At 41.1% G+C, this 144179-nt stretch overlaps 4 long non-coding RNA genes across 5 annotated transcripts; 2 read left to right on the top strand and 2 right to left on the bottom strand.

Moving 5' to 3' along the window:
• Positions 1–42755: 42755 nt before the first annotated feature.
• Positions 42756–63140, bottom strand: LOC145530369 (uncharacterized). Its single transcript, XR_014071711.1, has 2 exons — positions 44918–63140; positions 42756–43626 (listed from the first exon to the last, which is right to left on the bottom strand). It is a non-coding gene; the product is annotated as an uncharacterized LOC145530369 (long non-coding RNA).
• An 8344-nt stretch (positions 63141–71484) lies between these two features.
• LOC145530366 (uncharacterized) lies at positions 71485–94868 on the top strand. Of its 2 annotated transcripts, XR_014071708.1 has the most exons (3): positions 71485–77269; positions 77491–77632; positions 78078–94868. It is a non-coding gene; the product is annotated as an uncharacterized LOC145530366 (long non-coding RNA). The 2 variants fall into 2 exon arrangements; XR_014071707.1 differs by having other exon boundaries at positions 77491–94868.
• Positions 79181–109215, bottom strand: LOC145530368 (uncharacterized). The gene is made up of 2 exons (XR_014071710.1): positions 104954–109215; positions 79181–104119 (listed from the first exon to the last, which is right to left on the bottom strand). It is a non-coding gene; the product is annotated as an uncharacterized LOC145530368 (long non-coding RNA).
• Positions 109216–117025: 7810 nt separating this feature from the next.
• Positions 117026–121769, top strand: LOC145530367 (uncharacterized). Its single transcript, XR_014071709.1, has 2 exons — positions 117026–117173; positions 121535–121769. It is a non-coding gene; the product is annotated as an uncharacterized LOC145530367 (long non-coding RNA).
• The last annotated feature ends 22410 nt before the right edge of the window (positions 121770–144179 follow it).

Below are 144179 nucleotides of genomic sequence, written 5' to 3'. Positions count from 1 at the left end.
GCCTTCCTTCCGAGGGTCCCAGAAAGGCTCACAGCGGTCAATTGCCTTGTCCAAGCCCTGCAAGTAGCAGAGGTCAAATCTAAGGTATCAGTAGGAAAAAATGGATTCATATGACATTTAAGTCATAAATTAATTATCATAGCATTTTCATATTTCTATGCATAGCTTTCATCCTATCTATAATATTACAACTTGCATGAACTTGTAAAATAAGCTTTGGCTAAACAAATGGGTCTAGGTTTTGCTCCATTCATATTTATTTAAGACCTATTTATTTTACTATGTATACAGAAATGCAAATGCCATAATCCCTGACTCAAGATTGCCACTCTCCTTTAGAGGCAGTTTCTGTGGCTCGATTGATTGTATGGAAAACTAGGAGTAACTATTCATGAAATTTAACGTGACGTGAATCAGCCATACATGTTTTTTAAAATCATTAAAATTCCCTGTCCCTCGTTCCTCTCATTTTTTCCACTCATTAACCACTGTTTGGATTCCCCTCCTTTGAGGAGATCCATTTGGGATCCCATGTTATTGTTGTTGTTCAGTTGCTAAATCATGTCTGACTCTTTGTGACTACATGGACTGCAGTACACCATGCTTCCCTATCTTTCACTGTCTCCTGGAGTTTGCTCAAACTCATGTCCATTGAGTTGGTGATGCCATCCAACCATCTCATCTTCTGTCTTCCCCTTCTCCTCCTGCCCTCAGTCTCTCCCAGCGTCAGGGTCTTTTCCAACAAGTCGGCTCTTCGCATCAGGTAGCCAAAGTATTGGAATTGATTTCCTTTGGGATTGACTGGTTTGATCTCCTTGCAGTCCAAGAGACTCTCTTGAGTCTTCTCCAGCACCACATTTCAAAAACATCAATTTTTCAGCACTCAGCCTTCTTTGTGGCCCAAATTTCACATCCATACATGACTACTGGAAAAATCACAGCTTTGACTATACACAGCAAAATGTTATATCACAGCTATATCACATGTGCTATATATCACATATATTACAGCAAAATGATGTCTCTGCTTTTTAATATGCTGTCTAGGTTTGTCATAGCTTTTCCCCCAAGGAGCAAATGTCTTTTAATTTCATGGCTGCAGTCACTGCCCTAAGTGATTTTGGGGCCCAAGAAAATAAAATCTGTCACTGTTTTCACTTTTCCCCCATTTAATTGCTATGAAATGATGAGACCGGATGCCATGATCTTAGTGTTTTGAATGTTGAGTTTTAAGCCAGCTTTTTCACTCTCCTCTTTAACCTTCATCAAGAAGCTCTTTAGTTCCTCTTCGCTTTCTGCCATAAGAGTCATATTATTTGCATATCTGAGGTTGTTGATATTTCTCCCGGCAAACTTGATTCCAGTTTGTGAGTTATCCAGCCTGTCATTTCACATGATACACTCTTCATAGAAATTAAATAAGCAGGGTGACAATCTGCAGCTTTGATATATTCCTTTCCAGATTTTGAACCAGCCCATTGTTGCATGTCCAGTTCTAACTACTGCTTTTTGTTCTGCCTAATGTTTCTCAGGAGACAGGTAATGTGGTCTGGTATTCCCATCTCTTTAAGAGTTTTCCACAGTTTGTTGTAATCCACACAGTCAACGGCTTTAGGGTGGTCTATGAAACAGAGGTAGATGTTTTTCTGGAGCTCTCTTGCTTTTTCTAAGATTCAACAGATGTTGGCAGTTTGATCTCTGGTTCCTCTGCCTTTTATAAATCCAATTTTTACATCTGGAAGTTCTTGGTTCATGTACTGTTGAAGCCTGACTTGGAGAATTTTGAGCATTACTTTGCTAGCATGTGAGATGAGTGTAGTTTTACGGTAGTTTGAACATTCTTTGGCATTGCCTTTCTTTGGGATTGGAGTGAAAAGTGACCTTTCCTGCCCTGTGGCCACTGCTGTTTTCCAAATTTCTGGCATATTGAGTGCAGCACTTTCACAGCATCATCTTTTAGGATTTGAAGTAGCTCAGCTGGAATTCCATCACCTCCACTAGCTGTGCTTGTAGTAATGCTTCCTGAGGCCCACTTGACTTCACACTCCAGGATGTCTGGCTCTAGATGAGTGATCACACCACCGTGGATCCCCTGACCATCTAAATTATTCATTCACCATCCTGTTTCATTATCTAGCAGCTCCACTCTTCAAGCCAAGTCACCGCACCAGCTCCTAACGCGGTGGCATGCTACATTCTCCCCCCATTGCTCACACTGCCGTGTCTGAGCTACCTGGACAACCATTCAGCCAGCCTCTCAACACCTCCCACCAGTTCTTGAACTTGTTTTGAAGCCCCTCCCCCATACTGACCATTACAAAGCTTTCCTAGTGTCATCAGTCCCCTGACCTCACAATGGACAATCATACCTCTTTTGTCAGCCATCTCCAATCTTCTGTGCTTAGTAGTTTAGTAGCGTCTGACTCTTTGCTACCCCATGGACTATAGCCTGCCAGGCTCCTCTGTCCATGGGGACTCTCCAGGCAAGAATACTGCAGTGGTTGCTACCACATCCTCCAGGGGATCTTCCCAACCCAGGGATCAAATCCAGTTCTCCCACATTGCTGGTGGATTGTTTACCATCTGAGCCACCAGGGAAGCCCAAGAATACTGGAAGGTGTAGCTTATCTCTTCTCCAGGGCATCTTTCTGACCCAGGAATTGAACTGAGGTCTCCTGCATTGCAGGTGGATTTTTTCACCAGCTGAGCCACCAGGGAAGCCAGTCTTCTGTGCTGCCTACAAACAGAGCTATAGCCATGATCACCTCTACCTCCCTTTGTTTTGTCTCAGAGATAGCAACAGCAACCTCCAGTCTGTGCCCTCAATGTCAACATTTTTCTCTCTTCTGGGAACTAAGTCTTTTATAAATCACCTCCTGGCTTCTATTCTTTTTTTTTTTTTTAATAAATTTATTTATTTTAGTTGGGGGCCAATTACTTTACAACATTGTAGTAGTTTTTGCCATACACTGACACGAATCAGCCATGGGTCCACATGTATTCTTTATCCTAAAGATTTTCTTAAGCCTCTGTCTTATTTAAAAAATAAATTCATTTGAAAAAAATACTCCCTGTTCCCTCTGCCCCTTTGCAGCTGCAAGTGATTTCTTTTCACCCCTTCTCAACAGCACTTCTTCTAAGCTCTCCATTTGCGTAACTCCAGTGACTCATCAATGCTCTCTGAGCTGCCTTCCAATATTTAATAACTTCCTTCTTGCCCAAGCCAGAAGATCCACTCTGGTTGTCATCTGAGCAGACCTCTGCTTCTTGTTCAGCCATGTCTTGAATCTGGAGCCTCTTTTCAAATCCTTTTCATACCTCATCAAGACTGCTGCCAGAGGTTTTATGGATCTCCCTTCAGTCTGTACACTTCAAATTCATCCTCCATATATCCCCACCAGAGATATAGATCTTAAATGCAAGTCTTACCACCTCCCTCCATTTATAATCTAGCAGTAATTTATCTGGGGATACCAGATGAAGGGCTAAATCCCTTACAAGGTACTCAGCGCTCTCCAAGAGGAAACCTTGAGCTGGAGCTAATTCCCCCGCTCTGTTTTTTGTCATTCCCTCCAGCTTATGCTGAAATGTTTGCAATCTCTTCACACTCCGTGCTGCTTCTCTACCTGAATGTCTCTGCCTAAACTGAGCCTCCACCTGGGGGTGGTTCTCCTCCTCCAACAACCCCTATCTCCCAGCTCCCTTCCCCAGTCTACAAGATAATATACAAGGCATTCATGCAATGGATACTTCTTGCTTAGTCATACTCTCCACAAGAAAATCCCTGAATTCATCCAGCTTCTTACCCTCCACTTCCAGAAGGGTTTTTTCTTTTCTTTTCTCTTTTCTTTTTAATTTTTCTGGTCTCATAACACATTGTGCATTGGGTTATCATGTTAAGTATCTCATGGCACTTTCTCTCTCTTCCTCTTTCTTTTTCCACTTTCTTTTTTCTCAGCTGGATTGCATCTGCTCAATAAATGTCAAGAGAATGAAATGGTCCTATAGTTTTTGATGATAATAAAAACTGATGTAAAAATGTTTGCATAATCTGTATGGTCTTCTCAGTAAAGAGTGTTGCTAGGATAGAGTCGTTTGTAGGGTCTTAAATTAAATCAACTTCTCCACCCTCTGTACCCTCACGTCTCAGTTTGGATCTACCACCTTTCAGGTGTTTAGTGGCCTCACGTGTCTAGTTGCTACTGTATTGTACAACACAACTTCCCAGCACAGGGATCATAATACTTTAGGACTATTGTCAAAATTATGTGGAATAGTATATAGTAAATACTTAGCACAGCTGTAGTCATATAAAAATGTACTAAGGACATCCCTGGTGGTCCAGTGGTTAAGAATCTGCCTGCAAATGCAGGCGACATGGGTCCGATCTATAGTCCAGGAAGAGTCCACGTGTTGCAGGGCACTTAAGCCTGTGAGCCCCAACTACCGAAGCCTATACACTCTGGAGCCCAACAGCCACCACTACTGAAGCCCAAGTGCCCTTGAGCCCATGTTGTGCAACAGAGAAGCCTGCACCCCTCAACTAGAGAGTAAACCCAGCTCACTGCAACTAGAGAAAGCCCATACACAGCAGTGAAAATCAAGTACAGCCAAATACAAAATAAATAAAATTTTAAAAATTAAAAAAAAAGATGGTTTTGCTTTTTTCTTTTGCTTATTTCTCACTGTCTATGATACTAATGTTAAAATGTACTGTTCCCCCATGACATCATTTTCCTCTTGGAGAAATCTATGCAATAGGAAGATATTTACAGAATTTTTTAAACTGGGGAAAGGAAAACGTAGAGTTAAAATGCTTATCTGCATGATATTTATCATCTCTATGAATTAACCTAGTAAAAACAGAATAAAAAGAAATGCAAATAACCAGTATCACCCTTAAATTCCTGGCCTTGGTTAAGAAGAACAGCGTGTTGAGAATAGGAGCAGTGTTCTGACCACCATGGGGAGCATCCAGCCTTCAAACCTGACCTGTCTAGCTACATGATGTCTTCCAAGACCTGCTTCCTTTCCTGCTAAAGGCATAAGGAAGGTAAGAGTCTCTGAGTAAAATTTCAGCCACATAACAAATGTTTTCTTCCCACAAATCTTGTTTTCCTTGTAGTGAGGAAACAAGGGCTTTAACTCCAGCCACAAATTGTAACCCAAGGTGGGGAAAATGTCCATGAAGAAAAGTGGAAGATATCAAATAGGTTGGAACAAAGAGGGGCTGGGAGGGTGTGTGGGTGGAGATTAATCTTATTAGGATCATATATCATGAGGGTGTCAGGTGTGAAAGCAGACGAATGGCCTGTGTTTATCTGAGCCAAACCGTGTGGTTCACCCAAACATTTGCTTCCCAGAGCGTTTTTTTTACCCATAATAAATTGGCCAAGTCTTCGTAGGGCATTGATAATAAAGTATGTTCAAGTGCAGTTAGAGATTTTCTCGCCGGGTTTTCTATGCAACCACGTTCTCCCACTCTCCTGCTCTCTCCTTCTCCCTCTCCCTCTCCTTTTTATCACAGCTGATTCGCAAAGCCCTTTGGAAAGATGAAGTAGGTAGAAATCAAAATAAATGGATTCTATTAAAACCGGCAATGCATCAACTGCTTGATAAAGTGATTAATAAACAGCTTAGGATGGTGATTGATTAAACTCTTTAATCAAAGTGCTAAACTGACTTAATATGGAGAGTTTCAACATGTTCAAAGTGTACATTTTCCCTGCCTAAGGTTCACAGTTGTTTATGTAACTTTTCTGAAGTGTATCCCTTAGGTCTAACCTTCCGAGAGCCTGGGCTCTGGAATGTGTAAGGATTATAAAGTATCACAAACTGCATTAGCTGCTGAAATGTGCTCGTGAATTATAGGGCTTTTCCACTAGGCAACAAGTCATTTTTCAGAATTTTAGACCCCTTCATCAAGCAGCTTCTTTGCCTGCATCACTTCATAATTCTTTAAGCCTTAATGCAAGACAGCGTGCATTTAAAAAGTCCCTATTGCTCACATTTTATTTTCTCCTTTAGGTACTGATTGCTTTATTGCATGAGGTCAAGATTCTGATGGTGATAGAAGAGGCTTAGTTTTACCCTTAAGGTAGTTTCGTGTTCATTAGAAATGGGTATATTTCATCCAATATGTGTAATTCTCAGAATCTGACATTATTTTTGACACAATTAATCATTGGCTCACCACTTTAACAAGCTACTTGACTCCTGAAAGTTTGTGACACCAAAATAGATTTTTTCCAAAGCCTGGTTCTCCAAAGCTAAACAAAAACATTTTAAACGTTGAGCTTGGGGTGAAGGGGAAGGGAGAGAAATATGACCATGCATTAATGGGGGAGCATTCATGACCCGTGTTGCATATATGTGGAGGCAAGTTGGGAAATTTATTTAATACAAGACAAAGTTATCTGTGTAATGCACTCTGCTAGGCTCTGTGTGACTGCAAGATCAAAAATAGCACTGCTCCTGTTCAAGGATCTTATTTTGTAAGGAAAGAGATTATACCAGGTGGGGAAGTTGTGTGTCTGTTTGTTTGAGTAATTTAGAAAGACCGTTCTTGTTATGAAGCCTTGACTAAGGCAAAGAAGCATGGGAAATATGGGGAGAAACCTTCTACAACGCTACCATTGCAGTTAATTTGGCTTTGAAAGATGAATAGAATTCAGATATGAAGATAGATGCCTAGTAGTGAGGCTCATGAACGTGAAAGTGCTAGCTGCTTAGATGTGTCTGACTCTTTGCGACGCCATGTACTGTAGCCCACCAGGCTCCTCTGTCCATGGGATTCTCCAGACAAGAATACTGGAATGGGTAGTCTTTCTCCAGGGGATCTCCCCAGCCCAGAGAATGAACCCAGGTCTCCTGCATTGCAGGCAGATTCTTTACCTTCTGAGCCACCAAGCTGGGGTGGGGCTCATAAGAGCTATAAAAATCATTACTCAGAAGTAATAAAGCATTTTTAAGGTCCACTAACTGGACTACAAACTGTAGCCCCTTTTGTCTAGGGTGCAATGTTCACTTAAAGGGAAAGTAAGACATGAGGTGGAAAGGGTGAGTTGATATCATCTTATAAAGGTTCCTGCAGTGTCTACCTACTCTGGTGGCCATAAGGGAGCTACTGATAGATTTCTGAATCTGTCAGTAATTGGCAATGGCCAGAATAGAGAGTCAGGCTGCTTCATGGATAGAGCGTGATGTGAGAACCAGAATGCTTAGACTCAGATCCTACCTCTGTCACTTAGAAGCTGCAGGACCTTGGACAAGTATTGAAGCCAGACATGCTTCACTTTTGATTGCGGATAGTACCAGTCTCTGCTTCATGGGGTTATTGTGTGGTAAGATGATTTAAATCGTGTAAAGCTCCTTGTGCTTTACCATTAAGCACTAATGGTAAGAACTCATGAATGTGAGCAAGGATATACATTGCTATTTTCAAAAGGGGTCTTCCTAGAATTGGAAGTGCACTCTAGGAAATTTAAAATTACAGTTTTGAAGACCATTTGCAGAGAGTAGGTATAGGAAGTAAGCACACCCGTTCAGAGGCTATCTCAGGAGCCTCAGAAAAATACAAAAAACACTCCTTTAGTGACACTGGGAACTGGCAAGAGAGACAGATACAAGAGAAGTCAGTAAAGACTGGCAAAGAAAGGCAAGATGAGCCAAAGGTGACTTCCCAAGCTGTTGCTCCTGTGTTTTGTACCAGGGGATATGTTTCTGTGAGGAGAAGCCACCAGATACTTTGAAATCTCCATCACCCAGAGCCTCCAGCAGAACCATTTTGGGCCTCAGTACACAGAGCTGCGGCACAAACTTGGGTGACCACCCACTTATTTAGTGCCAGTGTTTCAAAGTCTGAGGGAAGGATGAAAGAGAGATCTATGGAGAAACACCTGGGAAAAGTCCGTTCTTCGAATGAAGGAAGAAGATGGAGAGGGAGATTCAGCAGACAGAGAGGACGTGGAACTCTGAAGGACAGAGAACTTTTGAAATTCAGTGGCAAAGAGTAAGCATCAAATGCCAAACTGTTTTCTAAGAGAGATCATTCATTTGCCTTCAGTCATTAATTTTTTTGTCATATGTGTGTGTGCACACTCAGTTGTGTTAGATTCTTCATGACCCCATGGACTGTATCCCACCAGGCTCCTCTGTTCATGGAATTTTCCAAGCAAGAATACTGCAGTGGGTTGCCATTTCTTTCTCCAGGGGATCTTTCCAACCGAGGGATCGAACCCACATCTCCTGTGTCTCCTACACTGGCAAGCAGGTTCTTTACCAGCTGAGCCACCAGGGAAGCCCCGTATCTTTTTTTGTCAATAGTAACCAAATTCCATGTCTGGCTAGGATGGATATAATTGAAAATGAAAGTTGTTCAGTCGTGTCCGACTCTTTGGACTGACTATACAGTCCATGGAATTCTTCAGGTAAGAATACTGGAGTGGGTAGCCTTTCCCTTTTCCAGGGGATCTTCCCAATCCAAGGCTTGAACCCAGGTCTCCAACACTGTAGGCAGATTCTTACCAGCTGAGCCACAAGGGAAGCCCAAGAATACTGGAGTGGGTGGTCTATCCCTTCTCCAGGGGATCTTCCTGACCCAGGAATTGAACCGGGGTCTCCTGCATTGCAGGCAGATTCTTTGCCAATTGAGCTATCAGGGAAGCCCATGAATATAATTAGGTGATTTGATTCTTCCAAAGGTCACCAAATTCAAGCTTCCTGTCTATGACCACAGGGTAAGACGTGGTAGGTAATACAAGAGGTCCTTTCTTTAGATAAATCAAAGATGCGGTCAAAGGATTGAGAATATAAAATAGTCTAGTGCCATGTGCTGGTGCCAAGAGTTCTATGAGAATCCAATGGTGTGTTCACTGAGTGATTTGTTTATCCAATAAACATGTATGTGTCTGCTGCATGCTAGACTCTGTGGAATGCTGTGAGAATACAGAGAATACAGTGGTAAAGGCAGACCTGGTTTCTGCATTCAGGAAACTTAGAGTACAGTAGGGAAGACAGACGTTTTATCCATTTAGTTACAATCCTGATGCATCTGGTAGGAGGCAATGCTGGGTGCTCTGAGTGTACAGAATGGTTGGTCTGGAGCATCCAGAACATTTTCCTAAATAGGAGACATTCAAACTGAGAATTGAAAGACATAGTGGAGCAACACAAGAAGAAAAAACTAAGGGAAAAGAATCTTGAGACAAAGAGGACTCTCCTTTAAAAAATACAAATAATAGTAGCTGGACCACAGAAAGTAGAGAAAACAGCAAGAGCAGAAGAGAGAGGCAAATCCCAGCGCCGTATGAGTCTTTAGACCCTGGTAAGGATGCAAATGTCTCTAACAGCAGTGGGGAACATCGAGAGATTTTAAGCACAAATAAATTTTTACTTCAGGGTAAATAGTGAATTAGAAAGTTATTAAAATTAGGCTATTGTAATATTTCAGGCTAGAGATGATGGTTCCTGGAAATATGTAAATGTGAGAGATATTTAGGGAGTGAAATCTACAGGAACTGTGACTGGGTAAGTGGATGGGAAAGTTAAGACAATAATGGTGACTCTCAGATTTCTGGTTTAAAGTCAAGTTTCTCCCCTTCTTTCCTCCCTTTAAATGCCTACAATCATGCTGATTATAAAATCAAAAAGTTTTAATTGGGCCTTCTGCCCCCTCTCTCTGCCAGCTCCTGATGCCCCCAACAACTTGAATTTCTCTCCTTCTGGTCTACTCTGCATGTCTATTACTGTGGCCCACTTTCTATTCCTGAGCCACATAAGCTAAGCTTCCATCTCTAGGTTTTTGCTCCAGTCCTGACTGGTTTCCAGCAGCATCTTTCTGTTACACATCCTCTGCCCCTCCTTCCAGCCCCAAACACAAATCTGGTCATGCACTGTGCCTATAGTCAAGAGTAATGTTTCACACACTTAGAAAGATTTAAGAGAGTATATCTCACATCCCATTGTTACCACAATAAAATGAAAATTTTAAAAAGAAATGAAAAAATGTATAGCTAGAAACCATTTGTCAATAACTAGAAACTTGGATGAAAATGAAAAATATTGTAACTCTTTTTAAAGATCTATCTTTGGTGACAAATTGACAGGATAGAATCTAAGTCCCATATAGGTTTTCTCAAAGCTGCTTGCTAATAAAACCCAGTAATAAACAGAATTAAATAATTGTCTCTACAGGTTTTGAGGACACACCGGGAGATGCTTGGTACAAATTTATTCATATTTTCAAGTGTTTTGTTAAAAATTCAACTAAAGTTGACATTTTATTATCTAATGTGTCCATATTTATTTGAATATGTAGACTTAAAAACTTTAATCATGTTAAAATGCACATAATATAAAATGTACCATCTCAACCATTCTTAAGTGGACAGTTCAACAGGGTTAAGTACATTTATATTATCATGCATCTCAACTGCATAACTCTTTTTACACCTTGAAAAACTGAAACTCTGTACCTATTAAGCAATAACTTCTCATTTTCTGCTTCACACTTCTCTCCAGCAAACACCAGTCTTCTTTCTGTCTTTATAAATTTGACCACTGTAAGTACCTCGTATATGTGGAAGCATAAAATAATTTTTTCTGTGTGACTGGCTTATTTCACTGAGCATAATGTCCTCAAGATTCATCCACGCTGTAGCCTATGTCAAAATTTTCTTCCTTTTGAAGACTGAATAACATTTCATTGTTGTACAGATCACATTTCATTTATCTTTTCACCCATCCATGAATACTTGGGTTGCTTTTATCCTTTGGCTACTGTGAACATTGCTGCTACAAACATGGGTGTAAAAATATCTGTTCAAGTCACCGTTTTTAATTCTTTGGGGTATATACCCAGAAGTGGACTTGGTGAATCATGAGGGAGTCCTATTTTTAATTTTTTGAGAAATTGCCATATTGCTTTCCATAGTGGCTGCACCATTTCATAATCTCCCCAGGAGTGCACAAGGGTCCCAACTGCAGCACATCTGCACCAAATCTTGACATTTTTTTTTTTTTCTGATTTTGTTTTTCATTGTAGCCATCCTAATGGATGTGAGGTGACATTGCATTGTGCCTTCGATTTTCATTTCCCTAATGATAAGTGATGGTGGGCATATTTTACGGATGGGGACACTTTTACATTCTCCATCAAATTGACTTCATGGCAAATAGAAGGGGGCAAAGTGGAAAGAGTGACAGATTTTATTTTCTTGGGCTCCAAAATCACTGCAGACAGTGACTGCAGCCATGAAATTAAAAGACACTTGCTCCTTTGGGGGGAAAAAAAAAGTTATGGCAAATCTAGACAGTATATTAAAAAGTAGAGACACCACTTTGCCGACAAAGGTTCATACAGTCAGAGCTCTGGTTTTTCCAGTGGTCACGTATAGACGTGAGAGTTGGATCATAAGGAAGGCAGAGCCCCAAAGAATTGATGCTTTTGAGCTGTGATGCTGGAGAACACTCTTGAGAGTCCCTTGGACTGCAAGGAGATCCAACCAGTCCATCCTAAAGAAAATCAACCCTGAACATTCATTGGAAGGACTGATGCCGAAGCTGAAGCTCCAGTACTTTGGCCACCTGATGCGAAGAGCCGACTCATTGGAAAAGACCCTGATGCTGGGAAAGATTGAGGGCAAAGGAGGAGGGGGCGGCACAGGATGAGATGGTTAGATGGCATCACCGACTCAAAGGACATGAATTTGATCAAACTCTGGGAGATAGTGGAGGACAGAGGAGGCTGATGTGCCGCAGTCCATGGGGTCACAAAGAGATGACCACAGCTCAGCGACTGAACAGGAACAACAACAATCAAACTGACAGACTAAGAATCACCAGCATCCCTCCTCTGGCCTCAGCTTGAAAAGTATGTTCTGAGCAGGCATCCTAAGCTTGCCAGCCTTGAGGGTTAACCTCCCTGTATACCTTTGTTGCAGTCTGCTCCCTCGGTGGCACCATATTCTCCGGAGCTATCAGATAGGGTCCTTTCCTTTCTGCATGCCCTAAGCCCCCTCACCTCCTGATTTTTGTACATAGTTTTCTCTGGCTTGAATGCCTTTCTCCTTCTTTTCCACTTGCCTGTGTCTTGTTCTAGCTTCAGTGCTGATGACGTACTCTCCCCACTCCTGTGCTGGTACCAGTGCTCCTTCTATTCCCAGAGCACTTATTCTATTTCACTGATATCAGTGTTGAGTCATTTTCCTCTTGAGACTGTGAGCTCTTTGAAGACTGCCTTCATCGTCTTTGCAACTTCAGCACTGAGCCCGGGGCCTGACGCACGTTTGGACACCAGGAAACATCTGGTTCACAGATAGAGGGAGACGTCTTTGCAGACAGGAAGGGCAGGAGCCAAGGTATGGGGTGAAGAGGAAGACACAGTGTCAGCAAGGTTAGCGCCTGTAGATTTTGCATTTTCACGAAGTAACGTGGCTTCGCAAAAGTTTAAGAAGCTGCACAGTGCTGGACATTCAAATTCTTCAGAGGCTAGAAATGTCACCGATGGGACCAGGCTTCACATAAGAAATTTGCAATAGCTCGATCAAACACAAGAAGTGAAGAGCGGAAGGACCAGTGGCTTACAAAAAGAGCTTACAGCTTGCCTAGCAGTGTCTTGGAAGAGTCGATAAAACTTTAAAATCAATATGCTGATGAGGTGCCAGTGAGAAAATGTCACGGAATGGGGTGATGTTGTCACAGGGATCTAAGGGTAACTGCCCAGCACTGTCCATCCTGTGACTCATCATGTCCCCAGGCATCCGACCTTTGGAAACTCAGCAGTTTCTTATGAAAAAAAGCAACCAAAATTCTCTTTCTACAGATTTTATTTTAAAACACAAGCAATGGGATAATTATAGGGAAAATTTAGAAAACAAATACAAAGTCTTAGAACTATCAGGAACTGCCTAGAGGTTAACACGATGAACAATTACATGCCATCTCTTTATGTCCAGTGTTTTGGCATAATTGAGACAATTGTCTATATATATTTTTTGGTATAAATATACCAGATTTTACTTTATTATATACTCTATTCATGAAACAACAGTATTGCCTCAGGTTGATGAAAATCATTTTGAAAGCTGTGTAAGTTCCTTTATAACATAGTGTATTAAACAGTCCTCCTATTGCTGGACATTTAAATTATCTCTAATATCGAACTGAACATCTGTGTACATGAGAGTTTTAGAAATGTTTGTTATTTCTTTACATACTGTGAAATAAAGAAAATTAATGCCCACTTGTTTAAGAATTGTGATCTATATGCATCCTGAAATGTGAAGATAAATAATGTAATTTTGTTTTAATATTGACAGAATAAATAAAAAGTAACAACAGGATTGAAATCAGGGGACCAAAGTTCTCTCTAGCCGGTATGAATGACTTAAGTTTTCGTGAAGCTTGCTTCAGTGAAGTACGTTGTTTTCCACAAAGATTTTCATACGCGCCTCTCTTTCTGGATTACTGTAAGGATGTTGTAATTCTAATTCTATGAGTTACATGCATATATGTATAACCATACATCTGTTTGCTAACAACACAAAACTACTGCCAATATTTCAATTTAAAATTATTACACCTTTCCATAGACCTTAAAATAATAACATAACAATCATCTAAAAGAACAAACCCAAATGAAAACTGGCTAAAATTTGTCCAAACACAGAAAAAAATTAATAATTCAAATACAGCTCTTTTATTAAATTAAAAATGAATTATCAAAAACATTTTGATAACTCAATTTAATACATTTAATAAAGTCTCCTTAAATCATGCATTTTTCCAAGTAATTTTATTATTTTATAAAATCACCTAATTCAAACCTAATTCTCTGAATTTGGACATGTCTTTTGCTAAGTAGGGTGTTTTTTGATATTTTAACTCTTTTATTCATGATTTGGACTGCCTACTACATTTTTAACTTTCTTAATCCTTGAGTGTATTAATCCATCAATATTTTCCTTTGTAGTGCACCAAGGATGGAGCATGGAAATCATCTATTAGACAGCTATCATAACAGTGATAGAAATTTTCTGTATAAAAGAAGATTGTCTGTTTAATGAAGTTTAACAGTAACTAAAAGCACAGCATCCAAGTGGACCCTTAAAATTCACTATTGATCCCCAAAGCTCAGAGGTGAGGGGCAGTTCTGAAAATAAAGAGCCATTCAGAAATTGTTTAGCAGAAGAAAGTGCTTTAAGAGGTTTCTGCTTTTAGACTGAGGTTATCAAAACGGGAATTACCTTTACTGGAAATAAATCACATTGTTTTCTTCACAGGTGGCTCAATTTAGCTGTTTAATCTGAGAGAAATGACAGATTTAAGAGCAGAGAAAAAAATCTTGGTTCATCAAGTTTGGAAGATGTTTTATCTCTGTTTCAATGTTTCCATCTGATAATCAGTTGTGTGGACTGTAATTTCAGAGTAATTTGAAGCATAGAAAATAGAAAGTCTTACAAATAGGTGTGTCTTGGAGTGGCATATAGATGGTAGTGAGCTAAGGTATTTGTTTAGAAATAATATGCTTTTTTTTTTTTACTGTCAGGTTTAATAACTTGCCCAAAATATATGTGTACATATTTTCTCAGACAGTTTTCCAAAGGAAAAGGTCATAGAATTTTGATGACTGGCCACATAACATACTCTATTTGGTCAAGACAGAAAACTAGCTGAAGCGGTGAAAAAATAGTTTAGAAAACCATGCATGCTTTAAACTAAGAATACCTGAAAGTAATACAAATATAAATCTTTATTTTGCTGAACTCTATTACAATTCTATAAACTGTAAATGTAAATGGGACATACACAATTCAAAAAGAAACATAAGAAGTGAAACATACTGAATTTAATGTAGAAATAGCCACAATGCTTAACAGAGAACAGTGAATCTGCACCTATGCTTAGCAAATCTGCTCACACATGTGAAAAATATATAATATAAAAAATCACTATCACCCCTCAAGACTGATATATTTTGGATGAAATACTATAATTTAAATAAGCAAAACACAAAAAAAGTATGTTGTGTTAACTAGTGTCTGTAATTCTGTGACATAAAGTCTAGGAATTGACATACAGGAAAAGTCTAATGTGGAAAAAATGAACAATTTGAAGAGACTGAACAGCTGAGAAATATCTTGAGAAAACACTACATCCAAGAAACAATATTAAAAAAAAAGGCAAAAAATAGTAAAAGGAAAGAGACTATGTATTAACAATGTTTTTAATCGATGTCATTAAGATAAATTGGCATTGGATGGATATAAATTAGAACTTCAGGCTGAACATGCTCATTAGTTCTTTTTTCTATAGTGTTTTCACTAATCATATTTAATGGGACCTGGGGAAAATGATGACTGTATCTGGCCTCTCGTCCATTCCCAGCGCCTCCCCACCAGTTTATGCTCTCTGAAAGAGTTAGAGAGTGTTTCAGTTATGTGTGCCTGCTTTTCTTCCTTTACTCTTTGTATAAAGTAGGCGTTCAACAGACATTCATGCAAGGAGTCCTTGATTTTTGATAGAGGCAGTACAGGAGGGTTAAAAAGACCTCCCCCTGGGATCTGGAATAGATTAAGGATGTCTAATAATTGCTGTGTGCCCTGAGATAGATCTGAGGGAGGTGGGCTGAGAAGATAAGCATCCAGCAAAAGAGCAAAGCCGCCCAAAGGAAAAGCATCAGCTACTCCCTTTCACAAATCTCATCCAAGTGTCAACATGTGGAGGAAAGCTGTGCTGAGTCCAACACTGTTCTGGGTACTTGGGGACACAGTACAAAACAAAACTTACCAGAAGTGGGTGTAGAGGTGGGGGGGCTTGCAAAACTTTTAACCCAATAGAGGGACAATAAATCAAGTAAAGAAGTAAATTGTGCATATATTTAAAGGGTGTGAATGCTTTGAAAGTAAGAGGGTTGGGGCTGCATTGATCAGCTTGCAATTGAGATATTAGGTGTAAGAAGGTCTGGGTATAGAGGTATGTTCATGGAATGGTAGACCTGTTTTTGCCTTTAATTACTTAGGTTAAAGGAAAGAGTATTAGTCCTTTGTGGGTTTCTGATTGTCTGTTAATCAAAGTAAACCTTATTGATGTATTTGCTAAAACATGTCTAAGTTATTCCTATTCTGTCAAATGAAAATCAAGAAGGGCCCATAATCTGTCCTACACAGGTGATGCTGAAAAAAGAAGCAGGCAGGACCCTACAGGATGACGGTACAAGAGCTCTACCTGGGCATTTTCCATGAAAGAGACTGAAAGCCTGAACAAACCATAAAGCTTAACCCCAAAGCAGAAGGTAGATTGCAGAACAACTGTCTTAAAAGAACAGTGGAAGAAGAGCTAAAGAAAAAAAAAAAGATATATATATATATTGTTGGTGAAAAAAAAAGATATATATATATATATGCAGTTGGTGAAATTTATATACATCAGAAAATTTTGCATTTGGTAAAGGCAAATGACATTGTAAGTATTGTGTGGATGACCTTCTTATTTCTGAAAATGCCGTGTATCTTTATTTTTAGTTGTTCCATCTTATAGAAAAGTGCAACTAAGGTAAGAATTGCAGAATGGGATGCACTGCTATCTCGACAGAAGTATACTTCCCATCCAGTTCTTGTTTTGATCCCTTCCCACCTCTTCCTTCAAATATAGATGTATTTTCCCTTTACAATAACACTGGGAAAGTAGTGAAAGTGTCAAAAATTCAGAGAAGATGAGACAATCCAAAGATGCTTCTCTGAAGAATATATCTGCAAGCTGCCAACTTGATCAGGACATGGTGAAATCATTAGATTGCCTCTTCTAGATGATGGAGAGCTTGGATTTCCCTAGTGGTCCAGTGGTTAAGACAATGGCTTTCCGATGCAAGGGGCATGGGTTCAATCCCTGGTGAGGGGACCACCATGTGGCACAACCAAAACTAAATGAAGAAAATTGAAATAAATGATGGAGAACTTGCTGGCTTTCTGACTAGAAGGCATAAACGCAAGTGACATTTCACCAAGTTAATAGATAATAGATTAAAACTGGTTAAGGTAAAATAGTCATTTTAAGGCAGACAAGCATTACAGAAACAAAAAAATAAGATAGATAAACCCCCTGGCAATCAATACAGATCTCTATTATTAAATGGAATGTTTTTGAAATTGCAAATAACTTTTTAATTTATGCCTTTTTATACATGGATACATGATTATGTAAATATGTAGCATTCAGCCAAGCATTATGCCAAGATCATAATATAACATGACCCTCCCCATCCTTCTTCTTCTGCAGTAGTGGATAAAATGAGATCTTTATAAAGAAAGATATTAGCACTCATCTAAAATATAGGTACAAAAATGTAAATAATGCATGAGATTGGGCCTTTGTAAACCTCAGAATATAAGGTTTGAGTTGAAATGAAAGGATAGTGCATTGCCCTGGAAACCTGACCCCTTGACTCACAAGAAAGTTGATTCAGAAAGTTTCTGAATCTTGTTGAAACAGGTGCATAAACTCAGGGATACCTGTCAGACCCTCTCTCCTGGATCCCTCAGCAAGATCAGGAGGAGCCCCCTAATCTCCAGGGCGATGGACCACACATGATGTATCAAAAAAGAGTTAATGGTATTCCCTGATGACCAAAGGTTTATTTATCAGTATGAAATTATTGGCAGTGATTTCTTTGTTCTCTCCTTACTTCCTCTTTTTCCGCAGTTCTTCCTTTCTGCTTCCTTCCTTCTTTCCTCCTCTGCTACTTTTCCTCCATCTGCAATAGTGGCAGAAAAATTAGATCTTCTCCTAGAAAGATATTAGCACTTACCTAAAATATGTATAGCAGAAAAACACAGTCAAACAGGAAAAAAAAGTGGGCAAAAGAGTTGAACTGAGACTTCACAAAAACATTTATCCAAGTAAATGATATGGTAGATTGGCTCATCATTAAAAAATATCTACATTTTCCCCACCCCACCTCCGTGAGGGAAGTCTGAAGAGAAAGTGTTAGTTGCTCAGTCATGTCCAACTCTTTGCAACTCCATGGATTGCAGCCCTCCAGGCTTCTCTGTCTGTGGAATTTTCCAGGCAAGAATACTAGAGTGGATAGCCCTTACATTCTCTAGGGGATCTTCCCAACCTTGGGATCCAACCTGAGTCTCCTGCATTGCAGGCAGATTCTTTACCAACTGAGTCACCAGTGAAGCCTGGGGAAAAGTCTAAACCCTGTTTCTTTAAGGCTAGGCTTGGCCATGTGGCTTCCTGGCAGTGGGAGAGGGCACTGCTGCATTCCTGGCATTTTGCCTTGGCCATGTTACCTGTGTCAGCCAAGGAGAGCAGAGAACTGAAGTGTTTCTGGGCAGCTGGTCTTCTTCTCTTATGCCTCTACCGCTACCCTGAGGACAGCACCTAGGTGAGCCCACTGCTCCCAGAAGGAGAGTGAGACCAGGGAATAAAGCTGAGCAAAATTACCTAGAATAACATATATTAATAAAATGTAGGGCTGCTGCAAAATGCACATATACATGTGAAGAGAATTGCACCAAGATAGTAATTGTGTTTACTTTGGAATGATGGAAGTCTGTATTAGGCAAAATTTTTATGTGTTCTTTTAAATTTTCTAATGGAAACATTAACACTCTAAAAAAATAAGGTATGATCTGGGATTTTAAAAAATGTAGCGTAGAACTTGATTATAAAGTTTCTACAGATCCCATACATTGCTTTTTTGTTTCTTTGTTTATCTGTTGTTTCTTATTTTTCTGAAGGAATGCATAGTACTTATATGAAAAAAATTACAAGGAACACAAATTACTTCTTTATTTGCTCTCGTACTTTTTTGTTAATTTGCACACTAATCCCAGAAATGAAATAAGAATATCTGATTCATTTTTTCTTGAATCCGTGGGAAAATAGCTCTTGCCTTTCTTAAAATGTCGACATTTTCATAGACTCTCACATTTAGTGTTTCCCCAAATCTTGCAACAGAAAGAAATATAAGAGCAACGATGTACTTTTTTAAAGCTAGAGGTTTGGCATTGTTCATCCTACAACTTGTATGCCTGCATTCTCAGTCACATCAGTCATGTCCTACTCTTTGCTACCCGCGGACTGTGGCCCACCAGTACTGGAGTGGGTTCCCAACTCCTTCTCCAGGGGATCTTGCCAACCCAGGTATTGAACCCTCATCTTCTGCAGCTCCCACATTGCAGGCAAATTCTTTACCACTGAGCCACCTGGGAAGCCCCTAATTCATTGTATGGTGGTGGTGAATGGTGGTGATTTAGTTGCTAAGTCTTGTCTGACTCTTGTGACCCCATGGATTATAGCCTGCCAGGATCCTCTATCTATGGGATTTTCCAGACAAGAATACTGAAGTGGGTTGCCACTTCCTTCTCCAGGAAATCTTCCCGACTCAAAGATTGAGCCCGAATCTCCTGTATTGCAAGCAGATTCTTTACTGACTGAGTCACCAGGGAAGCCCAAAATGTCAAAGAGATCTATCCACCAAAATCTGAAGGCATTCTTGTGCCTAAGCCAAACTCTAGACTTTGATAAAAATCCAAAGACGTTAGAAACCCATTTATTTCACCTGAGAATGAAATTTTTTATGCTTGCAGATACATTAGCTCACCCACCTCCTGAATCACTAGACTAAATACACATTTCCTTTCTAACCGGATGATGGAATGACTCAGAGGGCATATTAGGTTGAAGGTGAATTCTTTGCTCCTCACTGTGGTTGATTATCAGTCTAAGGTAACCACTGGTCAACACCATAATCCAAATTCCAGATCAGTCACTCAGCCTTTCCTTAACATTCTTCTAGAAAGAGAAGAATTGGAGAAGGCAATGGCACCCCACTCCAGTACTCTTGCCTGGAAAATCCCATGGATGGAGGAGCCTGGTGGGCCACAGTCCATGGGGTGGCTAAGAGTCGGACACAACTGAACGACTTCATTTTCACTTTTCCCTTTCATGCACTGGAGAAGGAAATGGCAACCCACTCCAGTGTTCTTGCCTGGAGAATCCAGGGACGGCGGAGCCTGGTGGGCTGCTGTCTATGGGGTCACACAGAGTCGGACACGACTGAAGCGACTTAGTAGCAGAAAGAGAAAAGGAAATGTTATCAATGACGTACAACTTCAGAAAAGAAGAAGCAAAGTCAACTGTGAATTGAATGATTGCTGTAGGTAGCTTTTTTTTTCATCTTAGATGTCTAACAGGGCTTTTACAAATAAAAATAATTAAGGTTCATGATCATGTTATTGTAATTACTTTAGATTATTAATAATCATGACAATGGCTTAAGCAAATGCCTTGAAGACAACTCAAAGTATATTTAAACCACTCCATAAAAGGGACTGCTATTAAAAAGCAAACAAACAAACAAAAAAAAACCAGCTTCCCTGGTCTAGTTTCTCAAGTAATGATTGTAATAAAAATAATAAGTTTACATATACTTTGAAGTCCACAAAATTTTTTCACAAATGACTTCTCATTACTAAACATTTGTTAGAAATTATTGAAAACTCTAAAAAATGATCTGAAGATATAAAAACAGTGAAAGTGTTTTACTATGAAAGTGAAACCAAATTTTTAAAAATTTTAGGAGAATAAATGATAGTAATGGACCAATAGTTTCAGCCTTGGTTTTTCTTTTCGTCTATTTTGCTTGGGCTTTAAGGATGAAGTCTTATTGTGTTGCAAATTATTTAGTAAGAGAAATAAAATAGCTTTTACTGATCTGAAAGAGTAACAATAACAAGAAAATTGCAGGGAGGTTTTTTTTTTTCAATTAATAACCCACATTTAAGAGTGTTTTCCATGTATCAGTCACGATACTAAGCACTTTACTCTCATTTATGTTACTTAATCATTACATCAAGCAAGCAAGGTAAAATTTTATTCATTGCATAAAAGAAGAAACTAAAAATCATTGAGGCTAAACAATTTGCTTAAGATCGGAGACCAGCAAGAGAAAAGATAAGTGAATGAATCTCTGACTCTATATCCTTAACTGCTCACCCAGGCTTCCCACAACATCTACTACTAATTTTGTAAGTGACCCAGACCAGCAATACAACAAAATGAAAGATATCCATATGTGCCAATCATTTATGTATGAGCTCCTTCTATAGTTTGCTCTGTGATGCTGTGGTTGAGGTTTTGCAAACTACATTTCCCAGATTCCTGTGCTTGCTGGCTCCCTGATGAAAGTGAAAGTGTTAGTCACTCAGTTGGATCTGACTCTTTGCTACCCCTTGGACTGTAGCCCACCAGGCTCCTCCCTGTCCATGGAATTCTCCAGACAAGAACACTGGAGTGGGTTGTTATTTCCTTCTCCAGGGGATCTTCCTGACCCAGGGATTGAACCCGGGTCTCCTGCATTGCAGGTGGACTCTTTACTGACTGAGCCACCAGAGAATGATGGATTCCTTCACTAAGGGCACTACGGAAAACAGGAATTAGGAGAAGAGGGGAGGGACTTTGATGACTGGTCCCAGCCCTGCCAGCTGGGCCTAGTAGCGGCGGTGACTCCCTGAATCCAGCTTTCCAGAACCAGTTTTGTCAAACTTTCCTCAAGGTATACGCAGCAACCAGGTGCCCTCCTCTGTGCTCTTGAAGTTCTGGTATTTTCCGAGTCTCTCCAGCCCTGGAAGTGTTCACTGCTTCCATCTTGGTTGCTTCTGTGTCTTCCTTCCTCTTTCCTTCCCACCTGCCTTCATTCCTTCTTTTTCTTTTTGCCTCTCACTATCTCAACATCTGTATAGACAATTTGAATCAGCCTTATTGAAATATCTGGTATGGTTTCTTTTTCCCTGACAAAACCTTGTCTAACATAGTGCTGGGTATTGTAAATAAGATTCTCAGAGGAAATATTCAAGGATTGATTGGTTTACATCTTTGGCTGTAAGCACGGTATTGAGCTAGTTGCCAACACAAATTGGGATTCCAAATCCATGTCATGTAGAGGCATCATAATTAATTCAGTTATCATCTTTGGTTGCTTGAAATGAAGTACTTTTCAAAGCAGTTGTTCTGGAAGACTAAGCACCTGATACACTTACTGTAGTGATACTGGCCACAAGAATTATTTGGTGGTAGGCTGACTGCTTTCAAATGCATAGAAGAGTTAATAGAAAGAAAATCAGAGAGTTATGTTATAAACTATCAGCTCAAATTAGAACCAGACAATAAGCTGGGTTATTATAGTATAAATAACCAAGATAAATCCCCTGGAATCTTCTTCTCCATCAGAGTGGAAAAGAAAAATTGTTACCACCAAGGGAGTTACAGGAGTCAATGACACTACCAAAGCTTGAAAGATGCAGGTACAACTCTGCTATATCTCTATTTAACTCTTCCACTGGGCTCTTGCAAAGGAAAATGGATCTTGGAGAATGATTATAGATTTTCATAAACTTTATAAGGTGATCTATATAAGCAGTTCCACATATGAATTACTTACTGGAACAAGGCAGCATGTCTCCTACTACCTGACCCACAGCTATTAATCTCACATCTTTTTTTTTTTACTCTATAACGTTTTGCAAGGACACTAGAAGTTTTTTTTTCCCCCCACCTGTCAGGAACAGCAGCATATCCTGCCTGTCTTGCCTGAGGGTTTTGTCAGGTCTGGTGCTCTCAGACATAAGCTAGTTCACAGAGGTCTTTCTGGTAAACACATCCCATGCAATGTCATATGGCTCCTCTTCATTGGTGGCAACATTGCTGATTGGACCTAATAAGCACCCTAGTTACTAGTAAGTAAAGAACTAGTAGTAAAGAACCTGCCTGCCAATGTAGGAGATGTAAGACACATGGGTTTGATCCCCGGGTCAGGAAGATCCCCTGGAGGAGGGCATGGCAACCCACTCCAGTATTCTCACCTGGAGAATCTCACGGACAGAGGAGCCTGGCGGGCCACAGTCCCTGGGGTCGCAAAGAGTTGGACACAACTGAAGCAACTTAGCACAGCACAGCTAGCACCCCAAATAAGATATTAGGATACATAAATGCCACAGAGAAATAAAGACACGTGAAAGTTTGCAAGCCTGTCACCTTGGTGATATTTCTGGACACCCAGTTACTTGGAATACAATGGAATACCCCTCTAAACAAAAAGCAGTTCCTACATCTCACACTGCACAGTAGCTCTCTTTGGATTTTAAAGGCAATGAATGCCACAATGACTGTGCTAACATAACTCATTTATTAAGTAACTTATAAAGTGGCCAGTTTTTAAAGAAGAATCTATAAAGTAGCCAGTAATCTATAAAGATTGGAGTAATATACGAAGTGGCCAGTTGTTAAAGAAAAATAAAGCCCTTTATCACCCATTCTATAACGCAGACTACTCTGTTAATTCATGTCTGTGACTCAGAAGAGTCACCAGGAGGTAGGCATGTTGTTTAGAGCATCTTATCAACCACATTAGAGGAATCAGAGTGCAGACCCCCAGAGGTTTGTTTAGAAAAAGAAAGGAAAAAAGTCATGATTTGGGGCAGATAACTCTTCTTCTTCTGAGAAAACACTTACATTATTTCTGGCTTTGAGTCTGAAAGAGTCTGTCATGCACTGGTATTGTATAGTCCATTAAACCATGGAGTTGGGTGTTTACAGCAGCAACTCCTCCACCAAGTGAAATGTAAGTGATCATCTTTGAGCAGATCCTGAAGTCACATGTAAGTATGTAGTCTCAGCTACACCTGTTGGTCTTCTCTTGCCCAACCCACAGCCGTGACCTCAAGGGAAATTCATCATAAGTGAGGAGAGAAAAACTTGGACCTCGGTTACCAGTGTTTCTTTGCAGCACATTGGGACCGACCAGAAACTGCTTTTTAGTATTACAGGCAAAACAGCAAAGTTCCTGAAAGTAGTGAAGGAGAATCTGCACAGTGGAGAGAAGTTTAAACCATGTGTGTGGTAGTCCACAGTATCTGGACCGAAAAAGATGATCAAAGATATTGATTCACGGGCTTCAGGGAGACTAAGTGGTTAGAGACTTTGAATCAATCTTTATTGATGATAAGGAGGCCTGGGAAGAGGTTTATAGATGAAACTCTCTGCAAACAAACACAGAAGTTGGAGATATTTTTCTCTCGTGTGAATGCTTGCCAAATGGCATTCATTGCAGGGTAGGCAGTCAATCATCAAACAGAAAACATTACAAACTCTATAGATGAGAGTGAGCCCCTTCCAGCAGGAATGCCTTATTAGCTATTACAGCATCCCACCTAACATTGCTTCTGAGGGGAAATATGGTCTTCTGACAAGAAACGCACTTGTCAACAACTACAACAGTGAAAATAGCTGTGGTGGGCTCATAAATAATGAACTGATCTTCCCATGCGGCCCATTACTCAGAAGCAGCAGGCCTGATAAAATGGCAGAGTAACCTATCGAAATCTCTGGCCTATAGTATCAGTGGGGAGATGACAACCTGAAATCCTGGGTTTCATTCAAGGGTCCTTATATTTTTGAGCCATAAAAGATGTGACTTTCCCCATAGCCTGAATTGAGATTTGCAAAAATCGAGGAGTGGAAATGGGGATGATTTCTCCCTCTATTAGCGCTAAATAATCGACTCACAGAAATTTTGCCACCTTTGGAACTTTATGTAGAGGTATTCATTCCCCAGAGAGGTATGTTCTTACTAAGGGGAAGAGCATGGTTTCATTGAATTGGAATTTGAGACTGCCACCTGGCCGATCTGGGTTTCTCACATCGCTGAGCCAAATAAGAGCGAGATTCTACTGGCAAAGGTGATTGCTCTGACTGTCAGGGCAAAATCAGGCTGTTGCAGTGCAGTGGAGGAAGCCGGATATTGTCTGAACCTAGGATATCCTGTGGCCTGTGTCTTAATACTTCCATGTTCTGCAATACATGTTAATTACAACTAGAGCAACCAATTTAAATTCAGAATCATGAAGATTTGGTGCAAATGGAAGAAAAAGGGAACAAGAAATGGGTAGTTCAAGAAAATGTTCTAAATACCAACTGCAGCTTTGTGACCAATTACAGCAGCATTGTTCCTTGCATAATTTATAACAGGTTGTTCCTTGCATAATTTTATATATACACAGATTTTTTCTTCTTCCAGTTTTACTGAGATGTAATTGACATACAGCACTTTATAAGTTTATAGTGTGCAGCATAATGATTTGACTTATACACATCATGAAATAATTACAGTAATTTAGTGAATATCCATCACTTCTTATAAGCACAAAAGTAAAGAGACAGAAAAAAATTTTCTTATGATAAGAACTTTCAGGATTTAGTCTTTTAACAACTTTTGTATATATTATGTTACTCTCTAAGTCGTATCCAACTCTGAGACTCCATGGACTGTAGCTGGCCAGGCTCCTCTGTCCATGGAATTCTCCAGGCAAGAACACTGGAGTGAGTGGCCATTCCCTTCCCCAGGGGAACCTTCCTGACTGAGGGGCTGAATCTGGGTCTCCTGCGTTGCAAGTGGATTCTTTACCATCTGAGCCACCCGGGGAAGCCCATAACACTGTGCACATGTGTGTGCGTGCCCACATCTGCGTGTGTATGTGTGTGTGTGTGTGTGTGCGCGCAGTCCTTTCTGACTTTTGTAACCCCATGGACTGTAGTCTGCCAGGCTCCTCTGTCCATGGGATTTTCCCAGTGTGAATACTGGAATGGATTGCCATTTCCCATTCCACGGGATCTTCCAGACCCAGGGATCGAAACTGTGTCTCCGGCATCTCCTGCATTGGTAGGCAGATTCTTTACTACTGACCCACCTGGAAAGTGATAATTATATTTATCATGTTGTAGCTTACAATCCCTTGTTGTTGATCAGTCACTAAGTAGTGTCCAACTCTTTGTGACACCATGAACTGCAGCACATCAGGCTTCCCTGTCCTTCACTATCTCCCAGAGTTTGCTCAGACTTGTATCCATTGAGTCATGTTGCAATCCAATCGTCTCATCCTCTGTTGCCCCCTTCTCCTCCTGCCTTCAATCTTTCCTAACATCTGGGTCTTTTCCAATGAGTCGGCTCTTCTTGTCAGTATTGGAGTTTCAGCTTCAGCATCAGTCCTTCCAATGAACATTCAGGATTAATTTTCTTCAAGATTGACTAGTTTGATCTCCTTGCAGTCCAAGGGACTCTCAAGAGTCTTCTCCAGAACCACAGTTCAAAAGCATTAATTCTTTGGTGCTCAGCCTTCTTTATGGTCCAACTCTCACATCTGTACATGACCACTGAAAAAACCATAGCTTTGACTACAGAGACCTTTGTCAGCAAAATAATCTCTCTGCTTATTAATATGCTTTCTAGGTTTGTCATAGCTTTTCTTCCAAAGACACAAATAGAGGATTGTATTACATGCAATTGGACATCAACGGTTTTCCAGGTGTGGTCTGTGAACTTTTGAGAGTCCCTGAGACACTTTCACAGGGTTTTGATTTTAAAACTATTTTCTTAATAATATTGAGACATTGTTTGCTGTTTTCACAGTGTTTACAAATGTACTGATGGAGCAAAAGAAATGGGAAATAAAAGTGTTGGTGTCACTGCTTGAGTCAAGGCAACTGACATGAAAATATACTATACTGTATTCTTCACCATTAAACATTCCTTGGTTAAAAAAAAATGTCAACTGAATGTCCTTGATAAAGCAGTAATGATGATAAACTTTATTAAGTCCCTATCCTTGAGTATAGGCCTTTATGTTGTTTTTTAAAAAATGTTTGATAAAATGATAAATGTGTATACAGCACTTCTTTTGCATATCAAATAGTGGTCCCCAAGAAAAGCACAAGAGTTTGAATTGTGAGTGTGACATTTTTGTCATGGACTATTATTTTAAATTTAAAGAATGACAGATAAAATATAGTTATTTAGTTTTAAGTATTTAACAGACAATTTTTCAGAAGTTAGCTACGTGAACCTATCCTTCCAAGAAAAGCCATTGACTTGTTTTTCTTGACAAGATGAAATTTGAGCTCTCAAGCAAAAACAACAGTTTTGGAGAATTTGTATTCACCTCCACAAAGTGATGTCTTCTCCAAAACTTAAACTCATATCAATGGTAATGTTAATGAATGTGTGGGTTTTTTAAATTTTATTTGATAAATTATATCAACATTTACAATATCTATGTAATTTAGTGGCTAATATCTTACAAATTAACCAAAACATGATGGTATAAAATCATATCTGAGTAAAACATCCAAAATGCAAGATATAAGAAATAGTTTTAATATAACTGAGTTTATTAATATGATTTAAGATTCTACTTTCAGTTAATCTTTTTAAAACTTCCATTTTTCATATGATGGTGCAGTATCAAAGAAGAATATACATGATTATCAAAAAGAGCTGATAAAACATTTCTTTCTCTTCTAATTCAATGTCAGTTTAAAGCTAAGCGTTCATATTCTTCAACCAAGAGAACATATCACAACAGATTGCTTTCACGAACAGGTATGAAATCCCAGTCCTCTTTTGTTAAGCTGGACGTTAGAAAGATTTATGAAAATGAAAATCAGTTCTACCTTTTCTCTATTTTTTATTTTTCCATTGAAAATGCTATGTGTGTGTGCTCATTTGCTTCAGTCATGTCTGACTCTTTTCGACCCCATGGACTGTAGCCCGTCAGGCTCCTCTATCAACAGGATTCTCCAGGCAAGAATACTAGAATGGGTTGCCATGCCCTCCTCTGTGGGATCTTCCTTACCCAGGGATCAAACCCTCGTCTCCTGCATTGCACGTGGATTCTTTCCCAACTGAGCCACCTGGGAAGCCCAAAAATGCTATATAGATATGTTAATATGAAATGGGATTGTTATTTCTAAAATATTTAATACCTGTTTAAAAATGATTATCAGTCCTAATTTCTTATATGGTAAGCATTCATAGATAGAGGCCCTTTGGAATTCTCACAAACGAAAGCCCTTCGGAATCCTTAATGAATTTTAAGCATAAAAATAGGTAGGGAGCCCAAAATTTTGAGATCTACAGAGAAGTGGTTATTTCTCCATGAAAATATAAATACTAATTTGGGGCTTCCTTGGTGGCTCAGACAGTAAAAGAATCCACCTTTCAATTTAAATTGGGCAGGAGTACTATCAATTGATCAATACGAATCATATTTTCATTTATCTTTGTGTCAAAGTTAGAAGTTGATATTCATTTTAAACGTGAAATTATAAGACTCAAGCTAGCCTTATCAATTTTGAGGATCTTGAAGTGTTCTAGTGAGATTTCATTGTTCATAGATAGCATGTTTAAGTGCATATGGTTTTCTTTATAGGTTTTTGTTTTATTACTCAGATCTTGGGTTCACACATATGTAAGCTTTCATCTGTATATGACTGCCACAAATGAAAAGTTAACACGCAGCAGCACTGGTTCCACGCTCCTGATTTGTCTTTTGGGTTATTTAAAAATCAGGCTGATTGCATTATAGGCTTATTACTATTCACTGTTGAAAAGAGATCAACGCAAAAGGAAATTTCCTCTCCAGGATCACAAAGTCACCCTCCAGCTTGGAGTTCAAATAAGTACTATGGCTATCTTTCAAGAAATTCTACTAATTATTACAATCCAGCCAAACTGTGAATTTACCTCTAAAAATAGCCTTTTTGGTGGCTGTATTAGTCAAGATAAAACAATCCTTGCACATGTATATGTTCAAGGCTAACGAGAAGTGCCATCTGTAGAACTGGGATATTTTTACACTCCTCTCTATTATACAAAACAATAAACCCTCTCCAGCTGATTTCTCTCATTGTGAAATGCAAATTGCCTGTAAAAGTCCTCAGGGTGTGAGAAGACACTTATCAAACAGACATTACACATGCATTCATAGAAACTATGCAGCCTCAGACTCTACTTAAGATGCATTAAGGACCAAAAACATAGGTGTGAACCTGTTCTGTGTAGCTATAACAATTATGGCCTGAAGTAGCTATGTTGGTTAAGATATGTAGATTACTCAACTGCTCCCACTAACTTTTGATCTACTACACACCTGCCTCCTACCAAGAGAAGTAAAATCTTCAGAACAATAAAAAAAAAATGAAACAAAACACATTATGTGTGAGGTTTGAAAGACTGGCCTAAATTATTAATCTGGCTTTTACCAGTTAGCTACATTTTACATGTGACATACTCAATATTATACTCTTTGCTTATTCCCCCGTGGAGATTTGCACATTCCCCTGTGTGATAAATTGACTGTTGGTAACAGGTAATGCAGGTTCCATGGGGTTAATGACCTTGAAGAATCCACATAAACTTTCATCCAGAAATTCACTGCTGCCCATGGTGCATGAGTAGTCAAACAAGGGAAAAAAAGAAAAGAATAACATTTCACAGAAAAGTGCTCAGGCCTCAATTTGTACTAGGAGAGGAAAAAAAAGTCTGCAAAGGCATTAGGATAAAATCTAAATTGAAAACACAAGGAAGATGTTAAAATTTTCACATAAAATTAGCTGAAGATGTTCTAAGAGATGAAATCTTGGAGACCAGTAACATGTGACTTATTTTTATATTTCCCATGATGCTTATGTCTTAGATACTATAGGCAATATAATATATATATAATAGATAAATGTAAGACTATCTTAAATAAATGAATATCTTAAAAATAAAATCAAGATGCTTTATAAGCATAAAATGAAAAAAACAAGGTCTGATTTAGATAAAACATTTAAATTCTGCTTTCTGAGGGAAACATTATGCATAATTATAGCTCATCATGAGATTTCATTTGTTTTCCAAGGACCGTTTCGAAAATTTGAATTCGCATTTCAGCAAGTTAAATTTTTTACAAACCTTACACTGAATTCAAGTTCCTTGTTCTATAAGAGAAGCAATTAAGGGCCAATCATTTTTAATACATCATAAATAATCTTCACACTTGCTGTTAAGTTAATTAATATAATCAGTAAAGCCAAATGCATCAAAATGAAGCTTATTTTGCAAACATGCAAAATGTTCTGCCTCATTGCCCTACCACCGAGACTAAATGACATCTTACTAACAGCTGTTTCAAAGTTGAGCCCAAATTTCATCTTTTAAAAAGGATCACTGGAAGGAACACAGTGATGTCAATGGATATTCAAAATGATTGGCCATGGAAGTGGTGGTGGTATATCTAGCTACCTAGATAACATTCAAATACACTGGTACTAACCCAAAGCTAGAGGACTTGGTTTTAAAAATATAGTACAAATGATAACATAATTAAGGCAACCCCACTCACATTCATTTTAAAGCATTATAATTTCTCTGGTGTTGAGTCTTTCCCTAGGATACTGCCTATTCAGATAACTTGTCCAGAGAAGTCGATATATTACCAAAAAGCTGTTGAACTAGTCTATAGATCATTCTTCAGTTTTGTCTATCCATTTGTATGATATCTACAAATCAGTAAACAACCATTTTACAGTACTCACAAACGGTTTCATTTTCTCCAACTCTCAGATGCATTGAAACATGTTCTACAACAAGATATATTTCCTTTTCATAGTGTAAAGGCAGAGACACAATTTCTGAGTACAAATAGCAACATGAAGAAGAGACTGCCTTTTTCTCTTCCTAAGACCTGAATAATGATAATAAAAACACTTATGAAAAGAAATCAAACCAGGAAAGGAATATGTACTTAAAATAAAAATTCAAAAGGTGAAACGATGAAAAGAGGTAGAATATTCTAGTGCAGTTTGAGAAAGATGGGTATGGTACTTACCTCCAACCTATCTTCCAGAAATTCAACCAAAATATAGTATTGTCAAGTTCTGCAGTTTTGGACTTATGCCAAAAATTTAATAGACTATGGACTGTGGGCATGCCTTTCCACATCTGTTACATTTGCCTGAAGTGGGGAAGCAGTTCCTTGGAAGGGATGAGTGAAATGGAGCAAATAAACAGCTGGAACTAACTCTGACATGTCAGTAGATGTAGCCTGTACTATGTTTTGGGAGAGAGACCTAAATCCTAGCATAGCCCCACCCACCTTGTTAGGTAACACTGGTGCAGGAAAGTCAAGAAATTTCAGAAGCGAGTGCAGAACCTCATTCCAAATGCAATCCCAGAACTTGGCATTAGTAAAGGAATGTGGCTTCTCCTTCCAAACCCATCCTCTATGAGTCCATGGAAGATTAATTCACAGAAAATAAACATGAATCAGATAAGGTTAGATGTGAGTCAAAGAAAAGTTACCCACACTGTATTAGTGCAAGCAGCAACCCGTGCAAAAACTCATCCTTCTGTTCAGTCGCTCAGTCATGTCCAACTCTTTGCGACCCCATGGACTGCAGCACGCCAAGCTTCCCTGTCCATCACAGTCTCCCGGAGCTTGCTCAAACTCATGTCCATTGAGATGGTGATGCCATCTAACCATCTCATCCTCTTCATCCCCTTCTCCTCCCGCCTTCAATCTTTCCCAGCATCAGAGTCTTTTCCAATGAGTCCACTCTTCGCATCAGTGGCCAAAGTACTTCAGCTTCAGCATCAGTCCTTCCAATGAACATTCAGGACTGATTTCCTTTTAGATTGACTGGTTTTATCTTCATGCAGTCCAAGGGACTCTCAAGTACATTGTTCCATGTCTGGTTCTAAATGTTGCTTCTTGAACTGCATACAGATTTCTCAGGAAATGGAACATAAAAATTATACAAAATCATAGGCCAAGGATCACAAACTGGGAAGAATGTATTTTGCCTCACTTGTGCATTCTCTCTTTTTAAAAATTGTACCTCAGAGTTTTGATGTAGAGCACCCATGATCTGGTTTTTCACGGGCCCCATCACTCCTTCTAAAGTAACCCAACTTACTTTATACATTTCTGGTGTGCACCAGCCCTGTGTCAGCCTTTAAGGTTATGACTTCTGACATAAAGTGAGATATCCTTGAACCTAAGGAAAAAATTAGTTGTCTGAGTGGTATGTTATCTCCTAGATAAAAAAATTATTAACTTAGAAACAGAGCCTGGTTAAATATTGAACTTGAAGGACAAAGAAAGAAATATTCAAATACCGAGGCAAAGAAAACAAACTACTTACAAGAGGGAAAGAAAAAGGTCAGAAAGGGTTTGCACATTTTATACACATACGTACTCAGACATATTTATACATGCATGATATATGTGTATGTATACTACTCACATGTGAAAATATGCATATATACTCTATAATAGCCTATAACAGAGTAACATCTACAAAGTCTTGAGAGAGACAAAGTTTGGATCCAAATTTTAAACCCAAGAAATAATCTGACTTTCAAATATGAAATATAAATATAATTGTCATTCAAATATAAAAGCATCAGTTGGGTAGACTAGCTACAGAATGTCATACCATCAACTCTTTAAAAAGTTACTAGACATTGTAAAGCCTTGGAAGATGTGATAAAAGGACTGATGAAATTCTCAGGCCAAGAGATGTTGGAACAATGCCTAAAATAACTCTGATGGAAGGAAAATAATATTTAAGAAGCATATCCTTGATTTTTAAAATTGTAATTATGCAAAAGTCCAGGTAGATAGCCCCAGTGAAATGTCAACCACCACAAAACCAGACCTACCTGGTAAGGAAACTCATGTAAGTACTACTTGGTGGGTGATCAGAAGTGAACACTGAACCCATTCATGCATAGAATTAAGATTAAACAATTGTGAATCACACACTTATAAAACAGAATCTCAGTGTTACATATCCAGAAATAAAAAAGTTTATTCCATAACTAAAAAAACTGAGAGATAAGGGAAGATATTTTTTTTTAATGTCACGGTAGAATTTTTCTTTCTTTCAGAGCAGGGGATTGATTGTCTTCATCTGAAATTGAAACAGGTTATGAAGAGATGGATTCAAACACTTTATGTTTTATTTTCTCTTTATATTTCTTTTCCTTCCTTAGAGATTTCAGGAAGCGATGAAAAATATAAAATGCATACACTCATATGTATATAGTAATATATGCTTATGTATGGTTTTTCCAATAGTCATGTGAGAGTTGGACTATAAAGAAAGCTGAGTGCTGGAGAATTGATGCTTTTGAACTGTGGTGTTGGAGAAGACTCTTGAGAGTCCCTTGGACTGCAAAGAGATCCAACTAGTCAATCTTAAAGGAAATCAGTCCTGAATATTCATTGGAAGGACTGATGTTGAAGCTGAAACTCCAATACTCTGGCTACATCATGCGAAGAGTTGACTCATTGGAAAAGACCCTGATGCTGAGAAGGATTGAAGGCAAGAGGAGAAGGGGACGACAGGGGATGAGATGGTTGGATGGCATCACCAATGTGATGGACATGAGTTTGAGCAAGCTCTGCGAGTTGGTGATAGACAGGGAAGCCTGGCGTGCTGCATTCCATGGGGTCACAAAGAGCAACTGACTTGAAATGATTTTTTCCTGGAGAATCCCAAGGACAGAGCAGCCCAGAAGACTATAGCTCATGAGGTCTCAAAGAGTTGGACATGAGTGAGCGACTAACACTTCCTAATACAGCAATTTCTTTTGTTTCCTCTTATTTGTTAAATTCAATAAAAAACAAAGTTTAATAATTTTATTAAAATGTACAAGTAGTGTGAAATCATTTTCATAAAATTATTTGTCTGTATACTATTGTATCTGAACACTGACATATAAATATATATTAATAAGTGAAAGTGAAAATGGCTCAATCACGTCAGACTCTTTGCGACCCCATGGACTATACAGTCCATGGAATTCTCCAGGCCAAGATACTGGAGTGGGTAGCCTTTCCCTTCTCCAGGGGATCTTCTCAATCCAGGGATTGAGCCCAGGTCTCCCACATTGCAGGTGGATTCTTTACCAGCTGAGCCACAAGGGGAGCCCAAGAATGCTGGAGTGGATAGCCTATCCCTTCTCCAGTGGTTCTTCCTGACCCAGGAATTGAACCGGGGTCTCCTGCATTGCAGGTGGATTCTTTACGAACTGAGCTATCATGGAAAAAGCCATATATTAATAATATTCATTTAATTATGGAAATTTCTAAGAGATGAGCTTTGGATTGGTTTTCTTTCCTTTTACTTTTTAATTTTTTGGCTCTTTGAAATAGTTAAATCATTAAAATGAGCTTGAAGTACTTTTTAAAAAACAATGAAATAGCTTAAAAACTAAGAATTAAGGCTGAAGTTTTGGGGTTTTGCATTATGCTTTTATGCTGTTGGTATTTAAAGTTGTTTTTTAAAACGCTGAATTTCAGATAAAGTATATCCATGTTTCTAATGCCTTAGGCCCTTCTTACACAGCCTCAAAGTGATAAAATTTGGTAGAGTGAGCTTTCAGGCAGCAACCACTGTTTTCTCAGATATGATGACACACACAAAAAGGGAAGATTTTTTATTTTACTTTTTGACAAGGTAACATATTTATATAATACAACAGTTAAAAGCATAAGACACACTTTTACCTAAAAAGGGCAGATGTTTGTTGTCAAAAGAAAAAACTGCAATTAATTATCATGTTTTGATTCTTCCTTGTGTTATAATTGCCACCATCTTTTTGCTCTCTGGCATCTTAATATCAACTGATAATTTCCATTATTCTGTCCTCTGACACCCCTAGCTCCCCCATGACCTTCACACCTTGTGACTTCTTACCTTGACTCCTTCTTGGACGGGTATCTCACAAGGGTCACCCCCATCAGCTAAGTGCTGCTTTTTGTGCCAAGTATTGGGACTTCAGCATGGCAACCCACTCCAGTATTCTTGTCTGGAGAATCCCCATGGACAGAGGAGCCTGGTGGGTTACAGTCCACAGGGTTGCAAAGAGACAGACACGACTGAGTGACTAAGCACACATTGGGGCTTCCTAAATCCTTTTTCTGTGACCACTCAGGCACAAAGTATATCAAAGCTGTCTGATCTTATCCATTATATGGTGCTGGTTGTGTGTGTATTAGTCAGTCAGTTGTATCTGACTCTTCGTGACCCCATGGACTGTAGCCCAACAGGCTTCTCTGTCCATGGGATTCTCCAGGTAAGAATACTGGAGTGGGTTACCATGCCCTTTTCCAGGGAATCTTCCTGAACTAGGTATTGAACCCAGGTCTCCCACATTGCAGGCAGATTCTTTACCGTCTGAGCCACCTCAGTTCAGTTCAGTTGCTCACTCGTGTCCAACTCTTTGCAACCCCATGGACTGCAGCTCACCAGCCTTCCCTGTCCATCACCAACTCCCAGGGCTTACTCAAACTCATGTCCATGGTGTCGGTGATGCCATCCAACCACCTCATCCTCTGTCGTTCCCTTCTCTTCCCACCTTCAATCTTTCCCAGCATCAGGGTCTTTTCCAATGAGTCAGCTCTTCTCATCAGGTGGCCAAAGTATTGGAGTTTCAGCTTCAGCTGGGTAAGTTAACCCATTTGCAGCAAGTTCCAAGACCTCTGGAAAGGAGGTAAGCACAAAGTGAATACACATCTCTCAGATACATGCATCTAACTTATTAGTCATTGAAAATATAGGTATTCTAAGCAGAACTGTTTTATATACAACAAAGAAAATATTGGGGAGCCACTATGATCTTTCCAGTGGTCATGTATGGATGTGAGAGTTGGACGGTGAAGAAAGCTGAGGACCGCAGAATTGATGCTTTTGAACTGTGGTATTGGAGAAGACTCTTGAGAGTCCCTTGGACTGCAAGGGGATCCAACCAGTCCATCCTAAAGGAGATCAGTCCTGGTTGTTCATTGGAAGGACTGATGTTGAAGCTGAAACTCCAATACTTTGGCCACCTGATTCGAAGAGCTGACTCATTGGAAAAGACCCTGATGCTGGGAAGGATTGGGGGCAGGAGGAGAAGGGGACGACAGAGGATGAGATGGTTGGATGGCATCACTGACTCGATGAACATGGGTTTGGGTAAACTCTGGGAGTTGGTGATGGACAGGGAGGCCTGGCGTGCTGCGATTCATGGGGCCGCAAAGAGTCAGACACGACTGAGCGACTGAACTGAACTGTGATCTTAGATTCGTTTGGCTTTTAGTTGCCAATTGTCATAGGTCAATAATCTGATGTTAAGGTATTTGAAATTATATAACAGATAAATTGGGAGGGGGACAGCACTCAGTAGAATATCAGATTGACCTGCAGTTGTTTTCGGATTTTCACTTACTAACTTGGAATCTTGGAGGAATTATCTTAATGACTCTGAGCCTCAGTTTCCCTTTCTGTGGAGACTATAATACCTATCTGGAGAAATACTTGGGTTTCCAGTATTTGCCCTTGTCATTCCTGGGCTCATCTTTCACTTCTTTCATAGTAAGATGGGTCATGTAACTGGTTCTGACTCAAAGGCATACGTCATTCATGCAATAAGGCAGAGGAAAACCCTTTTGCAACCTCCTAACTGTCTCTCTTGTATAAAGAGTTGAGGCCTTTATTAAGGAAGCAAGGCAGAAGATTGAAGAAGCCAGTATCCTCAGACTTGCAACATGGATATTTGCCTAATCTTCAGTGGATTTTGTGTAAGTGATAAGGTTCCTTCTTAAGCCTCTGAGGGTTTGAAATTGTATATCATACAGGATAGGCTCAGTCTGATGTAATATGATAAAGTCACTTCAGTTTTGTTGGACTCTTTGTGACCCCATGGACTGTAGCCCGCCAGGCTCCTCTGTCCATGGGATTTCTCAGGCAAGAATACTGGAGTGGGTTACCATGCCCTCCTGCAGGGGATCGTCCAGACCCAGGGGTCAAAACCGCATCTCTTACATCTCCTGCACTGGCATGCAGGTTCTTTACCACTAGCACTACCTGGGAAGCCCTGACCTAATATAGGGTGAGGAAATTATGTCAGGGGCTGGAAAGTGAGGGTGGTAGAGAAAGGTGTATGAAAGTATTATCCATTTTTGTTGTTCAGTCGCTCAGTCATGTCTGACTCTTTGCGACCCCATGAACTGCAGCAAGCACGTTAGCCAGGAGCAAAATGCACGCTAAACCTGTGGACACTTGGGAAGCAGGCTACCTGCCTCAAGAACTTGTATCTCCAGGGGAAGGAATTGAAGACACAGCTTCGTCCTCATTGCTAGTGGCTAATAGCTACATTTGGCAAGTTATTACAAGAAAGGTCTGAGTCTAGGAAAAAAAAAAAATTGGCAAATTTTCAAAAAGTAGTAAGATTTAGTAAGAATGGAGAGACCCAAGAAATTTAGGGTATTTTGTGTTGACACCAAAGAGTAAGAGATAAAATTTTAAAAGATTCTTGAGGGACAAATGCAGATTTTTAAAAAATTGTTTCACTTGATGTCCAAATGCCTCAGTTGACTGAAATAACTCAGAATAGAGATAAGATCAAGGTTGTGGCTTTCCCACAAGAACCTGACAGCCCCCATGTAACACAGAAGCAGGAAATAATGGGATGTAGTAAAACAAAGGGTTTTATGATAGCATCAGTCTCCCCCCAGTTATAAGATGGCAAATTATCAAAAGAGAACTTTAAAACAATTATAAAACCAATTGAAGATCAGCTTGACTTTATCATCTCAATACGCCAACTATCCTATGCCATATCAGGGATATAATTCTCAATTAGCCTGAGACCAACCAATCCTCCCTCCCTTTTTATACCATTTTGAGCTTCCCTGGTGGCTCAGAAGGTAAAGAATCCACAGTAAAGTCTCCTGCCATGCAGGAGACCCGGCTTCGATTCCTGGGTGGGGAAGATCCCCTGGGGAAGGGAATGGCTACCCACTCAAGTATTCTGACCTGGAGAGTCCCATGGACAGAGGAGCCTGGCGGACTATAGTCCATGGAGTGGCAAAGAGTCGGACAGGACTGAGCAACTAAGCACACACATACAAGAGTGAGAAAGCAGATCAATATTTCAGACTGGAGGACCCTGTCATCACACAGACAGGCGTTGCTAAGCTTTTGAGTTGCACTGGTTGAGAATCTCTGGGCCGAGGGTAAAAGAGCCTGTGACCGTGAGATAATCCTCAGGCCTCTAATATTCAGTAGTCAGGAACTGGACTTAGAGCGCGTCTCAGTGCCCGAGAGGGATGTGTTTCCTCATATCTGCTTTAGATGTGGCCAAAGAAGTAATAGACAAGGGAGAACTCTCCAGAGGACAAAATATCTGCTACATAATGAGAGGTATACCTGTAATGCCAAAAAGAGAAATACAAAGTCATATAACGTGCTTCAAACTTGAAAATGTGAAGATTTAGGTTGAATATTCTACATGGCTGTTGGATACAATGCTTACACTTATATAAAATATATAATAGATACTGGGCTTCCCTGGTGACTCAGTATGTTATATCAATACAAGCATGCCTGGGTTACTGAACTTTATTTTTTTATACCTCACAAATATTGCATTTTTGCAAATTGGATGTTTATGGTTACCATGTGTCAAGCAAGTTTATTGCTCCCATTTATCTAACAGCATTATTTTTTAATTAAATTAAAGTATTTATTTAAAATTTTTGTTTTGCATTGGGGTATAGCCAATGAACAATGTTGTGATAATTTCAGATGAATGGTGAAGGGATTCAGCCATACAAATACATATATCCATTCTCACATCACGGGCTCAGTGGACATGAGTTTGAGCAAATTCCCAGAGATAGTGAAGGACAGGGAACCCTGGTGTGCTGTAGCCAGTGGGGTCACAAAAAGCTGCACATGACTTAGTGACTGACCAACAGCAACATTGTCCCCCAAATTCCCCTCCTATCCAGGTGGCCATATATCACCGAGCAGGGTTCCATGTGCTATACTGTAGGTCCTTGCTGGTTATTCATTTTAAGTATAGTGCACATGTCCATTTTCAACTCCCTAACTATCCCTTCCGCCCATCCTTTCCCTACTTACTTTCAAAACAGAGACTTGCAGACTTACCTAACAGCCTTATTTTTTAAATTAGAATTTGTACATTTAAAAAATATAATGCTATTGCACAGACTCCAGTAGAGTGTAAACATAACATACACGCAGTGGGAATATTCAAAATATTCATGCATTTTATTTTGTTGTGATATTTGTTTTATTACCATGCCCTAGAACAAAACTTGCATTATCTCTAAGATACACCTATAATATAATAAATGTGCACTTTATTGTTGTTCAGCTTTTAAGTCGTATCCAGCTCTTTATAACCCCATGGACTGCAGCTCACCAGGCTCCTCTCTTCTCGAGTGTCTTCCGGAGTTTGCTCAAATTCATGTTCACTGAGTCAGTGATGCTATCTATCTCATCCTCTGCTGTCCCCTTCTCCTCCCGCTTTCAATCTTTCCCAGCATCAGGGGCTTTTCCAATGAGTTGGTGTTTCGCATCAGGTGGCCAAAGTATTGGAGCTTCATCTTCAGCATCAGTCTTTCCAACAGTATGTACATGCTGCTGCTGCTGCTGCTAAGTCACTTCAGTCGTGTCCGACTCTGTGCGACCCCATAAGTGGCAGCCCACCAGGTTCCTCTGTCCCTGGGATTCTCCAGGAAAGAACACTGGAGTGGGGTGCCATTTCCTTCTCCAATGCAGGAAAGTGAAAAGTGAAAGTGAAGTCACTCAGTCGTGTTCGACTCTTAGCGACCCCATGGACTGCAGCCTACCAGGCTCCTCCATCCATAGGATTTTCCAGGCAAGAGTACTGGAGTGGGGTGCCATTGCCTTCTCGGAATATGTACATGGGCACATTTTAACTGTGTACTCTAAATTTTCTATGGCTTAATTTGTTACTTACTTGTTCTGTTAGATATTGATGAGTGTTAAACTCTACTGTTATCATGGATTTGTCTACTTTTCTTAACTCTGTCAATTTTGCTTTGTGTAATTTGAGGCTATATTACTATATATACATATATCAAAATATTGTATTTTCCTGACTCCATTTTTATTATAAAAATTTCTCTTTGTTTCTAGTAATGTTTCCTGTCCTAGAGTTTACTTGTTCTGGTAGCATATTCATATTTCAATGAATGTACATATGCTATATTTTTTCCTGTCCCTTCCTTTCAACATTTCTGTGTTCTTATCTTTAAGATGCTTCCCTTAGAATTTGCATCTATGTGGCCTTTGCAGCTATGTGGCCTTTGATTTTTATTGCTTTCAATTAGAGAATGTAATCTATCTACATTTGATGTAATTACTGTTATATTTGAATTTATGTTTGTCATTTTTCTACTTCTTTGCTATTTGACCCAGTTATTGTCTTTCCTCAGCTCTTTCATTCTTTGGGGTTAATCATATTATTATTATTAACCATATTATTATTAATATTATTAATAATTAATAAATACTTGTTTATTTATTAATAATTATTATTGATCATCATTATTATTATTACTATTATTATCCTATTTCTTCTTCTTTCTTAGCTTGTTATTTAGGTATCATTTTATTCCTCTTTTGGGCTTCTCTAGGGGCTCAGTGGTAGATAATCCACCTGCCAATGCAGGAGACTGGGGTTTGATCCCTGAATTGGGAAGATTCCCTAGAGAAGGAAATGGCAACCCACGCCAGCACTCTTGCCTGGGAAATCCCATGGACAGAGGAGCCTGGCAGGCTGTAGTCCATGAGGTCGCAGAGGGGTTGGCCATGCCTTAGTGACTAAACAACAACAATATTTCTCTTTTAGGGATTCCCCAGATATTACCATATAAATCTTGGACTGACTTGATGAAATAGAAATTATTGTTTTGAACACTTCTCATGCAATGACACCACCCTTATGGCAGAAAGTGAAGAAGAAATAAAGGGCCTCTTGATGAAAGTGAAAGAGGAGAGTGAAAAAGTTGGCTTAAATCTCAACATTCAGAAAATTAAAACCATGGCATCCGGTCCCATCACTTCATGGCAAATAGATGGGGAAACAGTGGAAACAGTGAAAAACTTTATTTTGGGGGGCTCCAAAATCACTGCAGATGGTGATTGCAGCCATGAAATTAAAAGACACTTACTCCTTGGAAGGAAGATTATGACCAACCTAGACAGCATATTAAAAAGCAGAGACATTACTTTGCCAACAAAGGTCCATCTAGTCAAGGCAATGGTTTTTCCAGTGGTCATGTATGGATGTGAGAGTTGGACTATAAAGAAAGCTGAGTGCCGAAGAACTGATGCTTTTGAATTGTGGTGTTGGAGAAGACTCTTGAGAGTCCTTTGGACTGCAAGGAGATCCAACTAGTCCATCCTAAAGGAAATCAGTCCTGGGTGTTCATTGGAAGGACTGATGTTGAAGCTGAAACTCCAACACTTTGGCCACCTGATGCGAAGAGCTGACTCATTTGAAAAGACCCTGATGCTGGGAAAGTTTGAGGGAAGGAGGAGAAGGGGACAACAGAGGATGAGATGGTTGGATGGCATCACCGACTCGATGGACATGAGTCTGGGTGGGCTCCGGGAGGTAGTGTTGGACAGGGAAGCCTGGCGTGCTGTAGTTCATGGGGTCGCAAATAGTCAGACACGACTGAGCGACTGAACTGAACTGAAGTGAACATGCAATTCTAGAACCTTAGAACACTTTCACTGGAAACCTGTGTATAAACTGGAAGGCTTACTGAAAGTGGCTCAAGAACTTAGAAAGAAACCATTCCAACACAGCTGAGAAGAGATGAAAATGAAGAAATCCATTTCCTTCTCCTACCACCTCATGCTGATTGCATCTTGTCCTCCAAGTAAAAATGACTTGTATATGACCCCTCCCAGGTCATAGTTTTGCCTCCAAGCACCACTGCCCGGGCAGCATGCAGCGCATAGCCCACTGTTGTACCACAACGGACAGGAAAAGTAACTGGGACCTATTAGCAGAAATTTTCATAATGACTTTGGCAATATAAGGCCATTGTCTTCATGCATTAGTATCTGTGTGATTACTTAACTACTATTAAGCTTTGTAGATGAAAGATCATTGTTGCTTGGGTATAGCAACTATCAAATAAATTGCAAGGAAAAATAACAAATTAAAGTAAAAGGCTTCAAATTGTGTTTTCAAAATTATATTCTTAGTGTAAACTATCTTTGAGAAAAACTACATCAGATTTTTCAGTGTCTCTTATTTTAGAACATCTCAGGTAAAAAATGTTTAAAAGTCACAACTGAATTTCAAATAGATATCAAAGATAATCTTTCAAAAAAATATTTTTTTAAAGGGGAGCCGCAGTCTATGCCCTACAATGCTTTATCCTGGTATGATCAGGCATATTTGCTGTCTCCTATTTCAATCTAGGGCTTCTCAATCTAAAAAAGCAATACTGACTGGGGAAAATAATCCCATTACCTGAGCTACCTACCACATCACTGGCTAGAGTCTTTGAGAAACTTTTGGGTAAATTCCAGGAGTTGGTGATGGACAGGGAGGCCTGGCATGCTGTGATTCATGGGGTTGCAAAGAGTCGGACACAACTTAGTGACTGAACTAAACTGAACTGAACTGAAGCTACCATTTGTAAGTATGGTGGTGGTTTAGTTGCTAAGTCGTGTCTGAATCTTGTGATCCCATGGACTGTAGCCCTCCAGGCTCCTCTGTCCAAGGGATTCTCCAGGGAAGAACACTGGAGTGGGTTGCCATTTCCTTCTCCAATTGTAAGTATGGTCAGTGAAATCAGCACACGACTGTTTACTAAATTCTGAGAGCATAGCAATGACTTTCTCCAATAGAACAATGTAATACCATAAAAGACCTTAGCAATTATCTGCCTAGAAATCTGCACTTTTTTTGTAGTGGGTAGAATAATAAATACTTAAGCTTTGTGGTCTCTGTCATAAACAGTAAACTCTATTGTCATTGGACAAAAGTGGCTGTAGACAATACATAAACGAATGGACTTGGCTCTAATCCAATAAAACTTTATTAACAAAAGCAAACATTAGGCAATATATCATGTGTGTTTCCTTGTTCCCCCAATCCCAGATCTGTTTCAGACTCTTCACTGAACATAAAGCAAAGCTAAGCACAAAGCCATCGCGATTTGCTCAAGAATATCCAGTCACCAAGTTGCCCTAGTAGCTCAGTTCTCATTAGAGGAACTTTTCCATATTAAAAAAAATAGAATTAATTTTAGTAACGCTCTCTCACTCTCAGTTTCCTCACTGGAAAAAAAAGATGAGAATAATGATAATGATAGAACATACCTTGCCTTTCATACAACATTTGGCCCAGTGGAAATTCTCCTTGACTGTAGCAAATGTTCTTGGCACAGGGTCTTGATACGATGTTTGTGTAAAGACAAACAGGCACACTCACAATTGTACTGCACAACCAGAGGTGTGAGTGTATATACGTGAGATGACTGTTCATGGAAATCTGGGTCAGTGGGACTTGGACACATACTGCCTTAGTGCACAGGGCAAAGAGAGCTTGGCACAGTATTTTTATATTTTGTTGACAGCAACTTCCTGCTTTGCTTTTCATATTTTTGTCAGAAAATATCATGCTGAAGTTTTATTAGAATAAAAAGAATAAAACTCAAGGGACCCTCAACAGACAAATCTACAAAGTCTAGGTTTGCTAGATAGATTTGTTGATGAATCTGACACCTCTGAGATGGAGACCCCTTGCAAAGTGTCACCATCCATGATGATCAAGGTTTCTAGAACTTTGTTGTGTGCCAAGCACTGATGAAAGAAGTTCATGTACAGGAGTTCGCTTAATGCTCACACATCAGGAGGTCTTCAATCAGGCATTAAACCCTCTTCTGGGCCCTGGGGTATGGCAGGAAAGCAAAATGAAAAAGTTTCCATTCTTGTGTGTTACATTCTTCAATAACTACATATATGATTCTGGGTGTTGGTAAGTGATATTAAGAAAAATAAAGTACCAACCAAATATATTAACACATATATGTGGAATCTAGAAAAATAGTATAGATTATCTTATTTGCAAAGCAGAAGTAGAGACACAGACATAAAGAACAAATATATGGATACCAAAGGGGGAAAAGGGGTTGAGAGGAATTTGGAGGTTGACATTGACATGCATACACTATTGATACTGTGTATAAAATAGATAACCAATGAGAACCTGCTGTACAGCACAGGGAACTCTTACTCAGTGCTCTGTGGTGACCTACATGGGCAGAAAATCCAAAAAGAGGGGGTATATGTACCATATACAGCTGATTACTTTGCTGTACAGTAGAAACTAATGCAGCTTTGTAAAGCAACTACACTCCAATAAAAATTAATTTAAAAAATAAAAGTAAGGTAAGGAGATAAAGAGATGGCAGAGCTCTTTAAAAAGATGACCAAGGACATTGACTCCTTTCAAGCATAAGCCTGAATAAAGTTGGTGAGCAAGCTAGGAGCACTCCTGAAGGAGTATGACCTAGACAGCATATTAAAAAGTAGAGACATTACTTTGCCGACAAAGGTCTGTCTAGTCAAGGCTATGGTTTCTCCAGTAGTCATGTATGGATGTGAGAGTTGGACTATAAAGAAAGCTGAGCCCTGAAGAACTGATGCTTTTGAAGTGTGGTGTTGGAGAAGACTCTTGAGAGTCCCTTGGACTGCAAGGAGATCCAACCAGTCCATCCTAAAGGAAATCAGTCCTGAGTGTTCATTGGAAGGACTGATGTTGAAGCTGAAACTTCAATACTTTGGCCACCTGATGCGAAGAGCTGACTCATTTGAAAAGACCCTGATGCTGGGAAAGATTGAAGGCAGGAGGAGAAGGGCGCGACAGAGGATGAGATGGTTGGATGGCATCACCGACTCAACGAACGTGAGTTTAAGTAAACTGTGGGAGTTGGTGATGGGTGGGGGAGCCTGGCATGCTGCAGTCCATGGGATTGCAAAGAGTAGGACACGACTGAGTGACTGAACTAAACTGAACTGAGGAGGAGAATGTGCCAAGACCATAATCAGAGGGTGCTCACAGTTAGGGGGTGCTGGGCATGTGTGAGGAACAGTAGGGGTTGTCCAGGACTCTTGAAACCAGTGAGCTAAAGTGATGCTCAGACCTGGGCCCACAGTGGGAAGTTGGAGTGTCCCCTACCTGAGTTGCCCTTGGGATGGCCTCCCCAACTCCTGCAGCAGGCTTCCAGGGCGCAGTCTCTCTGCACTGGTCATTGTCTCTGCTGGTGGCTCATGTGCACATCAGCGGCCTCCCCAAGGAGCATAGCCTTCCTGACTTCTCATGGAGCACCACCCTCCCTTGCTCTCAGTACTTCCTTCTCTGAGATATTCATCCACAGGGACATTTTCCCTGGCCACAGAGGAGATTGGCTTACTGGGAGGCCGTAAGAAAGACCAAAAGCTGGGTGGCTTAAACAACAGGCACTTATTTCCTTATAGTCCTGGAGGCTGGAAGTCCGAGACCAAGGTGTCAGCAAGGTTGATTTCTGCTGAGGTCTCTCTTCTTGGCTTGTAAATTGCTGCCTTGTCATTGGGTCTAAATGCAGTCTTTCCTGTGCTTGCCGACCCCTGGGGTCCCTCTGTGTGTCCAAATCCCCTCTTCTTTTGAGGATATCACATTGAATTAAGGCCCTCTCTAACAGCCTCCATTTAACTTAGTCAACCTCTAAAGGCCTTGTCTTCAAATACAGTCCCATTCTGAGGCACTGGAGACCAGGACTTCAACATCTGAATTTTGAAGGTGGTCACTTAAGCCCATAACAGAGGCATAATGGTTCATGGTGCAGCCTTTCCAGGTAGAGTTTGGTTCCTCTTTGCTGATCATTGGACATGCACTCGTTGGGTAGAGGATGACCAGGCTTCCTGATTTCCCACACACTAGGCACAGAGTGCCCATCCTCAATGTGTGTACCAAGGGGTATCCAGCCCCCTTCCAAGGAAAATCCATCAGCCTACAGTTTTCCCAAAGCAAAGGCTTTAGGGGGTCTGCTGGTTGGAGCAGAGCATTGATTGGGTGCTATGCTCCAGGAGGAGCTTGTATTCTCCTGTTGGCTCTACATCCTGTCTTACCTAGTTTCTAGCAGGTCCTCAGTACATCAGTATCAAATGAATGGAAGCTCTCAACTCTGCTTGGAGAGGAAATTAGGAAAGTCACTGCTCATAATTTCCGTGTTGGCAACCTGGAAGAACATACCTACACATCAACACAGTAAACTTGTAAAGGTGATCAGAAAAGCTTCAGCAAACCCCATTTTGATGAGATGATGGGAGAATTGCCAAATAACATGACTTTAGTACTCAAGGACATTGTCAGTCTGCAGAATACCCTGTTGGTGGGGTAAGTGCTGAATTCACTCCATGGGAGCCCCAGCATCCACAAGGCATTTTGTTGTGATTTTAGAGTGAAACTATGTGACCCACATGTATACATTTTCAGTCATGATTAAAGTTGGATCAGTCAACATGCTTTGACCTCCAAGGTCTCCTGACACATGTTTATGACTCACTTGCCTCAAAAATGGGAGAATAATGGCTTGCTAGAGAGAAAAAGAAAGGTGGAGTAGAGTCTGTTTTGGAGGATAGTCTTTTTGAGTGTCGGATCTGACATGTATGATTTAAACAGAGACCATGGTGTGTCCTTTCAAAAAAAAGAAATCAGACTCCAGTTGACATTCTGATGGTACTCCTGTTCCTCATGAGGAAAGCCTCATGAGGATTATTCAAACAGAAAATAACAAATTAACCCAAAAGAAAAAAAAAAGTTAATGTCTTAGAAAATTTTAATGACAGCATGATGTCCATTTAACAGAATTTAATTCAAATAACAGACAATGCATTTCCCAACTGGAACATTAGTTCTGTTTCCCAGCTGCTTCATCATTATGTCTTTATTATGTCTTACCTTAAAGTTGCTTCCACCACATCAGAAATAATTTACCCCTAGCCAGGTTTTAAATCAAGGATATTCATCAACTCACACTGGTTTGAAGTGATGATGTTATTTTCAATACTGGGGACCGAAAAGAAATGAGTTGAAAATGTTAAATGTGGTTCAAGTTCTTGTCACACCACAAGGAAAACAGATCCCAAGCCAAATTAATTTAGGAAGTAAGACATTTGAAAGCATTCTCCAGTCAACTACAGTTTGACATATTGTGATTGTCTTGATGAATAATGCAGCAGGACGCGAATTTCTCCAATACACTCACCAATGAAGAGGAAAACAGAGAAGATAATGTTCTTAACTAGTTACTCTTCAGACTTTTCCAAAAAGAACACTATTTGCAATACAGTGTCAAAGAACAGTGGGTCTCTGAGCTGGGCCATGACCAGACTAGCTTGCTGGTCAATTCATGTGTAACGTAGGTTCAGCCTCACTTGGGCTGGAGCCTGGAGCCCAAAGCCTGGCCCCAGACTGAAATTCTTCTGTACTTCAGTTTTCCTTTTGTTCCGACGCCACTTCTCTCAACAGTGCTTGACAATGAGTGATGCTCTGAAACCCTGCTCTTTCACACCCGGTGGGTGACCTATAACTTTTCATGGGTCACCTTTGACCTGGAAGCTGACAGTTTGATTTATTGTCCGGTGTTATGATTTATGAGTATCTTCTCAGAATAATTAACAGACAACAGGTGGCAGCATAATAATTTTGATTACCCAGCGGTTCATGAAACCACGACAAAGGTGACTTCATTTTCTGAATAAGGGAAGGACAACAATTAGAAATTAAACAAAGAAATGCTTTTATGCCATAGTTTTCAGCCTTTTGTCCGTCACAACAGAAGACTTATTTAAGAAGCCTGCATTCCTCTTAGATACCAGGAAAAAAAATACGGGACTTCTACTCAGTGAATATCAGAAGACACTTTTCATCACCGTATGGGTAGAATTATTTTCCTTTCTTTGGTGAAGTCTTGATTAATTGAGTTATGTCAGACCTGTCATGCAGACCACCTTTTAGCATCCCGTTTTTGACAATGGCCATTGCCCAGGGGAGAACTGATGGTCAAAGAAGTTTGGGAAAGCATTTAATTTTCTATAAAGCACTCTAACGTAATTCAACCAACTATACTTCTAGTCATTTCTGCCTGAGTATGCAAAAAAAGCCAAAAATACTCCCCTGCACAGAGCTTATTTTTATTTCAGAGTCTACAAAAAGCAATCTACATTTTTTTTTTAAATATTATATTATTATGGTCCCTGTTAGTTTCAACTTCCTCCCCTATTCTCAGTTTTTGTGGTGTTTTTCTTCAGGAGATACTACATCTCTTTTATTCAAGTCAAGGGGGGCATCCTCACTAGAGATTTTATTATGGGCACCTCACTCTCCTAGGGATTGACATTTATTTCCAAATGAATCCTCCGTGCATTTAGGTAAGCACCTACCTTTAAGAATGCCTAATGCCGTTTTTGTAATACTAAATAAAAATCAAGTCAGGTAAGATTTATCCCCCATAGCTCTCCATTTAATCTCTGCCGAAAATGGACCTAAGTGTTACTAATGAAATTGAAGTACACAGGCCTCTGAATATGTAACAGTCCTGCCTGCCACCCAAATGCGAGGTGGCTAAGGACCTCCCGTGCATATGAAATGCCATTTTGTACAGCTCCACCACAGTGATATTACAGGCTTATCATTTTAATTGACTTTCTGACATATAAAAATATTCCTGCAATCCTGCTTTACATTATAGTTTAATAACAGCTTAACACACATCTATGAAATATTCATTCCTGTTACATTCAAATTTTAAAATATCTGATGGAGAGTCTGGTTAATAGATAAAGGAGAGTTCCTGGAATATTAAAGACACTTAGGCGCAGGTAGGGTCCTCCACTGGAAAAGAAAGCACAAATACTATGAAGACTGCAGATTTTTTTTTTTTTTTTTTAATTCAGAAAGATCCTCTTGAACCAAACTCTGGTGAATATAAGGGCAATTTTGTGGCAGGTTTTTTTCTGGTTTTTTTTTCCTCTCGGACTACAGCTGCAAGTTTCCTGTTTCTGTTCCATCAGCCTCACTACACACAACCATATTTCTGAAGAAAAATCACAGAAATACTAGATTCATACATTTATGCTTGAAGCATTCTAGGGATAAAAACCTGCATATTTAGCAAACACCTCAGCAAACCCAGTGCCAGAGAAATCCACCGTTTGGTTAACATGTTTCCAGGATCTCCACCCACCTTTCAGCTTCAGGGAGCAAGTTGGGGAGAAAGTTTACTTTTCACACATGATACATGTGCGAATCATGAGGTGATTTCGGTACTTTGTTCCCCATCAATTTTTAAATTAATTATCTGGAAGCAAGCAGCGGTTAATTTTGGCCATAGACTTTTTGATTAGAAGCTTTGACCCCTTTTGCCTTTTGGCATCTCCTATACAATCCCCTGACATGCAGGGTAACCCTTGACACCTGACTCAACACAAAGTCACACCCTGGCCGGGCCATCTTCCACATTCAGCAATCCTTTTGTTGCCGTGGGACCTTCACCCACCTCCAGCCTCCTCTAAGACATGCTTCTCCCTTGTCTTCCCCTTAAGCCTCTGCATCAAACTTATTTCCCAGGGAAAAGAACAGCTCCCCACCCCCCCCCATCCCGACTTTGTGCCATTACTTCTGTTTTTACAAACTTTTCACTACGGCATCATCCCATATGTTTGTGCAGCGCACAAGAAGGCTTCTTTAGAAAGCGCTGATGCTAATTATAAATTTAATTTGCATTTTAATTAGAATGGTAGCAAATTAAAAGCGTGGCAGCTGGAGAATTTTGAACGCTTTGCAGAGATTTGGTGTCAGTATCTCCCTGTTTTTGACTTTGCAGCCCTTTCTGTTTTTCTCCCTTGCTATCTTTCCTTCACACTAGCTTATTGGCGATTTTTCCCCCCTCATCCCTCAGTCTCTCTCTTTCTCTCTCATTCCTTTCATTTGTATATTTCCCTATTCCTCCATGCTCCCCCCTCCCCTAAGGATCAACTTACGAATTCTTTCTTTCTGGTGCTGATAAGTGGTTGCTGCCTGCCTGGTGCCAGCATACAGTGTGCAGTGGTGATAGAGTGTGTGTGTACAGCCTTTTAAAGCCCCTTCTGGTGTTCTCACTTTTGTGCTCCACGTCTGTCATACAGGTAGGAATCTGATATTTCCTTTCCTGGAAGCAGGGAGCTGTTTGTACTCCTTGAGCCTCTGTTTACCACAAATTTTGGTCTCAATATCAGTGTCTTTCAATGACTCGAAATCTTGGCCATGGGTCTTGGACGCATTAATAAAATATTCATCAGGCCCTCAGCTGCCCCCTCCGCGTCTGAGCAGAGACATTGTTCAGGGTATACCTCTGGGCAAAAGCCCTGTGCTGTCAGCCCGCAGACTCCAGTGGCCGCGTTTCTCAGAGCTGCCTCTCACTTGGGATGTAAGCATGTCTGTTTGCAGCGCTCACGTGAGCACATTGAGTCAGTTCTGTCGTTTTCCCTATGTTGTGTCTCCATGGTCATTTTCCTCCCTTCTGTTCGCTTCCCCCACAGTGTCCTTGCTCAATAATTTTCATTAATTGATTGACAGCTCTGATAGACCCAACTAACCTCTATCTCACTCTCATGTCTGTTTTTAAATAAGTACTTGTACGTCCAATGACCTTGTCGCCTCATCAGCTATCAGAAAATGAGCATGCAGATATGGAAGGAGCTGATTAGCAAAATAAGCAATAGATCTCATTGCTGGCTGAAGTCCACCGTGAGGAGTGACAGCAAAACTTTGCCGTTTTACATTTCCGAGAGCCTTAAAAAATAAAAGGGTAAGCAATAAACCGGTGATGCTGAAACTCAGTGGCATCTGTTCAAACGTCTTAGGAACAAGCCCCTGCCCATCATTTGGTCACCCTGAAGGAAGAGGAGGAAGGTGTGGGGTTCGTGCCTCAACAGCTCAGGGAAGGAAGACACCTAGCAGTCACCTCACTGGTTCTCCTTAAACCTTGAACCCAAGCAGTTCTGACTGAGAGCGTTATTCATCCTAAGAGCAGTTTGCTTCTACAGGATTCTGTGTGCACACTTGTGTGTGTGTTACTTTTTCTCTACCTGTGTAGTCTTGATTTGGGGGTATGCTAGACAGATCAACCTTCAAGAGTTACTATTGATAATGAGCTTACGACTCTCATCCAACTAATAAGCAGGGAAATGTACTTCTACATCATCAAACTCCCAACACTTTACTAGATACTAAGACAAGATAAGGGATGGTAATCTACAACTGATAGCAGCAAAAACTTGCTATAGCCTGTTTTAAATATGCTGATTTTTACCTAAGTCAGTAGTCATATCCTATGAATGAGGCTGAATTAGAAAGTTACCAATTACTTAATGGTAAGACATCATATTTCTCAAACTACCAAAAAATAAAAATAAAATAAACCCACTGATACAAATGTCAAAATTTAAGTTTTAATTCCAAATAATTTTTAGTGGATACTATCACTCATTTTACTTGATGAATATTTTACATTTTTCATTTCAAGGGCCTCGAACATGATTTAAAAACTATTTACATCAGGGATGCTGATAAAAGTGGAATTTCCTAAGGGAAGAATTGTTTTATAAGTACAATCTATAATTTACACCAAGTTTTGGAAGTCGGAGACAGCTAAGTTGCCAAATAAACTATTTTATATTTTTATAAGGTTGATTGAGGTTATTTCAGAAATAAAAAAAACCTGACACAAAATTAAGTTCTTTAAAATTTGGACCCAGGAGAGTTAGAAAAAAAGACGGCATTAGCGTTTACTTTAAGTATAGAGGCAAACTGATAAGATGTGCTGAAAGTAACATTTTGATGATGGCAAAGGTATCTGGAGTTTCACAGTTTGATTTACTGATAATTTAAACTTTGTTGTAAAGAGTGCTTTATTACATAAAAATTTGCTTCTTTAATTTGTAATTTTCATTTGAGAATTCTATCTTGAATTTTCAAAAGCAGGAGTATCTCTGTGATACTGGCATTTTAAAAATGTTAATAAGCATATTGCCATCAAAGAGTAATTGTTTAAAATAGTGGATAATGGTATGCAAAACGTTGGCCATGACTTACCCTAATTAAGTAATACAATTACAAGACAAAATAGTGAAAATAAAAGTTTTCATTTCTTGTGCCAATGTGGCATCCACCACTTGCCTTCTTCTTAGCCAAAATATACCCACTGTAGTTTAAAACTGTACATGTCAATCCCCTGGCTTTGAAACGAAACACACATTTTTGATGGCATTTTGAGATGGACAATGCAGTTTTTCGAGATAAATCTTTTCACTGCCACTTTGGAAAGGTTTAGTTTTTCTTCATGTAATTTTTTGCAGCTGTACAAAACACTTTCATTAACCCAAGAATGGATTATTTGGAGTGCTAATTAATTGATTCTTCAAAATGCCAATTGACACACTCCCAGGGAAAACCTGATCTAAGCAACTATGTTAATCAAGCTATTGTACTTGTGGTTCTGTCTGAATATCAGACCATCTGAAATGAGGAGAACTTTGCCATTACTCGCCTGGCCCTCTCATGGGCAGCTAATTAATATGAGCTGAATATGACAGTTGTACTTGTACGTTCGCTGTACTGCCTGACAATAACTCTATAAAATTACATTTCAGCTAAAGAATGGAAACAGTGTTAAATACCATTATTTGCCTTCCTTTGATGTCTCAGAGTCATTATGAAAGCAATTACAGCAGTTTCTCTGTCTGTATGTCTACGGGGTATTTATTATCTGTATCTGTCTGAATCCTTTGCCAGGTGGAGAATATATGGCATATTAAAGACAAGGGAATCAAGCCACAATTATCAGAATGGGAACAGAGAAAGAAACAAAATCAGAGTTTGGTGGATGATCCTGCCAGAAAACAATAATTTAATATTGAAGTCTGGTGATCTGGGGGAAACTTACAGGCTCTTTTTATTTATTTAAATTAAAAAAAAAATTCTCCAGGTTCACAAAGCTCATGAATCTAGGGCAAAATTAATCAAAACCAATAGGGAACTGGAAAATACAAAAACAAAAGGGAAAAAAAACCTCAGGACAGCAGCAGAAAACATATTTTGCTTCTTAATTATAAGCGAATATTCTCCTTTTCCACAAGCCCTTTCCTAAACAACGGGTGCAGTCCACAAGATGGGTTTTTGCTTTTCCAGGTAAAATGACCCATGGTCTTTTTCGCACATGGAGTGACAGACACCAAGGATTCAATTTTCTGATCACCTCCAGGACTTTCCCAGTGCTGTTGGAATCTGGCATAATTCCGACAAATCCCTGTGCAGCTCAGTTCTAACTCCTCGCTATGAAAGATGTCTCTGCACTTCAAAGGACACTTCTGACTGACAGGCAAGGCATGGCGGCTGCCCGCCCCATGGTGGAGTTTTTCTCCAGGGCGGTATCAGAACTGGCCTCTATATGATTCAATTCAGAGAATATTGATTGCGTCTCCCCGTGTGTTCTGCATTCCGTGAATGCTGTGGCGAAGAAGAGATGAAAAAGACGGGTGGGTGGGTAGAGGTCTCTCCCTTTGAAGGACTGAAGGAGAGAGACAGAGCCCAGCCATTTTTTAGCCAGGCGTTGGGCAAAGTTCTTGATGTGCATTATCGTGTTTCATCTGTGTGATAGCGTACGAGGTGGTTTCTATTATCTCCATTCATGGACCAACAAATCACAGTGCCCAAGGGTGAGGCAATTTGCCCAAAGTCACACAATTGAGTGTCAGGGCTGGGCTTCAAACTACCTTCCGTCTGGCTCCAAAGCCTTGCTCTCTCTCCTAGCTCATATTCCTCCAAATGCCTAAGATCTTACTGGGGGCAACCACAAGTGATGCGGGTACCACGTGCTGCCAGGAAGGGGGAGAAAGAAGGTGGTCTACAGGGAGAAGCTGGAGCTTTGATTCGCACAGCCTCCTGCAGATGGACAGAACCACAAGGAGGAAGGGAGTCCCTATCTTTCCTCTCCTTCAGGATTCCTCACTAAGACCCAAACGTGGTCTCCTACATAATGAAGTTAATAAATGTGATTTGCAAAACACTGCAGAGAGAAATGCGTTCATTAATATTACTGATCCTAAACAGATTGACATAGGATTAGCCAAGATATATTTGAAGGACACTGAAGAGATGGGCTGCTTAGAATGAAGGGTTGGAATTCTGATGTGCTGTGTCCATAAAGCTTTGATGAGCATTGCCTTGTGTATCCAGAGAGCAGGACCCTTCTGGGAGGAGATAAGTGGACACAGAGATGCTAGGCAAAGAGAACTTAAAACAGTACAGCCACTACAACCAAGAGTCTGCCAATCTCAGCTATGACAAACGGTTCTCTTTTTTTTTTCCTTCTTCTCTATCTACAGCTGCTTTTTTTTGACATTTGCATTGGAAAAGTTAAACCACTGTCCAGATCAGGAAGGATGCTCTAACAGGCCATCAGTAGCACAGTCTGAATGGTATCTCGCTTGCAAATATAAAATTGTTTCAACTACTGCAAAAAATAAAGTCAGCTGCTGAAACAGTTAACAAAAGGCTTAGCTGAATTGGACAAAGGGCTGAATGTACATTCGTGATGCTAACACCTGGAGTCATGGAAAAGACAGATATTTATTTAACAAGAAGGACCATGGAAACATTTTATTTTTTTGTCCCACGTAACTTTAGCTCAAGTACCTCAACAGAGTTCATGGAGTTGGCAATTCCAGTACCTGCAAAGACTGGATCTGAATTGAACCACGTTTCTGTTTTGTTTCCAGAACAAAATGTTTGTATATTTTTCAAATATGTGAGTAATAAACTAACTTATGTATTTTTATTAATAAACAAAGTAGTAAACCACTTATAAAGGAGGAAAAACAATAAGGGCAATAAATTAAGACCAACTTGGGCTCAAGGTCGAATCTTTCCATCTCTGTGCATTGGAGGATGTTTTTTTCCCCTTGAATAGAAATGTCATTTGCTTCCCAAGGTTACTATGATGTCTTAAGTAAAATAAAAGATACAAATTATCTAGCAATATAGATGGCAGGTAGTAGGTGCACCATACATGTTATCACTCCTTTTCAGTTTTTAATTTGGTGCACGAAATTTTATTTGGAGTAGAAAGAGAAATTGTCACACAAGCTTCAATAGCAATTAGGACTGGGAATGGCTTAAATAATTTCAGCTTTTAAAGATAGTTTGTATGTTTCTTTCATGAGAAATTTAATTCTTGTAATCAATGATGATTTTTATTTTGAAGGTTTGTAATCATCATTAAACATTCATTAAGGAAAAAAATTCAACATGCCTGTATCATGGGTACATGTCTGTATCACAGGTGAGGTTATACTGCAGTAACAAACCATTACCAACAACGTAACTCAAAGGTCTCAGGCTCTCAGAGCAACACGAGGTGCTTTCCCATGTCTGCTTCACATCCTGTGGAGATTCTGCAGGATCTGCTCCGTGCTGTCCCCTCTCGGGGACTTCAAATGTTTCTTATCCCCGTGGCAGAAGGGAAGGAAGCTGGAGGGTCCCACTTGGACAATTAGATGCTCCAGCCTGGAAGTGACCCGGATCACCTCTTCTAACAGCTGATGCTCCTGAAGCAGTCACAGGGCCCTACCTAACTCCAAGACCCCAAGTTTTTCAAGCCTAACCATTTCCCCAGAAGGAAAACTGGGGGAAAGTGGTGAGCTGGTTGCTACACTGGTCTTAGACGACCATTTTTACACGTTTTCAAATGCTTATAAATATCTGAACTTAAAATTTAATGGAAGAGCAGACTGACTGCAAAATCGAACCACTTTTTTACAACTGTAAACGTGTCTCCTAATACTCTTTTCGAAGTTCATTAAGTACCAGGTTGTCTTGATTTTTTTCCTTTGGGATCAGGTCAGTCACAAGTATCGAGACCCGTCAGACTCTTTGAAGCTGAGCAGACCTCTTGGATATTGGCTGCAGACTCGGGTGAAAGCGTTTCTCCTGGCCATTGCCAGCACTCCCTTTTGCTGCCCTGATCAATAACTCTAGCTAAAAAAGCATCAAACATCTCAAAGACATCCCAAAGGCACAGGTCGCCAAAGGGAATAAAAAGAAAACATCGCATACATTAACGTTCTCCTTAGGCTGTGCAGACATCCTTGTAGGCCCGAGGCCTACAAGAGGCCAGTGGTGATTGGGATGCTTAAAATTAGAGACTTGAACAACATTTCTTTATGAAATAGCTTTTTGAGCCTCTAGAGAAAAGAATTCTCATTCAAAGAGTGACAGTTTCCTCTTTCGCAACCTGCATTTTCTCACCAAGGAGGTGAGAAAGGACAAAAAAAAAAGAGAAACCAAAAAAAAAAAAACAGGAGAATGATGCCAAGGATACTGATAAATATATAATAATAACAATAACATCTTATTAAGATCGAAAATAATGTAAATACAAGGTGTTGACAAGAATGTGGGGCCAGCTAGCAATCTCATCCATTGCTGGTGATAGCATAAATAGAAAAACACAATTCTTGAGGGCAATTTGGAAATATGCAGCAAAATTCTCAAAAAAGAAAAATGCATGCCCTTTCACTCAGCAATTTCACTGTTAGGATTCTACTTTAAGGAAGTAATCAGAGATGAGTTTAAAGGCATGTTTATATGCTGCTGCTGCTAAGTCACTTCAGTCGAGTCCGACTCTGTGAGTTGCCATTTCTTTCTCCAATGTTGATATGAATTATCATATTACTTATAACAGTGAAATAATAAAATATGCTGAATATACAATAGGAATTCAATTAAGTATATTCTATATGTGAAATGCTAATAAGCCGTTGAAACTCACATATGTGGGTACATTTCTATATGAGCAGAGAAAAAACACTGGAGCAAAACAAACAATTCTAAAGATATTTGATACAAGACAGAAGAGTAGGATATGAAAAGTTTGTCCTTTTTGCTTTTTCTTTTATTTGGTCCATGTACATTATTTGAAAAAAAAAAGATACAAATAAATAAAAATAAACTTTTAGCATGACCTCTTAGAGTTACTTGCTAAGTTATGAAGATGGGTTCTCATCTGCTGTGTCCTAAAATGTATATGAGGTAGACAAGGAAGTACAATTACTTCTATTTTCCAGAAGATAAAATGAGGTTCAGAAATTTTGAACACTATCTTAAACTGGATTTATAATTGCAGTGGGCCTGTGTAAATATTAGTATCTAACGACACAATCAAGATAAACCAGTAATTTGTAAATTAATGAAAATGTGCATTGAAAAGTGAACTGAAGGGACTCCCCCTGTTTTTCCAGTGGTTAAAAGTTCACCTTGCAATGCAGAGGGTGCAGGTTCCAGCCCTGATCAGGGAACTAAGATTTCAGATGCCCTGGGGCAACTGAGCACAGGCACTGCAATTACTGAGCCCTTGCAATGGAAGATCTTCATGATGCAACTAAGACCCACCATGACCAAATAAATAAACATTAAAAAAAAAAAAAAAGAAAAGGAAACAGAAGTGAACTGAAGCAGTAAGTTACTTAAAATATCTTTTGTATTATGTTATACATACTTTAATTTTAAAACATCAAATTTTAGTTAGTATAAGTCATGTTAAGATGGAAAATATGTCTTTTTTCTTTAAGGGTAAGATGCTAGACTCAAGAGATAGGAACGAATTGTTAATATATCACTTTTTTGAAACACATTCTGACATTTGTTAATTAAACTTTTCTTAAGGTTTAATGCATTGTCAACATAGGGCACATTTTCAGGAAAGCCTTGTGATCCTCCCAAGATTTAAAATAATCCAAAAGCTCATTTTGACATTCTACCTAATGTAGATAAAAGAGTATTTTAAGCTCATGCAAATCTAAAGAAACAGGGAAATTTCATTCATCCCATTAATTAGTAGGTAACACACTTATGTTTCTCTGAAAGGATGATTAACGCAGACTTAAACACCCTTTTTGGTTTTACAAAGTTAATATTATTTAATTACATGAGATTAAAGTTATACCATACCACATAGTTTATTCAGTATAGATGGGGTCAGAAGTTACAGTGTTTAGCCAAGATCACCTTTTGCATTTTTCCAATATTGAATAAACATGACAATTTTAAATTATAAATGCTGACAATATTTAAGAGGTTTCTCATGTCTTCTAATTTTAGCTTAATAGTCTTCTCTCCTGATGTCACTAATTTTCTTGGGGTCATAATTCCATACAATGAAATGAACCAAGAGTGAGGATAAAACCCAATCTGTAATCTGAATGTTATCAGATTACAGTGAAGGTGTTATCTGAACAAAAGCTTCCTACAGAATGTGTAAATGTAATTAATGTGAGTGGCTTGCTGGGGAAGTAGATACACTGCAATCTGCTCAGTCTTACACAGAATCTGGGAGACCTATGCCTCTTAGCGACCCACTCCAGTATTCTTGCCTGGAAAATTCCATGGACATAAGAGCCTGGCAGGCTGCAGTCCATAGGGTTGCAGAGTTCAATACCACGAACGCACACTCGCGAACGCACACACAAACGCACACGTGCCTCTGGTTACTTTCCAGAAGCAAGTCAGGTAGCGTGGGAGGAGCATGGACACCAGCCCACCTTCTTAGACATGCAACCTCCAGCTGGTGTACAATCTCCAAGTCACACTTTCTTCATGTGCAAAACAGGCTACATCAGGTCTTGCAATGAGTAAAACGTGACTGTGTGTGTAAAGGAGATGGTGTATTAAAGGTGGAGATGGAAATGGCAACCCACTCTAGTGTTCTTGCCTGGAGACTCCCAGGGATGGCAGAGCCTGGTGGGCTGCCGTCTATGGGGTGGCACAGAGTTGGACACGACTGAAGCGACTTAGCAGTGGCAGCATGGGTATTAGTTTCCTTGCCTCTCCCCCATCCCCTTAACAAAATATTAGACTGTAAGGATTCTAACATCGGGCAGAGGAAATCTATCTATCAAAAGATGAAGTGCATCTGTAAACTGGTTTAACTGGAATGACATGTCAGTCTGAACTGACAATCATAAATATATGAGGCAGATATTATAAAATACCTAGATATTTTATGTAATGATGGATTTTTTTTTTTAAAGAGAAGAATGAAAATGGGGAGAGGGTAGAATTAATAATAAATACTATCTACTTAAATCATTAATTAAAGATCTGATTTAGGTTTGGTTCTTTCCCAAAGTGACAGGAAAAGTATGCTTTATTAATTCTGATTCCATCACAAAAGTGAAAAACTGAGAAAAAGGAGTGCTGACCTCCAGATAAGAAATGAAATGAAAATACCCAGATGGAATCTTGGTTTTGGACGTGGTCAGTGCAACACAATGCTGTCCCCACATCTGAGAGCAGTGGGTTCCTTTCCTGGAGTCTGTTATGCGGACTTGTCTTGCTGCCATATTCACTGATTCGGGCATTGAGTCACCACAAGAAGCCAGTTCAGCCCCAGCACTCTGCTGGACACCAGAGATGCAAGCAAGAATAAAACTCAAAACTCGACTGCAAATCTCTCCATAAAAATTAGAATAGTAACTGTGTACACTTTCTTCACAGTTTCTAAAGCACTTTTGTGTGTCTTCTGTTTAGCAACCCTGTACAGCAGTCATTATTGTCATTAACCCACACTTTCAGAAATGTGAGATGAAGGCTCAATGAACTAAGGCCATTTCTTGAAGAACTACTCACTCATTGACAGAAATTCAAGACACCTGCAATCCATGATCCTTGATTAAAATTTGGATTTAAAAAAACTAAGAGCAAAGCAAACATACCAAGAAGAAAGTGGGAGTGTGGAGAGTTTTGCGGATGATGGACTGTGATACCCAGAAGGCTAAGGGGAAGGGCTTAGGCAGTTGGGAAGGTCAGGAGCAGAGGCAGAGGAAGCGATGTACAGGGGTTCACGGTGATCAGAGCGTGAAACAGGAGAGCAGGACCCCCGGGCCAAGACTGAAGGCCATACAGGAGACAAACGGCAGAGCAAGAGAGAGATGAGTGGACACAAGGCAGATCTCGTGGAGAGACTGCAAAAACAAAGGGGCAAGGCACGTGGGTGTTCAACCCCAGCTCCGATCAGCAGTCAACTTCGTCAAGCTCCTTACTTTCCCAAGATGACTCTTTCTTCCACAGGGAAGCGGGAAAGGGGTTGAAGTTTCCCACCTTCAGGGTGGGCTGCTCCGAGTCTGGCCCTCACACTAACTGTCCTCTCCGAGAGAGAGGTCTGTGGAGCTTGCTGCCCTCAGTCTAAGCCTGCAACAGTTTTCAACATCCATGTGCTTTGCCCCTTTGGCATCTGGAGAAGTCTGGGAACTTTTCTCTGCATATTTCTAAGTACTAAGGCAACATAAGTGGGCTTAGAGAGAAAACAATCATTGAGAAATACAGTTTTTAAAATATAACTTGAAAGTATAAAGTTTTCTATAAAGAAAGCTGAGTGCCAAAGAATCAATGCTTTTGAACTGTGGTGTTGGAGAAGACTCTGCAGAGTCCCTTGGACTGCAAGGAGATCCAACAAGTCAACCCTAAAGGAAATCAGTCCTGAATAGTCATTGGAAGGACTGATGTTGAAGCTCAAACTCCAATACTTTGGCCACCTGATATGAAGAACTGACTCATTTAAAAAGACCTTGATGCTGGGAAAGATTGAGGTTGGGAGGAGGAAGGAACAATAGAGGATGAGATGGTTGGATGACATCAATGACTCAATGGACATGAGTTTGAGTAACCTCCGGGAGTTGGTGATGGACAGGGAGGCTTGGCATGCTACAGTCCATGGAGTCACAAAGAGTCAGACACGACTGAACGACTGAACCAAACTGACTGAAAGTATAATAGAGAAGGATATGTGCTGGTTTCTTCAAACATTAACAGTGAGTCTGATAGCTATCATGCTTTGAGATAGTGTGAGCATAAACCTTGTTTTATCATCGTGGAATGTGAAGGCAACTGGGCCTTAAGAAGCAGCACTACGCGAACAAAGTTAGTGAAGGTGATGGAATTCCAGTTGAGCTATTTCAAATCCTAAAAGATGATGCTGTGAAAGAAGTGCATTCAATATGCCAGCAAATTTAGAAAACTCAGCAGTGGTCATAGGACTGGAAAAGGTCTGTTTTCATTCCAATCCCAAAGAAAGGCAATGCCAAAGAAGGCTCAAACTACCACACAATTGTACTCATCTCACATGCTAGCAAAGCAATGCTCAAAATTCTCCAAGCCAGGCTTCAACTGTACGTGAACTGTGAACTTCCAGATGTTTAAGCTGGATTTAGAAAAGGCAGAGGAACCAGAGATCAAATTGCCAACATCTGCTGGATCATCAAAAAAGCAAGAGAGTTCCAGAAAAACATCTACTTCTGCTTTATTGACTATGCCAAAGCTTTTGTCTGTGTGGATCACAAAAAACTGTGGAAAGTTCTTAAAGAGATGGGAATATCAGACCACCTTACCTGCCTCCTGTGAAATCTGTATGTGGGTCAAGAAGCAACAATTAGAACTGGACATGAAAAAACAGACTGGTTCCAAATAGGAGAAGGAGCATGTCAAGGCTGTGTACTGTCACCCTGCTTATTTAACTTATGTGTGAGTACATCATGAGAAATGCTGGGCTGGATGAAGCACAAGCTGGAATCAAGATTGCAAGGAGAAATGTCAATAACCTCAGATATGCACATGATACCACCCTTATGGCAGAAAGCGAAGAAGAACTAAAGAGCCTCTTGATGAAAATGAAAGAAGAGAGTGAAAAATTTGGGTTAAAACTCAATATTCAGAAAAATAAGATCATGGCATCCAGTCCCATCACTTCATGGCAAATAGATGGGGAAACGATGGAAACAGTGTCAGACTTTACTTTTTGGGGCCCCAAAATCACTGTAGATGGTAATTGCAGCCATGATTTAAAAGACACTTGCTCCTTAGAAGAAAAGCTATGACCAACCTAGACAGCATATTAAGAAGCAGAGACATTATTGCCAACAAAGGTCCATCTAGTCAAAGCTATGATTTTTCCAGTAGTCATTATGGATATGAGAGTTGGACCATAAAGAAAGCCGAGTGTGGAAGAATTGATGCTTTTGAACTGTGGTGTTGGAGAAGACTCTTGAGAGTCCCTTGAACAGCAAGGAGAGCCAACCAGTCCATCCTAAAGAAAATCAGTTCTAGATATTCATTGGAAGGACTGATGCTGAAGCTGAAACACTTGGCCACCTGATGCAAAGAAGTGACTCATTGGAAAAGAGACTAATGCTGGGAAAGATTGAAGGTGGAAGAAGAGGATGACAGAGGATGAGATGGTTGGATGGCATCACTGATTCAATGGACATGAGTTTGTGTAAACTCCAGGAGTTGGTGATGGACAGGGAAGCCTGGTGTGCTGCAGTCCATGGGGTCGCAAAGAGTCAGACATGACTGAGCGACTGAACTGAACTGAACTGAAACCTTGTTTTGAGATATCTGCAACAGTTACATGATGTAAAAATATCTATGATTTCTACAGGTGACAAAAATACAGCTAGTGCTAATACCATCATGATTTATTTCTGTCATTCATTATTAAAAGAAATGCTGCATTTCAGTTGTTAGTGGCTGTCAAAATTGAGAGATCTCGAGTTACAAATCTTGGTAAGGAGACCCACAGATGCCAAGCTCTGTGCTGGAAGATATACCTGGACCTCTTATAATTATCCTCTGTGACTCTGAGAACTCTGTTAACTGTAAACAAAAATTTAAGGGGTTATTGTGGTCCCTTTATGCCTTGTGAACACTGCTGAAGGCTCTGCTGAATAATGTCAGAGTGGATGATCATGACTCTCTCCAAGTCACAACACTTGGGCTGTACAACTCTCCATCTTTAGATCACCTATTGCGTGCATGTTTTTGTGCTCAGTGGATAAGTCATGTCCAACTCTGTGACCCCGTGGACTGTAGCTCACCAGGCTCCTTCATCCATGGGATTTCCCAGGCAAGAATCCTGGAGTGTGTTGCCATTTCCTCCTCCAGGGGATCTTCCCAACCCAAGGATTAAACCTATGTTTTCTGCATTGGCAGGTGGATTCCTTACCACACAGCCACCTGGGAAACTGGATCACCTACTATGTGGCCCTTAATATATAGTTTGTATGTTTTCTTAAATGCTGTATTTTTCACATCTTCTCAGTGCTTCATGTCCAAATTAAGATCCCAGTTATTACCTATTCTCCAAAACCCAGTTTCAAATAAACCAACTTAAAAAATGAGTTTTAACCTAGAATCCACTGTGATGAATTTTTTTTGAAATATTCTAAACTAATTTTTAAAAGTCTTTCTCACTTATAAAAAAAAATAGATAAAATACAGAACATTTAGATACCTTATTTAATGGACAGAAAGATGTCCTGAAATACAGTTCTATCATGTATTGACCATGTTGATCTTTGGGAATAAAGGCAACTTAATTGCTGTCTTATCTATTTAAATTGCATCTCATTTAGGTGGCTTCAATAAGAATATATGTAACAACATAGCTAAAAAACACAAATTAAAATAAAACATGTGTAAGAACAAAAATGTCCAGGCCAAGAAATGTATATGAAATAGAAATTAAGAGAGATAGTTATTATAGGTAAGCCTCCAGAAGATCAATGTGAGAAAAAATTGATGGTCGTTAATTTTAGAAGAAAAATTAAAACTTCTGGTTTACAGGAAAGTCCAAAATTTCCTAGGGCTTCCCTGGTGGCTCAGCAGTAAAGAACCAGCCTGCCAATGCAGGAGATGCGGGTTTGATCCCTGGGTTGGGAAGATCCCCTGGAAAAGGAAATGGCAACCTACTCCAATATTCCTGCCTGGACCAAGGAGCTTGGAGGGCTATAGTGCATATGGTTGCAAAAGAGTCAGACATGACGTAGCAACTGAACAACAAGAACTAGTCTTTCCCAGAAGTAAATTTCAAAGCAATTTCTCCATGGAAGCTTATGCAGGAACCCTGACTGGTGACAAGGAACATACTTTCAGTAACTTTCTCACAGCAAAAAATGGCGACAGGTTACATATAACTGATCTTGTCATATTCTTTTGACTTGACTGTGAAAAGAGTGTGAGTTAATATGGGCTAGATATTGGACCATGTGTGACTTTAAAATCAACCCCTTAGGTACTGTGGCTGGTAGACTCTTGGGTGGACTCAGTGAGTCACCTCCTGGTGCTCACACTGTTAGGTAGTTAGAACAGGAAAAAGGAGTCCAGAATGGTTGTGGCTAGAAGATAAGGGAAAAGCCCGCAAAAAAAGAACAAAGGAAAGTCTGAGGACTGGAGTGAGGACCTCAGGTAGAACACACAGCCCTCCTGGCTAGCCCAATTTACATAGGGCATGCCCAGGGGGAGGAGAAAAAACATATAAAAAGAGGAACCAAAATTGGGCTGGGGGGCCTCTCTTCTCTTCACGTCTTTTGGGTCAGCATGCCCTCACACCTTGAGGATGTATTTTCCTTTATTTTCTAAATAAAACTGAGCTGTAACACTGATCCATCCGAGAGTTGTAACACTGGTCCATCTGAGGGATCTAATGCTGGTCCATCCATTGATTCAAATTTTTGTTTTGATGACCAAGGAAATTATGCACTCCCCTGACAATACTTTATATGACCCTTGCCCCTTGAGTGTGGACGGGGCCTTGTCTCCAAGCTGTGGAATGAAGTGCAGGTGATGGGATACCGATCTCCTGGCAGGGTTACCTGAGATTGGGACTTGCATCTTGCTAGCAGGTTCTTTTAGCTCTCTGTCTTGAAGTCTCTGACGGGTAAGACTTCTTAGTGAGAGTCCCATGTGACAAGGAACTGGGAGGCATCCTCCAATCAACAGCCCCGAGCAAACGGCTGAATTCTTCTCATACCATCTGAGCTTGGAGTTAAGTTCCTTCCCAGTTGAATCTCAAAAGGTAGCCCCACCCAGGTCATCACCTTCATTGTTAAAGCCAGAGGACTAGCTAAGCCATGCCCAAATCCCTAATCCACAGAAACTGTAAGATAATAGATGGGTGCCATCTTAAGCTGGTGATTTTGTTGTAATTTTTTATGCAGAAATGGATAAAACACAATAGATAAGATAAAACACAGTTTTAAAAAGTAGAGCAGAGGCTATGTTTGTGCTAGGCTGCATGTACCACTTGGGTGGTGCTCCAGAATATTGGATAGTATGATGTTTCAGCTTTTGGTCACTTTGCTAGCTTTTATGATCTCATAGTTTCTCGTTAGCACAGATGTCAAATGACAAGCAGAAAAGCTATGCTTCATATGTGAATAACCTTACCATAAAACAAGAATTACGGAGATTAACTATGTGCATTCAGATAATTAGAAAGTCATAAAATCATAAAAACAGACGTGGAATGTGTATATCGTTGGGCTTATGACAGGTGGCATGAGACAATTCTGCTAGCTACTTCAAGGTTCCCCATATAGTTTGACATACAATCAAAGAAAAACCAGTGGTTTCAGGGAAATATACATATTCAGAGTGGAACAGAGGCTCTGGATGAAGATGTTTAGTACAGGGAATGATCTAATTTGAGGGAGGAAAAGATTCAGAAACTGGGAGATGGATTAAAGTGTTTATTTATTTGGTCATTCATTGAGCAAATTTTTTACAAACTTCCATGCGCCGGGCCCTTATTAGATGATAAAGATTTTTGTCTTGCCATCAAACTCACTGCCAAGCATGGATAAAGACTATAATCATTCGTTGGAAAAGTATGTTCTAGGATATGACAAGAACTCTACACATTTTGACTCATTTATTCAGAAAATAGAAGTTTGATATTTATCCCAATTTAATTGGTCAGCAAACTGAGGTTTAGAAATCACACAGCAAGCAGTCATCAATCTTTAATGACACAGCAAAGCTGGAATTTGATCCTGAGTCTTCTGACTGTAGAAATTGCTTTTGACCTTTCTTACTGTCTTCTGGTGCAATGAGAGCACAAACTTAAAAAATTTCACAACCTAAGAGTTGAGGTTATATTTTATTCGGTGGGAATTTTTAGGACTTTTTGCTTCCCCAGAAAACAGCATCTCAGGTGACCCTGAGAGAACTGCTCTGATGAGGTGGGGGGGTCAGGTTGTATAGAAGTTGGCAACAAAGAGTAGGTAGTCTGAACATCATAAGTTATTGCTAATTAATGAAAGAAAACCAGATCTTTCAAGATAAGGAACTTAGCACTTTTCTATGTGTGGAAAGTTGCAAGAGTCTGGGCTCACTGAAATGATTCTCTTGATACCCACTTCAGCAATCTGAGCGCTTTCCCTGGTAAAGAATCTGCGGCAATGAGAGAGACCCAGGTTTGATCCCTGGGTTGGGAAGATCCCCTGGCGAAGGGAATGGCTACCCACTCCAGTATCCTTGCCTGGAGAGTTCCATGGAGAGAAGAGCCTGATGGGTTACAGTACACGGGGTCATAAAGAGTCAGACACTGCTGAGCAACTAACATATCCACAGCCATCGAGGGCCAGTATCCTGTTTTCACATCCTGAGTCCCTCAGGGCTCACCACAGGGAGTGGCTGTAATCTGGAGGTTGCTAGATGGCAGGTATCCTTCTCACTCCTGAGTGCCATTAGCGCTCACCAGCTCACATTGGAGGGCTGCAATCTTTAATGACTGTGACACCCTTGTTTACTAATGTGGCAGGAAATATTTCACTTCTCAAGAGTATGATGCCGAAAAGTTGGCCTCTGGGCACCATTGCCAACTCAAATCTCAGAGACAGTGTTTTGGGTGAAGTAGAAAAGAATAGCTTTTTGGCTTTGACAGGCAAAGTGGGGACACTGTGGGCTCTTGTCTCTCAAAAGGGTGTGTCCCGATCTGGGAGGATTTGATGAGGAGTTTTGCAGTTTAGTCAAGCCTATGGTTTTTCCAGTAGTCATTATGGATGTGAGAGTTGGACTATAAAGAAAGCTGAGCACCAAAGAATTGATGCTTTTGAACTGTGGTGTTGGAGAAGACTCTTGAGAGTCCCTTGGACTGCAAGGAGATCCAACCAGTCCATCCTAAAGGAGATCAGTCCTGGGTGTTCATTGGAAGGACTGATGTTGAAGCTGAAACTCCAATACTTTGGCCACCTGTTGCAAAGAACTGACTCACTGGAAAAGACCCTGATGCTGGGAAAGATTGAGAGCAGGAGGAGAAGGGGATGACAGAGGATGAGATGGATGGATGGCATCACTGACTCAATGGGCATGAGTTTGAGTGAACTCCGGGGGTTGGTGATGGACAGGGAGGCCTGGTGTGCTGCAGCCCATGGGGTCGCAGAGTCAGACACGAATGAGCAACTGAACTGAACATAATAGAGGAAATTCCTGGGCCATCTCTGGTAGCAGAGACAATAGATGTAGCCACACTGTGGCTTCAGTTGTGTGGAGAGCATTGACACCAACACACTGACGCCTAGCAACAGAAACCACACTCATGCAGACACACACGTGACACGCATGACCATTCACGGGAGAAGCAAATTTCCTCATTTTAACCCCACCCAGAAATGTGTGCAGCTGAGGTCCCAGGAACAGTTATGAGTCTAGCTTTTGATGCTGTAACTGGAAACCTAGCCTAGAAATATCTTTTCACCAAATGAAGCAGATACAGAAAATGCGTTGACACATTCTTTTAAAGTACAGATGTGTGTCTGCAGCAGTTCCTCTGGCCTTGTTAAGTAGTTACAAGAATTTTGATCAGAATCTGAAGGGATTTATATTTTCCCAGTGTTTTAGCAACAACTAAAACTCACAGCTGGTGGTTCAGCAGTAAAGGATCTGCCTGCAGTGCAGGACAAGCGGGTTAAATCCCTGGGTGGAGAGGATGCCCTGGAGAAGGAAATGGCAAAAAGATGCCCTTGTGACCCCGCCGCCCGGGACGGCAGCCACTCCAGGGCCAGCCTTGCAGGCCTCCAGCTGCAGGGACACGGCACGGCTTCTGGGCGCTGTGGCTGGGAGGGCCGACGGGCGGGAGCACAGGGCCAGCAGGACAGGATGTCTCTCCCAGTTAGCAGCCCGCCTGGAGCCAGAGCCCCACGGCCCTGCCTCTGGGCCCTGGACTCCAACCGCTGGGGAAGGGTCTTCACCCTGGGGGACCGCACCCCTGGCTGCGACCCCTCCAAGCCCATCTGGGAGCTCTTCAGCAGGCTGCCTTCAGATCAGGCTCCAGCCCTTCCAGCCAGCGCAGGCCCAATGGGCATGGTTTTTGGCCCCAACACCCCCCTCCAGCTTGACCCCAGCCTGGTCTGAAGGGAGTCCAGACAGCTCACAGCAGAACACAAAGGAATGCTGGCTGCTTGAAATGTCTTTCCCACAGTGTAATGGTCACTTAATGTGAGTCAGTCTTTCACCCAGGGAAGGCATGTTTAATGGTGGGACAGCAGACATTTGGGACAAACAGCTTCTGCAAGGAGGCAGGTGTCTCTTGGCAAAAGTAGGGGCTCTTCCAGGCCCCTGAAATCCCAGCCTAAGCAGTCCCTCCTGCCCTTCTTTGCCTGACACCCTGGCTACCAGAAGAAGCCCCAAGACCAGGAAGGGGCTAAAGTGGTTCTGAGCAGGGATGGAGCAGCTGTCTCTGAACAAGAGGCCTGCACAGGCTGTTCAGAAGCCCCTGCTCCTAGAAAGTTCCACACCCGAACCACATGGAGAAGTGGATGGTCGTTAGGCCAACGGACAGATCCCTGCTGGGCTGCCCTGGAATCCCCAACGGAAGCAACTGTCCCTGGGTGGGGGGAGGGGCGGGGCGGGGAGGCTTTAAAGTCTGGTTCCTGCCACTGCCGTCCATTCACTCTCCTGCTCTCCAGGAGGAAGATCCCAGCTCTGAGACCTGAAGGGAGGAATCATATGGCTCCCACCTGACCTGAGGGAAACGGGGCTCAGAGACACCACTGGACACCTTGGAGGCCTGCCCAAACATGCCTCCTAGTCTAATGGGTCCTCAGATATAAATTGTGTAGATACACAAATATATACAAGTAGACGGAGAGGATATACAAGGTGGCCTCTGTCTACCAGAAGCAGGATTGCTAGCAAGGTGGGGTGCTGCACTGTGGTGGGCACCTGGCCCCGGGGGGCACCCGCAGCTTCTGAGCCCCTGCCTCTGGCAGAGAGGAGCCCAGAGGGTGGAGGCTGTGTCTGCCAAGTCCAATCTTCCTTCTGACCGCTCCTCGATCCTCCTGACTGTTGACCAGTTAGGGGTTCCCTAGAGAAAGAGAGGCAGTAAGGAAGAAAGATGAGGTATAGACAGATGGATTGATAGTAATAGGTGATAGAAAGTTAGTTAAATCGGGAGATTTGTTTCAGGGGATTGTCTTACGTGATTGTAGTGTTTTGCTGGACAAATTCTGAACTTAGAGGGCAGTTCAGCAGGCTGACAAATCTCAGGTAGCTGCTAATGCGGCAGAGGAGGCAGAATTTTTCCTTCCTCCAGAAGACCTCAATTACTGATAACCTTTGCAGTCAAATGATTGTAGCTATTAGCCACATATCCAAACTACTCTCAAAGAATACAACTAAGAAGAGTGTTTAATTGCAGCATTGAGTACTTAGAGCCTAGCCAAGCTGACACACTGGGAACTGTGCCCTAGAAGAAGACATTGCAGGTGGCAGGAGGCCACCAGGTGAGAGGGGAGGAGGGGCAGGACGGCATCAAGACAGGAAAGCGCAGGGCCTGCTTCAGGGAACGCTGAGTGGTCCTGTGTGGCTGAGACCGAGGACACGAGGTGGAGAGATGCACTGGCCGGCCGATGAGTCAGGGAAAGAGGAAAAATCCCAGGGTGCTTTTAAGTTGGTCATGCTCAGATTGTGCAAAGAGCAGTCGGGGAGGGCGGGGTGGGGGGTGGGTGTGGATAATGGTGGAGGAGTGGGTGAGGTTTAGAGAAGAGCTGCTGGCCTGAGTTCGGCTCTGGCAGTGAGGACAGAGGAGAGAATGAAGACTGGCAGGGGATGGGAGACCCTCGGTGTCAATGCCTCCTTGGTCATCACCGTGCCCTTCGCCTCTCTGCGGAGATCGACTGTGCACATCACTGTCCACACTGTGCTCTGTTTAGCCACCACCAACAGAGGCAATTCCTGGGCCATCACTGGTAGCAGAACGGATGTAACCACACTATGGCTTCAGTTGTGTGGAGAGTTATGGACACCGACACACTGAGGCCTATCCACAGACACCACACTCATGCAGGCACACGTGACATGCATGACCATTCACCAGAGAAGGTATTTCCTCACGCTTCAATCTCACCGAGAAATGTGTGCAGTTGGAGACACTGAAACAATTCAGGAGTCTAGATTTTGATGCTGTAACTAGAAACCCCAGCCTAGAAATATCTTTTCACCAAATGAGCCTGAGGATGGATACCGAAAATGGGTTGACAATTTGTTTTTAAATTACATTTGTGGGCCTACAGCAATTCCTCTGGCCTGGTTAGTCAGTTACAGAAATTTTGATCAGAATCTGAAGGGATTTATATTTTTTCCGCTGTTTTAGCAACAACTATACTTTATGGCTGGTGGTTCAGCAGTAAAGGATCTGCCTGCAGTGCTGGAGAAGTGGGTTCAATCCCTGGGTCAAGAAGATTCCCTGGAGGATGAAATGGCAACCCACTCCAGTACTCTTGGAAATCCCACGGACGGAAGAGCCTGGTGTGCTATAGTCCTTGGGGTCTCAGCATCAGACAGGACTTAACAACTAAACAAGAACACGATTCACAGCTGGTGGCTTCAGGACCTCTAATAGTCCTCAAACCTGAAATTCATCAAGTGCCCTCAAGTCTTGTGTGTGCTCAGTCTACACAACTCTGCCACATCAGGCAGACTTGGTCCCTCCATCCCAGCCTGCACACATGCAGCCTCCATCCCATTCCACTGTCACCTCCACCCTCATTGCTCTTCCTGAGCACCCCGGGACAGTCCCAAGCTTTCCACTTCCTTACACGTAAAATCAGAAAAGCAATTCAACATTAGTGTACACCACTCAGAAATGTTTTTCTTCCAAAAAGATTGTGCTGAATGCATATGGCAAGTTCTCAGCTAAGTTCTAGGGATCTAAACATGCATGAGAAACAGTGTCTTGCCCTCCAGAGCATGAGAGAAAGACATACCAAGTCAATGAAGAGGGTGTAGCCCAAGACTGGGATTGAGAAGCGAGTTCGTATGGGAAGAAGTGGGTCCTGAGGGCGCGTGATGGATGAAACACTCCAGACCTAGTGCTATCTACCAAGAAGTTGGGGAGGAATGCTCTCTGTGAGGACTAGCTAAAGAAGTGGGGGAGGAGGCCATGGCATCAGCAGGTCTGGAGCCTTCTGGGGGCCCAGGGGTGGTATCCCATGTGGAGTCACCTTCCATTTCCTGTTGAGGACAAGTGGGAAGTGCAAATGGAGAAGAACCTGATACCCTGCGAACTTCACCCCTTTCCCGATGGCCAACACACTCAGTGTGAAGGCACTCCTGGAACTGGGGTTCCTGACACTCAGGGAGAGTAGTACAGATGAAACAAGTTTATCCTGATCATCTGAGTTACTGACATAAGTATCTGTATGGAGTCAGATGGGGTTCTCCTCCTTGAGTCCCTTGGCTCCTTCCATGACTTGAGGTCCAATCTTCCTTGTGAGCAAAATTACAAAAAAAAAAAATACATATATATATATATATATATATATATATATATATATATATAACAAAACAAAGCAAAGAGGGTATAATAGAAATAGACACATTGTACAAAATGTATACAGACATGTACAAAATGCACACTAAGCATCCATCTGTTGGAGAGGGAAGACAAAGAAGTGAGGGCTGGAGCAGTGCCTCCTGGACTCTCTCACTCCTGGCCCAGGTGGAGAGGATTTTACGAGGAGCAATGAGGGTACCAGGGTGTTTGGCCAAGGCCCTTTGTCTGCCTTGGGGACAACCTGCGTCATCTTCTCCACACACTTGCAAACCCACGCTGTTGGGGAGCTGCCTAGAGGTCTCAGTGACCTCTGCGGAAAGAGACAAGGCGATAGAAGGTGTTCAGAGGCAGAAATAGACACAGAGGCCGGGAGACTGCCTAGGAATGGGTGGGGGGACTGGCGAGTGGAAGCAGGGGCTGGAGATGGGGAGAAGGGTCAGTGTGTAGAGCCGACCGTTCCTTTTGTGTCTCCTCTGACCTGCAGCTCCTGAGAGGAGCAGACATGTCATCTCAGGGAAGGAGCCGCCCGAGGATGCAGGCGTGCGGCCCTGGAGGGTGAGGGGAGGGCGCACAGTGCAGGAGAGATTTCCTGACAAGTGATGTCCTTGTCATCCCGCCTCCCGGGGCGGCAGCCACTCCAGGACCAGCCTTGCAGGCCTCCAGCTGCAGGGACACGGCACGGCTTCTGGGCGCTGTGGCTGGGAGGGCCGACGGGCGGGAGCACAGGGCCAGCAGGACAGGATGTCTCTCCCAGTTAGCAGCCCGCCTGGAGCCAGAGCCCCACGGCCCTGCCTCTGGGCCCTGGACTCCGACCGCTGGGGAAGGGTCTTCACCCTGGGGGACCGCACCCCTGGCTGCGACCCCTCCAAGCCCATCTGGGAGCTCTTCAGCAGGCTGCCTTCAGATCAGGCTCCAGCCCTTCCAGCCAGCGCAGGCCCAATGGGCATGGTTTTTGGCCCCAACACCCCCCTCCAGCTTGACCCCAGCCTGGTCTGAAGGGAGTCCAGACAGCTCACAGCAGAACACAAAGGAATGCTGGCTGCTTGAAATGTCTTTCCCACAGTGTAATGGTCACTTAATGTGAGTCAGTCCTTCAACCAGGGAAGGCATGTTTAATGGTGGGACAGCAGACATTTGGGACAAACAGCTTCTGCAAGGAGGCAGGTGTCTCTTGGCAAAAGTAGGGGCTCTTCCAGGCCCCTGAAATCCCAGCCTAGCAGTCCCTCCTGCCCTTCTTTGCCTGACACCCTGGCTACCAGAAGAGGCCCCAAGACCAGGAAGGGGCTAAAGTGGTCTAAGCTTGTATGGAGCAGCCGTCTCTGAACAAGAGGTCTGCACAGGCCGTTCAGAAGCCCCTGCTCCTGGAAAGTTCCACACCCGAACCACATGGAGAAGTGGATGGTCTTTAGACCAACGGACAGATCCCTGCTGGGCTGCCCTGGAATCCCCAACGGAAGCAACTGTCCCCGGGTGGGGGGTGGAGTGGGGCGGGTAGCCTTTGTAGTCTGATTCCTGCCCCTACCATCCATTCATTCTCCTGCTCTCCAGGAGGAAGATCCCAGTTCTGAGACCTGAAGGGAGGAACCGTATGGTTCCCACCTGACCTGAGGGAAACGGGGCTCAGAGACACCACTGGATACCTTGGAGGCCTGCCCAAACATGCCTCCTAGTCTAATGGGTCCTCAGATATAAATTGCGTAGATACACAAATATATACAAGTATACGGAGAGGATATATAAGGTGGCCTCTCTCTATCAGAAGCAGGATTGCTAGCAAGGTGGGATGCTGCACTGTGGTGGGCACCTGGCCCCAGGGGGCTCCTGCAGCTTCTGAGCCCCCGCCCGGGCAGAGAGGAGCCCAGAGGGTGGAGGCTGTGTCTGCCAAGTCCAATCTTCCCTCTGACCCCCTCCCTGAGCCCCTATTCTTGTGAAAACAAAGTGGAAAGGGCAGGGGAGAAAAGGGACTGAAGAATGCAGGGTCCAGGGTGGGTGTAGGATGGAGACGCTTACAGGGATAAAGCAGACAAGAGAGAACCTCTGGCAAGATGCGGCCCTGAAGCTGAAAGTGAGGGAAGTGATGGGACGCAGAGCAGAGGGGTAGGGGTGGGGGGGTTAGATGGAGGGGCCACAGGGTGGAGACATGGAGTTGGCAGAGCCAGGCGGGCAACAGCGCTGCTGAAGTTGTGTTGCTGAAGCAGTGACTTGACTAAAGCTGGAGGGCTGGCCCCGGAGCCTGTGAGATTGCTTCTTGTTCCAGGTCACCCCCGAGGGGAGGTAGGGGGAGACAGAGGCAGAGGGTAGAAGCTAAGGGGGCAGAAAGAGCAAGACAGAGGAGAGCAAACAACTCTGAAGTGGCCTTCTCATCTTTCTCCTGGTCCCCAACCCACCAAGAGTCTACAAAGCAAGGAAGGTAAGGGAGACCAGATAAAGTAGGCTGGAAGGATGGGAAATGAGCATCCTTGCCAGAAAGAAAGTACAGCTCGACAGTAATCAGTCCAGTGATCAGGATACAGCTCCATAATGGTGGAGGGTTAAGTATCCAGTATAAAGCTCTGGGGGGAGTGGTGTGGTCAGACTTGAGAGCCTTTCTGAAGCCCTCAGAATGCCAGCCTAGGTCACCCCTGCGGGGGAGCCCCAGGGGAAGTCAGGTCTCAGAGAGATCCAGTAATGGCTCCAGGCTCAGAAGGAGGTTGGGCTGCCTCTTCTGAGGAGGGTACCTGAAAATTGCAGCTCAGACGAGGCAGGGAACTGGCAGGAGAGAGGGGTGCTGGGGCTGTGTCCCCCGCAAGACAGCCCCTGCCAGCCTGCTCAGGAAACCCGGGCAGGAGCAATTGCCACTGTTCCTTCCCAATCCCCAGCAATGGAGGGACTTCTCCTGGGGCCCTCTAGTGGTCTTCCTGCCCACTTGACCCTGTGGCCCCAAGGTGGACATGGAGACAGGCCATGAACAGCGAAGGAAAGGGGAGTCGTGTGCCCTGGCGGGGAGGGATAGGGTCTCAAGGATGGTGCTAAATGACAGTCGGTGTGGCTCAGTGACCGTCAGCCAAGTGGGGGACAGCTGGATTCAGATTTTTCTTCAGGCAGGGGCATGGGGATGTCTAACTCTGGTGTTACTGTTGAAGCATGCTCACAGGTAGGGACCCAGCAGACCTGGGACCTAGGATTTTGTGGAAAGATTCCTTCAGAAGACTGTCCCAGTGAACCAACTCCCCAACGTCAGGCCCTGGGCAGTGGTGGCGTTCTGGCCTCACTTCCCTTTTGATTTCCCTGTTGCCGCCATCTTCTGGTATCTGCTCAGGAACTCACCTACCCACCCATAAGCCCATTGCTGTATCAAATGTTTTTTGAGCTTAGCTGGGCAGTGGTGATACAAATATGAATGAGGCAAAGTTCCTGTGTTCCCAGTCCCTTCCTCCCTAGTGAGAAAGGGCAGATTGACATGCTGAGAATGAAGTCACCTGCAAGGGCAGGCTAACGCTGATGACACAAACATAACTGACCCCTAGTTCTACCTCACCCCCAACCCCCACCCCCAAGTTGATACATCTGCTCAGAGAAAACTAACACTCAAAAAATGCTCTCCTGTACTCCACGTGCACACTCTTTGCCAAGAATTCCCACAGGTGGATGCAACAGGGTCAGCTAACCAAGAGTCTTGGCTGGCGCATAGCTTCATTCAGAGAGGATAGTGGTGGTTTTCTATCCAGCCAGTCCTTCGGTCCTGAGTTTCTCTCCTTCTCCTCTTCAAACTTGTTAGTTCATATGGCCTCACTTGGCAATTAGTAGCCAAGGAGATGAGTCACCCCCTAAGAAGGCAAGTTAGCACACGTATCTGTGAATCCCACAAAATCTTGCTGACCCATTCCAGAAGAACCTGAAAAAGCGCCCACAGGCATGCTTCTCTGGAAGCTCCTCATTCCTCATTTTCTGTCTTTTTGAATCATGAAATTCAGAACAATTTGGTGACTCTACTGGAGAGCTAGCTATCTGGGGCGGAGTGTGGCCGGCCGCTTCCCCTAGCAGCCTCAGACTCTCCTCCCTCTATGAGGAAGGGCTCTCTGGTCCTTGGTGAGGAGGGGAAGCTTGTTGGCACCTCTAAGGCCCTGACGCATTCTCCTCTGACCTTGTCTCCCACTACCGCTCCTGTTTCTCCTCTCTGTGGTGCTTCCTCTCCTTCTCTGTCTCAGCAAGTTTTCCCTCCCCACCAAGAGCCAGATGCTCTGGGCCTAAGGAGTCCCGGACCCTGGTGCTGCTCTTAGAAGTCAGACCCACAGCCCTGCCTGCTCCCCAGGCTTCTGGATGCCTTGGTAAAACTCATCTCCAGCTTGAACTTGTATGGTGGCACCTAGACTTATCAGGTCCTGCCGGGATTGCTGGCCCAAGCCATTTGGGACACAGTCATCCTTCCTCACCTTCCTCCTTCCTCTCTCCTGACTGGCTCTCCTTCCTAAACAGTCCCACCAACTCTTCTCTCAGGATGCTTGCATAAATAGTGATGCAACACTCTTTCTCAGAAGCAAAAGGATGATGGTGCTTGGATGGATTTATTGCCCCAATAAAGTTTTATCTTAATGGCAAAGAACCCAGGGATATGGGGTCAGGGACTAGACACCTTATATAATAAGTGACTTAAGTGAAAAGTCTTAACCCAGGAACTTTCTCACTTTACTCCCTCCTGAAATCCAGGTAGGCTTAAGAATGAAAAACTAATAAAGCCTTTGAAGTTGGTCCCAGGTACAGTTCTCCTAGGGTCCCTTAACCAACGCCCTCTCAATTCAGCTAACCTCAAGAGATGTATTTCCTCTAGGATATCCTACAGACTTCTATCAATAAATTTGCTGAAATTTAGAAAAGGACCTGAGTCCTTGCCTTACAAGAATGTCTTGCCTTCAATCAACTCACAGTCTGAGAAGGGAAGATAGGCAAGTGTATAATCATATGACCCTGTGGTTATAGGATGAATGTAGGTCCCTGATGCCCAAACACTCAGAGAACCCCAGCTTCATTGAAGTAGTCATAGTAAAAAATTGCAGGGCCTGGGAACTCCAATGGCAGCGCTTTTCGGAGGTCATTGGTGTGTTCAGACCAGCCTGGGAACAATGAGTCAGGAAAGTATGGAGGGGGGCAGGGAAGGTTTTCCTGGGTCCAGGTTTAAGGGGTTGACAGACACAGTTGGATCAGGAGCACTTCACTCTTTCCAGCTGAAGAGAACCAGAGAGTTGAGTGGGATGGGGAAGGAAATTGTCCCTAATGAACTGTCCCTTTCCAGACTGTGAAGACTTGAAGCATCTAATGAGGTGGTGGCTGTTTAGTTGCCAAGTCGTGTCCGACGCTTGCAACCCCATAGACTGTATCCCATCAGGCTCTGTCCATGGGATTTTCCAGGCAAGAATACTGGTGTGGGTTACCATTTCCTTCTCCAGGGCATCTTCAGGACCAGGGAATAGAACTCGGGTCTCCTGCATTGCATGTGGACTCCTGCATTGCAGGCGGATTCTTTACCAACTGAGCAACAAGGGAAGCCCATCTAATAATGAGGGAAAGGGGAAATGAGGGCCACCTGGTGAGTGAATCTTGATATGAAAGGAACCAGGAGCAGAAAGAAGGTGGCTGTGTCCTTCTTGGAACATCCAGAGCTCTTTCTTTCCTCATGGTCCCTATTTTGTCAACCTGGAAACAATTTTTTCTTAGTTTTTTTTTTTTAAAGTGGGCTAACACAGACACAGGATACACACCATTCTGAAACAAGATGAAGTAAGGAAAGAAATAGAGAAGAGCAGCAGAAAGGGTGGAAGATGAATCCTGAGAGACAAGAAGCAGAGCAGAGGCATGGAGAGGGAGCAGAGGTCAGTGTGGTCATGGAGGGGAAGGTGGGGCAGGGGACAGACTAGGGAAGGCAGAACCAGGTACTGGGGGAATAGATGGGGAGGGAGCGAAGGTTTCTCTTTCAACAAATGCGTGTTGCAATTGTGCTTTGGAAAGGGAATTTTTCTGGAAATGCAGCAATGGCCAGGCATTTAGGAACAAACTGCTGTCTGACTGGTCTGTTCCTTCTCCTGATTGTCAGCTTAAGTTTCTGGGGAAGAGGGAGTCTGCAAAGCAAGAGCATCACAAGTCTGCCCAGGAGGAGAAGACTAGAAAGGAGGTGTTTCACAAAAAGGAGGGGCCTGGACTGCTACTGCCTGGCAGTAGGCTGCCCACACTGCAGGGTGTGTGTAGGTTGCAGGGGAGGGTATGTGGGGCAGAGTTGGAGAGCTGTGGTTGGGGGAAGGACTAATGGGGTACTTCAAGCTCTTGTGAATCCAAGGGCTAGGCCTCTGGGCTGTTCCCTTGAGGTCTTCATTCTGATGTGGTTCTCAGCTAGGCCAGAGCCCGGATTGGGTATTGAAGAGAAAAAAATTGACCAAGACCCACAGATTCTCCCTTCAAAATAGGCATTCCCAAAACAAATGGACTTGGACTGGGGCCCCATCACCCCTGGGGGAGATTGGGGCATAAGCCTATTCCCATATCCTAGGGAATTATCAAATGACCTATTGGTATGGAGCCTTAAGAAAGACAAGGCAAAGTTGAGTTGTTCTGAAGAAAGTAAGTTTTGCTCCAGTCCCCTTCACCAGCCACCCTCCCTTTACCCCCACCCTTCTCTTTGCTCAGGATTGCTTCCCCTAACTCCCATCCTTGATTTCAACCATCCAGACTTCATTCCCGCCTTTCTCCTTTGGACTGGTTCTTCCAGCAGGACTTTGCTCCCACTGAGCCCCGGGACACCACCCTGCTGCCCTGGGTACCTGGGAATCCTGCATGTTTGACTGATGTGACCTCTTGTTGCAAATAAGAGAGAACGCCTGTTTTGAAGGGAGCATTTGTGGACTCTGTTCTTTCCCACAAACGTTTATTAAATCTGTACATTTTAACACATGCATTTGTTTTTAAATTTACCCAAGGGCTATAGGGGTTTGTCTTGATCTGTAGTTTTGGCTACACCTGCTTGGGAAGACATTACCTTCTGTAATCTCCTGTCATTCTTGAGTCACTGACTGACTCAAGTTGCCTGGGATCTATTAGAATTCCTCATTTGCAGGTGCTCGGACACAGAAGCTAATATCCATCCAGTCCTTTCTAGAACTCATGGGTTCATATTCTCACCTTTTCCTGATTTCTTTACCATTTCTTGCCTCCCAAGCTACTGCATATGTTCTGATTTCTTGTATAACATAAAACACTTGGGAATTAAATGTTAATTCCATTCAAAACACACCCATGGAAATACAAATATTCGAATACTCTAAGTCGTCTTAGGATACAACAATGAATGAGAAACAGTATCTTTTCCTCTAAAAGCACTTAATCTTATCCACTAACCTTCACATTAAAGGTGACATTGAGTTTAAAATATAGGGAGTCAGTCTCTTTAATGGGAAATAGAAGAAATTCTTGAAGACCCTAGGTCATGAAGGGCTGGGGTTGGTTTTAAGGAACCACTAAAAAGAAGCCTGCTGACAAAACAGATGCTCCCTCAGACTTATAGGAAGCACAGAAGTCTCAAAGGGTTCAGGGTTTCTAGATGTGGGATCCATAGTTGGAGAGGTAAGCTGTCTTATCAGAGTTTCTAGCTGGAAGGCAGAAAGCTAGATGGGAGGAAGGTCAGAAGATGTTTCATGAAAGTGAAAACGAAAATGTTAGTCGCTCAGTCTTCTCCGACTCTTTGCGACCCCGTGGATTGTAGTCCCTCAGGCTCCTCTGTTCATGGGGTTCTCCAGGCAAGAATACTGAAGTGCATTGCCATGCCCTCCTCCAGGGGATCTTTCTGATCCAGATATTGAATCTGGGTCTCCCACATTGCAGACAGATTCTTTACCGTATAACCCACCAGGGAAGCCCTGGTTTCACGGTGGCTTCATGAAGGTGTCATTAAATAATGACTATTGTAAAAAGAGAAGAAGCATAATCAAGGAGGCAAAGCCAGAAGAGATCAGAAGGATGGAATACCACCATAGGCAAAAAAGAGGAAAAAAAAAATCATTCCCCCTTGCCCCCGTCCCTACGCGGGTTTACTGGAGCATACACTGAGAATAGCCATGCGGTGTCCAATTCCACCCCTGCTTTCTGACCCCACCTCAGCTTTCCTTGTGTCTTTCTCTTCCAGGAAAGAAAAGGTACAAATGTCCCCACCAGAAGGGGGAAATCTGATAGCATAGAGAGGTAGCTATACAGATAGAGAGAGATGTAGAAGACAACAAGATACTGAGATCATATAACAAAAAGTTGTGATGTAAGAAAAACAGCAAAAGTACCGGAAGCACTCCCTGGGAGCAGTAACATTAAGAGAAGAAAGAATGATAGAGAGTATCAGCAGAACGCAAAGAGATCTCTATCAGAGACAAGGTTCAGAGAGGGAAAAAGAGCAGAAGTGGAATTACAATGTTCTGTTCCACTGAGGCTGTGACTCCTAGCACCCCAAACTCCTCCCCACACATTTATGGACAAAGGAGCAGAAGAAAGCCTTGAAACGGAGCAGGAAGAAGCAGTGAAAAGAAAGGGCAGATGTGGGAAGCTTTTGAAGAAATGGGGTAGGAAGAAAGGATTCTGGCCCTTGGCGTGGGTCACATCATGCCTGAAAGGCTGGATATGTCCCCACCACCATCACATGCTCCCACTCCCAAGGAAGCCTCTGCAGGGTACACGTGGAAACAAAGGAAACAAAAAAATAAATATTTGGTTGAATGAGAGTCAGACAGCTTGGGAGGACTGAAAATTCCCCAATTCATTTATTTCTCCTACTTCTGAAATCCAGTATTAAACTCAGTGCTGACACTTTGGATGCTACCCAAAACATATCCAGACCTGTCACTGCCTCTTTTCCCTAAGTGAGGGAAGAGGAGGTTTCCAGTGGATGCCCGTGATGTGGATGCCCGTGATGTGGATGCCCGTGATGTGGTCCCCGGTGCTCAAGGAAACTGGTCCTTGTCTGGTGCATAGGGATGAATGTGCCATCGTTTGCAATCTTTTGGCCTCATATAAAGCCCTGATCCTGTGTTCTGGTTGGTACTGGGAGCCAGACCTCTGGACTCATTTCATCTGATAAATAAGCCTCTGATGCAGTAGTATGGAGTCTTGAAAGATGACCTTGAATTTTGAGTAAGTCTTTAAAACAAAAGCACTGACATATGGGGGACCATTTCTTCTCTACTTTTTAATCTTGATACAATGACTACATAAGAAGATTCCTCAAGGTAGAAGATAGCTGTATTTGCTTTGCCATCAGTCATAGAAGGGCCTAGAGTATATTCTTCCCATTTCAATAAATATCTATCCAGTACTTAGTAAATCACACTAGGATGTCTGCTGCTTCAGAAATTTTACCAAAATATTTTTTGAGGCTAAGCTCAATTCCAGAGACCTTAAACTGTAGTCTGACCCAGATTTCCTTGTGGCAAACTATGGATGGGGGAAGAGGGTGGCATAAAAAAATCTTGCATTGCTCAAAAAATGGTCCCATAACAACTCAGGTCAATAATAAGAGCCCAATCCTAAAGTATGGGACCAGATTTTCCATCTGGGCTAGCTGAGATCTGATCCTGATTTATTTATTTCAGGAGACAATCTTTGTGGAGCTCCTTACAGTGCAGATGTAGGGTGGCTGAGGAGCCACAGCAGTCTCATCACTGTTCAAAGAACTGGCTCCATCTGTAGGGTTTATGCCTTAAAAAAGCAGCCTAGTATTCATCCATTTTTCCCCTCCTTTCCTTTTAGATTCTCTCATCTTGACTTCATTATTTAAGTTGGCCTTCCCCTCTGAATTAGTAGATACACAAAAATATTTGAGAATAAATCTAACATAAATTTATCACTTTAGTTAACAAGCACTTATTGAGCTTTATTAACGCCAAGCTTCTGGTAGTGTTGGGGATTCGAAGTCAAAGTGTGGTTACCCCTCACTGAGTAAGACAATATTGAGAAGGGAAGGATTAACTTCAGAAAGGGAGGCTGGGTCTGGTGTTCTTTGACGAGTTATTCTTCTGGGAATTTACAAACAACACTGGGGATCAAGAAGTGTGTGATTTCTTGCTGGTTCCAGTTGGAGAATAAAGAGCCAGATGGTGAGGATGATGAATGAGGTGCTTGATCCCTTCAGATATCATTCTTCTCATAGACAATATTACTAATTGCAGAGGTGGAGAGTGGCTGGGACACCTAAGAAAGAGTATGAGTTGGGCTACCCAGATCGTTTTCCAGGGAAGGATAAATCTTAATCATTTGTCTCTTAGCTGGTAAAATGCTGCCCTGCCTCTTTCCTTCCATACCCTTATTGGCCCTGTAGCAAAGTCAAGCTTCAGCCATCCCTTCTTGTCTTAAAAAAAATACACTAGATGAGCAAGATGAGAGACAAACACTCAGATCCTGACTCTGGAAAACTGGAAAGAAAGAAGTGAAGAGACAAGTAATTAAAAAAAAAAATGCTTAGAAAGAGAAATGTTAGAGCTATAATGGCAAAAAAAAAAAAAAAAAGATGGTTGGAAGAAGAAATCTAAAGAAGGAACAGGAAAAAAAAAAAGCAGTGAAAGGAAATGTGATCAGCTGGGAATGCACAGAAGGGAGAATCATAGGCAGCTGGAAGAGGAAGGACAGAAAGCAGAGGTAGTGGGAGCCATCAACCCCACCAGGGCATTCTTCTCCCCTGCTGGGCAGTGGCCAGGGATGCTTGAATTCATGATTCCTGAAAAGGCAAAAGCTTTCTCAGCTAAAAGAGATGGAACCAGAGACCATATAGGGAGCAGCTAAGAAAGCTGTGTCAAGAACATGGAAGAATCTGAGGGTCCCAAGAGTGCCCATTCCTCCCTAACTGACCCAACATATTCCTGCACTGGGAATAAAGAGAGTAAAGTAATAAAGGAATATGAAAAGTGGAGGATTGGGGCGGTGGGCATGCTGTTTGGCAGCCTCCACCTATCTTCCTTGTCCCTGTCTAATTTGGTTGAAATAACACTGCCCCTCACTTGAGGGTAGCCTTTGAGGGAGCTGATAACCCCATATCACCCACCTTTTCCTCTTAAGAGTGATTTCTGTGCAGGGCTGAGGTAGAGAGGAAGAGAAGGTATTGAGGATGTGCCTGTGAAACAAATTTAAGGACCCTTCCTTTTACCAAGATAAAAACCCAAACTCTTTTTGTAAACATAAATAGGATGATAAAAGGATGTTAAAACAGGACTCATGTTTTGTTTTCATTGAGATCTAAAAGGCTAAGAGAAAAAATAGGTGGAAAATTTCTGCTACACGGTTAAAGGAGCTAAGACTCAAAGACAAAGCAACCCCAAACCAATTCCAAACCTTAATCATAAACCCACAAGAAAGGGTATAAAAATGTTTGAGCGTTGGAAAAGAGACTTCTTCAGAGAAGGTAGTGACATTTTCCTTGTCTGCACTGTGGACCAAAAAGAGTATTCCTTCCTCATTGCCACAAGCTGAAGGGACCGACCACACAGGGCCCTTGACCCATGTCTCTGGGATTCTGTGAAGCCAGCCCACTGCACTGGGACTGACCCACAGGTGAAAACTCTTAAGGGAAGGAGCTGAGATAGCAGTGCAGGGAATCAGCTTCAGTGGGAGGAGGCTACACTGCCCCAGACCGAAGGCGGAGAGCCAGGATGGTCCACTGTTTCATGCTGATACAGACTTGCCACTAGAGAAGAAGTGCTGGCCAGAAGACTTTTAAAAATTATGTCCAGGAGCAACATGGTTGGAGGGGAGAGGGGGAGTACCTGGCTGAAAAGGAAGAGGTAATTGCGGACCTGAGGGCACACTTTGCCCATGGCTGGGAAGTGCTGTTAGATGTGGTCAATGGAGAAATCCAAGGGACATGCAGTAGCACCCCACAGAAGAGTCAGCCCGGAACATGCACCAAGCCCAGAGCATGCCGTCACCTGATCCCATGCAAACCAGCCCACCTGGCCATTCCTCAAGCCTGGGGTGGAAACGGAGGCTGGAGGTGTGGGGAGAGCAGAGCCGAAAAAGGTGAAGCCTGGGAATTAGTGAGAAGCTCATCACAAGCAAGACAGAGAGTGGACGAAAGCACTACGTGAAGTTTGCTCTTTTGACTGTTACACAGGACTGGGTCCTCTAGTTACTCAAACGGTTCTGTCTTATGGCTAAAACTGATGGGAGGGCGGGTTTACGTGAGAGTTTCTGGAAGAAGAGTGGGATCCCTTGGAATTTTCTCGCCAAAGTAGGAGGGCCAGAAATCACGTCACAAAATAGATTTTCAGATCAGCAGCACCTCTTGAGTTGTGGGGTATTTGGGTCTTGTAAATGGTTAGAGGAACTTTCCTCACCCCTTCTTTTGGCCTCACAGGCTTCCTCCAGCCCCGAAGGACCTGTTCCAGGCAGAGTCAAGCGCACCCTGAGTATTATAAAAGAGTGTTTCTTTCTCTAGCTTCTTGATCCTGCCACAAATTCTTGACTCTGTAGGAAAACGTGTCCTCCCACTGTTTTGCTCACTCCCTGATCCTTTGGGAAGGACCCGAGATTTGGCTTCTTTCTAGAAGTATCTGGAATTTCTCCCAGGTGATGGGGAGGGGTGGGCCACAAAGATTCTACCAGCACCCTCTGCTTGTCTCTGGCTCATAAGTCAGGGTCATCATTGCCTGCTTAGTTTTCCCCTCTGTCTTCTAAAATACTGTAGCTTCCTTGAGGGCAGGGATTCTCTCTTATTTACTTGTTAGAGAAAGTCTGGGCACATGGTCGATGCTCGCCTAATAAGTCAATGCGTGAACACACTTTAGCGGGTCTGAAGGACAGAGAAAGAGGAGAAAACCGAGGCGGCCACATTTCCTTCCGAACAAAGTGTCTTTCAGAACAAAGTTCTCACTGTGTTTTCGGATGGTGTAGTTGGTCCAGAATCGCGTGCACATCATCCTGGATGGGAGGAGCTTGTCGTCTCAGGCTCTGTCCATGCAGTTGTGCTCCCCAGCCTTCGGCCAGCTTTCAGTGACCTGACCCTCCCCAGGATGGGGACCATCCCCTGTCCCTCTTCACTGAGGACCGTCCTATAAGCTCCCAGGGATGGAGGCGGTGCTCTTCCTACACCATGGGTTTTCCACAGTCAGCACCTCGAATGCCTTCCTCCTTGCCAGGTTCCAAGGTGCTCCAGGCTTCAGCCCTTGTTCACGGGTGACAGGCCCCTCTACCTGGTTTCTCCACACAAACTCAGCACTCGTGGAAGTAGAAGATGGTGCCCCAGGCCCACCTCTTACCACGTGGCTGTGGCTGGGCTCCACAAAGGGCTACGTGGCAGAGAAGGCCAATCCCTCTCCGTATATGAAGTTAAGAAGAGGGTCACAGGATGTGATCAGGATGTAGATGCACATGTCAAACTTAAAATAGTAGATGAGGAAGTGCTGGGACTGTGCAAAGCCACCAGGAAAAATAATAATACAGTGGTCCCTCAGTATCTGTGGGGTTTTGATTCCAGGTATCCCCACCCCTCCATGGATACCAAACTCCCGGGATATTCCAGTCCCCTGTATAAAATAGTGTCAGCCCTCCATATCCACAGGTTCACATCTAATTGTACTCTGGAAGTACCTACTATGTACCATAAACTGTTGTTGGTGCATCCAAAATATATATATATATATAAGCTCTGAAGCCTGACTAATGAGAAAGGTTAATTCTGTATCTTACTAGGTATAAACTGCTATTTTGCCTGTTCTTGAATCTCTCTGGCCTTGTTTCTGTAACAGGAGGGAAAGAGGCAGGGCACAAGTTTTGAAAGAATGGCATAGCCCAAGGACACAACATAAACCAATTAGAATCAAATGGATTCAACATGGCAGACAAGTTGACTTTGATTAGACCTTGATCCTCAATCAACAAGCTAAATAACACACCCAGAGGTGCCATGTCAGTTCCAAGGCACCATCAAAAGACCAAGGAGTGGGCTGTGGCCCAATCCTGGAAATCGCCACACATTCCCCAAAACACTGGAATAAACTTCCCATATTAGCATATGAAATTACCCTGCCCATAAAAACTAACCAGACCCACATTTCACGACTGCACTCTCCCTCTGCAATGGCCCACAAACAAAAGTTTCCAGGTCAGAATATTTTATTGTTTAAAAAAAATAATGAAAGGAAGTGGTCATGTCAAGTTACTTTGAATGTTTCTTCTTACAGGATATTAAGGATGGGAAATTCCTTGGAGATTATCAAATCTAATTCCTTTATTTTGTAAAGAAAATAAGGCTAAGAGTAACTGACCTGACAGAAACTGATTGTAAATATTAGTTCTGCTTTCTTCTTTGAGGCTATTTTGCAAAAAAAAAAAAAAAAAAAAAAAAGTCTTATCCCATGTAAATTACTCAGGACTTCAGGAAAAAAAAAAATTGGATGATAAACTCATCTGGATCTTGGGGAACAATGACCCTACTTGAAATAATGCAGATGCTGACAGTCAGTCAAAGATGAAGATTTTTAATGTTAAACAAATATTTACTGCATGCCTTCTGATGATGAGTTAACCAACAAAGAATAGAAAAAAATACCAGCTCGGTATTTGGTAAATGGCAACCTATGCTAGTATTCTTGCCTGAGAAATCCCATGGCCAGAGGAACCTGGCAGACTACAGTCCATGGAGTTGCAAAAGAGTTGGACACAAGCGAGCGGCGAAACCACCACCACCACCCAAACTAATGCCTCTGTGTCCCCCACTCTGTGTTCCACCACCTGAGAACACTCCTACCCCAGGTGTCCTGTCCAGGGCAGACCTTGGTTTTGCAAAACCCAGGAGATAGTCCTCAACCACTAGCTTGTCATCCAGCAAGATGTCAAAACCAAGGACCTCAAAACAGGCACACATGTAGCTCCACTCAGATACTGGGGGAAACAGGTTCAGGAGTTGTGATGAAGAAGAGAATATGCCAAAATGGTTTTGGTGACTATGTCCTCAGTGTCTCCCTATTGCTTACTGCAATTTTAGCTGTGCTCTCTCAGCCAGGCGTTGAGTGTGGATAGCCTCCTGAGAGGTCCAGTGCTCAGAGGAAGATGGGAGGTGGGGGGGGGGGCAGGCCACCAGCAAGGAGGCTCCCTAACATTGACCCTGACCCTAATTCCGTGCCTAGGTTCCTTGTGTTTTCAGGGATTGTCGCCAGCTTGGAGCAGGGTTTCATTATAGGGTAGGGTTGGGAGTGAACTAGCTGGTCGGCCCCAGGGCGGTGGTCTGTAAAGCTGGAGCCAGCTCAACCTCCCAAGGACTAGTTCATCTGTTTCAGGGGCTGCTGACCCTGTGGGGCTAAAGGACAGAGAAAGAGGAAGAGAAACTGAGCAGGCCATGCCTCTTATTTCCTGCAGCGTCAACCTGGATAGAGTTTGCATTCTGTTTTTGGATGATGTAGTTGGTCAGAATCATGGGCACATCATCCTGGAAGGGATACCCTGTGGTCTCAGGCTCTGTCTGTGCAGTTCTTCTCGCCAGCCCTTCGCTGATTTTGGATGACTTGCGCCTCCCCAGGATGGCCCTTCTCCTGGCCTTCTCCACTGAGACCGTCCTGTAAGCCCCCGCGGAGGAAGGGGTGCTCTTCCTGGAGCCAGAGCTTTTCCCCTGGATGCTCTCCCCACAGTCAGGTCCTGAGGTGCTCCTGTCTTCACCCCTGTCGGGACCAGCCGACGAGTCAACGTAGGCACAAACGCGGGATTCCTTGGCTGAGAAAGAAATAGACACAGACACAGCGAGACACAGACACAGACACAGCGGGGGTTGAGAGGATCACTGCAATCTGTAATGCCAGTGATGATTGTTTATTTTTACACACAGAATTTTATACCCTTATACCAGGAAATTCTTATACAACACAATCATCAAAAATCACCTAAGTAACATAAAGCGATCAATCAAGATCTCATGACTCTGTATCTCAGGACTCAGGTTGTATCTCAGGACTCAGGTCATAAAAGCCATTTGTCCTGCGTCAGATGCACTCCAGGGGCTGCAAGAAGTTTCCTTAGTAATCAATAAGAGGTGGTGGGACAGAGAGCTATGTCTGGACTTGACCCTTGAGTTAACAAGGCAGCTCCCAAAGCAAATCCTGTTTGTTGTCAGGTAGCCCCCCACAACCCCTTGTTCACGGGTGACAGGCTCGCTGTGTGATGAGCCCCTCTACCTGGTTTCTCCACACAAACTCGGCACTTGTAGCAGCAGAAGATGCTGCTGCTGGCAGGGCTCTTACCCCGTTGCTGTGGCTGGGCTCCACGTCGGGCTAGGTGGCACAGCAGGCCAGTCCCTCTCTGTACATGAAGTTAAGAAGAGGGTCACAGGATGTGATCAGGACATAGATACTCATGTTGAACTTGAAGTCGTAGATGAGGAAGGGCTGACAGACTGTGAAAACACCCCAAGAAAAACAATAATACGGTCGTCCCTCAGTGTCTGTGGGGTATTGGATCCAGGAATCCCCCCACCCCACTATGGATACCAAACTCCAAGGATGCTCTGGTCCCTCGCATAACACAGTGTCAGCCTTTCATATCCGCAGGTTCCACCTCCCACTGTACTTTGGAAGTACCTACTATGTACCATAAACTGTTGTCAGCACTTCCTAAAGAATAAACAAATCAGTACAAGCTCTGAAGCCTGACTAATGAGAAAGCTTAATTCTGTGTCTTACCTAGGTATAAACTGCTATTTTCACTGTTCTTGAATCTCTCTGGCCTTACAGGAGGGTAAGGGGCAGTGGCACTTCTTTTGGATGAATGACACAGCCCAGAGATACAACATTAACCGATTAGACTCTAATGGCTCCAGCATGGCAGACAAGTCGACTTTATTAGACCTTGATCCTCAATCAGCAAGCTAAATGACTTACGCAGAGGTGCCACGATAGTTCCAAAGCACTGTCAAAAGTGCAAGGAGTGGCCCATGGTCCAATTCCTGGAAACCTCCACCCCTTCCCCAAAATAGTTGGAATAATTGTCCCACTCATTACCATGAAATTACCCAGCCCATAAGAGCTAACCAGGTCACATTTTGCAGCTGCACTCTGAGATGGCCCACATTCTGTCTATTGATTGTGTTTGTCTCTGAATCGAAATTATTCCACACTTATCATTTGTCTCTCACTGAATTCTTTCTGCAATGAGACATCAAAACCTGAGTGTCATTAGATCCTGAAACTAGGTACCCTGGGTTTCGGCAGGGATCGAGTCCCAGCCTTGTGGGTTCAAATCCCAAATGGTCTTTGGCTGCATTCAAGTCCCAGCACTTGGTTCAAGTCTCAACCTGAGATAAACAGCTTCATTTCCTCATCTGTAAAATATACATATGAATATTTTTTAAATCATTATAAAGGTAGCATGATACAGTCTTTGCAAAACACATATAACAATGGAATGGTTGTTGTTCAGTCACCAAGTCATGTCCGACTCTATGAAATCCCGTTTGCCTGCAGCACACCAGGCTTCCCTGTCTTTCACCATCTCCTAGTTTGCCCAAGTTCGTGTTCATTGAATCTGTGATGCCATCCAGCCATCTCATCCTCTGTCACCCTCGTCTCCTTCTGCTTTCATCTTTCCCAGCATCAGAATCTTTTCCACTGAGTTGGTTGTTTGCATCAGGAGGCCAAAATATTGGCGCTTCAGTCTCAGTTCTTCGAATCGTGTTCAGGGTTGTTTTCCTTTGATATTGACTGCTTTGATCTCACTGCTGTCCAAGGGACTCTCAAGACTCTTCTCCAGCACCACAATTTGAAAGCATTAATTCTTTGGCACTCAGCCTTCTTTATGGCCCAACTCTCACATCTGTATATGACTATTGTGAAGACAATAGCCTTGACTATAGGGATCTTTGTGGACAAAATGAAGTCTTTGCTTTTCAATACACTGTCTAGGGTTTTCATAGCTTTCCTTCTAAGAAGCAATCATCTTTTAATTTCATGGCTGCAGTCACCATTCACAGTGATTTAGAGCCCAAGAAGAGGAAATCTTTCACCGCTTCCACATTTTCCCCTTCTATTTGCCATAAAATGATAAGGTCAGATGCCATGATCTTAGTTTTTTTGAATATTGAATTTTAAGCTGACCTTTTCACTCTCCTTTTTCACCCTCATCAAGAGGCTTTTTAGTTCCTCTTCACTTTCTGCCATTAGAACGGTGGTGGCGGTGGTTTAGTTGCCAAGTCGGGATCCGACTCTTGTGATCCCATGGACTGTAGCCTGCCAGACTCCTCTGCCCGTGGGATTTTTTTAGGCAAGAATACTGGAGTGGGTTGCTATTTCCTTCTCCATTAGTACGATGTCACTTGCATATCTGAGATTGTTGCTATTTCTCCCAGTTGTTTTCAACTTGTAACTCATCCAGCTCATTTTTTTTTTTTTTTTTGCATAATGTGCTCTGCATGTAAGTTAAACAGGGTGACAATATATAGTCTTGTTGTACTTCTTTCTCAGTTTTGAAAGTCTGCTGTTCCACATGATGTTCTGTTTCTTCTTGACCTGCATGCAGGTTTCTCAGGGGACAAGTAAGGTTGTCTTGTATTCCCATCTCTTTTAGAGTTTTCCATAGTTTGTTATGATTCACACAAAGGCTTTAGCAAAGTCAATGAAGCAGAAGTAGCTGTTTTTTCTGAAATTCCCTTGCTTTCTCTATGATCCAGATATTAATCAATTATCTTCTGCAACTAAGGGGTTAACAAAACCCTTCCTCTTCCTCTGAAGCCATTTGTTATTGGATTCAAGTTTTACCAGTTTTACTGCGATATGGTAAAGGCAGAAAGTCAACTGTGTTTCTAGGCAACATTGCTGCTGGTTAAAGTGATCCCACCCTGGGAAATCGCAACCCTACCTAAGAGAAAGTATAAATGAGCTTTGTGTTCTGATTCTTAGAGTAGAACATGGTCCTTGAAGGGACCCTGTGAGCAAATCCAAAAATCAGTTTCAGAAGATACTGGTTTCTAATTGGAACGTGGAGCTTCTAAGTCAGGAAGTCTCCCTAGTTGTTACCCGGGGTAAGTCTTCTTCCTTCACTTGGGAGCTGTCACTTGAGGGACCAAAAAGGAACCCTGGGACAGATACACAGACTTCTGTGAGGATTATTCCTGATGCTGCTTTGAGGGTACTGCATGTTTTTTGCATCTTTCTGAGAGTCACGTCTGGCCTACGGTAATCCTGAAGGTCCATTCTCCTTGGACCTGGGACATCCCAGGTAGGGCTCTGCATCTTCCCACAGGCATGCTAGGGACCTAAAACATGGAATAAGACTTGGAACATATCTAAGGGTTTATGAAGTGTTCTAGTGATAAAGCATTGGCATGCATGAGTGCTCAGTCTAGTCTGTCACTGCTTCCATTTTTCCCCCTTTTATTTGCCTTAATGTAATGGGACCAGGTGCCATGATCTTAGTTTTTTGAACGTTGAGTTTTAAATCAGCTTTTCCACTTTCCTCTTTCACTCTCATCATTACTAAGGGAGAAAGAAGATACCAACTAAATTAGGAAATTGCATAAAAGCAGTAGGAATATCTCAATAAAGTAAGAGAAGGTCTCCTGCTAGATGTTCAGTTCAGTTCAGTCGCTCAGTTGTGTCCGACTCTTTGCGACCCCATGAATTGCAGCACGCCAGGCCTCCCTGTCCATCACCAACTCCCGGAGTCTACCTAAACCCATGTCCATCGAGTCGGTGATGCCATCCAACCATCTCATCCTCTGTCGTCCCCTTCTCCTCCCGCCCCCAATCCTACCCAGCATTAGGGTCTTTTCCAATGAGTCAACCCTTCGCATGAGGTGGCCAAAGTATTGGAGTTTCAGCTTCAACATCAGACCTTCCAATGAACACCCAGGATCGATCTCTTTTAGGATGGATTGATTGGATCTCCTTGCAGTCCAAGTGACTCTCAAGAGTCTTCTCCAACATCACAGTTCAAAAGCATCAATTCTTCGGCGCTCAGTTTTCTTCACCGTAAGAAGGCCAAATATGACTTAAAAAAAATTGGAATATAATTGCTTTATAATATGTTCATTTCTACTGTAAAATGAAGTGAATTAGCTCTATGTATACATATATCCCCTTGGTTTAAAGCTCCTTCCCATTGACCCCCATCACACCCCTTTAGGTCACCACAGTGACCACAGAGCACTGAGTTGAACTCTCTGTTCTATACAGCATGTTTCCACTAGCTGTCTTACATGTGGTAGTGTCTATATGCCAACTATAATCTCCCAATTTGTCCCATCTTCCTCTCCCTCCCTGCTCCCAACCCCATGTCTACATGTCTGTTCCTATGTCTGCATCTCTATTTTTGCCCTGGCAATAGGTTCATCTATACCATTTTTCTAGATTCCACATGTATGCTTTAATACTCAACATTTGTTTTTCTCTTTCTGACCTACCTCACTCTGTATAACAGACTCTGGATTCATCTACATTCTACAAATGACTATTTTATTTCTTTTAATGGCTGAGTAATATTCCACTATATATATACCACCGTCTTTATGCATTCATCTGTCATTGTACATTTAGATTGTAAATTGATACAATCACTGTGGAGAACAGTATGGAAGTTCCTTAAAAAACTGAAAATAAAACTACCATATGATTCAGCAAACCCACTATTGGTAATATACCCTGAGAAAACCATAATTCAAAAGAACATATGCACCCCAATGTTCATTGCAGCCTTATATACAATAGCCAAGACATGCAAACATCCTAAAAGTCCAATGCATCTTCTGACCTAGTCCATTGATTTTAGAGCCAGAGTCTTGAAATGTAATCTGAAAATCACTATTCTACAGTGATGTTTACCAGCTTCAGGTGGAAAAGGCAGAAATCAGATTCACTGAGATCTGAAAGCAGGCATGGCAGTTGTTGGAAAGTCAAAGAAGGAAAGAACTTGTCAGTGTCAGCAAGATCATAACTGAAGGGCCTGACTGTGGGAAGGGAGTCATATTCATAAGCAATGGAACTGTGAAGTAACAAGGTACCAGGCAGTAAAACATGGATGACAGATGTGTTGGTGGAGCTACAGAGACTTGGGTTCAAAACCCAGCTTTGTCCATCTCTGAACTGGAAAGGACAGAGTTGTTGTAAAGTTACAATCAGATAGTTTGTACAGAGTTAGATCGGTCCCTAGCATATAGGAAGCACTGATTTAACTATATTCTAGCTTCTAAGCTGTGATTTAAAAAGAAGAGCAAGCCCAGTTGTAGAAGGTAATGGGAAAAGTAACATACAAAGATATGCTCAGGAAGGAAAATCTCTGGGTTGAACGTTTAGAAGTTGGAAAAGTGTTTGGAAACTTAAAGCTGGGTCTAAAAAGACCCCAATGAGGTGAAGGGCAGTTGCAAGTCATTAAGGCCAGGTAAGTTGAGACTTTGAGATGAAGGTGTAGGAAAATAATTTGGATGTGGAAAAAGCAAGAAAGAAGGTGTTGCATGGAAGGAGGGCTGGAGCCAATCGGAAAGTAGCCAAAGAAAGTTGGAGAGTATCCCAGAGAGAAGTCTATAAAGAGCTTAGGGGGATGAATGGATGTAGAGGAGTAAAAAAATAAAGCTATAAACCTATTTGTTATTTGGGAATAGAAGCAGGCCTCCACATTTGCTTGAGTAAACTATTTATCTGAACCACATTTTCATATTCTCAGTGCACAAATCAGGCTAAAATATTTTGACACATAATTACATGCATATCATTCATAGAGTACTTTATCACACAGAAACATAGTGTCCAAATATTCATATCCCTAGTGCTGGACATTCAAAAATATTTGTTGAATATATTAAAACTCCCAACTTTGCCTCCTGAAGGAGCCTTAGTTATGTCATTACTAAAATGGATGTGCTAATAGAATGAAATATTAGGTTGGTACATGTGCCATTATAGTCTTGTACCATAAACTTTAAATCATAGCTAGGTTCAAATTTTTATTAATCAAAATAGGAACCATTACAATCAACACATTTGCCAACAAGAAAAAAAAGTTTGTTCCTGTAGCATTAAAAATCCATGCTTCAGGATTTGACGAACTCTGAAAGCATTTTCTGCGTCCTGTTGGTTGTGGAAGCACTTTTCCTGCAAAAAATCATCAAGATGTTGAAGTGGTAGTCAGTTGGTGTGAGTTCAGGTGAATATGGCAGATGAGGCAAAACTTTGTAGCCCGATACATTCAGCTTTTGATGTGTTGGTGGTGTGATATGTGGTCAGGCGTCCCCGAGAATCAGGCCCAATCCTGTTGACCAATGCTGGCTACATGTGTTGCAGTTTTCAGTGCATCTCATTGATTTGCTGAGCATACTTCTCAGATATACTGGCTTCGCCAGTGTTCAGAAAATTGTTGTGGATTAGACACTCAGCAGACCACCAAACAGTGACCATGACATTTTTTTGGTGCAAGTTTGGCTTTGGGAAGTGTTTTGGGTTGTCTTCTCAGTCCAACCACTGAGCTGGTCATCGTTGGTTGCTGCATACAATCCACTTTACATCACCCATCACAATCTGGTCAACAAACAATTCATTGTCTTTGCGCGGAATAAGAGAAGACCACACTTCAAAATAATTATTTTGATTTCCAGTCAGCTCATGAGGCACGCACTTATCGAGCTTTTTCACCTTACCAATTTGCTTCGAATCCCAAACTACCATAGAATGATCCACATTGAGGTCTTCAGCAACTTCTTATGTAATTGTAGGAGAATTAGCTTCACTGATTGCTCTCAATTGGTTATTGTCAACTTCCGATGACCAACCACTGCGCACTTCATTTTCAAGGCTCGTTTCCTTTGTAAGACTTCTTGAAGTACAACTGCACTGTAAGTTCATTCATTCCCGGGCCAAATGGATTGTTGATGTTGGGAGATGTCTCCATTGCTTTACAACCCATTTTGAATTCAAGAAAATCCCTCAAATTTTCTTGTCTGACATCACTTCCATAGTCTAAAATAAATATAAAATAAACATAATAGGCCATTAGCAAGACTTAAATCGAGAAATGTACATTCAAATGATGTGTAACATAACCACATTTAATGAGAATGTATTACAATATCAAATGGCAAATTTCAACAATGCAAAAGCCACAGTTACTTTCGCACCAGCCTAAATACAATCTGAAGTACTGGGAAGATATGAGATACTCTACAGATAACTACCAAGAATTTTAGTGTGTGTCAGTTACTGTTTTTTAAATGCTTTTAAAATACTGGTCTAAAATATTGCATAAAATATTTTCTATTTCATGTCAGAAATATGCATGTTTCATTTTTGAAAGAAAAAGTGTATTTAAAATCAAGTATACAAGGCATCTTGATTGTATTTTAATCTATGATTGTCATCCCCCAGACTAATATAGGTACCTGTGATCCCCTGGTATCTGGTTGGCATAAATGTATGAGTCATGTAATGTCAGAAATGTCAGGAAGAGATTCTGACCTGATATTTCTGAGTAAAAAAAAAACAAAAACCTGCATGAACCTGGAGATAAATAAAAAACACAGTTTTCTCCTTGATTACCTATCAAAAAATAGCAACCCTGTCATTTTATATGATCTCAAACTGTTCAGAGTTGTTAGAATTTGCCCACAGTGAGCCTTGCGGAGCCCTCTGTGGAGTCGGGAGTTGAGCCCCAGTGCCCTGTTCTAACATCCCTTTCAGAAGGGTAGTAGTTCCTGAGAGTGTGGCACCCTGATGGCATTCTAGACCTGGGACCTGATACACTTTCTCTCCAAAGGCTTGCATTCTTCCAGCAGCAAGAGAGAGAAGGGCGCATTACATGAAGTGGAGCCTGACTGTATATTTTGTTCTTCATGCTGAAGTTCTACAACATAAGACTTTCTTTCTTCTTTCACTTCTTTATTCAGAATGGAGGAGTGACTCCACCAGGGTTTTGAAAATCAGATCTAGATCAAATCCTGATTCTACCTTTTGATGCTTGAAGATGTTGACAATGTCTGTTGACCTTTGGCACTTCATTATCCATAATGTAGGGAGAGTGATACCTTTCTGGTTGACAAAATATGAATGCGTCTGAAAATATTAGAAACGTTCAACTTCCTACTCTTTCCCCTCTTTAGCTGTTTTGAAGAAAAAAGGGTGAAATAGTGTAATTAGGTAGGTGCAGAGAGGAAAAATTAATGTAGGTGTTTTATGCTTGAAGAAGTTGCAGTACTCAATCTGGCAAAGATGCAAGCGTCCATCATTATTATGGCAAATCTTATTCAAGAGACTTAAGGAAGATGTACTGAGAGAGTCATGAATAATCCCAACCTCATGTTACTGATATTTTCAAGTTGTTCCATCTCAAAACTTACTATAACCATAAATACACTACTGGTCACTCCTCTTGGAATGTTTGGGTAGGAAAAACGTGCTGTTGAGGGTGCAACAATCGTAGTCCAAAGATTCTAAGAATGATCATGACCTAAGGACTCGGGGACTGAGTCACACTATGCAATATGACTACGTTTAGCATGGAACTGGATGAGTGCTAAATTGAAAGGTCAGATTGTGCCTTTGCTAATCAGAAACACAACAATGCCATTCCCATTCCCGTGTTTTGTGCATCGAGTCAGGTTTACATATGTTGGTGCCATTAACACCTAAAAGGAAAATTCTAATAAAATCCATAAAGCACAAGGAACCCAATCATCTTTAAGAAAATAATAAGTGATTTAGTGGACACTTCTTGCTCCTCAAGTATAGGAATAAAAAATTTAAAGATGAAATTTCATCTCAAGAATACTACAAAGGTTTAAATTTTATTTTTCAGGACTCTGAATCAATAAGATTAACTCTATATTACATGTAGATGATAGATCTAAAATATGTGTAACTGTATAAATTAGCTTCCTTTTTCAGGTAGAAGCTATAATCTTGTTACTTTAACAGAAATATCCATATTTACAGTTTTCTATTTTTCTAAAAAATAAGGCTTTTTAAAGATGAGGAATAATTAAGTTAGTAATTTTGAAGGTGTCTCCCACTTAAGAACCTCAGTCTGAGTCAGTGGGTACTATTTCTTACCATAGTCAAAGAACTGTGTTGAGTTTCACTTGTCCAGAATTAAAGACAAGATTTTCACGTGCTGGACTTTTTTAGGATATACATTTGTAAGTTAAGGCTTCTCTGGTACCTCAGTGATAAAGAATCCATCTGCCAATGCAATAGATATAGGAAGATCCCCTGGAGAAGGAAATGACAACTCAGTCCAGTATTCTTGCTTGTGAAGTCCTATGGACAGAGGAGCTTGGCAGCCTACAGTCCGTGGGTTTGCAAAAAGACACAAACAACCTAGAGAATAAAAACAACAAATCTGTAAATTAAGAAGGAAGTCCAAAGATACAAAAAAAGATAAATCAATTGCTTAGATGGCATTTATCCACATGCAGATGAATACCCCTTAAGAAAATAAAAGTTGACAAACAGTCATGTTGTAGTGCCTGTATAAATATGACTGCTTTTCCTCTTTTCCCTACTTTGCTCATAGAATGGAGCCAAAGACACTGAGTTGTCATGTGGAAGATGTTAAGTCCAGAAAGAGAGCAAGAATAATAATTATGTTCATCCCTATGGTGTCTGGAGGATTAGTAACTGCCCAAGAGCTCTCAAACACCCTCTATGCCAATGAAGCATCAGCCATGAGCATAATCTCTCATGTGTTCAATATATAGCTCTTTCCACACCTGATAGCTTACACTTACATTCTTGAAGAAAAGGTATTTTCATGCATGTAATCATATAAGTGGCATTTTGATATATATTCTGTTCTATTTCATGTATCCTGTTCTATTTCCTACTTTTTCCTACAGTTACTTGATTGAAGTCTGTCCATGTTGTTACATATTAATATGTTCTTCCTGCAGTATGGTACCATATACTTATTCCATATTTTACTTGATATCCCTATCAATGAGCATCTAGAGCATTTCCAATTCTTTCCCTTATAGAAATAAATGCTTGGACAGTATTCCTTTACATGTCTCCATGTGAATATTTGAGAATTCCCCAGGAGTATATGATAAAAATTGAGGCAAGTAAATCATAAAATATAACCATATTCAGCTTAACTAAATACTGTTGATTTTCCTCTAAAATGACTGCTTCGATTTGTACTCCCACCAGCAGCATTGTTTAGATATACTCCACCAACACTCAAGAATACCCAACTTTTAACAATAATCACTTTTAAGAAACGGTACCCCCCATTCACATGGAGTCCATTTCTGTAGTTGCCATTAAGTTATGTTCCTCACACACTCATTATTTGGGCAGATTTCTATTTCTGGAGAATTCCATGGACAGTGGAGCCTGGCAGGCTACCGCCCATGGGGTCTCAAAGAGTCAGACACAACTGAGTGACTAACACACACACACACACACACTCATTTCTGTAAAGTGTTCATTCTTAGCCTTGATTCATTTTTCCTCTGAGTTACAGTACTTATACTCACATATAGCAGGTATTAATAGTTTGACATATGTATACATAAAAAGAGTTATTCCCAGTCATTATCTGTTACCTTTGTCTGTGATATAGACTTCCCTGGTGGCTCAGATGGTTAAGAATCTGACTGCAATGTAAGAGACCAGAGTTCAAACCCGGGTTGGAAAAATCCCCTGGAGAAGGGAATGGCAACCCACTCCAGTATTCTTGCCTGAAAAAAATCCATGGACAGAGGAGCCTAGCAAGCTATAGTCTACGGGGTCGCAAAGAGTCTGACATGACTGAGTGGCTAACACTTTCACTTTTTGTCTGTGATGACCTTCACTGAATAAAAGTCTTTGTGATAGAGCCTAATCCATTGATTTTCCCTTTATGGCTTATATTTTAAGTCTTATTTAAAAGATGGTGTAATAAAATATTTTCTTACATTTCTGTCATTTAAACTTAACTTTCACTTTCAGTTTTCAAACATAACTGGAATTTCTTTATATAGCGTAAAGTAGTTGTCTATAATAAACTGATTTTCCCAACACCATTTATGCAGTATTCCATTTCCTCAGATTTCATTGATTTGTGTAACCTGACAATTCTATCATGTATCAAATTCCTATGTGCATGGATTTGTATCTACTAAACTGTTCCACTATTCAACATTATATTCCCAGGTGGCTCAGTGGTAAAGAATCTGCCTGCCAATGAAGGAGATGCAGGAGATGCAGGTTCGATCCCTGAGTTGGGAAGAGCCCCTGGAGGAGAAAATTGCAACCCACTCCAATATTATCAAGTGGAGAATATCATGGACAGAGGAGCTTGGCATAGGGCCATAGGGTGGCAAAGAGTCGGATACAATTTAGCGACTGAACACACTTGCAAACATAATATACAGTATAGCTAACTCTACCATGAACATCGGCATTGGCACTGCCATAGCATCTGTGGCCCTACCATAGAGACTGCAGACTCTAGGACTGGGCCACCTCAGCCCAAACTATATGGGCAGGGCACAGCCACATCCACCAGCAGAAAGTTAGGATAAAAATTACTGAGTATAGCCCTGCCCACCAGAGCAAGACCCAGTTTTCCCCAAAGCCAGTCCCTCCCATGAGGAAGCTTGCACAAGCCTCATTCTTATCCATCAGAGGGGAGACAGAATGGAAACTACAGTCACAGAAAGCTAACCAAAATGATCACAAGGAACTCAGCCTTATATAACTCAATGAACATAAGTTTATGTAACTATACCAGTGACAATGTGCATTGCCTTATGTACACTGTACAATGTACAGTTCCTTATGGAACTATTTAATTATGCTGTGAAGGGCCAACCAGGACAGGCTAATCATGGTGGAGAGTTCTGACAAAATATGGACCACTGGAGAAGGGAATGGGAAACTGCTTCAGTATCCTTGCCTTGAGAACCCCATGAACAGTATGAAAAGATAAAAATATATGACACTGGAAGATGAGCCCCCCAAGTCAGTAGGTGTCCAATAAGCTACGGAGGAAGAGCAGAGAAATAGCTCCAGAAAGAATGAAGAGACTGAGCCAAATGGAAACAGCACCCAGGTATGGACATGATCAGTGGTGAAAGTAAAGCCCAGTGCTGTAAAGAACACTATTGCATATGGAATGCTAGGTACACGAATCATGGTAAATTTGATGTGGTCAAACAGGAGGTGGCAAGAGTGAACATCAACAGTTTAGGAATCAGTGAACTAAAATGGACTGGAATGGGTGAATTTAATTCAGATGACCATTATATCTACTACTCTGGGCAAGAATTCCTTAGAACAAATGGAGTAACCCTCATAGTCAACAAAAGATTCAGAAATACAGAACTTGGGTGCAATCTCAAAAACAATGGAATGATCTCAGTTCATTTCCAAGGCAAACCATTCAACTTCACAGTAATCCAAGTCTATGCCCCAACCACTAAGGCTGAAGAAGTTGAAACCAAATGGTTCCATGAAGACCTACAAGACCTTCTAGAACTAACACCAAAAAAAAAAAAAAAATGTCCTTTTCATAATAGGGGATTGGAGTGCAAAAAGGAAAGTCAAGAGATACTTGGAGTAACAGGCAAATTTGGCCTTGGAGCACAAAATGGAGCAGGGCAAAAGCTAACAGAGTTTTGCCAAGAGAACACACTGGTCACAGCAAATACCCTCTTCCAACAACACAAGAGACAGCTCTAAACATGGACCTCACCAGATGGTCAATACTGAAATCAGATTGATTATATTCTTTGCAGCTGAAGATGGAGAATATGCAGTCAGCAAAAACAAGGCCTGGAGCTGGCTGTGGCTCAGATCATGAGCTCCTTATTGCAAAATTCAGACTTAAATTGAAGAAAGTATGGAAAACCAGTAGCCCATTCAGGTATGACCTAAGTCAAATCCCTTATGACTATACAGTGGAAGTGACAAACAGATTCAAGGGATTAGATCTGATAGACAGAGTGCCTGAAGAACTATGGACAGAGGTTCATAACATTGTACAGGAGGCAGTGATCAAGACCATCCCCAAGAAAAAGAAATGCAAAAAGGCAAAATGGTTGTCTGAGGAGGCCTTAAATAGCTAGAAGAGAAGTGAAAGGCCAAGGAGAAAGGGAAAGATATATACAATGTAAAGAAGACAAGAACCAAAGAAGGCCAAAAGACCAAAGAATTGATGCCTCTGAGCAGTCATGCCGGAGAAGACTCCTGAAAGTCCCTTGAAGAGCAAGGAGATCAAACCAGTCAATCTTAATGGAGATCAACCCTGAGTATTCACTAGAAGAACTGATGCTGAAGCTGAAGCTCCAGTAATTTGGGCATCTGATGCGCACAGATGACTCACTGGAAAAGTCCCTGATGCTGGGAAAGATTGAGGGCAGAAGGGGAAGAGGGCATCAGAGGATGAGGTGGCTGGATGGCATGACCGATGCAATGAACATGAACTTGGGGAAACTCTGGGAGGTGGTGAGGAAAAGGGAGGCCTGGTGTACTGCAGTCCATGGGATTGCAAAGGGATGGGATGTGACTGGGTGCTGCACAACAACAATACCCAACTGAATTCAGAGTTTCAGAGAATACCAGGAAGAGATAAAGTATTCTTCAGTGAACAATGCAAGAAAATAGAGGAAAACAATAGAATGGGAAAGACTAGAGACACCATCAAGAAAATTAGAGATACCACGGGAGCATTGCATGCAAAGATGGGCTCAAAAAAGGACAGAAACAGTAAGGACCTAACAGAAGCAGGAGAGAGTAAGCAGAGGTGCCAAGAACACACAGAAGAACTATACAAAAAAGATCTTCATGACCCAGATAATCACGATGGTGTGGTCACTCACCAACAGCCAGACATGTTGGAGTGTGAACTCAGGTGGACCTTTGTTCATTACTATTGATAGCTTATGGTGAACGATGTCAGATTTGTGATCTTCGAAGATTTAGCTACAGGACCAAGGACCAGGCTTGATCACTCAAGAGCTTTTGTGTAGCCGAGTTTTATTAAAGTATAAAAAGAGACAGAGAAAGCTTCTGACACAGACATTAGAAAGGGGTCGGAGAGTGCCCCACTCACTAGTCTTTATCAAGGCCTTATATACTTTTGCCAGACCCACTTCCACAATACACATCTTAATATATCAAGATTAGTCAGAAGGTTCTTCTTAAGGAGAAATATGCCCTCAAGCAAGATAATTTGTCATAATTGACTAAGACAAAGCAATGTAGAAAATAACATTTGTCCTTTTCCCCTTGAGAGCCTCAGACCCCTTACTCCTACTCAAGGGCTCCTGACCTTTTTCTTCTCCCTGGGGACCCTGTATTTCTTATCAAGCTCCATAGTAATTGACTCTCTCACTACAAACAAAGCTAATGGAGATGATGGAATTCCAGCTGAGCTATTTCAAATCCTAAAAGATGATGCTGTTAAAGTGTTGCGCTCAATGTGCCAGCAAATTTGGAAAACTCAGCAGTGGCCACGGGACTGGAGAAGGTCAGTTTTCATTTCAGTCCCAAAGCAGGGTAATGTAAACAATGTTCAAGTTACCATACAATTGCACTCATTTCACAGGCTAGTAAAGTAATGCTCAAAATCCTTCCAGCTAAGCTTTAACAGTAAGTGAACTTCCAGATATTCAAACTGGATTTAGAAAAGGCAGAAGAACTAGAGATTAAAGTGCCAACATCCACTAGATCATAGAAAAAGTCAGAGAATTCCAGAAAAACATCTACTTCTGCTTCATTAACTATCTTAAAGCCTTTCACTGTGTGGATCACAACAAACTGTGGAAAATTCTTAAAGGGATGGGACTACCAGACTTCCTTAACTGTCTCCTGAGAAACCTATATGTGGGTAAAGAAATAACAGTTAGAACCAGACATGGAACAATGGACTAGTTCAAAATTGGGAAAAGAGTCTGTCAAGTCTGTATATTGTCACCCTGTTTTTTTAACTTACATGCAAAGCACATCATGTGAAATGCTGGGCTGGATAAATCACAAGCTGGAATCAAGATTGCCAGGAGAAATATCAACAGCCTCAGATATGCAGATGATACCACCCTAAAGGTAGAAAGTGAGGAGGAACTAAAGAGCCTGTTGATGAAGGTGAAAGAGGAAAGTGAAAAATCTGGCTTAAAACTTTATATTCAAAGAACTAAGATCATGGCATCCAGCCTCATCATTTCATGGCAAATAGATTGGGAAAAAATGGAAACAGTGACAGATTTTAATTTTTTTGACTCCAAAATCACTGCAGATGGTGACTGCACCTATGAAATCAAAAGATGCTTGCTCCTTAGAAGAAAATTTATGACCAACCTAGACAGCATATTAAAAAGCAGAGACATCACTTTGCCGACAAAGGTCCATCTAGTCAAAGCTATGGTTTTTCCAGCAGTCATGTATGGACATGAGAGTTGGACCATAAAGAAGGCTGAACACCAAAGAATTGATGCTTTCAAACTGTGGTGCTGGAGAAGAGACTTGAGGGTCCTTTGGACTGCAAGGAGATCAAACCAGTCCTAAAGGACATCAATCTTGAATTTTCATTGGAAGGACTGATGCTGAAGCTGAAGCTCTGATACTTTGGCCACCTGAAGCAAAGAGCCAACTCATTGGAAAAGACCCTGATGCTGGGAAAGATTGAGGGCAGGAGGAGAAGTGGACGACAGAGGATGAGATGGTTGGATGGCATCACAGACTCAATGGACATGAGTTTGAGCAAGCTCCAGGAGACGGTGAAGGACAGGGAAGCCTGGCATGCTGTAGCCCATGAGGTCGCAAAGAGCTGGACATGATTTAGCGACTGAACAAAAACCCTGAATTGAGCCCCCATCCTTGCTTTAGTTTTTTTTCTAATTTTTTTTATGAACCTGTATTATTTTATACAAATCTTACATGAGTGTTAAAGATTTCCTAAAAAACTCCTTTGGGGGCAATGTTAAATATATAGGTACAGTTTTGAAAGTCAACACCTTTATAATGTTACCACCTCCTCCAGAACATAATAATATTTCCATTTACATGGTGCTTTCTCCAAATCTTCTAATGAAGTTTTAAATTGCTCTCCATGAATGCTTTTGTACATTATTTTTATAATTAATTCCTGGATCATTTGTGAATTTTTCTATTTAAAATAATATTGCTTTTTCTGATTTTTTATTTCTAGAATAACAAATGTTGAGTATCATATATAGGTTTTGAATCAAGTTATCCATTTAAATGCTAATTCATTCCAAAACTTTATTAGTTGATTCTTTTTTGCTTTTATATGTAAATACAGTGGAAAGTGAAATTTTTTGTTTCTTGACATTCATTCTTCGTACAGCTTCTCTTTCTGCTCTCATTTTCGTGTCTAGAACCTCTGCTACTAGGGTTAAAAATAGTGATGAGAATCTTGTCCTGTTTCACACTTCTAAGAGAACATTTCTAAACTTTCTTAAATATGAAGTTTTCTGTATACTTTTGTTAGATCTTATCAGCACATATTTTTCTGTACTTTTTAGTTAATGTGCTGTACCTTCTTTAGGCCATTAATGATGAACTGTGTTTTAAGATTATTTTATGTTTAATTATTCTTAAGTTTCTAGGATAAATCATACTGTGCATGAAATAGTGTTTTATTGAGCCTATAATTTCTTTTTGTTGTACTGACCTTATTCCATTTTTTTTTTTATAAATTTATTTATTTTAGTTGGGGGCTAATTACTTTACAATATTGTAATAGTTTTTGCCATACATTGACATGAATCAGCCATGGGTTTACATGTGTTCCCCCTCCTGGACCCCCCACCCACCTCCCTCCCTATCCCATCCCTCTGGGCCATCCCACCGCCCCGGCCCTGAGCACTTGTCTCATGCATCGAACATGGAACGGTGTTCTGTTTCACATATGATAATATACACGTTTCAATGCTATTCTCCCAGAACATCCCACCCTCACCTTCTCCCTCAGAGTCCATAAGATTGTTCTATGCATCTGTGTCTCTTATTCTGTCTCACATATAGGGTTATCGTTACCATCTTTCAAATTCCATATATATGCATTAGTATACTGTATTGTTGTTTTTCTTTCTGGCTTACTTCACTCTGTATAATGGGCTCCAGTTTCATCCATCTCAGTAGAACCGATTCAAATGTATTTTTTTAATGGCTGAGTAATATTCCATTGTGTATATGTACCACAGCTTCCTTATCCATTCGTTTGCCGATGGACATCTAGGTTGCTTCCATGTCCTGGCTATTGTAAACAGTGCTGCGATGAACATTGGGGTACACGCGTCTCTATCAATTCTGGTTTCCTCGGTGTGTATGCCCAGCAGTGGGATTGCTGGGTCATATGGCAGTTCTATTCCCAGTTTTTTAAGGAATCTCCACACTGTTCTCCATAGTGGCTGTACTAGTTTGCATTCCCACCAACAGTGTAAGAGGGTTCCCTTTTCTCCACACCCTCTCCAGCATTTATTGCTTGTAGACTTTTGGATAGCAGCCATTCTGACTGGTGTGAAATGATACCTCATTGTGGTTTTGATTTGCATTTCTCTAAACGTAAGACCAGAAACTATAAAACTCCTAGAGGAGAACATAGGCAAAACACTCTCCGACATAAATCACAGCAGGATCCTCCATGACCCACCTCCCAGAATATTGGAAATAAAAGCAAAAATAAACAAATGGGACCTAATTAAACTTAAAAGCTTTTGCACAACAAGGAAACTATAAGCAAGGTGAAAAGACAGCCTTCAGAATGGGAGAAAATAATAGCAAACGAAGCAACAGACAAACAATTAATCTCAAAAATATACAAGCAACCTCTGCAGCTGAATTCCAGAAAAATAAACGACCCAATCAAAAAATGGGCCAAAGAACTAAACAGACATTTCTCCAAAGAAGACATACAGATGGCTAACAAACACATGAAAAGATGCTCAACATCACTCATTATTAGAGAAATGCAAATCAAGACCTTATTCCATTTTAATTATACCAACTTCACAATAATAAGCAGGACAGATATTTTACTTTTTCTATTATGTAAGGACATGTATAAAATGAGGTTATCTATTTCCTGAAAATGAGTAAGCCTAGTTTTAAGTTATATCTCATTCTTTTATTTATTCCTAAGAGAATGAAACCCACACTGATATTTTCCTTATCAACTTTGAGATCAATATCTGTTTTCCTCCATTAAGTGAAAAAAATTACAAAATTTTCAATTTTTATCTTTCTTCAGTTTCTCTACTCAACTCTTGTCTTCTAGATTGCTATTTTCTGGACTTTTGGTTTCCTATTGTTAAGGGCAATTCACTTCATTTGCTTCTTAGATGAAGATATAATTTATTATACTTTATTTTCCAAGTGGCAACTCCATGGATGTCTTTTCTTAACAAACTATACTCTCAAGAATCCCTACAAAGAAATTCAATGTATGGCCAAGTTTATTAAATCCTTTATTTCTTAAAATATATTCATTTCATCTCTGCATTTAAATGTTACAAATGGGTGTAAAACCTAAATTTAAAAGTTAAGAGTTTCAATCTATTGTATTGCTTTTTTGTGCTCTTGCTTCCAGGAGAGCTGTTAAGATGTCTGATATCAGCCTATTCTGTGTGCCTTTATATATACTTTTCTCTTTCTGGATGATTTTACAATTTTATCTGTCTTTGAAGTCATTTAATTTCACTCTCACATCTCCTGATATAAGCATATTTAATCTGATGTCTATATCTCTAGTTAAATCTTGCTCATTATTTTAAAATATTTCTGCCTCATCATCTTTTCTTCACTGTCATCTCTACTTCTCACCTCATCTTCTGTCAACATTTCTCTTTTTTATACACTTTCAGAGACATCATTGAGCAAATCATCCAGATCTCTAATTGATTTTTCCGTTGTGTCTATTTTGTTTTCAGCCATAATTTTTTTTAATAAATAATATATCTCCCACTCTTTAGGAATCATATTACTAATAACACTTTATCTCTGAGTGTTTATTATGCCTATGAGGGGAAAGCAAGAAGTGATTTAGTCCTGTTTGTTATGCAAAATGTTTCTGCCTAGATGAAGCCCTTACTTACTCCATTGCTGCCAGTGCGTGGGCCTGGGGGTGTAAAAATGAGTTTGTAGGAAACAATTGTGGGATATAGGAAAATCCCAAGAAATAAAGATAACCATGGAAATAGAGGCACTCTCCCATGTACCTGCGTTAACAATTGAGAATAGAAAATCTCTCATATATGCAAAGGTATCAGTAGTTTAAAGTGAAAGTGAAAGTCACTCAGTTGTGTACGACTCTTTGTTAACCCATGGACTATACAGTCCATGGAATTCTCCAGGCCATAATACTAGAGTGGGTAGCCTTTCCCTTCTACAGGGGATATTCCCAACCCAGAGATCAAACCCAGATCTCCTGCATTGCGGGCCACTTCTTTATGAGCTGAGCCATAAGGCAGAATTACCTGTTAATGGAATATATGGTTGGTCTTGATCAAATAGCTGCTACTGTATTATTTTTATAGAAAATTATTTTATTCTGAATATAAATACTTTGTAAAAGAATTTTAAAAGTCTTTGTAGACCTAAATCAGTTTTTTGCCGGGGGGGGGGGGGTTGTTTCAGACTTTAAAATAACCTTTCATCTCATGCCCACTTATTGCTAGTTATGTCAAATGTATTCCCTTGCCTATAATTCTAATAGCATGACTTAATTAACTCATTTTATCTTTTAGTATAAATCAATTACAATTAAAATAGGGTTTGTTAAATCTCAGTGGAGTATTGTTCCATGTTAAAAACATTTTTACTCAAGAGATCAAGTGTGATTAACTTCAGTAAGAGGCTAAAGGGTCAAATTATTCTGAATAGAGGGAAAGAGTCACAGGTTCTTTCTTTATGGAATATTTTATTCCATTTCTAAATGTGAGATGATAAATCTCCATTAGTCATACTAATTTACTCCAAACTAAAATTTAAGTGTTGTTCTCAAGTAACAAGCATGCATATGAGGGTAAATCCAAGGTAACCACACAGGGGCTGTCAAGGATGATCCCCTAAACAGACTCTCCTGAAAGAGGTATGAATGGTGTATTTTGTGGCTGCCACTTGGACTTCTTGGTCTGATTTTCACTTAACAGAGTGCTTTTGAGATTGATCCATGTTGTTGCATATACCACTCATTTGTTCTTTTTCTTTTTTTTTCTTTTATGACAGAACAGTATTCCATGATCTGTTTATATGTACCATAATTTATCTGTAATTTATCTGTTCACTGGTTAATGGACCCTGGGTTCTTACTAGATTTGGTGACTATGAGTAAATTTGCCATAACCCTTCAAATATAGGTAGTTGTATGGACTTATGCTTTCACATATTCTATGGTAAATCTCAGGAGTGAAAATGCTAATCATTTGTTCAACTTTCTAGGAAACTGTCTTTTCCATCATCATTAGAAAGCAATGATGGTGGAAAGGGTAGTTTCTTGTAATGTTGCACTGCAATAGTGCATATGTGAAGCATTTATGAGAGTGCTTTATTAAGTTACTTGCCAGCACATACGGTATGGTCAGGATTTTTGTTGCTATTGTTCATTTTAATTTTAATCATTCTCAGACATGGGCAGGAGTATCTCAGAATGCTTTTAATTTGATTTTCAATGACTAATGGTGTCAAGCAATTTTTTATATGCATATAAGGCATCCATATCTCTTTGGTGAAGAGAAGACAGTAGTTCAGTTCAGTCGCTCAGTCATGTCTGACTCTTTGCGACCCCATGAACTGCAGCACGCCAGGCCTCCCTGTCCATCACCAACTCCCGGAGTTTACCCAAACTCATGTCCATCAAGTCAGTGATGCCATCCAACCATCTCATCCTCTGTCATCCCCTTCTCCTCCTGCCCTCAATCTTTCCCAGCATCAGGGTCTTTTCCAATGAGTCAGCTCTTTACATCAGGTGGCAAAGTGTTGGAGTTTCACCTTCAACATCAATCCTTCCAATGAACACCCAGGACTGATCTCCTTTAGGATGGACCGGTTGGATCTCCTTGCAGTCCAAGGGACTCTCAAGAGTCTTCTCCAACACCACAGTTCAAAAGCATCAATTCTTCGGCGCTCAGCTTTCTTCACAGTCCAACTCAAATATCCGTACATGACCACTGGAAAAACCATAGCCTTGACTAGATGGACCTTTGTTGGCAAAGTAATGTCTCTGCTTTTTAATATGCTGTCTAGGTTGGTCATAACTTTCCTTCCAAGGAGTAAGCATCTTTTAATTTCATGGTTGCAATCACCATCTGCAGTGATTTTTGAGCCCCCCAAAATAAAGTCAGCCACAGTTTCCACGGTTTCTCATCTATTTGCCATGAAATGATGGGACCGGATGCCATGATCTTTGTTTTCTGAATGTTGAGCTTTAAGCCAACATTTTCACTCTCCTCTTTCTCTTTCATCAAGAGGCTCTCTAGTTCTTCTTCACTTTCTGCCATAAGGGTGGTGTCATCTGCATATCTGAGGTTACTGATATTTCTCCCGGCACTCTTTATTCCAGCTTCTGTTTCATCCAGCCCAGCGTTTCTCATGATGTACTCTGCATATAAGTTAAATAAGCAATGTGGCAATATACAGCTTTGATGTACTCCTTTTCCTATTTTGAACAGTGTGTTATTCCATGTCCTAGTGAAGTGTCCAAATAAATCTTTCATTCAATCTTAGAGATTTTTTTCTTATTATTTAATTTTAAGGGTTCTTTACATAGCCTTCCTGAATTCTTTTATCAGACAGGTGTTTGTAGGTACATTTTTCCAAGTCTGTGGCTATCTTTCCATTTTCTTAACAGTGTATTTTAAAGAAAAAGTTTTTAATTTAATAAAGTGAAATTTATCATTTTCTATCATTTGTGTTTTTTTGTTGTTACATTTAAGAATTTGTCTAAGATTACAAAAATTTTCTTCCTTCTTTGTATTTCAGGTTTTACAGTTTTAGGTTTTACATTTGAGGATATGATCCATTTTGATTTGGGCTGATTTTTTGTATACAGTATGAGGTCTAAAAAAACATTTGTATATGTATACACATTGATATCCAGTGTTTAAGCATCTTTTTTGAAAAGATGATTCTTTTTTCATTTCATGGGCTTGCTAAGTTGCTTCAGTTGTGTCCGACTCTTTGTGATCCCACAGTCTGTTGCCTGCCAGGCTCCTCTGCCCATGGGATTCTCCTGGCAAGAATATTTGAATGGGTTGCCGTGCCCTCCTCCGGGGATCTTCCCCACCCAGAGACCGAACCTGTGGCACTAGTGGTAAAGAATCTGGTTGCCAATGCAGAAGACGTAGGAGATACAGGTTCGATCTTTGGGTCGGGAAGATCCCCGGAGGAGGGCATGGCAACCCACTCAAATATTCTTGCCTGGATAATCCCATGGACAGAGGAGCCTGGAGGGCTATGGTCCATAGGGTCGCGAAGAATCGGACATGACTGAAGTGACTTAGTACCTATGCACACACATATACAACTCTGAGAGATGGTGAAGTACAGGGAAGCCTGGCGTGCTGCAGTCCACGGGGTCACAAAGAGTTGGACTTGACTTAGTGATTGAACAACAACAGCAATATATATGTACCACATCTTTATCCAGTCATCTGTTGGTGGACACTTAAGTTTCTCCCATATCTTGGTTACTGTAAAGAAAATAGTGCTGCTATGGACATTAGGGTGCATATGTCTTACCAAATAACAGTTGTCTGTTTTTTTTGGGGGGGGGTTTCTATACCAGGACTCTTTGGATCATATAGTAGTTCTGTTTAGTTTTCTGAGAAACTTCCATACTATTGTCCATAGTGGGCAACACTGTATTTCCAACAACAGTGTAATAAGTGTCCCTTTTTTCCACATCCTCGTGAACACTTGTTTTTTGTCTTGTGTTTTGACAATAGCCATTCTGATAGATGTGAGATGATATCTTATTGCAGTTTTGATTTGCATCTCCCTGCTGATTATGTTCTTGAGCATCTTTTCCTGTGCCTATTGGCCATCTGCATGCCTTCTTTGAAAAATGCCTATGGAGGTCTTAAGTCTTTAATCTACTTTGAGTCTGTGTATATGGTGTGAGAAAAGAATGTTCACGTCATTCTTTTTCATACGGATGTCCAGTTTTCCCAACACCGCTTATTGAAGAGAGCACTTTTTCCCTATTGTATAAATATTGCCTCCTCTGTGCCAGTATCAACCCTGTTTCGATTATTGCGTTTTTGAAGTATAGTCGGCAGTTTTAGCAATATGCTTTTTTTTTTTTTTAATAAATTTATTTATTTTAGTTGGGGGCTAATTACTTTACAATATTGTAATAGTTTTTGCCATACATTGACATGAATCAGCCATGGGTTTACATGTGTTCCCCTTCCTGGACCCCCCACCCACCTCCCTCCCCATCCCATCCCTCTGGGTCATCCCATTGCCCCGGTCCTGAGCATTTGTGTCATGCATCGAACATGGAATGGTGTTGTATTTCACATATGACAATATACATGTTTCAATGCTACTCTCCCAGAACGTCCCACCCTCACCTTCTCCCTCAGAGTCCATAAGATTGTTCTATGCATCTGTGTCTCTTATTCTGTCTCGCATATAGGGTTATCGTTACCATCTTTCAAATTCCATATATATGCATTAGTATACTGTATTGGTGTTTTTCTTTCTGGCTTACTTCACTCTGTGCAATATGCTTTTAAGGTTCCTCCATGCCTTCTCTGACTTGATAGCTCATTTCTTTTCATCACTAACTGAAATTCAATTGTATGAATATACCACAGACTATTTTTCCATTCACCAGTGAAGAATGTCTTGGTGGCTTTCAAGTTTTCGAAATTATGAATAAATGTTATAAAAAACGTCTGTGTGCAGGCTTTTCTGTGGACGTAAATTGTCAGCTCATTTGGGTAAGTACAAAGGAGCACGATTGATGAATCGTCTGGTAAGAGTATGCTTAGTTTTGTAAGGAGCTGCTGAACTCTTTTCCAAATGGCTGTACCATTCTCATTCCTACTAGCAATGAGTGAAGTGTAGTTGTTGCCCCATATCCTCGCTTACTTTTAATATTGTGGGTGTTTGGAGTTTGAACCATTCTTACAGGTGTATGATGGGATCTCATAATTTTTGAAAATATATAATTCCTTAATGACAGATGATCCTAATCATCTTTCACTATGCTTTCCATCTGTATATTTTATTTGATAAGTAATCGGTTCAGATTTTATTCTCATTTTATGACTTAGTTACTTGTTTCCTTCTTGTTGAATTTGTGCTTTCATTTTTAGCCACAGTGTTTTCTAATTTACCTTCTAATTTTCAATTATTTGGAGATTTTCCAGATATGACTATATTATTGATTTTTAGTTTATATTGTGGTCAGAGAAAATACTTTTTATGATTTTAATTACTTTAGATTTTTGAAGTTTGTTTTATAGCCCAGAATATGGTATACCTTTTGCTTTAATTCCATCAAATTTTGTTTCATGTATTTTAGAGATTTGTTGTTAGAATTGATACATGTTTTCTTGATGAATTAATCTCATTATTATGTCAATTCCTCTTTTGTCACTTGCTATATTCCATTATATTAAGTATATTTTGTCTGACATTAACATTTCCATTTCTTTTGATTATGATTTATATACTACATTTCCCCAGCCTTTTTACCTTTAGCCTATTTCTTTGTATTTGAAGTAGGTTTTCTATTGATAACAGAGTTGTGTCTTGCTTCTTTGATACAATGTGATAACATCTTCTTTTTAATTGGAATGTCTAAACCTTTATATTGAATCTAATTAATAAAATGGATACTTTTAAATCTACCTAATTATTTTTGTTTTCTGCTTATTTACTTGTTAGTTGCTCCTTTTCTCCCTCTTTTTTCCAGCTTCATTTTTATCTAATAAATTTTACTGCATTTTCCCACCACTATTACCTTTTGTTAAAGTGGTTGCTCTGCTGCTGCTGCTGCTAAGTCGCTTCAGTCGTGTCAGACTCTGTGCGACCCCATAAACGGCAGCCCACCAGGCTCCGCCGTCCCCGGGATTCTCCAGGCAAGAACACTGGAGTAGGTTGCCATTTCCTTCTCCAGTGCATGAAAGGGAAAAGTGAAAGTGAAGCCGCTCAGTCATGTCCGACTCTTAGCGACCCCATGGACTGCAGCCTACCAGGCTCCTCCGTCCATGGGATTTTCCAGGCAAGAGTACTGGAGTGGGGTGCCATTGCCTTCTCCGGTGGTTGCTCTAGGATTGACAATAAGTATATTTAATTGATAACAGTTTATCTTCAAATAACAAATCATAAGAATCTTATAATAATACATTCTCAATTCCTCTTTTTCATTCTTGTACAAATTTTTCATGCATTTTATTTCATTTTATTTTACCATTTTTGTTGTAGACAACCTTCCACTCCAGTACTCTTGCCTGGAAAACCCCACGGACGGAGGAGCCTAGTAGGCTGCAGTCCATGGGGTCGCTAAGAGTCGGACACAACTGAGCGACTTCACTTTCACTTTTCACTTTCATGCGTTGGAGAAGGAAATGACAACCCACTCCAGTGTTCTTGCCTGGAGAATCCCAGGGACGGGGGAGCCTGGTGGGCTGCCGTCTATGGGGTCGCACAGAGTCGGACACGGCTGAAGCGACTTAGCAGCAGAAGCAGCATTTAATTAAACTATTATATTTGGAGATAATTACAGATTTGCATGCTGTTGTAAGGAATGATGAAGACAAATTTTGTACTCTGCACACAATTTTTCCCACTGTTAGCATCTTACAAAACTTACAAATGATAGCACAACCAAGAGATTAACATTGATACATTTAAGATACAGATCCATCACCACACAGATTCCTCATCTTGCCCTTTTATAGACACACACACTTCCTTTCTGTATCAAACCCCTCCCAAACCCTGGAAAGCACTAGTCTCTTCTCCCTTGTTATTGTTTGGTTATTTCAAGAATGTTATACAAATGGGACCATACCTGTGGGGACTAGTTTTCTTTTTTTCGTATAATTCTCTGGAGATTCATTCAGGCTGTCTGTGTATCACTAGAAGGAGTGATACACAGACCTACTACCTACTCCTTCATTTCTGAGTAGTATTCTACGGTATGAGCATACCATAGTTTGTTGAAATATTTGCCTGTTGGGTTGCTCAAATTTAGGATATTATGGAAAAATTACTATAAACATTTATATACAGGTTCTGTGTAATAGTTTTTCCTCCTCTGGAATGTTTTGAATGTAATTGCTGGGTCACATGATAACTGCATGTTTAGATTTCTAAGAAAGTGTCAAAGTGTTTTCAAATGTAGCTATGCCATTTTAAATTTCCTCACCTATTAGTGATTTAGTTTCTCTGTATTCATACAAGCATTTGGTATTGTCATTTATTTTTCATTTTATCCATTCGGATAGAAGTGTAATGAAGTGTATCTCATGGTGGTAATTTGTATTTCCCTAATAATTATAAACAACTTTTCATCTGCTAAATTGTCATCTATACATCCTCTGTGGCGCTGAATTGTATCTTTACATATTTTTCTCAAATTCTAATTGAATTATTTGTTCTTAATTGTCCAGTTTTGAGTTCTTTATTCTAGAGAGTGTTCCATTGTGAGCTATATGTTTGGCAAATATTTATTCCCAGTCTGCCGCTTGTCTTCCCATCATGTTAGGTGGATTCTGGTGGAGAAAATATTTTTAATGTTGATGAAGTCCAGGTTATCAATTTTTCCTTTTCTGAATTGTACCTTTCACACCTTCCTTAAAATGATGGTGTGAAACATTCTTCCTGGCCTAGAAGAGTAGAGTGCCAAATATCATTTTCTGAATCAACCCTTGATTCAAGTAACTGACAAGCCAGCAGAGAAAACCAAATTAAGAACTAATCTCACAACTCATGATTAAAAATAATATAAATTAAAAATGTAATAACAGAATTTTTTTAGAGAACCTCACTTAGCAACTAAGTCAAGAGTATAGGCCTCAGGAGTGTGTTAAGAAGTCAAACAATTAAAACTATTTAAAGACCTAAATAAGTGTCCAAAGAAATAATTTAAAAATGTGGATCTTTTCTTGATTAAACTAAAGGAATAAAACTTCGTTAAAGAAAAAAAAAAGGATAGGTAGTCATACCATGGCATTATTGTATGTATATTGTTATATGTATACATTTTAATAGTTGGGCTTCCCAGGTGGTGCCAGTGGTAAAGAACCCACCTGCCAATGCAGGAGACATAAGAATGAGGCTTTGATTCCTGACTCAGGAAGATCCCCTGGAAGAGGTCATGGCAACCCACTCCATTATTCTTCCCTGGAGAATCCCATGGACAGAGGAGCCTGGTGGACTACAGTCCACAGGGTCGCAAAGAGTTGCCACATGACTGAAGTGACTTAGCACACACGCACTCATGCACAGTTAATACATAAACTGGTCCAAGCCAAGACTGATGCTACATGACACCAACAGCTTACAGAATAATTATGCAAATTTATTTTTAAATGTTTATACTAATACTGTTATTTAAAAACTTCCAGATTCAAATTTCAAGTATGACATTAGGGTGTAAGAACAGTCATTTCTCAGGATTGTCAGCAACCGGATCATACTTGACACTACACTGCACATTTGCGATACCAAACAGGCTTTTCAACCTGAGGTCATTAGAGGTACCTGAAGCAGCATCTTGATTACTTTTGTTTATATTCTATGTTCTCTTTTATGTTTGAAATGAAGATTCATTGTGAATATTACTGTACCTAGCTTTAAAATATTTTTCCTGAGAAATTTGAAGTTGGCAAAGTTGACATTCTGCTTTTAATCCATCCTAACAAGATGTGACAAATTATCTAAACATACTTTTATTTTGAAGACTTGGCCTAAGTGGAATTAAATAGCTAAACACAAGTATAATTCCTGAAATATATAAAGTATAATTTATAATTCCTATAAATTATAACATTTATAATTCCTAAATGTTATAAATTCTAGCCCAAAAGAATTCTATGAAGTTTGGAACCATTACATAATCTTATCCCTATTAGTCTTATTTCTGTTTTTATTAAAATGTTACCATTTGGGGCCCCCAAATATTCTAATCTATTTACTAAATATCAATCTAGTTTATTCAGTTCAGTTCAGTTCACTTCAGTCACTCAGTCGTGTCGGACTCTTTGCGACCCCATGAATCGCAGCACACCAGGCCTCCCTGTCCATCACCAACTCCCAGAGTTTACCCAAACTCATGTCCATCGAGTCAGTGATGCCATGCAGCCATCTCATCTTCTGTTGTCCCCTTCCCCTCCCACCCCCATTCCTTCCCAGCATTAGGGTCTTTTCCAATGAGTTAACTCTTCACATGAGGTGGCCAAAGTATTGGAGTTTCAGCTTCAACATCAGTCCTTCCAATGAACACCCAGGACTGATCTCCTTTAGGATGGACTGGTTGGATCTCCTTGCAGTCCAAGGGACTCTCAAGAGTCTTCTCCAACACCACAGTTCAAAAGCATCAATTCTTCGGCACTCAGCTTTCTTCACAGTCTAACTCTCATATCCATACATGACTACTGGAAAAACCACAGCCTTGACTAGACGGACCTTTGTTGGCAAAGTAATGTCTCTGCTTTTTAATATGCTATCTAGGTTGGTCATACCTTTCCTTCCAAGGAGTAAGCGTCTTTTAATTTCATGGCTGCAATCACCATCAGCAGTGACTTTGGAGCCCAAAAAAATAAAGTCTGACACTATTTCCACTGTTTCCCCATCTATTTCCCATGGAGTGATGGGACCAGATGCCATGATCTTAGTTTTCTGAACGTTGAGCTTTAAGCCAACATTTTCACTCTCCTCTTTCACTTTCATCAAGAGGCTTTTTAGTTCCTCTTCACTTTCTGCCGTAAGGGTGGTGTCATCTGCATGTCTGAGGTTATTGATATTTCTCCCAGCAATCTTGATTCCAGCTTGTGTTTCTTCCAGCCCAGCATTTCTCATGATGTACTCTGCATATATGTTAAATAAGTAGGGTGACAATATACAGCCTTGATGTACTCTTTTTCCTATTTGGAACCAATCTGTTTTTCCATGTCCAGTTCTAACTGTTCCTTCCTGATCTGCATACAGGTTTCTCAAGAGGCAGGTTATTAAAAGTTGCAAATCTCAATTTTTACATATAAAAATAACAGTCTTTTAAATAATTGATTATTGTATCATTCAAATCTTACTATCTATATGTGACTATTAGCATTTCACCGTTAAATATAAAATAAAACATTACTTAATGTTGCATGCAGATCACTTATCTCTACAAAAAGTTGAATATTAAAACAAAACAGTATGTTCAAAATACATACCTGGTTTTTATTATTAATATTTATTTATTTGCAATTGTTGATGGTTAGTTTATAATATTGGTTTGATTTCTATCATACATCAACATGAATTAACCATAGGTGTACATGTGTCCCTTCTCTCTTCCATCTCCCTCCCACCTCCCACTCATTCCCATCCATCTAGGTTATTACAGAGCCCAAGTTTGAGTTCCCTAAGTCATAAAGCAAATTCCCATCAGCTATTTATATATATTAGTGTATACATATCCGTGCTACTCTCTCCATTTATCTCACCCAATCTAGAGCCTATGATACAGAGTGAAGTAAGTCAGAAGGAAAAAAACAAGTATTGTATATTAATGCATAAATGTGGAATCTAGAAGAATTGTACTGATGAATCTGTTCACAGAGCAGCGATGGAGATGCAAACATACAGAACAGACTTATGGACAAGAGTGTGTGAGAAGAGGGAGAAGGTGAGAGAAACTGTTTCTATTATTTACCTGTTTTACTTACACTTATTAAATATGACAGCAATCTATTTGATCATTAATTATACTCTATGGCTAGAAAATAGCCATTCCAGAAGGCTCAGCCTTCCAATGGTCAAGGTCAAACAGAATCAAATCATCAATATGGACAGAATATCAGAACTATGGCTGAACTTTTGTTACAGTTCATATACATATGTATGTGTGCGTGTATATGTGTGTATGTATATATGCACACAAATGTGGCAACAGAATGATTATACAGTTTGTATTTTAATGTACCTATCCTCTATAAAAGTTAATAATGGTTTAATGTCATCATTTTCTTCCTTGAATATCTTAAATGTTTAATTAGAGCTATTATATCTAAACAAAAGCTAACATCCTATTCAAAAATAGAACACTAGAAGAATTTTAATAAAGTCAAGACTCTTTCAAAAATGTCCACTCACTATTGGTTTTTAACCAGCCACATTGTTAACCAGCCAGGAGAAATAATTCCTGGCCAGAGCAAGGGTGGCCAAGATGAGTCCGGTTGGGTGAGTCTGGCCACAGGCGCTGCTTGGTAACCAAGGACATTCATTCCACTACTGAGATCAGAGCAACCCAGCCACCCTAAGCTAATGAAAACCAATCTTGAAAAAATCAAATATTTCATACATTTCTACCATTTTTTTTCATGCTTAATGTTTGCAGTATTGAGTTTTTTTTCAATTATCTATGGAAAAATGTTTGCAGGTTCCCATTAACTATAAAATACATAGCACAAAATTCTAGATATCCCCATTTTATAAATTAATGACCAATGATGTACCAAACACTCCCTCATTTAATCCTCACAGAAACATCATACACCATATGAATTTGTAAGCTTATACATAGGGAAATTGAAGCTGTGACTTGCCCAACATCTCACAATGGTAAGATGCAGGGTCATCACACTTCAAATTCGGCATCTACTCTACCCTAAATGCCTGCTGGTCATGTTAGCACCTGTTTTTCTTGGCATGAGGTCTGAACAGCTTAGTATGGAGCAGTGAGGTCCCTGAAAGTCAGAGGATTTGCTGGGGTTTATGCCAAAGGTCCATGCATTTCCCAAGACACCCACTCAACACAATACCTGATTCATCCTTGAGCCGGGGGTTACGTCTCCTGGCAGGCAGGCAACCACACACTAAGATCAGCCTCTGCATAGCCCTGGATTTCTGCCACCCACCTTCCCTTTCTGTAATTACCTCTAAATTTAATACATGATCATTAATGATGGTGCCTATGAGGATGTGATAATATTTCCCTTCCTTTATTGGATAAGCGCACCTACCTGTCTCACTCCGCGTTTTTAACAAGTGCAGTCTTAGATTAGCAAACCAGGAGGTGTTTTTGTTTTTTTTCCCCTGACCCCTGCTTCCATGGAAAGCATCTAGCTTTCTCTATTCTAAAGTTCACTGAAGTATTTTTCTGCTTTCCTGCAGTTTTTAAGTAGATAATAAGTTCCAAAATTCACCAGCCTTTCGCTGAAAGAAGCTTGTCACGGTGGTTGGTAGCTAATGAAGGCCCCTTTAGTTTATCTTCATCAATTGTCAAATATTTGAGTCCGTGAAGTGGTGTGATGAGGTACAAAGACAGATATTTGAAGGGATTTTAACTCATTTGAGCAATTACATGCTTAACTGCCCTGCGATAATCTGCCAGTCTGAGTCTTTTCTACACAGCACAAGTGGGGAGCGTTAGAATAGCTGGATTTAGAACATAAAGGCTTAGTCTGAATGGAAGAAAGGCACCAGAGAGATTAATTGCCAGTAACAAACAGCAGGACTGCTTGCAAGTTATATATCACATAGTTACCTACCAGCAGTGAGGGAGGCCAGCTCACAGAGGATGGCCCGGGCTGGGACAAAACAGGCATTACACAGAATCCTGAGTACCAGTGACCATCAATTTATAGGGAGGCAGAGAACTCACTTTTTAAAAAGTGCATGCATACATACATACCACACATATATACAATATATACATACATTCACAAATGCAACATATACATTAATTCATGCACTATATACATACATTTATACATACTATACGTGTGTGTGTGTGTGTGTGTGTGTATGTATATAGTTTTAAAATAACAGCTTTTGTCAACACACCTGTTTAGAAAATTTACAGGGCCATTCTTCTAATAGTTAACAGAGTCTACTAACCCATCATTCACATATCCTGTAAATTACATGTGATTAAGTATTAGAAATTAGCATAAATGCAATGCCTAGAGAGCCAAAATAATTTTGAAAAAGTTGAACAAATTATCTGATTTCAAAACCTACCATAAAGCTATCATAATCATGATAATATGATCTGGGTATAAAGACAGATATGTTGATCAATAGACAAAATAAAACCTTGACATTAAATAATTTCACAAGTTGATTTCTAGTCATTAAAAACATGATTCTAAGAAAACAAATCTCAAGAAAATAGATTTTTGTTACTGTTGTTGCTTTGGCTGCTGAATCGTGATTTTTCTTTTCCTACTGTCTTTCCCGGATTGTTGTTTACATTTTTGGCCCAGCAGGAGTTATCCAGAGTGACACCATGTTGATTATGTTACAACATTGTGATATATGATGAGATATTCTTCAATTTACGCACTTGTTTATTCACTAATTCATCTTAGTCATCTATGTAATGTTTCTTAAGCACCTGTTGAAGTTTGTTCAGCTTAGGAATGGGGATCAGAGGAGTATGGGTGGAGGGGTGGCATCTCAGGGTCATTGAAGACTAGTAGGATTCCCAGAGAAGTGGGGAGAGTTGAGCCTTTCCTGTGGAGTGACGAGCATGAGCAAAAATATGGATATAAAGTGCGGTGGGTTGGGAATGAGGAGTATTTATCCTGAAAGGCCAAATTGTGGAAATGTGGGTGAAAAGGCATTGATGCCTTAATGCCACATAGACAAGGTTGGACTTAACCTGTGGGAAATGACATATTGTCAGAGAGTCAGTGGGTAGAAGCTGTGTTTTAAGAAGGTTAACCTGGAAAGAAAAGCTTTGACAAACTTAGACAGCATATTAAAAAGCAGAAACATTACTTTGCCAGCAAAGATCCATCTAGTCAAAGCTATGGTTTTTCCAGTATTTGTGTATGGATTTGAGAGTTGGACCATAAAGAAAGCTGAGGGCCGAAGGATTGATGCTTTTGAACTGTGGTATTGGAAAAGACTCTTGAGAGTCCCTTGGACTGCAAGGAGATCAAATCAGTCCATCCTAAAGGAAATAAACCCTGAATATTCCCTGGAAGGACTGATGCTGAAGCTGAAGTTCCAATACTTTGGCCACCTGATGTGAAGAGCTGACTCATTTGAAAAGACCCTGATGCTGGGAAAGATTGAAGGCAGGAGGAGAAGGGGACGACAGAGGATGAGATGGTTGGATGGCATCACTGACTCAATGGACATGAGTTTGAGCAAGCTCCAGGAGATGGTGAAGGACAGGGAAGCCTGGTGTGCTGCAGTCCATGGAGTGGCAAAGAGTCGGACACGACTGAGCGACTAAAAAACAACAACAGCAACCTGATAGGAGTTGTGTCAGGGGAAAAATCAATCAGAAGTGGGGGAGCCAGTAGGACAGCTTTAACAGTAATCCAAGCCAACCCACAATGAAGAGCAGTTGAACTGTGGTTAGGAAAGTGCAGACAGAGAGAGGGAAGGATATGTAGAATTAATCATATTTGTCCTCTGCTTTGCTGTGGTGGGTGACAGAGGAAGGCTCAGAAGTTGTCCCCAGGCCTTGCGGCTGGTGCTAGAGAGGGGAGTCAATATCATTAAAAAGGAGAATATGGAGGAAAAGAATGAAGAGCAGATTTGTCAAAGAAGATCACTGTTTTCCCTAAAATAACATCAGTGGTTCTGGCTCTGGTCCTCAGCTGATCAAAGAGCAGAGGTAATGCCCTCAAGAGTAGTCATAAAAGAGGACACAGATCTGGGGTTGTTGGCACTGGCATGGGGGTTGAATTTGGAGTCTAGGTGAGATAAGGAAGCAAAGGGGACCAAGATCAATCCCTGGGGGACATCATCCCTGAAGGAAGAGGGTGCCACAGTGATGCTCATTGACTACTTACTCTCATAAACACTGAACCGAGGACTTGCACATGATTCCTTTATCTCATTGAAAATCCACAGCCACCATGTAAGACACACTCTTATTCCTACCTGGCCAGTAAATGTCAGAACTAGGTCTACTCTGGTGTTGAGACACGTAAGATGGGAAAGGCAAAGAGAAAACGAGGGGAAATCTCATCTGAGGATAACCAGGGAATTTAGGACATGAAGGTGTTTTCCTTCTTTGTGTTTCAGTTTCTACCCTCCCAAACAAGTCATCGAGTCTTGCTGTACATCTCAGATGAGGACAGATGAATGCAAGGATCCCACACTCATCAGGGGGGAGGTACTGAGCCCTTCTTTAGAGAAAAATGCAAAAATAGATGAGCAGGATGAGGAATGGTCATTCATAGTTATCCACTGTTTGCTCCTGAGTCATCTGTATCTTCAAGATGCTATTTGTGTACTTATTTATTAAAATATGTGAAAGTGAAAGACGTTCAGTCGTGTCCAACTCTTTGCCACCCCATGAACTATACGACCCATGGAATTCTCCAGGTCAGAATACTGGAGTGGATAGCCTTTCCCTTCTCCAGGGAATCTTCCCAACCCAGGGATCAAACACCTGTCTCCTGCATTGCAGGCAGATTCTTTACCAGCTGAGCCACAAGGGAAGCCCAAGAACACTGGAGTGGGTAGCCTATCCCTTCTCCAGCAGATCTTCAAAACCCAAGAATAAAACCAGGGACTCCTGCATTGCAGGTGGATTCTTTACCAACTGACCTATCAGGGAAGCCCCAATTAAAATATAGTAAATAAAATAAATCTTTATTAAATGAGTGGATTGACAACAAAAGACTGAGCAATCATATTTTTACACTTAGGGGTTTAATGCATGGATTTTGGTTGGGAAGAAATTAAGATCAGTAACTACAGTGTTCCATAAATGGTTTCTTAGCAAAATAGTGCTACCTACTATCCATCTCCATAGAAGGTGCAGGATTTATTCAAAGTGTGCTTAATGAATCAAGTCATTCCCAAGGTTTTCATCTAATGAAATCTGATTTGCCTAGAGAAACAAATGACCTCCAAAAGCAAGTCTCTGGCATCATTTACCCATAGGACAGATGAATATGTGATTCCTCAGTCATGTTTCTTACCCAGTCCCCTTTGAAGTCGATATATTTGGGATTAGTTTGCCATCTTTTGCCAGTTTCTAACTGGCCTACTGGCCCATGCAGATCTTACCAAGGCTTGATGACTGACTTGGCCTTAACTAGACATGTATGTAGTGACAACTACCTAAAAAGCACTGGGTGTGATTAACTTTTTCCCTCCTTCCTCCTTTCTTTCCATAAGCAAGTACTAGACAATTAATTACTGCTTCTAGACCTATGAAAGAACTCCCAATAAAGGGGGGGCATGAATGAGTCTTCCCCTGATCCAGCCAGGTCTAAGAGATGAGCCCAATCCAAGCTAAAACATTTTACAAATCTGTTTCATTTCAGTGTGCCATTAAATCATACTGTGCATGCTAAGTCACTTCAGTTGTGTCTGAGTCTATGTGATCCTATGGACTATAGCCTGCCAGGTTGCACTGTCCATGGGGATTTTCTAGGCAAGAATACTGGAGTGGGTTGCCATGCCTTATCCCAGGGAATCTTCCCGACCCAGGGATCGAACCCAGATCTCTTATGTCTCCCGCACTGGTAAGTGGGTTCCTTACCACTAGCACCACCTGGGAAGCCTCCTGTACATACATCCAAACATTTTAATATAAGATGCTTAGTTTCCAAGACATTTGCATAAGATGGTATCCCCACTTTGGTATGGGCTTCCCAGGTGGAGCAGTGGTAAAGAATCCACCTGCCAACGCAGGAGATGCAGGAGATGAGAGTTGGATCCCCTGGAGGAGAAAACAGCAACCCACTCCAGTATTCTTGGAAAACCCCATGGACAAAGGAGCCTGGTGGGCTGCAGTCCACGGGGTTGCAAGGAGTCGGACACAACTGAGCACACACAGGTTCATGCCACTTTGGCACACACCTTGGCACATCACCAGACCCACTTCACCCCAATTTGAACAGCACCGACCTTGGGAAAACAGATGAGAAATAAAGTTTCCACCCTCAAGTACCTGGCCGCTTAGCAGGGATGACAAATGAGAAAGAAACAATAGACCCTGATAAAAGTTATGCAAGCAGTGCAGGCCAGAAAGCAGAGCTATGGTCTCTTTTTCCTTTGCAAATACTAGCACAGCAGAGGATCAGATGACCGAACCGAGCCCCTGTCAGAGAAGCTGAAAACAAACTAGGAAGGTGTTTGATCCACAATGATGATGCAGCCCATCATTTCAGCAAGTCGTACATATGGCACTTAGTTTTGAACATGACGATACTGCTCAGGGCCACTTCCAGGTGCCGTTTGCCATCTGCCTCCATCCAGAGCACGGTGCCCACACCCTCAGACTGGCACAGAGTCAGACAATGTGTGCGCTGCGCTCATCTTTGCTTCGTTCAGTCCAGTCTGTCTCCATGCGCAGCTAGTCAGCAGCTTGGTTCTCCCTTTCCACGTGGGCGCGATTCCACTGTGTTAAACCATCCCAGTCACATCATTCCTCCTCCAACTGGCTTCCACTTCTCAGGAAAGCCATGAGGATGGATGCGGCTCTCCTGCCTTCACGCCATCACCACTCGGGATTTTTCATTTGAAGCGATCACCTCGAGCTGAATTTCAAAGTGCTCTCGGAGCCGTAATGAGATTCCCAGGCACTCTTTGGAACCCAGCTGATTCTCTTGGCAGCGGCACACGAACTCCACATAATCTGTTTATTCCTATTGTTCAAGGGGCAGCATATGGCGACGGCAGAGAGTACCTATGCACTGATATCGTGAATTGCCATCATTGGCAGTCGTCTGATGGCACTCGGAGGGCTGTGCATGGATGCAGTGTGGCATAAGAAAAAGCCACATCAGTCAGCAAAACAACATACGCCTCTGCTGTATGGAACCAAACCCTCTTAAGTCACGTGGCCACACTGTACTGAGGCTTTCTTGCTAACCAAGGCAAGTCTTTCTTTTTGTCCTAAGCATGGCTCACCTTTGGAGGAAACTGTATGTCAAAACTTGTGCAAAGGCATTTTTTTTTTTTAAAGATAAACCTGATGGGTTACTTCTCTGCTTAATATCGTCAAGGTCACCCTTCTTCCCTGCCCTTTTATAAATGTTAAATGCCACACTTCATGGTACAATCCAGCAGACGATCACCCACCAACTCCCATTCTTCCACCAGAAAGAGCTGTTCATCAAACACACTGCTCTCTTGTGTCCCTCTCAGCATCTATCTCCTCACACTGTTTTCTCTCCCCGAGATGCCATTCTTGCTCCTTCTACATAGAAAACATCTGTTTGGACTTCAAGGTCCAGTTCAGATGCTGCCTCTTCTTTGTAGCACTGAGAGTCTCTCCTCCTGAGGTGCCCAGAGTGCTTTGTACATGCATGTCACGTTCTACTCCATCCTTATTTTTCTATACATCTGATTCTCAAGCTGGTCTGACTTCCTTGAGACAAGAGTCACATCTTTCTGATCTTTGCTCAGTTCCCCAAAAGAACGCATGCCACATGCCACTCTACCATCCTGTTATGAACTTCAGTGTTCTTTAGATCCATGAAATGCAGGCAGGGTTAAGGCTTCCTTCGGAATAAAAGTCAGCTGTGAACCGAAGTCTGTGCTGGAGCCAGGTGAGGAGCAGAAGTGACATGAATAATGTACATTCAGTGGAGACTGTGGTCAGCTCCAGTCAATCGTCACTATGCAGGACTGTGGACTAGGTCTTACTAGATTGTTTGATTACCACCTCAATCCTCAGCACTCCTCATAACCGAGAGACTCCAGAAATCCAAACTTTTTAAGATTAACAATCAGAAAAATCCAAACTTCTAAAATAGCATATAGACCAAATATAGAGCTTCCCAGGTGGTGCAGTGGTAAAGAACCCGCTTGTCTATGCAGAAGACACAAGAGACTCAGGGTTCATGCCCTGAGTCAGGAAGATCCCCTAGAGAAGGAGATGGCAATCCACTCCAGTATTCTTGTCTGGAAAATTCCATAGACAGGGGAGCCTGGCAGGTTATAGTCCATGGGACCACAAAGAGTTGGACATGACTGAGCACACACACACACACACACACACACACACACACACACACACACGGAACAAATATAACACATCTGTGGATTTCAGTCTCGGCTTTACCTGACCTCTTTCAATCCTGTTCCATGACGGGGTAGGGAAGCTGAATCAGTCTTCCCCTCCCCTGCATATGTGCCTCTAAAGTGCAGAGGAGAGCATGCAGCTGATTAATTATGAGTGTTAATAGCCTGACACTTAAAGTGATAAGGAGAAGCAGCTATGTCATTAAAGGGGTAGTTTAATACACTAGTCTAAATGCTACCTTTTCTCCACCTAACACACCCTCAAATTGTTACCTCCAAATATTGAAGCATAAACGTGCTTAGCATTTATAACACTGAACACAGTGGAATAAGGTCAAGCCATAAGTCTAACATTTCATATGTTTGAGTTCTGTATCTGACATTCCCATTCCCTTGGGGTACAACTTTTTAATTATTATTTATAGATAATCTTTTTCTTAACCACCTGAGAAGTGCAATTATCACCCTGAAATGCAATGGCTGAGGTATCATTTTTTCTGAAATGGAAATTTTCTACCCAAGTAGTGACCAAGGCATACAATTTAATACTATAACATCCCTGACAGCCAATCAGAAATCTGAGTGTCCAGAATGTGAAAACTAACTCATAATTACCAGTGGAACTGGATCATTTTAAAAAGAAAAAAACAAACCAAACCCCTTTGCTTGCTCTTAAGATCCCTTTCCCCATCTTATTCCCATAGCTATTCCTATTGTTGATGGGATATTTGCCCTGACTACTATCTTGGTCCTGAACATAGGGTTATTAGGATGAATAGTTTTTTACAAAATTCAATGGATGTTAGGTGCACATGTATTTTCCAGTCCATATTTTGCAGACAGGATAGTCTCCAAAGTGCTGGCATATTACCAAAACTGACAGTCATGGCGTGAATGGAGCTTTAGCTAACATCTGAAAGGAAAATAATACTCAATGGATTTTAAATCCAAGAGCTCAGAACTAGCAGTCAAGACACTTAGGACTCATTGCCAGTTTTCCAAGATAAAATATGTTCAAAGCTAGCAGTATGTATGTGCACTAACAATTCTGTAATTTTAAATGAATGATGTTAGGGGAGGGAATGGAGTTAGAAGGGTGTAGGGAAAGAAGAGACTTGGCCAAAACTATGATGGCAGAAATCTGGCCAAAGGGTATAATTGTATATGATGCATTGCAATCCCGGATTCCAGGTGACTAGTCTATGAAGTGTAGGCAATTATACTATGTTCAATGAATTCATGTCTTGAGTAGTAAACTTGGTTTGCCTTTCCTAGAAACAGTTCATATCAGACTTCACTTTTGTAAGAGTAGAGCGTAAATCACCACTGAGCTGAGCTGATGACTTTGTATCATCTGATATCACTCATGGGTTGGAAAGGATCTGGCAGTTCAGCTAGTGATTTCCACCATCTCGCTAGTGTCTGAATCCCCTACATGACAGGTTAACAGAAGGTCATCCATTTTGTAGTACTGCATCTCCTGTAACAGAGAACTCTTTAGAAATATCTTTCCGATATTGCATCTTTCTCTTTTATGCTTCCATGTATGCATGCGTGCAGTCGCTTCGGTCGTGTTCGACTTTTTGTGACCCTATGGACTGTAGCCCACCTGGCTCCTCCGTCCATGGGGTTCTCCAGGCAAGAATACTGGAGTGGGTTTCCATGCTCTCCTCCATGGGATCTTCCCAACCCAGGGATCAAACCTGTGTCTCTTTATGTCCTCTGCACTGGCAGACGGGCTCTTTACCACCGAGTCCCCAGAGAAGCCCTTTAAGCTTCCATGCATTGATCTAAGCCTGAGCCATTGAGGATGTACAAAATACAATGAACTTTTCATTTATATGACATCTATTGGACCTTTCTTCAAACAGCACTGAAGACTACGCTTATGACCTTCAAATTCTTTTCAGTTCCTAGTTAAACAACCACAGTTTCTTCCATTGCTCTTCATATGATGTGGCTTCTTGACCCTTGCTTAACAGAGTAACTCCACCCTGGAAAGTAGTTCAAAATCTCACATTAGTTTCAGCAAACCATGAACATTGTGCCAGCCATGGCTCATTAGGTAAATTCAGAAATTACCTTAGGCTAGATTTCTCTGACTTCACTTCTATATCCAGAAAATAACATATAATTTTGATTTATTTTCCTGCTGAGCCATACTAGCTAGACAAGTCATACTATTCAATAGCATTTTGATTATTCCTTTACTTACCTATAATTTTAAATATCTACTCTGTGCCAGGCAGTGTGGTAGATCAGTACTGTGGGTACAACTGATGACAAAACAGTGTTCCTGATGTCATGGAACTGTGCTTCCCAGCTAGGTCATTGACCCAAACCGATTCCCTAGTTAAGGGAAGTGAGACTCCTTCCTCAGAACTTCACTGTCCCTTGCATGTATCTCCACATGGCCCTTGCATTTGTAAAATAATTGTTTGTTTTCATTTCTGCCTTCCCTGTTAAACCCAAAGACTCCTTAGGGGAATGGCTGTGCTGCATTCATCCACATCTGGCCAGAGGAGGGCACCCAGGGCGCAGTCATGGGCAGATTTGTTGATCACGTGCTTTAGCTCTCATCTCTCTATGTAAGCGGTGTGTTGACCAAGATAATTCATTGTTCCAACTTACTACTTTCTATTGCCATTGTGAGAATTCAGGATAGATCCTTGTGGAGAAGGAAGCTCTAGAAATAAGGGTTTGCTTTATATCCTCTTCACTATGCCATTTCTAAAGCTGTAATTACTTGGTGATTCTTGAAAATTACATCAGATTAACAATTAGAATGACTCATAATATGCAGTAATTTTCATAGCCATCATCTACGTAATCTCTTTGATTTTCTTCTTTACAAAAGCATGGAATACAAAGATGGAAATAATATATTGAAAAGATATCAAATAGTTTTTAAGTACTTGATGGAGTCAGTTGATGGGTTATACTCTTATTTACATTTTAAATTAACTTTGAAAAATCAATCCTGCAAGGTAGCCTTCTAATGGATACACTTATGAATATACAATGCATTTGATATGTCATGTTAAAGAAAATAAAGATGTTTGCTGCTTCTACCGACAAATCCTATTGATACAATTGGTTCAATGAAGTTGTCAAAATTTTCCAACACAAAACAAATGACCTCTACATTTATCATCACTAAAGGTTTCTGCTAATTAGCATCTAGAGATATCATATTATAGGTGCTTCTTTAAAAGCTATCAGCCCTCCAGCTCTGCGTAGTGACATGGTATCTATCAGTGTCTCATGGTGCCTGCAATTCTGACAAAAGACACTTTGAAGAACTGGCACGTACCTCCATATTTGCATTTCTGCATCTCATTATGGGCATAATTGCATACCAACACAGCAATTCTTCTTCACTATCTCAAAAAACTTTATCAGCAATTTCTGAAATAAATGCTTAAATGTCAGCTATTGACAAGCAAGAAAAGCTGACCTTTGAAGGTTCTCTTTCTTCTGAGATGTGCCCTGCTATGACTTGTTTCTTAACTTTCTGTCTGTGTTTGGTAACAGAAAAGGAACACAGTGACTCTTAAGAACTGTGGTTGACTGCGGCAAACTAGAAGGGAATGAAGGAACTGCAAAATGGCTACTAACAGTGATCTGGAGTTCATTGAATATTTGCCAAGACAAATCTTTAAAATCACAGAAACTTTAAAGAGGGTGAATACCAACACTTTTTTGTTTACAATGCAATTTCTGCAAAACTATATATTGTTTCCACATTAACCAAAATGAGCTTATCCACGATTAATGTTATGACAAAGAACCAAACAACCTTTCTCCTATAAGCATGCAACCCATTTTACACATTGTCACAAGTGGAGGTTAAGTGTTGGACAAGCACCAACAGCTAATCTAAAACTGCACAGAACCATTTACACCCTCTCCTCCGAGATCTCGTCTCCCTGGAGTGGCCTCAGCCGCATGGATCTCCTATCATATCATACGCCTTTATCCTGTCATCAGCCCCTGTTTGGAGCTACCTCAATTTGCACAGCAATTTGGTACACATTTTTCTGAAAGCACTAATCAATTTTAACTCACGTTGAAATGCCATAGAAATGGCTGCCAATGTCCAGAAAATGCTAATCAATTTTGAAAATCTACATCATGGCTCACATCCCAGATTTTCTACCCAGTCCACATCAAACAGAAATGATATAAAATCATGTTAACATGTTCAGCCGCTTGTTTGCTTGTTGTCGCCGAGGCACTGGTCATGCTTCAATGACAGACTAACTGCCGACTTGGAAGCTCATCCAGTTTGCATGACTTCTGGCGGCTGTGTGGTGACGACGTGAAGTGGCTGTCGCACTTCACGTTCAAAGACAGGGATTTCCGTCTGAATCCTTTCTCCCACTTCGCTTTTGAAGAGCATAAGGGATATGTTTTTCTTAGATGGAGAAATAGGCATTTTTAATGCTTCTATTTCCCCCAAAGAACATCCCCTAGTGGGAAAGCCACTTCTTTGACAGACATGACATGTAAATTTATATTTCAGACCCACTGAGAAATCTAGACACTATAGAACAGAATGAACAGTTTAGTGGACAAAGCCCATACAAATAAGTCTTTCCTAGCAATAAACAAAAACCTCTCTCAGAATTTTGATTTAGAAGGGAGCTTAAAAACCAGCTAGTTTAACCTCCCCAACATGAGAATCTTCTTCAAAGAACTCCCAGAAAGATAGCCCTTCTGTTCAATAGAATTACACTACTCCCCAGGAGGGGAAATTTCACTAAGAAGCCCATCTCTTGATTCAGAAATTTATAATAAATCTAGGCTCAAATCCTTCTTTTGTTGAAACCTGTCCTAACTGGTGCTAGGCTGTTCTAAAGGAGCAAAGGGTTGCCCTGTTTCTTGACAACAATTGCTTTGCTACTAAGTTCTCTTGGCTCCGGGGAAAACATGGGCCCGTTCAGTCTTTGATTTCTCCTAGGACGTGGCTCCCAAATAGCCCGTGGCTCTCCTCATCAGTTTCCCCTGGGCATTCCCCAGTTGGCCAGCAGCCCTTCTGAAACACCCAGAACTGTCTTGGCGTCGCCACGAGTTGGACCCGACTTAGTGACTGAACAGCAATAACTTGGTTCTCTCCATCTGCAGAGTCTGCAGAACAGGGAGCAGGCTCAGGCTGAGTCGGGAAGATGCCTTCTGCTGATGGTAGAAGACTACGCTTCACAAGCACAAGCCCAGCTCTTTGCAGATCACTGAGCCAGCACCGTTTAACCAGGAGCATATCATTGCTCCCAAAATTTGAAGTGCCTCCCAGATCCCCAAGGTCCCCACTTCACCGTGTGGTGCCGACCCAGTGGTGAAGTATCCAATGAACCCCAAGCCCCACTGAACTTCAGAGGACCGGTATCAAGTGACAGATTTTCCTGTGGTCATACGTTTCATGCTAGGACTCAATCTAGAATTTTGCTCCGTGGTTGTATTATTTGAAGGAGAAAATGGTGGCCAGCAGGTAAAAAGAGCAGAACTGAAAAGAAGCCTTGCATTTAATTCCATCTAATTTATGCTGCTGTGGGTGGGAATCGAAGTTCATCTCCCAGACATTAATTAAAGCAGAAACGTAGGGAAATGTCAGTCCTCTGGCTGCAAAGGCCCTTTTCAGGAGGAAGCCGGGAGCTGGGAAAGTAGGTCTGCTATTTCGTTGCTGTCACAGAGCTCATAATAGAGGGCAGCCGGCTCTATGGGTTCTCAGAAACTGTCCCGTCTCCCAGTCAAGAATCTTTCAGCAGAGAAGAAGAGGACCTGGAGCCTGGCAGCTGTATCCATGGGAATTCCCCACCGACAGGGAGGGGAAGGGACTCTGTGCAGCCAAGGGCTCAGCAGTCAGCCCTGTTCTTATGTTGAGATCTCCAAGCATTTCCCCCACAAGGCGTTTTTTTTTTTTAACCCACCCACATATTTTGCTGGAACAAAAATACTATACTCTTCTGTTTGTTCCCCCTCCTCCCTTCCTTTGGACTTTTTTCTTCCAGTTTTATTGAGAAAACTGAACATGCCTCATTGTATAAGTTTAAGGGGTGGCACATGATGGTTTAACTTACATCTGTTGTGAAATGGTTACCACAATAAGGTCAGCTAACACACATCTTCTCATACCAATACGATAAAAAAAGAAAGGTGAAAAGGAATGCGGAGTTCTCCTTGCGATGAGAATTCAGCATTTACTCTTTCAACAGCTTTAACAGCTTTTCTCTATATTACACAGCAGTGTTAACTACAGTCATGTCGTATGTGACATTCCTAGTACTAACAGCTGGGAGTGTGTACCTTTTTTATTCTGTTTTAATGAATTGTCAATTAAGAAGTCTTAAGGAGACAGAAGCAGGGAGATCCTGGCTTTAAATTTAAACAACAGGAAATGAAAACGGAAAAAAGTAAGGCCAGAATAAGGCAACCTCTTTTCCTAAATTTAGAAGGCCTTGACATCCCCGGGAAAACATGCTGTGTGATGGTGCACAAAGTTCTGCAGGAAGAGAAACTGACTTACGAATAATTCTAGAAAAGCACTACATTTTGAGGCCAAATTCTCTCTAGACCTGGGGCACAGGGCCACCCCTGGAGGCAATGTGAGATGAGGAATAAAGCGCTCAGCACATACTGGGCTTTCTTTTCAGAAGATGCAAAATGTACTCTACCATTTTATTCTAGAGAATTGGAAGAAAAAAAAAAAGAGCATCTGAGAGGAAAAAAGATGTGAGCAGAGTTTCTGTGAATATATTTCTGCTGGACACAGATATGGCAGTAATTTCGATAAATACTTCTACAGAATTCTGCTTACCTCAACTACTTTTTGCTAGTTAAGCAATAAAAACAAAACCAGGTTTATCATTAAATCAAGGCATCATGGTTTTGTTAGACCAGGCAAGGGTTGACAAATTTTATCCATAAAAGGTGAGATGGTAAAAAAATTTTAGCCTTTGCAGTTTATGCATTTTCTGCCCCAACAACTCAGTTCTGCCCTTGTAGTACAAAGTAGTCAGAGACAAAATAGGAACGAGAGGTCTGGATGTGTTCTGATAACACAATGAAATTGTATTTTGTCAAATTCTTATGTGCCACAAAATATTATTTTTTTGAAATATTTTTTTTTTTAATTTTTTTCAGCCATTTAAAAATGCACACAAAAAATTGTAATTCTCACTCTGTTCAAAACCAGGTGATGGGTGGTGCTTAGGCCACCAACTGTCAACCCCCTTCTGAGTTCTCAACTCACTGGTGTTGAGCCAGTGGAATCCTTTCCTATTTTTGTAATCAGGCTTCGAGCATTTAAAACTGCAAGCTGTGTGCTAACAGTACAATTTAATTGTATCATCCTAAATACTAATGTTGGATGGAGATTCTTTCTTGTCCTTGGGTTGTGGGAGTCAGGCAATGTTTCAATATGTGCAGTCATTTTGGTCAGTATCGATCAGCTACATATGACTCGGCAGGCACTGTGCAAGATAAGGCATACATGCACACATATGATATGTAAGATGAGGCATGGCCTTACTGTGACTTCAAAGGTAATCATGGAAGGTACAAGCTCGAGAGGTTTGCATGGGATTTGATGTTATCCTATGCTCAATCCCTACCACAAAGCTGTGAGAGAATGATTTTACAGCTCCATTTCACAGATGGGAAAGCTGAGGGTCAGCCTGGTTGTTTACATAAGACCACTCAACTTGTATGTAGTAGAACTGGAATTTGAACCCACGCTTTTCTATTCTCTCTCCTATGGGCTCTCATCCCTTCAGATCTTCCACACTCAAGATGAAGACCTTAATTTAACCAGCAATGAATGGGACCTAACTTAGCCTGAGCGCACCGAAAGCTACTCTGGTCTCTAATTTCCCACGTGACTCAGACATTTCCTTTAAGAAATGAATGTGTAGAGGCAATCGTGAGAGGCATAGAGCTTCCGTGCTCTGGGGGGAAACTTAGCTAAGTAAAAAATACAGCTACAAAATTATTGGCATCTCACAAGTAGTTAAAGGCATTTGTCAGTTGAACTGCCAAATATTTATATTTGAAGATCCACCCTGTGCTAAACATTTGTCTAGGCACTGAGGATGCTGCAGTAAACAAAATAGAAATTCCTGCTCTCGGGGATTTATGTTATACTGGGGGGAGATAGGCAGTAAACAATAAAATAAGTAAAACATATGCTATGTCAGATGGTGATAAGTGCTGTGGGAATAAAACAACCAGCGAAGGGTGATTGAGAGTACCAGAGTGGTGTGGGTGTGGGAGAGAGGCAGGGACATGATTTCCAAGAGGCTTGTCAAAGAAGCGTCACCAAGGAGATAATGTTTGAGGAAAGGCCTAAAGGAGAAGAGGTGTCGAGCCTTCTTTCCCTCCAGGGAAAGGGGACTGCGGGGCGGATGGGGGGGGGGTTCAGAAGTGGCAGGCAGAGCCTTTCATGATTTGGCGCCCAGTGGAAACATTTTGAAGGAATCATGGAAGCATTTTAAGAAAAGGAGTGGCATAATCTAATCTCATTTATAATGTGATAGAATTACTCTGGGCTTCCTTTGTGGCTCAGAAGGTAAAGCATCTCCCTGCAAAGCAGGAGACTCAAGTTCTATCTCTGAGTCAGGAAGATCCCCTGGAGAAGGGAATGGCAACCTACTCCAGTGTGCTTGCCTAGAGAATTCCATGGACAGAGAAGCCTGGCAGATGACAGTGCACGAAGTTGCAAACAACTGAGGGACTAACGCTGGCCCTGGCTAGGACTACTCCAGAAGCTGCTTTAAGCAGAGGTGGTAGAAGGCAAGGGTCTAAATGACTGCAGTCATTTAGGTGGGGGTGTTGGGCCTTGGACGAGAGTGGCAGCTATTAAGGGTGACATCCTAGGTCTCGCTGCGATAACAAAACACCACAGCCTTGGTGGCTTACACACAACACACATTTATTTCTCATGGTTCTGGAGGCTTGAAGTCTGCAGTTAGGCAAAGGTAGATCTGGTATCTGAGAGCTCCCTTCCTGACTCAGAAATCCATCTCTCTAGAGTGTCTTCTATAAGGGTGCTAGTCCCATTTAAGAGGACTCCACCCTCACGTCCTAATCACCTCTCAAAATTGAGCCCTTAATACCATCTTAATACCATGTCTTAATTCTATCACCTTCAAGGTTAGGATTTGAACATATGAATTTGGAAGGGGACACAAACATGCAGTCTATTGCAGATGGTAAGGGATGGGGCTTCTCAGGTAGTGCAGTGGTAAATAATCTGCCTGCCAACACAGGAGATGCAGGAGATGAAGCAGGTTCGATCCCTGGGTCAAGAAGACCCTCTGAAGAAGAAAATGGCAACTCACTCCAGTATTCTTGCCTGGGAAATCCCATGGGCAGAGGAGCCTAGCAGGCTACAGTCCATGGGGTCACAAAGAGTCAGGCATGACTGAACGACTGAGCATACACACACACACACACACAAGAAGGGATCTGATTGAAATCCAAGCCAATAGCATTTACCAGCCATGAGATACGGAGTAGGAGAGGAATAAGGAATCAAGGATGACCTCCAGCTTCTGGGCACAATCAGCAGGAAGGGTGGAGTCACTAGTTCCTGAGATTGGGAAGACAGTGGCAGTGGGAAGTTTGCAAGTGGAAGACTGAGGAATTTGTTTGGGATACGACAAATTTGACTTGTCTATTAGACACCAAAGCAGGGGTGTGAAGAGGCAGTTAGAGGTTAAGAGTCAGAAGTCCCCACGTGTAGTACGTACCATCAGTTCAGAGATAGAGGCACGAGAATGAGAAAAGGGAAATCTTTGCAACTTAAACTTGCAGGTTAAGAGGGCAGCCAGTACAACTCCCTTTACATCTGCTACCTTATATTTTGCTTCAGCAATTTGGAAGTTTGGCCAGAGTTCACCTGTTTGAGGATGACACTTTTCGGAAATTTTCTGCCTCCCTTTTACTAAAAAGTTTGATGTGATTAGCTGGAGATTTTGCGCTTAATTTTATAACCTAGAGATTTAGAGTTTGGAGATTTTTACTATTGACACTTGATAATTTTCTCTTAGACTGCTCAACTCAGAGGTGGTCTTTTTTTTAATCCTGATATTTCAAATGCACTTATTATCATGGAGCTCAGCTTAGCACAAATTGTATGACATCCATTGATCAAGTCATCATATCCATTTAAATGCTTAAAATGAAAAGAAAAAAAAATTGGATGATGACTGAATCCAATACAGGTGGTGTGTTTCTGCACCTTCTCTCTATGAAAAACATTAAGTGGATTGTTTTTACCTGCTGTTATTGCCATGTTGGGATACATTTCCCACGTGATATCCACATTTTCAAAGGGGAATCTACTGCATGAATGGTTATAATCTCCTTTCACTTTGACAACATTGAGATGGCAAAACCAATGTCAGCCATTGGTCCACGCTCAAAGGATAACTCTCTGCTGCCCATTTGCTTCTCACCGACTCCAAAGGCTCATCTGCAAAATCTTATCCAAGGAAACAGTCAGGGTGTCTCTCCCTGCCTCCCCACCTCCTTCTCTCACTTTATAGAAACAGAGGCAAATGTTGCTTAATCGAATTGTCGCTTTTTTTCATGTCTGCTAAATCTAATATTAAAACATGGTCCTCAAGAGAACTATGACTTGGGATAAAGATTAAGGTTCAAGGATAGATTTTATGCAGCAGGAAAAGAAGGAGAGAGTATAAAACATGCTAAAGTGTATTACCTACAACTGCTCTCATCGCTTCTCTTGTCAGATGCAAATTGAAGAAAAATCTCAGGATTGGGAATGATTACTTATGGGAAAAGTGAGAGATTTTCTTGAAACACAACAGTTCTTTTGGGAAAAGAAATTCATAAAGGACATGACTTGGGTTTTTCCTCTCCTGGGGTTGAAGTGAAAAGTTGAAAAAGAAAGAAGAAGTCATTTCCTTCCCCTGCATTTTCGCGGGAGCTCTGGGAGAGGAATCTTACTGGACACATCCCCACGCTCCCGGGCTGGGCAGGAAGCGTCTAGCTACTCTGAGCAGCAAGTGCAGAGGAGCCGAGAACAGAACAGCGGTCTACGCTGTCGCAGGCAAGTGCCACCCACCTGGGTTGAGTCGCAGCGCGCTTTGTGCCTTGATCTCGGCTTTTACATGGGAGATACCGTGTTACCCGTCCTGTTGCCCACTCCGCCCTGGCTTGAGATTTAAATAAAAACAAATTACAGGTCTTAACAGTGATAGATGGACTGCTTTTACATTTGTGTAGAGTATTTTTGCTCAAAGATTAAAGGCTTACGCATTTATCTGCATAAACTAACCTCTGGAGTAGGGTACTGCTGACATTTTCCAAGAAAAATGAATCTCCTAACTTATTCCAAAGAGAAGACTTGGTATTTGTATGGCCAGAGTGACCTTTGCAAGTGCCCTTTCAGATTAGGTGCACTACATGGAAAATTGTGCTCTTACAGTACTCCATAAATCATACCTACCAATTTTCTTTAAAGGGGTATGTAAATATCAGTGTACCAGGTGGGTAAACAACACTAACCTCGTACAAATGGCTTGAAAATTGAAGAAAAACACCTTATTTTGCTGCTGAAATTGCTTTTGAAGCCCAACATCGGGGCTTGGTTTGTAGAATGCATGAAATGATTTGTGCACAGGGAATAGAAAATGGGCTGATGATAACCACCCTGTACACAGGTCCTGTATTTCTGAGTTCTTTCCAGGATCAAAGATACTGTTGCTACTTATTATTTTTCTTTGTATATCCCAACTGCATGCACATGTTAAGTGACACCTTGAGTATTTGCATATTTCCAAAGTGGTTAGACAGCTATTTTACCTGGTTAATACTTCTAGAGAAGTCTTCTTGTTTTGATCACATAACACTTCATTTAAGCAGAAGGAGGGGGGGAGGAAAAATTTACAGAGAAAAGTAAAGAGAGAGGCTATAGCTTTTGAAACTTCCAAGGTCTTAATATGATAAGCACTATTTTTGTGATTTAGTGGAATGTGTTCGTTGCATCTCCTTATTTTAAAATAGGAACAGACAAATGGGAAAAAAGAAAAGTCCCTGCTATTGAGGCATTTTAAAGGAATGACTGCGGCATAAGATACAGTTTGTACTACATCCGGTTGATACGAATAGTTTGAAACTCAGTTTTGTACAGTTTTCATAAGCTAGAAATCCTTGAGTTTGACACTTTTGGGAGTTTGTGGCAAAAGTCATGGTTGATATCCTGAGAACTTTACATATAGTAAAATTCACATTTCTTAATCAAAGAAGTTGCCCAAGGGGTGAGACTTTTAAAACATATAGTGTTTAAGTAGATAACTCTTGACATTCCTGTGTACTATATAGTGCATATGTCATTCAGAAGTAACAAATAAATGGTGGGATACATAATTTTATGAACTAGAAGATTCATGATTGCAAAGATGTCATTTCTCTCAAAATTGGTCCACAGAGTCAATATAATCACAAAATCTTAGCAAGTCTTTTCTGTGTGTATGGAAATCCATTCTTTTTCATGTATTTCTTTTGTCCTTTCAGTTTATTCTCTTCATTTCGTAACTTTATAAAATGAGTTCTTAGCTCATCCATTTTAAAGGTTCCTTACCTCATTTATGTATTTAAAATATAAATTTTCTTCAAAACTCTACCTTAGTTTTATCCCTCAAATATTGCTATGTAACATTTTCACTGTCATTCAGTTCTAGGCATCTTAAATTTGTGTTATTTATTTAGTGGTATGCTTTTTTTTAAAACTTTTACTTTATGTTGTGTTAATAGTGGGTGATTCTGAAGAAAATGCATTTCCCCCCACAGTGTTTAGGACTAAAATTCTACTGAAATTTTTGCTTCTAAATCAGTAATATATTCAGTGGTGTCACATGAGTAATGGCTAAATACAATATTTCATTTTGTGCATTTTCGTATATTTCATTGCCTTTATCCCTGGGTGTTTGCTGCTTCTTTAGATGCTATTATAAATTTTATAATGTTTCTTTGAATTCCATTTTTAATTTGTTGATTGCTGGCACATAGAAACAAGTAAATTTTTGCAAAAAAAAAAAGGCATAATGTTATAATTTTGGAGCCCCTAGTGAATTAATGTATCTAGGTGTTGACCACCAACAGCAGTTACCTTCACAAAAAGAGAGACAGCAGACATGATGAGCTCCTGATAAAGAACATGAAGGCACCTAATGTGAGTCTGATCAAGTCTCTGAATCCAGTTGCCAATTTGTAGGGGACACAGAGGCCCAAGGAACATGATCATCTTCCTGATCTTCCTGTTGGAAAATCCTGCATATGGGTCCAGTATCCAAGTTCTTCAACAGAGCAGCCATAACGGGAGAAAAAAATCAGATGAAGTGGAAAAGAAACAGATGAAACGGGAAATGTGTGAATTAAAAGGGATTGAGAAGACAGCTTTTTTGTTTTTCTTTTGTTAAATGGACAACTCTAACCTATAGTGTCTAAGAATGAATGCATACATGTGTGAAAAGTCGCTTCAGTCATGTTCGACTGTGACCCTATGGACCATAGCCTCCTCTGTCCGTGAGATTCTCCAAGGAAGAATACTAGAGTGGGTTGCCACACCCTCCTCCAGGGGATCTTCCCCACCCAGGGATTGAACTTATGTCTCTTGCATCTCCACTGGCAGGCAGATTCTTTACCATTGTACCACCTGGGAACCAATACCTACTGGGCATAACGAAGAAGAAAGCGTGCTTCTTAAGTTTGGGGAGGGGGAGGGGGGTTGGGGGTAGGCAGAGTGTTCCCATTGAATTTCCTTCTGAACCTTAAGCAAGTGTTCAGCTTTGACCTCTGCTCCCCTGTCCTCCTGGAGCACAGTCTTTCACCATCTATACTTTTACACCTTGGTGCATCAGTTTCCTGATGCTCATAAGCACAGTCCTTGAGACACCTTCCGAACAATATTTCCCTGCTTCCTCCTGAAAAGGTAGAGATTGAAAGTTTTTACTTTGTATTTTTGTAAGTAGAGATTAAAAAGAGTGGGTGCAATTTCAAATTTACCCCCATTAATCAATTTTATTTTTCACTGTTGATGAAGTCAAAAAGCCTCAGATTTAAAAAAAGAATCTTTTTGAACACAAAATTTCAGAGCATGAAAATTCATAACTGGGTACAGCTATTCTTTTGATATATACATCTAGATCTCTATATTAAGCACCAAATTTAAAAATAGGTAACTTAGGCTCATCAGGCCACAGTTTTTTAGCCTGTCTATAGGCAGTTCGTATACCTTCTCCAGTCTACATCAATATATGCTACCTGTCTGGAGAAAATGGGATTACTGGAAAGGATATTTTCATCCAAGGAAAGGGACTGCTCACCTGACCTCACTGTCACTGTGCATCTCTATGGCACATTGTATTTCATAGAATTTTCTTCTTACACCCACTCTTGTCTTTGTTCATTCAATAAATATTTATTGATTGCCTACTCTGTGCTGGGGGTGGTTCTAGGACCTGAGAATACACCTGTGAACAAAACAAAACAACAAGAACAATAAAATCCTTGCCTCAAGCAGCAGAATTAATAACACTATAAAATGAGATTAGCCATATATAAGCACAGAAGTATAAGCAATTATGCCAATATAAGCATATTGTTTGAGAAATGACCTTGTTTTTCATGTCATTTTAAGTTCAACATATTTCCAAGAGTCAAAGAGATCATCTCTTTTGTTTAAAAGTTGAATATGTGAAAGAATAGTCAGTATCTTGCTCTTTACCATATTTTCAAATTGTCTCCATTAATAAAACATTTGGGGGAAATATAATATTTATTATTTAGTTTATTTCTAACAAAGTATGTTCATTTTCCTACAATAGGTAGATTATATGAATCATTAATATTCACCTTTATTACTTTCTATTATTAATCATAATGCTTTGTCTTGAGTCTTTCATACATTTTATCCAACTGGTGTATCCCAAATCAACTTCCACCATCTAGGTTTTCTACTGAACTTATGGTAGGTGTTATAACACACCTACTCAGCAAACACTGATTTTCTAGTTTTAATTCCTTTGGTCTGATTGCCCTTACTGTTTTGAAAAATCTGAAAGAAAGGTTAATTTCTTTCATTTATTTCTTCTAGCAACTAACATAATGCAGACAGGAGGAGTTCAATAAATGCATTTCTTTTCTGCTAAGTTCTAAATCAGGATCTTCTTTATTTTTTAATTACTCAATTCTAGATTCATTAAAATAGCAGAAGGATTTTTCATAATAAGTACTGAAAAATGACAATTTTTTAAAAGAAAGATTTTCATGTTAGAAAAAATCCATTTCAATAGGACATTTTGTTAAGCAAAATATAATGTGCCCATGACATTAAAAATATACATACGTGAATTAAAAACTTCTATCTCCCTAATTAGAGAAAGTGATCCTGCATATTTCACACATTTTAAATCAACAGTAGGGAGACCACAAGGTCTCTAATAGACAGAATTTATGTATATATATATATATATATATATACACATATATATATGGTTATATATATTTATAAATATAAATGTGTACATATTGAATACTGTTGACTTTTCTTTTTTCAAGAAAAAAACATCAGACTCCAAATTTTCAACATTTAAGAAGTATGAAAATGTTAAGTGGGAAAAAACCTTTAGATCTCATTTTATATTTTCAGTTTTATGTGCTTGTTCAGTTAATTTTACAAATACAACACAGATATGAGAGCTAGATTTGATGTGAAGTAAAAATAGATAAAAATGTACTTGCTCCATTGACATTTGGGGGTAAATTTTATGTATAACTTTTAATACTAAACGTAATGTGACCTACAAGTCCATGTTGAATCCTAAAGCCACCGTATTGATTATTAGCTCCCTTCTTTGATAATTCAGACTCTCTCTTCTCGGACAACTGCCCATAAATGGACAACTAAGAGGCTACTTGGAGAGCTGATGAAAATGGGAGAAAGTGAGGGCACCTCCATAGAGCTGTTCTTGGGTAAAATTTGGAAAAGCAGTGCTTCATCCTTCCTTTCTTCACATCCCCTTTTCCTCCAAACAACGTGTTACTTCACTCCAAGGCCATCTACTGCCATCACTGTACTTACTGACCCTCCAGACTCCTCACTGTGAAGCATCAGCCAGCCTTGTCCACCCTGAAAATACCTCAGGGTCTCAATTGTTTCTTTTTTATTGTCTTCCTAAGTAAAACTGATTTGTTCTGTGTCCCCCTTTCCTCCATTCTCTTCATTCTGATAGTTGGCGCATGTAGATGTGCAGACAAAGACTGATTTATACTAACTTCTTAAGGGCTGACAATCTACACAGGAGGTTACCTCTCCCAGGCTGACTGAATTTAAGCAAGTAATTCTTAGTTTTAAGGATACATTTTTCAGATCTTTCTCCAGACCAGAGATGGGTCAATGTTTCCCATTGTAAAAGGTCAGGTTATAAATATCTTATATATTGAAGATGATATGCTTGGTTTCCTCAGCTCTGCCATTGCAGCTTGAAATCAGCCATAGACCAAAGGTAGATTGGCAGACTGTCTTTCTGAGACAGGAAGGAGGCAGGGCACAACCTTTAAAAAAAAATGAGGATCATTGAGGGCACTACATAAACTAGTTAAAACCAACTAGGTCCAAGATGGCAGAGAGTTGGCCTCTACTAGACCTCAATCCTCAGTATCAGTTCAGTTCAGTTCAGTCGCTCAGTCATGTCCAACTCTTTGTGAGCCCATGGACTGCAGCATGCCAGGCCTCCCTCTCCATCACCAACTCCTGGAGTTTACTCAAACTCATGTCCATTGAGTCGGTGATGCCATCCAACCATCTCATCCTCTGTTGTCCCCCTTTCCTCTTGCCTTCAATCTTTCCCAGCATCAGTGTCTTTTCAAATGAGTCAGTTCTTCGCATCAGGTGGCCAAAGTACTGGAGTTTCAGCTTCAACATCAGTCCTTCAGATGAACATTCAGGACTGATTTCCTTTAGGATGGACTGGTTGGATCTCCTTGCAGTCCAAGGGACTCTCAAGAGTCTTCTCCAACACCACAGTTCAAAAGCATCAATTCATTGGCGCTCAGCTTTCTTTATAGTCCAACTCTCTCATCCATATATGACTACTGGAAAAACCCTAGCCTTGACTAGATGGACCTTTGTTGACAAAGTAATGTCTCTGCTTTTTAATATGCTGTCTAGGTTGGTCATAACTTTTCTTCTAAGGAGTAAGCGTCTTCTTATTTCATGGCTTCAGTCACCATCTGCAGTGATATTGGAGCCCCCAAAAATAAAGTCTGCCACTGTTTCCACTGTTCCTCCATCTATTGGCTGTGAAGTGATGGGACTGGATGCCATGATCTTTGTTTTCTGAATGTTGAGCTTTAATACAACTTTCTCACTCTCCTCCTTCACCTTCATCAAGAGGCTCTTTAGTTCTTCTTCACTTTCTGCCATAAGGTGGTGTCATCTACATATTTCAGGTTATTGATATTTCTCCCAGTAATCTTGATTCCAGCCTGTGCTTCCTCCAGCCCAGCATTTCTCATGATGTACTCTGCATATATAAGTTAAATAAGCAGGGTGACAACATTCAGCCTTGACGTACTCCTTTTCCTATTTGGAACCAGTCTCTTGTGCCAGGTCCAGTTCTAACTGTTTCTTCCTGACCCACATACAGATTTCTCAAGAGGTGGGTCAGTTGGTCTGGTATTCCCATCTCCTTCAGAATTTTCCACAGTTTATTGTGATCCACACAGTCAAAGGCTTTGGCACAGTCAATAAAGTAGAAATAGATGTTTTTCTGGAACTCTTGTGCTTTTTCAATGATCCAGCAGATGTTGGCGATTTGATCTCTGGTTCCTCTGCCTTATGTAAAACCAGCTTGAATATCTGCAAGTTTACAGTTCACATACAGTTGAAGCCTGGCTTGGAGAATTTTGAGCATTACTTTACTAGCATGTGAGATGAGTGCAAGTTTGAGCATTCTTTGGCATTGCCTTTCTTTGGGATTGGAATAAAAACTGACCTTTTCCAGTCGTGTGGCCACTGCTGAGTTTTCCAAATTTGCTGGTATATTGAATGCAGCACCTTCACAGCATCACCTTTCACAGCATCACCTTTGAGGATTTGAAATAGCTCAACTGGAATTCCATCACCTCCACTAGCTTTGTTCGTAGTGATGCTTTCTAAGGCCCACTTGACTTCACATTCCAGCATGTCTGGCTCTGTGAGTGATCACACCATTGTGATTATCTGGGTTGTGAGGATCTTTTTTGTACAGTCCTTCTTTGTAACTTGCCACCTCTTAATATCTTCTTCTTCTGTTAGGTCCATACCATTTCTGTCCTTTATTGTGCCCATCTTTGCATGAAATGTTCCCTTGATATCTCTAATTTTCTTGAAGAGATCTCTAGTCTTTCCCATTCTATTGTTTTCCTCAATTTCTTTGCACTGATCACTGAGAAAGGCTCTCTTATCTCTCCTTGCTATTCTTTAGAATTCTGCATTCAAATGGGAATATCTTTCCTTTTCTCCTTTGCTTTTGGCTTCTCTTATTTTCATAGCTATTTGTAAGGCCTCCTCAGACAGTCATTTTGTATCCTCAGTATACACTCATAATACATCAGCAGGTTTCCCTGATGGCTCAGCTGGTAAAGAATCCTCCTGCAATGCAGGATACCCCAGCTCGAT

The sequence above is a fragment of the Giraffa tippelskirchi genome, chromosome 12 (assembly GCF_054371585.1).
Source record: "Giraffa tippelskirchi isolate mGirTip1 chromosome 12, T2T-mGirTip1v1.2.pri, whole genome shotgun sequence".
Classification (NCBI taxonomy): Eukaryota; Metazoa; Chordata; class Mammalia; order Artiodactyla; family Giraffidae; genus Giraffa; species Giraffa tippelskirchi.
The sequence above is the reverse complement of the archived record's forward strand: the minus strand, read 5'-3'. Positions and strand labels throughout refer to the sequence as shown.